This window comes from Microtus pennsylvanicus, chromosome 11 (assembly GCF_037038515.1).
Source record: "Microtus pennsylvanicus isolate mMicPen1 chromosome 11, mMicPen1.hap1, whole genome shotgun sequence".
Classification (NCBI taxonomy): Eukaryota; Metazoa; Chordata; class Mammalia; order Rodentia; family Cricetidae; genus Microtus; species Microtus pennsylvanicus.
The window spans coordinates 3,730,772-3,834,338 of NC_134589.1; the positions used below are offsets into that span (position 1 = coordinate 3,730,772).

At 50.7% G+C, this 103,567-nt stretch overlaps 3 protein-coding genes across 5 annotated transcripts; all 3 read left to right on the plus strand.

Annotated features, from left to right (window-relative positions):
• Positions 1–3,743: 3,743 nt before the first annotated feature.
• Timp2 (TIMP metallopeptidase inhibitor 2) lies at positions 3,744–53,341 on the plus strand. The gene is made up of 5 exons (XM_075989958.1): positions 3,744–4,012; positions 38,502–38,602; positions 42,026–42,134; positions 48,428–48,552; positions 50,432–53,341. The coding sequence occupies exons 1-5, from the start codon at positions 3,883–3,885 to the stop codon at positions 50,627–50,629; spliced, it is 663 nt and encodes a 220-aa protein (XP_075846073.1). The 5' UTR covers positions 3,744–3,882; the 3' UTR covers positions 50,630–53,341.
• On the plus strand, positions 23,818–25,434 carry Cep295nl (CEP295 N-terminal like). Its single transcript, XM_075989957.1, has one exon. The coding sequence runs from the start codon at positions 23,818–23,820 to the stop codon at positions 25,432–25,434; it is 1,617 nt and encodes a 538-aa protein (XP_075846072.1).
• A 6,899-nt stretch (positions 53,342–60,240) lies between the features above and the next one.
• Positions 60,241–90,962, plus strand: Usp36 (ubiquitin specific peptidase 36). Of its 3 annotated transcripts, none has more exons than XM_075989959.1 (21): positions 60,241–60,368; positions 62,271–62,423; positions 64,281–64,542; positions 65,214–65,435; positions 69,144–69,254; positions 69,675–69,777; positions 73,008–73,075; positions 73,516–73,586; positions 74,281–74,363; positions 75,484–75,595; positions 76,324–76,464; positions 77,004–77,104; positions 77,750–77,888; positions 80,884–81,552; positions 82,220–82,350; positions 84,761–85,303; positions 86,350–86,546; positions 87,161–87,262; positions 87,785–87,900; positions 88,266–88,417; positions 88,944–90,962. In XM_075989959.1, the coding sequence occupies exons 3-20, from the start codon at positions 64,290–64,292 to the stop codon at positions 88,395–88,397; spliced, it is 3,294 nt and encodes a 1,097-aa protein (XP_075846074.1). In that variant the 5' UTR covers positions 60,241–60,368; positions 62,271–62,423; positions 64,281–64,289; the 3' UTR covers positions 88,398–88,417; positions 88,944–90,962. The 3 variants fall into 3 exon arrangements, with proteins under 3 accessions (XP_075846074.1, XP_075846076.1, XP_075846077.1); XM_075989961.1 differs by having other exon boundaries at positions 60,290–60,453; XM_075989962.1 differs by lacking the exon at positions 60,241–60,368 and adding an exon at positions 60,516–60,713.
• Positions 90,963–103,567: the final 12,605 nt, after the last annotated feature.

A 103,567-nucleotide genomic window follows, 5' to 3' on the forward strand; every position in this document is an offset into this window, starting at 1 on the left:
CAGAAGAGGCTGATGGGAGGCTCTGGGACTAAAGGCTCGGAGAGTTGTAAGCCTCACCATCTGGGTGCTGGGAACCAAACCCAAGTCCTTTGCAAGAGCAACAAAAAGCTCTTAACCACTAAGCTGTCTCTCCAGCCCCTGGTTTTCAGGTTGTTGTTGCCTTTCCAGAGATGGGGGCCTCGCTGTAACTGAGACTGGCCTCAATTCATGGCACTCCTCCTGACCTCCTGAATTCTGGGGTTACATGTGTGTGCCGCCACGTCCATCTAGGAGGGTGGAGGGTTTTACTTGTTTGTTTGGTGGGGATCGGTATCCTTAAACTCACTGAGTAATGAAGATGACTTGATATTCCGTTCCCCTGTCCCAGCCTATCCTGTTGACATCACAGTTGTGTACCCACACACCATGATGTTAGGGAGGTTTTCTATTATCATCAGTTTGCAGATAAGCCTAGGAAATCGGCAGAGAAGGCACATAATGTAGTTACCATTATCAGCTCGCAGGCTCCTGCCCTGCCTGCCTGTCCTTCCAGAAGAAGCGTGCTGTCTTGTCCTTTTTCTCTCTGTCCCTCTCGGAACCCTCTCACGTCACCCAGAACATGCTCATCCTCTTGCTCCCACCCTCCCTGCACACATCCTCTCTCATCCCTCTGACCGGGCTCCAGACACCACTCTTCTTCCTTAGTCTCTTCGGGTACTTCACTGGCTCCGGTGAGGCCAGCACAGTCCAGCCTCATGGCCTGAGGAACTATCTAGCAGGCCAAAGTAGGACTGGGGAATCTGTTAGCCCACCTCCCCACATCAAGAGGAGAGGTGAAGAATTAGGGGTGTACTCATTTGATAAGTTTGCCTGGCATTCACCAAGCCCCAGTACTGCACTAATGAGGTGTTGTGGGACTTCCATCACCTGTAGGAACAGTGCTCAGATAAACGGAAGAAGGAAGGGGGCCAAGAAGAAAGCTAGACCTGGAGATAGGGAAAGGTTTGCCTTATGGGATCCTGTTTGGAGAAGACAGCTATGGAGGGGAGGATGGACATGGGGTGTTTACTTGCACCAGAAATGAATATATATACTCATACTGTACCCATAGGTTGACTTGTGGCTGAGAAAGCCAGCATCTGGCTGGGGGTGGGGCTCAAGTGGTAGAGCACTTGCCTAGCATGCATGAGGCCCTGGTTCTATGCCTAGCACAGCCAAAAATTTAAAAATACAGATCTGGATATGGTGGTACATTCCTTTAGTTCCAGCATTTGAGGCAGAGACAGGTAGATCTCTGTGGGTTCGAGACCAGCCTGGTCTACATAGTGAATTCTAGGACACCTAGGTCTATAGAGAGAGATCCTGTCTCAAAAAATTAAAACTAAGAATATTTTCAAATATTTATTTATTTATTTTGTGCGTATAGGTGGTTTTATCTGCATGTATATCTGAGCACATGTGCATGTCTGACACCACCAGAGGCTAGAAGAGGACACCAGATTTACAGATTGGGAGCCACCATGTGGGTGCTGAGTCTTGAACCCAGGTCCTCTGCAGGAACAGCGAGCGAGTGGTCTTAACCACTGAGCCATTTCTTTGGCCCCATAAATAGAAGTTAAGAGAAAGTCATCACCTTGCACATGGATGGAGATGACTCACGGGGTGCAGGGAGGGGGAGATGGTGGTGCAGGAGAGTGGGGAGACATCACTGGATAGCCCCCAGTTGTAGCCTAGGTCCTTGTATCCTCCCCTGCCCACCAAGCAATGGCCCTGGTCCTTTCTCATGACACCTTCAATCTGTACATCTGAGGTGTTTCCAGACTTGATCACTGCTTATGCTGTGCCCGAAACTCTAAGAGACGGTGCCTAAGTTACCCAGCCCCTAAATTCTCTTAGAAACTATTTCAGATTTACAAAATCCACAGCGGTTTTTCCTCATTTGCTATAACAACAGAAGATGGAAAGAAAGAGGCTACAGGCAGTACATCAAGTACCCTTCAGTGCTGGTCATCCCTATTGGCCGTGGTTTTTTTTGAGATAGGGTCTCTCATGGAGACCTCAGATTGAAAGGTTAGGCTGGCTGCCAAGAGTCGCAAGAACTCTCCTGCTTCTACCTCCCCGGTGCTGGGCTTGCAATCACATGCCACAAAGACGGGCTTTTACGTGGGCTCTGGGAGTTGAACTCAGGTCCTCACTCTTATACAGCAAGCATTTCACTTGACTGATCCATCTCCCTGGTCCCTCAATCCTACTTTGAAAAAGTCAGCCCCAGGCATCTCTTGATGGATGACACCACTCTATTTTAGGTTAGCAACAGTCAAAAAATGGCTTTGGATTTGTCAAGGTGCTAAAAATAGCCACCCTGTCTGACATCTGTCTGAATTGTCTGTCTCTGAAGCAAAAAACGACTTTTCCATTCTTTTCATGTTTCCCAGCATTCCCTGGCTCAGATCCACACCACATATTATAGCGGGAAATTGTACTTTTTCTTTTTAACTATGTGTGCGGGAGTTCAGGTGCCCTTGGCAGCCGGGGACACAGGATACTGGTGGAAGCTGGAGTTACAGGCAGTTGTGGATCACCCAGGCTGGGTGTAGGGAATTGAACTCCAATCCTTAGCGAATACAGCAAGCACCTCAAGTGCCGAGCCACCTTTCCAGCCTCCTTTATTTCTAGGCCCCGCCCACCCCAGGTTTGAGACGGGGGGGGGGGGGGGGGGAGGGGGGGGGTTCTCCTTATGTAGTCCAGGCCGGCTTGAAATTCAGTACCGACCACGCTGACCTCAGACTCAGGTCAAATCTCCTTTTTCAGCCTCTCAAGCGTTGGCATGAGAGGTGTGTGCCGCTGTGCTTGGCTGCCATTGCTCTTTAATTGTGCCATTTTCCTCCAGTTTTGTCTACCTTGATGATGAACATCTGAAGGCAAAGGTCCCCGTGTTCTCTTTCAGCCTTTAGCTCCTCGGTCTCTCCTAGAACACAGACATGCTTCGGCATAACTCCTTACACGCCGCATCTCCGGGGAAAGGTAACTCCACAACGCTTGCTGGCCCCTAGGCCCACTTCAAGCGTCCATTGCTGTTCTACAGTCTGGCCAGTTATATCCTCTTTTGTCCATCATAACCACACCCCAGACTCCCTTTAACAACTAGCCAAGGACCCTTGAAATCCTAAGGCCTCCAAGTGCTCCACTTTTCTCCATGGAAGGGGGCGAACGGGAGTGACACTGGCCCCAGAGACACTTTACCCTTGTAGAAAGAAAAGTCAAGAACTTGGAGCCAGGCTGGAGGAAAAGGTTGGGTCGGAGGTCATGAGGAGTGGGGGGCCACCTGGTGGTCTTGAGGGACAAGGCCTGAATTCTACCCAGAGTCAGGGCCCATCAGGCGAAACACACGGCACAGCCGTCCTTTTGGGTAACCGGGGCTACGTGGGTGCGGCCTCAGCGGGCAGTCAGGTACGCAGCGCGCGTGGCCTTGTGGTGCAGCGTGCCAGGTGGTGCGGGAAGCCCACAGCCGTGCCAGGCTGGGCACAACAAAAGCCGGGGTTCTGGGGAGGGCTGGGCGGCGCGGGAGGAGGGCTGTTGGGAGCGCCCGGCCTGCACTGGCCGCCAGCCACCGAGAGGAGGAGCAGAGGATCCTCGGAGCGCAATAAAACGGCGGCTCGGCCGGAGCCCGCAGCAAACACAGCCATAGAAGGCAGCGGAGGAGCCGAGCCGGGCTGCGCTCGCTCGCCGCCACCCAGCCTCTTTCTTCTCCGCCGGGTGCATTGCCCCGCGCCCTCCCCTCGCCGCTTCCCCCCTACACAAAGAGGACAGAAAGTTTGCGCGGGGGAGCGGGCCAGGTGAGGAGGGGCGTGCCCGGCCCCCCAGCCCGCGCCACAGCAGCCGGACACAGGCCCCCAGCGCGCCATGGGCGCCGCGGCCCGCAGCCTTCGGCTGGCGCTCGGCCTCCTGCTGCTGGCCACGCTGCTGCGCCGGGCCGACGCCTGCAGCTGCTCCCCGGTGCACCCGCAACAGGCGTTTTGCAATGCAGACGTAGGTAAGCGACTGTACCCGGTTCGCGCGGCCCACCTCCCTGCCGGTGCAGCTGGCTGGGGCTCCCTCTGCCATCCTGCAACTGAACGCCCCAAGCGCACTTTATCCCTCCCCCGTTCCCCCGTTTCTCTTTCTTTCTCTCTCTATGAGCTCGGAGATGCACGGCGACCTCAAAATTCCACCGAAATTCCGCAGCAGCTCCGGCCCCAGGAAAGGGAGCCAGGGAACGCTTGGGTGTTGGCAGGCGGCCTCCCTGGGATGCCAATGCTAGGGCGGGGAGTAGGGGACACGCGGGGGTGCCGTGGCTAAAGGACTAGAAACCCCGGGAAGAAACTTCCACAGGTGAGGGGGTGGCTGTGTGAGGAGGGCTTCTCTGCAGCCACTGGGGAGTTTTTGCGTTTAGCAGGGCAGAATGGAAGCCCCCTGCGCTGATCCTGTGAGCTCAGAGGGACTGAGGAAAGCTGCTGGAGTCCACTTCCCTGCTGCGTGTCCCCTGGAAGGCCCCACCAACAGGGCCAAGCAGGGTCCAGAGCCTGAGTATTTGCTGCTGTTTACTTCCCCCCTCCCTCCGAGAATGTACACACACACACACACACACACACACACACACACACACACACACGGCCTGGGAGGTGACATTATTATGATTATGAGAGTCATGGGATTATATGGCTGCTTAGATTGCCCAGCATATATGTTACCCTCAGGACTCCTTGACCCAAAGAGTGGGTGCTAGCTGGCCAGGTAGGAGGTACATAGATAGTTATGTGGTCCTGGAAAAACTGGTAACAGTGGGAGGCTCCACTTGGAGTTGACCCCCTCCCCCCCCCTCTAAGGCCTCTCCAGCGCTGGGCAAACTCTCGTATCCAGCAGGTGAGGTTCTGGTGCCTATTTCACCTTCCCTGTGGGCTTGGCTTTTATGTTCCAGCTGTCTGAGTGTCCTGTACCCCTCTCCCACACAGACTGAAGCCACTGCCTGTTTCTCCAGGTGTCAGAAACACCCTCTTGATGCCCTTTTCTGTGGCTCCTTGCCCCACCCTAGTTAGCTCTTTGGAGGGTGTTGAGCTGATCCTATCTATGGGGCTCCTTAACTCAGCCTACCTGGGCGCAGGGCGTGAGGTGTGTTTGTGGAGTGGTTTGCAAATGCAGTCTGGTTTGAGGGAAATGGGATCTTTTGTCCAGTTGAGCTTTGATGAACAGCAACGTTTTGGGTTGAGGGAGTCTTTTCCAAAAAGGGAATCATTAGTGTGTTTCCTCAGGGCCATCCTTTGGGGATACGGTTGTGTAAGGCCCCTTTGTAGAGACCTCACTTCCGATCAGCAAGTTGTAGGGAACTCAGAGAAAAGCAGCAGGCAGGACTCGTAGGCCTGGTTCACAGGGGCCTGGTAGGAAAGAGCTGACCCGGGACGCCCATACTGCTAGCTGCAAGTCGGGGGACGCTTAGACTCTTCTATCTTAGACCAGACAAAATAGCAACAGGCTGGGAGCCACGCTAGTCCGTCTGGATCAGAGGTCTGATGCATCTGTGCCTAGAGGCCCCTTCCTGCCTGCACATTTCTCTCCTCTGCCTAGATTTCCCAGCATTGCTATTCAAAGCGTTGCATCTAAGTCACCATGAAGCCAAGACTTTGAACTCATCCCAGCACAGTGGCCCAATCCCATAGCAGAGCTATGTCTCCTGCGGCTGTTGGGACAGATGTCCACAAATGGGTGCCCCAAAGCAAAGGAACTGACTGTCTTGTGATCCAGGAGTTCCAAAGCCTAAAATCCAGGTGCTAGCAGAGCTGGTGGCCCATGCCTTCCTCCCGGTTTGGAGGGTGGCACTCCGATATTCCTTAGTGGGTTTGTTTTTGCGGGGGGCGGGGATAATGGATGAGTCCCTTCCTCTTCTTGTCTACATACGGCTATGTCCCCTCTTACAAGGACACGAGCCAGGACACAAACCACTGGATTCAATGTTTGTTTGAACCCATCTTGACTTGATTACATCAGCAGAGACATCCCAAGAGGGTTATATTCATGGGTCTGGTGGTTGTGGACTTGTAGGAGGGACACTGTCAACTCAGCACAACCAGGGTGTCCTGTGTTAGCCCTACCCACCCCTCTCAGGATTGACCAGCGTGGACTGAAAAGTGGCTGACACCCTAGGGTAGGGAACTGCAGTGAACCCACCCTGCCAGTATTGGCCTGCTGCAGGGTTCTGTCCTCCTGGAACTGATACAGATTTGTGACTTGCTCAGAGGGGCATCCGGGTCTGGCTGACGTCAGAACTGCCCATCGCTCTCTCTTGAGTTCCCAAGCTGATACGGAAGATCTGGCTCAGACCTGGGCTGCTGTTGTTTTGAAAGCATCTCAGATTTTGGACACCCAGAACCATGACCCAGGAGCCTGAAAAGGGTGCACATAGGGGGTTAATAAAAACTAGCTTTTCCGGTGGCTGCTGCGTGCACACAGCCGAGCTGCCTGGCTCAGTGTCTGACCGGGAACGGATTCCTGGGAGGGATCTCTCTGCCAATAGCAGGTCTGGAGCTATGGTGGGCAGAGAGAGTTGTAACACTTCTTATGGAAGGGATAAGAGAAGGCTGGCCCACTCTCGGAAGGCCCCTGTCTCTGCGCTTTTGGGTCAGGACACATAGGACCCGTGTCTGCATCCTGGTGCTGCTCAGGAACACTACTGGTCTGATTCTCTCACCTCCTACCGCAAGCCTCGGAACCTGGAGTGGCCGAATCCGCTGAGCTACTTGGCAGACTCTGGCTGCTTTGACTGCTTTCTGGAATCAAGGGCATTCAGGAATGGGGGCGGGGAATCCACCCCCTCTGCTCAGATAGTGAGGCCTGAGGCCATAGTCAAGACCTAAAGGGCCACCAGGTATGGTGGGTGATCAAGGTGAGGACATAGTGGCTTTCTGTGGAGCCTGTGTGTGTTTGTGTACATGGTGATGGAGACCAGAAAGGTAGGAGTGGCCACCCCAGAAGGCATGTAACACGCACTCAGCAATGACTCTGTCTTTGTTGACTCGTGGAAAAGCAAAGCAAGGCACCGCCAGGCGCTGTGAGCTTTGCAGACTTTGGCGGATGGTGGCTCTCCGCAGAAACTGCTAGCAGCAGGCTCTGTGGGCCCCCAGGCATAGTTTTCGTACAGGACGTGTCTGTCTCAACCAACAAGTCCAGAGTGGCTGGCTCTGCGCTACAGGGATGTAAGGGAGAAATGAGCCACTAGGAAGAGGAAGCTCTAACACCAGGGCAGGGGACAGCAGAGGTGGGTTTAAAGGTTAGCAGGCACACGCAGACCCTTGCCAACTGCCAGCAGGTGGCCAGTGGAAGGTGTAAAGAAAGTCAGACTTCGTGCGGTTCATGAAAATGATTAACTTAAGTGATGAACTTGCCAAATTCAAGGGTAAGCACATAGCAACTTGAAATGGATTTGCAAGTTACAAAGGGGAAGGATGCTGATGGCTGCTGAGGAGGGGCTGTAGGGACACTTTGACTGGTATCCTGGATGGACATCTTCTGCTGGGGAGGGTCTGGGATCTGAGTCGTTGGTAACTCCCAGGCTTGGAGCTATAAAGGAATGATGTGTCAATCAAGGAGGGAGGTGTGGACCCTCCCACACCACATAGCTGAGCTCAGTGAAAGCATGGGACCTGCTCAGGCCTCTGAAATTCCAATCTCCTGGTGTGATGGTCAAGTGCTCCTGCACTGGCCTGCAGATGGACTGGGTCTCAGCCTTCCTCCTCCTCACCTTCGTTTGGGCCTCCAGGTGGCTTTTAGCATGAACTCTAGATGGCTCTTTAGGTAGGAGGAGCAGCTGCCTGGATCTGGTGGGGGACTTAAGCCTAATACCTAAGGCTGTGGACCGCTTGCATTGGAACACATTTGAGAGATGTGTTTCACAACTTCAGGAATCTCAAGGAGAGAGAGAGAGAGGGAGAGAGAGAGAGAAAACAGCAAGGGGAGAAAGAAACAAAACAAAAGGAAGGAGAAAGGTATGGGCAATCTGGCAGATGGAGGAGGGATCATGCAGGAGGCAGGAGTCCTTCCCCAACCCTGGAGCTAGGCTCAAATGCTTGCAATGCATGCTCCCCTGCCCCTGGTGCATGCTAACATGCTACTAGCATGCACACACACCCCCGGGACCAGGCAGCTCATGGCTAGGATGGTATTTCTCCAGAGGGAGGAAATGAGACATGGAGCATAGGCAGTGTAGACACAGACTGAGAAAGGATGCTGCAGGCACAGCTAAGTGCACCTTGATGGTGTCAATTGGAGCATCCTTGGTGGATGGGCTAAATTGAGATGAGAGAATGATACGTTCACAGTGGCCGAGGAAGTGGCAGGAAGTGGCTGGTGCAGATTGGGGTCATGTGTTGTCACTCTGACTGGTCATATGGTACCTTCTGTCCAACAGCGGACCCACAGCAAGTCCCCGAGGACACACAGGCTGTAGATTGGTGGCCAGAATCATCAACACCTGGAACAGTGAGGCTTGGGTGTGGTTATTGGGATTTTTAAGACTGTCCAGGCAATTCTGCTGGTGTTCTGCCCATGCTGGTGCCAAGCAGTGGAGTCCCCAAGGCAATATGACAGCAGCAGAGGTTAGAATTGAGTGGTGAGAGTCGTGTTAATTTCGATACAATGTCTAGTGGTGACCTAGCTGATACAATGTCTAATGGCAACCTATCCAATGAGAGCGCTTGGCCAGGGTCTTGGTTTAGTTGCCAGGTCTGGATAAGAACAGTGAAGTCTATGAGTGTCCCCGGATGTGGTGGAGGGGAATTCAGCAGATGAGATGCTTAAAATGCCAGGAGGAGAGCTGGTCAAAGAATAGGGAAGATTTCTGGACCAAGCGTGACCAATAGGCTCAGTGTGTCAGGAGAGGCTGTGATGTAGAGCCAGCAACTGCAGTCCTCAGCTGCTTGGAACACATTCAGCTGAACACCCCCACCCCTCAGCCTGAGCTGGCTGGGATCCATACAACCTGCTGTCCCAGCCTGCCTGGTCTCTATCATTGCTCCACTGTGCAGGAGTGGAAGGAATGGGACTCCCACACAGTGAGCTGCTCCCCGATGGGCTGTGTCACATGGGCATGTCAAAGCTTTGGGGTCCCTCAAAAGGCAGATTGGGAGCATATTCTATCATGTAAATTGAGGGGTTGCTTTTTTTGAGACAGGGTTTCTATGTGCAGCCCTGGCTGTCCTTGGAACTCACTCTGCAGACCAGGTTGGCCTCCAACTCAGAGATCCTCCTGCCTCTGCCTCCCGAGTGCTGGGACCAAAGGCGTGCACCACCACCGCCCTGTGAGGGGTAGCTTTATGAAGAGGGGTCTGTATATGTGGACGTCTTGGAGAAGGAGCCCTTCTTTGGTAACTGCAACTGCTTTTCTGCTTAGATCTTGATCAGTGCTGGCCAATCCTAGGTTCCAAGGATGATCTCAATCCAGTGTATGGAGGGCGTGGTGTGGCTGTGTGACTTAGACACCAGTGGGCCCATGTGGCTGTGTGGATGTGTAGCTTAGACACCCATGGGCTCAGCGTGATTGTGTGGCTTAGACACTTGAGCCTCTGCACCCATGTGGCTATGTGACTTAGAAACCCATGCCCCTCCACCGTGTAGCTATGTGGCTTTGCTGCCTGTGGGCCCAGCCTGGCTATGACTTAGACACCTGCTTCTCTCGTAGTTTATTCCTCTAAGCATGTACAATTGAGTAGTCACATTTGGGTTGCTGACCACACACAAAGCTCCGCGGCAGGTGCTCCAGGGAATTTTCAAAGGGTTAGTCAGCCACACAACCGTCTTGAGGGAAGTGAAGACTGGAATATAGCACCTCCGTGATCTTGCTCATTGCCTCGTGGCTGACAGGAATCTGTTGGATGGGGGGGGGGGGGATTAGAATGAAGCTCTGGGCAATCCTGAGGTGTGGATCTTATCAGCCAGATAACCCTCTAGGTCAAGGGGGCTGGGAGTGGCCTGGGGCAGTTGGGGGAGCAAAAGAGCTAGCTTGTTTAGCTGGTTGAGAAAGTGGATGACTGGGGAAAGGTTACTGAGCCTGTGGGAAGCAGCAGGGCCTGGGGTCCAGTCAGTGGAACCCAGGGAGGCTTGGTTAGACACTGTGTGGAGGCAGGAGCCTGTGGGAACAATCTAGTGAGCCAGGGGGCAGTGCCAGCACCTGAGCTTAGGGTAACTCTATGGATGAAAGGAGCTTTGCCACTGACACCCACCCCCTAGAGTGGGCAGGCAGGTGTTTCCTAGCCTGGTCAGATGGTCAGGCGGACAGGGCTTTGGGAGTTCTGTTGGGCTGTGGGCCTGGATGAGGAAGTGCCCAGTCAGCTCTTTAGCAGACTGTGGAAAATGTAGGGGGAAGGGGGCTGTGGAGAGAACAGGAAATGGGGGAGGAGCCAGTAAGGGCGGGGCGCCTGCGTTTACAGCAAAATGTGGCCAGAGGCTGGTTCTGCCCAGAGTGAAGGCCAGAGACCAGCTCCATGACCTTGGACTTGAGTCCCCCAACTCTAGTCCTAACTCACTCTCGCCTCTCTTAGGTTGTGGGTGATGAAAGGGAAGACAGAGGCTAACCAGGTCCAGAGCAGAGCCTGCTGGTGGTGGCAGCCAGGCCATTAACACTGAGCTGGATCTGCCTCTCAGTCCTCATTAGCTCTCAGGCAAAACTCAGGGCTGAGATGCAGGTATCACACAGTAGAGAAAACAAAGAAGAAACCTGATGTCCAGGGGGAACAGGTGGCAGCCAGGGTCCTGGGAGGGAAGACAGGTGACAGCGACAGCAAGGATGGTAACAAGTGCTGGAAGAACCATACCTGCCCCCCCTTCCTGATATTCGTCCTCTTCGTTCACTTTGTCACCCCCCCCCCATTTTGCATAGGCTAAAATTCAAGGCCCAGGGCTGACAAAATGGCTCAGCGATCAAGGACCTGCAGTGCAAACCTGGCAACCTGAGTTCAAGCCCTGGGATCCATGTAAAGGTAGAAGGAGTGAACTAACTCCATGAAGTTGTCCTCTGACCTCTACGGGTGTACCACATGCAGTCACACACACACACACACACGCACACACGCACGCACACACGCAACAAAATCCCCAAGATCCAGGCTGATAAAGGAGGGGGTTCATGGCCCTGTGGGTAGGAGACGGCTGGATAGGAAGCAGTTCAAGAGGAGTGTTTCTAGGTTGACTTGGGAGTGGTCTCTGGGAGTAGGCCAGGTGACACATGTACCGTGAAGGAGGGAGGGAGTGCGTGTGGCAGATGATTTTATGAGGTTTGCCTGTCTGTTTGTTGGCAGAGACGGAATATGAGCTTGGTTGTTTGTGGTGGCACAGATTCATATCTCTGATCCAGAAACAGGTCCGGAGTGGGTCAGTTCTACAAGCCCAGGAGCAGCCTTTGTATGGAACGTGGTCACTCAGTTCTTGCCCAGTGTGGTACCTAGTTTTAACATAAACATGCTTGGGATCCATTTTAGCAATAGTATGGAGTGGACACCCAGGTCAAAAGGTCAAAGAGTTCTGCCACCTGACCTGGACCAGCAGATCATTCTTCAGCGATGGGGTCCTAAGGAGGGAAAGGAGATGAGAAGATAAGGAACTCAGAAAGCTGGGCTTGGGAGGTCTCATGCCAAGCAAGTTTCTTATGAAGTACAGCATCTTAGATACTGTTTGTGGGTGTGTGGGGGAACGGGACAGAGTCAGCAGAAAGCTCTTATACTATGAGACGCAACAAGAAGCTAATCAAGCAATGTTGCACAGTGGAACACATGACTTTATAGATGGAGTACACAGCGGCCTTGGGACTGATAACGCCAGTCTCGGGATGGTTGGGTTCTCAGGATCCGAGATGGAGTTCCCCAGGGCCCTGGCCCCAGGCTCTCACTAGCTCAGCCAAGTGTATTCCTGGTTTTAGACAGGGGACCTTCTCCATGCAGCAGGACCTCGGGGAAAGTCTTGGATCGGACCAGGCCTCCACAGCCGCCACCCAGCCTGAGGGTAGGACCCCACCATCAGACAAGTGGGCATCTGGCGTCCATCCTTGTTTTCAGAGGCAGCTACTGAATTGATGAATTTGCTGACAGTCCCCTGGCTTTCTTAAATGTGTGTGCGTGCGCGCGTGCATGCATACACATATGTACTCTGTAGTCAGAGGACAATTCTCAAGAGGCTGAGCATTCCTTCCCCACGGGTTGGGTTCTAGGCATTGCCTTGAGACCCTGCATTTCTCTGTCTCTGACAAGGGCTGTTTGTCAGCCTCCTTCATTAGTAAGGTATGATTCTTTTTTTTGGTTTTTCGAGACAGGGTTTCTCTGTGGTTTTGGAGCCTGTCCTGGAACTAGCTCTTGTAGATCAGGCTGGTCTTGAACTCACAGAGATCCGCCTGCCTCTGCCTTCCGAGAGCTGGGATTAAAGGCGTGCGCCACCACTGCCCGGCTAGTAAGGTATGATTCAAACAGCGTACAGATCATCCCATTAAAGTGCGCAGTTCACGGGAGCTGGAAAGATGGCTCAGGGGTTAAGAGTGCATACTGCTCTTCCAGAGACCTGAGTTTGGTTTCCAGCATCCATGACGAGAGACTGGAAACTGCCTGTAGCTCTAACTTGGGGGATCCTACACCCTCTTCTGGCTGCTGTGTGTCCTGCACTCACATGCACATACGCACGTACATACACATCATGAGTGTTTAAAGCATGTGGTTTAGTGGATCCTAAGGCCCTTCCAAGATGACTTCTGTCTACGTCACAGCACCCAGAGCAAAGGTTACCTCATCTGAGCCTTCCAGGCTAGCCTCAGTCTGTGCCTTTTCCCAGAGGAACTGGTCCTTCCGTGTGTGTGACAGTCACATTGCACCAGGAGGACATCTGGTGCAGACTCATTGGTGACACAGCCCCACAGAAGACAGCTGATATTCTGACACTTTCCGGGCCTCTTTCTATGGTTGGCAAATTTACTCCCATGCTGGACAGACTACCCATTTTAAATAAAGCTTTATAGAGATCGGGCATTGTCTGTGTTGTATTATGCAGCCACAGCGGGGGTTGGATGTGTATGGCGTAGATTATTTAGACCCTCAAAGCCTGAGTCCTCAACAGTCTGTCCTTTCTAGAAAATTCTTTTTTTTCCCTTGGCCTCAGTGATAAAGGTGCAGGTATCTGGTTTGTGTGATATGGTATTCATCAGGTTACCTGCTCTGTAATTTCCAGAACAACAGGGTGGCTTGAGAAAGGATGCCTGTGGGGCCATTCTCCAAGCTGACCCCGAAGCTGCAGTTAAGTTCCCCCAGCCTGCTCTGGGTTCCTAGGAGAGAGGAGAGGTGGGAGGGAGGCTTCATAACAAAGCCTGATTCTCTGTGCAGATTTTCCTGTGGATATAGAGTCCCAGGGGTCTCGTCAGTGTCTTGAGGATCCGCATGTGATTGAGACAGCTTTTGCCCCCTTTTCGACCTGTGCTGCAGCTGGTTCTGACTTTCCTGACACCCTGTTGGAGTCTAACCACCTTCTGCAGAGATAGCAGAGCTTGTTGTGACAGAAGCAACCTTCGCCAGGCACCTCTCCTCATAACAGGGACCTGGCTGGGACCCTGACCTGCTGGTTCTTAACCAAGGAAGTGGGAGGTATCTGGAGAGGCCCTGACTTTAGAGCCGCTCGGCTGATCAAGTCCCTACTCTATGCCTCTCAGGCTGTCTAACAAACCCTGAGGGTGTAGTAAAGAAGGTGTTGACGCGTCAAGCTCCAAAATGTGTCCCAATGGGCTCCACAGATGTCAGCCCTGCTGTCTCCTTCCTGGACTCTCATCTCCTGGGAAACCTGTGGCCTCTGCCCAGAGGCTATGGGGACAAAAGTGCCAGAAGAGGCAGTCTCCCCTTCAAGCTGTGGACTGGAGCACACAGTGACTCCTTTTCCTTGGGGACATGTGAATCCAGCTTGGCTTCTCTCCACTCTACTCTCAGAAGATGGAGCAGGAAGGTCTGTGACTTGTCCACGGTCACCAGGATAGTGGCGGGGCCAGGAGTCCCTAGAGACTCAAGCAGGAGCAGGCTCCCGGCTTTGGATGCAAGGGTGCTGTTCCTTGGGGGAGGGGAGCAGAAGGTTGGGTGTCTTTGTGGAGGCTTGGTGACAAAGATGTTGTGTCTCAACGTACGCCTTCTGGAGTCTCCCATGGGCGTGCTGGCAGAGCAATCCGGATTATAAAAATAAGCTTGTATCCAGGAATTTTTTTTTTTGAGAGAATTGGTAACAGACACCAGTAAGCATTTGGTCACAAGTTTATTCAGTCTTGCTTGTCTGGTGAAAAGGTCAGAATCACCTGGATATATAGGACCTGGGGCCACTAGTAAGTGTGGTGTCAGGTGTCCTGCGGTAACAGATGAGGCTAGTCCTTCACATGCTGTGTGGTGCGAGGTGAACTCGGGACCTCCTCCGTGAGCCACTCTAACACTGAGCATGCCTCCCCCAGCCTGGCATGGATAGATATTTTAAATTAAAATGTAAAAGTGAGGACATGTGAGGGAATCAGATTCCTGTTTGCAAGCACATTTTTTCAATTTCCTAAAATGGACTTGATTATACATGGATTTTTTTTTTAAGTTAGTACTTGCTATGATTGCCTAATAACAGGCAGACATCAGCCAGGCACTCTCTAGACCTGCCCTGGCCTGGCCAGTGTGACCTGTGTTGTTCAGCAGAGTGGATATTTGGGGGTTTCTGATGGTGATGTTTTTGTTGGTGCTGGCCAGTGACCCTCATGGGGTCCATCTATTGTCTGGACCTTCTCAGCACAGGGATTGCCAGCATGTGTCTCTACCCCCATCTCACCCCCTCCCCACCCTAAGCCTTTTCCATTCCTCTGGAGCTCAAACATAGGTTCTCTTGCTGACCCAGCTAGCACTCGCTCTCTTTCCAACTCCCAACCTGCCTACTGGGTTCATTCAGAGTCTGGGGCTCGTGTCAGGAGACCACAGGTGTGGCAGGGTTGGGTGTGGCAGCATCACCATCTTTCTGAACAGACCTAGAAAGGGTAGCAATGGGAACCGGAAGTTGTGAGCAGTTTGGGGCAGGCCAAAAGAGCCACCTATCAGAAACCACCAGCACATTCTATGTCCAGGCCCTTTTCTCTGGCTGAAGATGTGAGGTGACGGGCAAGGAGAAAGGGACACAAAAGCCAATCCCAGGGCTGTATCCATGAGTTCCCCAGAGAACAGATCCAACCAGGAGAGAAGTTCCAGGGTTTGATATGGGAATGGGCTCCCACCATGATAGACTGCAAGCCACCATTGCAGACCAGAAAGCAGGGATGTGGCTTTGTCTGTGTTCAAAGACTGAAGAATGGAGGTGGATGGAGTGAGCCTAGAGCGCAAAGGATGGGGAGCCAGGATGGAGTGAGCCTAGAGCGCAAAGGATGGAGAACCAGGATGGAGTGAGCCTAGAGCGCAAAGGATGGGGAACAAGGAGCCCTAGTGCTGTAGGCAACAGATGAAGGTCCACGCCCAAGCAGAGAAAGAATGCTCCCTTCTGAATCTGGGCCCTCAAGCTTGCTCCGGGTAGCCCAGGAAGCCTGGTTCAAAGCTAATCGTGTCCAGAAATGGCTCTAGATTAACCAGCTTGCTCGGTGTCCCTTAGTTCATTGTCTAGCTGGGTATCCCTTAGCTCGGTCAAGTTGTCATAGAAAATAAACCATCACCAGGGTGTGAGAAAAGGGACCAGAAAAACAGGCGGCTTTGGTGGAGAAAGTCCCTCTGTGGTCAGTGGCCCCTCCCAGAGCTCGTCCAACCCAGTCAAAGCCCTGGGTTCCAGGATCAGCTGTCCCGATCTTATGCTCCCCGAGAGCCCCACACCTCAGCTCACTTTTCCTCGATAGAGGAAATGCTTGACTCCTTATCAAAGCCACATTCCGCAAACTTAACCTCAGTCCAGTGATCCCATTTTTAGAGGATGTTCCAGCCCTAGAAACATAGTCAAGCATGTCAGACTTTGAGTTCTGTAGGGTTATGAGTGACAAAGGGGGTGGAGCTAAGATTCTTCCTTCACCTGCCTCAGTCAGAGTCCCCAGAGCTGTTAGGAAGTAACCCATATGCCCTCTGACCAAGTCCAGCTAGCTGCTGTCTCTGTGGAAGAAGGTGTGGGAAGAATTTGTCCTTGAGACCTTGAAGTCTGTCATCTTAGTGTTCTGACAGCTAGGGTGAAGGGAGAGGTTGTGATGTTGTCAGCTGGGGGAGGGAGGGTGCCCTCCATGCCGCTGTGGCTGTGATCTGAGAGTTTCTGTATGGCATGGCCTCTATTTGTCAAAACCTCTTCAAACAGGCACCTCCAGAAAGCTCACGACCCCTGCCGCTTTAGACAAATCTGTGATTGCTTTTCTCCCCTGAACCTTTGTCCTCTCACTGGTCTGTCTCTATCCCTGACCTCACCCCTGCGGATGATGTCACAGCACAACAGCTCTGCTGTCCCCATGGCAACAGCCTCCCATAGTTAACCAGCCAGGGCAGATACTGGGCTGCTGAAAGAGCTGGGGAGTGGTGATTCCAGCTAACCTGGGTCAGGGACCCCTGAGACCCCACGTGGACCACCTTAAGACAAGATTGTAAGAGTGTGATATCTTCCCCTTCTCCTCTGGGAGGGGGGTTCTTGGTCCCATGCCCAGGCCAAGTTCTGTAAGGATGACTAGGTGCTGAGAGTAGGGGCTGCAGCTTGGGGAGACTCTATAGCTGCCTTGAGGAGTGGGAGGGACATCATGACGGAGCAAGAGTGGCAGCTGGTGTGGGCACCCCTGACCTGGCTAGGGACTTGGGAAGCAGGTGGTGAGCACCACCCCTATATTTAGTAAGGCACCAGCTGGATCAGCTGTAAGTGCCCCTCTTGGTTGGTGGATGCCCAAACTCTGAGGTCAGAGGTCAGCTTTGCGACAAGGTATATCTTTGGAAATATGAGCTTGTCCTTCACCCCCTTAGCTGGCTGCCCAAACTTCTTAGCCTGGTAGAGCCCACCTGGTCCCGGTGGGGCTTGAGGAGATGGTAAAATGTCGATATGTAGCCACGCCCCTAGGATTTGGAGAAAAACCTGCTATGATCTTAGGCGGGGCTTATGTTTCACCAGGCCCTCGCCTAGCGGAGTTGCTGGCTCTGCTACTCCACCAGCCCAGCAACTTTAGAAACTACCCCTCTAGACCTTAGCTAGGTGAGGAAGTGCCAGAAACGGGGTACGGGACAACACACTCTGAGGCATAAAAGCTAGAACTCAGAGAAATGGGGTTAAAAACACTTCTGATGTTTATTTCACCTGGGCTTGGCTTGGATGCCTCCAGTGATGGGTGTCTCACTGCTTACCCAATGATTTCAAGACAGCCTTTTGGAAAGTGTTTCCTTTTGCCCGACCAACCCTTGCCTCCCTGTAATGTGTCCTCCTCGGTGGTCTGGCTTGGTCATCTGGAGACACACACGGTAAGTACCTCCCTATCCCTACATGACTGGCAGTGCATCTGGGTGGTCCTCACAGTGATGGGAGAGGCTGCCATCACACACTTCACAGATGAGGGACTGAGGCAACAGCATTCAGATCCTTTCCTGGGCACATAGCGTGCTACCCAGACTCCTCCATGCTCCTCAGGCCTGTGGAGGCCTCTGGCTTTCGTCATCGAGTTCCTTGTTGGTGTCCCCTTCTTCCATCCTGCTTTCCTCCTAATCCAGAACCTTCTGGGAGAAAGTTATCCATGTCTGGTTCTTCCTTGCTCTTCCAAAACTTTGTCCAGCTGTTCTTTCTCAGCTCTTGTTTTTCTGTGTAGCCCTGGCTGTCCTGGAGCTCACTCTGTAGACCAGGCTGGCCATCCTCCTGTGTCTGCCTCCCGAGTGCTGGGATTAAAGGCGTGTGCCACCAGACCTGGCTCACACTGTGCTTTTGATTTGTTTGTTGGGTTTTGTACATGCCAGAGGCTCATATCAGGTGTCTTCCCTGCTTTCTCTCTACCATATACTCTGAGACAGGGTCTCTCACTGAACCTGGAGCTCACCAGTTTGGATACACTGACTGGCCTGTGAGCTCCAGAGGATCTACCTACCGGTCTCTGCCTCCCCTACACTGGTTGCAGGCATGAGTTGCCGTGCCCAGCTACTTCACATGGGTGCCAGAGACCCACACTCAGGTCTTCATGTTGAGACAGCAAGAGCTTTACTGACTGAGTCATCTCTTCAGTCCCTCTTGTGCCTTTAACTAATTATCTTGTGACCTTGTCACTTGTCCGTTCATTGATACTCCTCATTCCTTAAAGTCATAGACCCACGTCTGTCCATTAGTTTCCTGTACCTTGACCGTTGTCTTCATCTTAGATGTTGGCTAAGCTCCCTTAGGTCCAGGTACCATTCTCAATGGCACAGACCATCTCTTCTGCTGCTGAGGCATCCTGGCTGTGTATATGACCACAATGTCCCTCTGTCCCTCTGTGTCCAAGGCTGTCCAGGGCTGTGTAGGCTGTCCAGAACAGGTTAGATTCTTCTATGGCTGCAGGTAGAAACCATACTGGTGCTTTGGGTATCTATGTGGCCCCCAGCCACAGGCAGTTCTTTGGTCTCCGAAGCCTCCACACTGATCGCTGAATTTGGTGTGATTTGGATGTATTCCTCTTCCATTTTGTCAGGTCAGATTTGGCTAGGAATACACTCTGTTGAAAAATACTGTGATCTGGGCCTGGTGGCACAAGGCCTATAATCTTAGCCCTGGAAAGGCTGAGGTAGGAGGGTCTCAAGTTATAGACTAGCCTAGAGTGAGACCCAGTCTCAACAGAGCCACGCAAGAACCGTCTGAGATGGAGCCTGGCAGCTGATTTTCTTACTTGTGGGTCATCACCACCCCATGAGTGTTGTGTTTTAGGATGTGTGAGCTTGGAGTCAAAAGCTTGGGTCCCTGACACCAGCTAGGGCCACGGGTCCCTGTACTCCTCTTTGCTTTTATGTCAGATTCAATTGCTAGATATTTATTCTTGTGGTGCCAGGCTTCTGTAAAAGGGGTGGGGTGGGGGGCACCTGGAGAGATGACTCTGTTGTCCCAAAGAGCCGAAGAAAACACAGAGCGTTGCTTTGTTGTGCTGTGTGTGCTGTGAGCCAGTCGTTCTCATGCGATATGGCAGGGTCAGACTGCATGCATGAGATTGCGAAGCTGAGCTGTGTAGAGATGTTCCCGCTAGCGCATGTCACTAATCTATAATGGTCTCTATGTTCCAAAAACGCTGATGCCTGAGTCCTGAGTGTGCAGATTGTTGAGAGCTACTGTTGTGGGGTGTCCCAGGCAGGGGAGTTGCAGGAGTCTGGAGATACAGGTGGAGAATGTGGGGGTGGGCATGTCTATCTCATGAAGAACCCCCATGGGCACAGTTAAGGTCCTGGGCAGCAGTGGGCACTGGGGTTGGAGCTGCCAGGATGGCAAGAAGGGATCCTGTTGCTGTCCTACAGGCTGGGGTAGCATCTCCCTAGGGTAGTGCCTGTTGGCCATGGACGGTATTTGGAGACTTTCTGGTCAGGGGCCAGTGTAGGCTGCAGCAGGGTGCAGGCAGAGAGGTGGATGGGAGATAGGAAGGCTTGCAAGAAGTCCTAGGGGCTCACCTGCTGTTGGGCAAGGGAGAGAGCCAGCTGTTGAAAGGCAACAGGTGGAATATCTGGCGAACTCAGAGGCACCACTGTGTCCCACGGAAACACCCCAAAACACACAAGCTCCTCTCAGGCCTCAGCAGAAGCCAAGAAACAAAACTCAGACCAGAGCTGAAACTCCCAGCTCTGATTCCTGCTGTTGCAGGTTAGGAGTCTGGATCAGGGTCTGTCTGCTGAGATCTGAGACCTTGGTGCCTGCTGGGTAGGGGCTGACTGGCCTGAGTCTCAGCTACCCCATGCCCATAATGCATCTCCAGACAGACGAGGGGATATGTATGAGGCCTGGGAGTGACGAAACGTCATCCTGCTCTACAACCAGCTGGCTTTGTGGTTACTGATGCAATGACCCAGTTACTCCACTCACCTGGCCTGGCTAAGCGTCTCTGAAAGGGCATGCGCTTCCAGGGTCACCTTGGCATCCCTAGAAGGCGGTAGCTCTTGGCTGTTGTTGACCTGTGTCAGCTACAATGGATGGGTTTATCCTTGTGGCCACTGTGTACCCAGCAGTAGGAAGGTGCTGCAGCTTTGTCAGGAAAAAACCCAGAACGTAGAAGGCCTGGTGGCCACTATTTAGCTGTATTACTCATCTCATGGATGTGGAGGCAGCAGACCTGGGCATCCACATGCTGTGGGCACTATGATAATTCTCCTGCATAGTGAGACAGAACCTACACAGGTCAGCTGCCGGACCCCATATCCTGCTGCTGGGACCCTGCCTGGCTGCTGTGAGCCCATCTTATGGTTCCTTGTGTGGCTTCTGATTATGTTACTTTGGTTCCTGGTTTCACTGTGGCAGGCATGGGGCATTCCTCTACCCAACTGCTCAAAGGCATTGGGTTCTCTTCCAAGCAGCCTGGTGCTGACCCCACTTGGCTCAGGTGTGTGCTGGTGGTGGCTGTGAATGACACTGAGGACTTGATGATGAGAACAACAGGTAACCAGGTGCTTCCCCATGGCCCTCTCAGGCTCAGCAAGGACCCTCCAGGAATCCAAGGGGAGCCCTGTCCTCTGGTAACATTATAGGATGGGAAAGGGGCCCAGGAAAGATCATAGAAAGGCACTGGGGATGTGGTTGGCAGTTGTCATGGGGACATAGATTCCTGAACTGTAGAGCTAGCTATAATTTTTCAAAGCTTATCCCAAAGATTTCTTCATGAGGATGAGAGTCACTGACTGGGCTGGGGACACCTCTGGTTGGCAGAGACATGGCAGGTCTTGGTGGTTGTTGCCTGTTAAAAAGGACTAAGTGACTCCAGGCTCAGAAACAGGCTTCATGCCTTATGTGGGCTTGGTGTCATCAGAAAAATAGTTCCAGGGACACAGACCCTCCCCACCCCTCTCAACACCGCTGTGGCTGTGCCCTGTGGGTAAAGCTTGGGTTTGGGTATGAGACGCCCATCTACACCCAGCTGCTCTGGGATCTGAGTCATTCCGCCTCTCTGAGCTTCCGTTTCTCCTAGCTGAAGACTTAGCTGTGGTAATTCCAGGTTACCCAACAGACCTAGAGAAACAGAGAAACTGCCAGACTGTTGACAACGTGCCTTGCCCCATTTTACACACCCACCACCAGGGTGCAGGGTTCCAGTTTCCCTGGCTCCTGATCGTAGCCATCCTTGAGGGCAGCACGCAGTAACAGCCTGCTTTTCTCTGGTGCCTGTGGCTCTTGGCCATCTTTTGATGCGCTGTCTTAGTGGTGCATCTGTCTTCTTGGGGGAAGTGCCTTTCTGTATCTCTCTCTTTCAGAAACATTGTTTTTAATTACATTGTGGCCGGTGGGGGGGAGTGGGGGAATGGGAGAGTGGGGGAACCGGGAGGAGGGGTAAGGTGGTGAGATGTACATGTGATCCATGGAGGCCAAAGGCGTTAGATCCTTGGAGCTAGAGTTCCTGACTCTTGTGAGCCACCCCAGCATGAGCACGGGGAGATAAACCCAAACCATCTCTGCAGCTCTACTTGTATCTTTTTAAGACGTCATTTTTGTGTGTTTATGATGGGCACATGTGCATGCCTCCGTGCATATGCACTTCCGGCGGTCGGTTCTCTCCCTCACGGGACCCTGGGGATTGAATACAAGTTGTTGGACTTACACAGCAAGCTCTTTTTCCTGCCGAGCCATGTTTCTGCAGCCACTTTTACAGTTAAGCTGTCTGCTTAGGGACTGGCCAAGTGTTGTGGAGCGGAGTCTCTTAGTGGGTCTGTGTGTCTGGAAAACCTTGGCATCTGCAGAAGGTGTTTCGATCCTGGCATCTCAAAGCATGCCGCTTTCCTTCTCATGACCTTCATCTCTCAAGTTCTTCTTTCACTACTTTGTTTTTCCTGTTTGATCTAAGAAATCTTTGCCTAAGCCAGGGCCACGAATACTTATACTTGTGTTCTTCTAAACATTTATAATCTTAGACCTGGCATTACATCTGTGCAGGATCGACTGGGAGTTAATTTTTGTATGTGATGTGAGGAAAGGGTCCCTGTCCTTGGAGTGTGGGCCCCCAGCTGCCAGAGAACCATTTCCACTTTGGCTCCTGAGCTGAGGGTCACGGCTTCTTCTCATTCTCTCCTTTTGGCCACCATGGTGGTCAGCAGACTGGTGGGTGTGGTGTCAGCTGCTGGTTTAAGAAAGTGCTTCTCATTGCCTGGTCTGGAGCAAGGAGTTCTCACAAGGACATATATGTCCGTGTCCGTGATCATGTGACTGGCCATGACTGGCCAAAGGCCCTGTGGTCTACCCAGTCAGAGAGAGAAGCTAGCCTCTTTCCAGCTAGATATTCTGGTTTCAGTGTTCCCCTTGCTCCCTGCCTCAGCTTCCCCATCTGTGAACAATGGATGATAATAGCTCTTTGCCTCCCAGGGCTACTAGACAAAAAAAAAAGTGATCTATGTTATGTGTGGTGGTATATGCCTGTAAGCTCAGCATGTGGGGAGTGGAGGAAGACCGGAAGATTACAAGTTCTAGGCCAGCCTGGACTATATAGGGAGATCCCTACCTGCATCATAGGAGCTAGTTGCTGGTTGCTGTGACTGACATCAGCTTGAGCTGGTCAGCCTGCTTCTATGGGGATGAAAAGAAAGGGCAGTCAGGGGCTCTTCTCCATGCAGACCATAGTGTCCAAGTGGCCACAGGACTCTGTCCCCTTGGGAAGCACAACTTCTCTAGAAAGGTCTGGCAAAGCATGGGCCTTTCCCATGCCACAGGTACACACAATGGTCCTCAGATAACCTCACAGTGGCAAGCCAGGTATCAGGATACAATGTAACATACATTTCTCCTCTCTGTCTGGTTTGTATTAGATCCATGTAGCAAGCTAGCATTCACCCACACACATGCCTGCATAATGTACCCCTCTTCTCAATGACATGCACATAGATAAATGTGCCTGCATCTCTGGTTTGTACTGGATCCAAGTAACAAGCATACATGTACATGCACGCCCCTTCTTGCACACCCCTGCTCTTGGGCATAGAGGTGTGTAACACAGATGTATGAGCACACATCCTTAGACACAGGCCCCTGCACACACCCTGCCTGCAGCTCCTCCCTCTCCTGTCCCTTCATCTTCACCTACAGGCAGCTCTCTCACGACAGGCTAGGCTCGATGGCCATAGTGCCCACCCATCCTTCCTAGGTCTGTCCTCACCTGCCCCATTTTTGCAACCCTCCCCCAAAACCTGAGTCCTAACTTTGCCTCCTGGGGTGGAGGGTTCTCAGGCTAGGTGCTGCTGTCACTTTTTTTGTCAGGAGGCCACCCTGTGCCTTTTAGGATGTTTAGTGACGTCCCTGGCTTGTCCCCAGCCAGATTGGTAGCGCTTCCTGCCTCCAGTTGTGATGACCAAAACTCATGTCCGAACACCGCAGATGGCATCTGCAGTCACACTATTAGGAAACAGATGCCCCCACAGGCTCTTATCCAGAGTGTTCAGGTTAGAACGGGTGCTAGTGGGCAGGGGCAGAGGAGAGATCTGCTGGGCGTGTTTTCGAGTGTATCCTGCATTGAGAATTCCTTGCACACTTGTCTCCAGGGTCTTGCACACTTTTCTCCAGCTGTCCAGAGCGGCCTGTGCCCTCCTGGCCTTGTAGATTTGCTGTGACTCTCTCGTCGTCTCTGCGGGTGCCCCGGACCCCGCAGCCTCTCCTCCTTGGCTACGGCCACCTTTGCCTGCAAGTGTGTCTGCAAAACTCACAGAAATGGAGAGAGACGTGGAGCGAGCTGCCAAGCTGAGCCCCTCTTGTGATGAGGAAGCCTTAGTTTGGACACAAGGCCGAGACAAGGGTGACGTCACTCTGCAGCAGTGGAAATCGCGGCAGCTGCAGCGCCTGGCCGAGGAGCTGAAGGTAGAGTGGCAGGAGGCCCGGCTGCAGCAGGTTAGAGACATGGAACGCCTCTATTTAGCCCGTCTGTTGGATGAAGCAACAGGGCGGGCCACGGGAAACAACTTCAACTTGGACGAACACAGCCATAGAGGAACAGCAAAACACATGAGGGCTAAGGGGAGAAACAGAGCAGCAGCATTTAGAGAGGAGAAGGGCCGCCGGGAAGAGCACCCCAGGCAACACCCTAAGTCCCGGAAAAAAGTAACATGCTCAGAGAGACGGGGTTCTACCAAAGTCCGGGTCCCAAACCCCTGTGAGAAGGGTAAAGGGAAGCGGGTGCCTTCGAGTAAGAGCAATGGCGGCTACCAGCCTTTGGGCCCTCGGGTGAGCAGAGGGTCATACCTGGTGAAGTTCAACCCACTCTTGACTCAGGCTGAGGAAACTGAGTGCATGGAGGAAGTACCCCGGGAGGGGAGGCGGCCGATGAGAAGGGGGTCTTCACGCTTTGCTCAGAACGTGAATCACAATTCTACAGATGAGAGTCTGCAGGGCAAAACAGCTGACTTAGAAAAACCCTTGCTCCTCAGCTCCACCTTCAGACAGGAGACCACAACCCAGGGGTCGCCGTGCAGGTACACCGATAAGAATCAGTGGCACAAAGAGCTTGAGTCTGCCTTCGAAGAATTGTTTAACACCAATCAGAAGCTGAAGAAACATCTGAATTTGCACCTGGAACAGAAGTTCAAGATAGACCAGAATCCAGATGAGCAACAGAGCTGCTCACAGTTTCAGGGCGAGAGCAGTGACATCCAGAGAGGGGAGAGTATAGAGGAGGCAGAAACGACTGCTGAGGACTATGGGAGTCCATCAGACATGGAGGCCCCTGAAATGTGGTCCAAGACCAATTTGAAACAGTTGCTAAATGAGGCCGAGTACCCCAGGTACCAAACCACGGCAAAGCACCTATTAAGACCTGAAAGCCTGACACCTGTTCCCGAGGCAGGAACATCTAGCGAACAAGATGACTCATTCTTAGAGAGCCCAGAGTCAGGACGGGAACCACCCAAATTGGCCACAGCAGAGGAAGAAAGCCTTAAGCCTTACCTGCAGAAACAGGATGGCTCTATATCAAGCTTAATGGCTTTGAGGCAAAAGCAGAAGGCAGAGTTGGAGCAGAAAAGGCAAAAGACATTGTTGGAGCTGACAGAGCACCCCAACATGAGCTTGGAAATCCATTACAAGGCTGAGCTAGAGGAAGAACGCAGGGAACGCAGAAGGATGCGTTTGGCTCTCCTCAAGTCTTATTCCACTGGGGTCCCGGCCCCAGCCTTTGACAAAACCACTTCCCTGGACAATGGCCTTCTTGACGAGGACAAACAGAGCCAGATGATCCGTGACCTCCAGGAGCAGATTTTAGAGCAAAACAAGTTACACAAGCAGTTTTTGGATAAAGCCAGGAAACGCTTGCAAGAGTTTCAAAAATCATTTTAAAGGCAGACCCACCCGAGATAAATACATCCCTGATGGCCGCTTTGCCTGCACCATGCCTGTATCTCCTAAGTCTGTTTATTCACCGTCTTGGCAAACTCCTTCCCGCAGAAGCAGAATCCCTGTGGGGTCCAGAGAGCGAGTCTATCCCACGTTCTGCAGATGGAGTCTGTTTTTATGGGCTGTGTGTACTTAATGGAAACCCCAGGTAGAATCAGCTTTTGAGATATTTTAGCCAAACCCTGGGCTTTCAGGGGCATTCAGGGTCAGTCGGGCGCAGTTTCAAAAGATACATCATTGCTTGCTTGGCCTCTGGCTGAGACAGTGTCAGAGCCATTAGCTAAACCTCTCTCCTTTAGAAGGCAGCTGAACACCAAAAGACAAAGCCAACATTGTTTCACAATGTATGCATTCTTAGAACCTTTATGGGTGGGGGGAGCAGGCAAATCCCCGCCCAGCTGGGTGACAGTCACCCAGTGATGATGGGGCCAGTGCTGATGGGTGGGGTTGGGAGGGAAGACCTGGGTGTTAAGTTTACTGCTCTTAGCTTTTCAAAATGAACCAGCAGCCACCTGGCTGTGGGGAGCTCATACAAGGTAGGCGGTAACCAACATACTTTTCTCTGCAGAGCCAAGAGGGTGAAAGCGCTTGCTCTGCCAATCAGCCTCTGGCCACTGCTGGGCTCTATTTCTGCAGCTCCAAAGCTGCTGTGGAAGGGCTAGGCTTAGAGCAGCGTAAAGTAGGGTGCATGAGACCCTAGGTTCAATCCCCAACACTGCAGTTGAGGCATTGGTGGGAGTGGGGTCTGCCTTAGAGCACGTAGTCATGAGTGGGCGTGGCCAAGTACAGTGAGATTTGATTGGCTAAGACAGTGGCTGTTGACTGTGGCTCTTTGTTAGTTTCTGGAGCTTTTCTCATTTCTTCCCTTCCTCCTCCCATCTTTCTTTCACGGCCTTTTTCCAGATACCTTGATTGATCATATTTGATCATGACTCATTAGAAATATTGGTCCATAAAGAGCTATATTTATCTCCTAAATGTTTGGTAGATAATATAATGAACAACGTTAAGTATGTCAGCCAAACCCACAACCTGGGTGGGAGGAGGAGCCAAAAGCAGGCCCTCTGCCATGTATTGATTATCTTTCCTAATCTCTCATGTCTTAGACATGCACCTGCTGAGCCCTTCAACATACACATGTGTGTTGAACACAGTCGGTCACGGGTGCTTTTCCTTGGGGTTGAGGTTCCTCTTCCCTGCTGTGGTCTAGCTCTTGATATCCAGCCACAAGACCAGAACCTCCATTTGCTCACCCTCCCCGTGGCAGGATCATCTCGTGGGCTGTCCGAGCCTGTCTTCCAGGATCCCAGCTGAGTCTGTGCCCCTTTCTGGAAAGAGAGGCTGTGCCGCCAGCGCCTTTGGATCAGGTCTGGTGCTGAGACGCGCTTTCAGAATCTAACCCCAGCCTTGGCACCAGCTCTTGTTTAAAACGCTTTTGGAAGCTGCAAATGAAAACGTGCAGCTGGGGCGTAGGTGGGAGGGCTCCGCTCACCACCCCTCTGCTTCCCGTTGGCGCCATCTCTCCTGAAAGAGGTTCATCTGCTCTCCTGACACTTTTTCACTTATACTGAGTACCAAACTCTGTCCCTGACCCTGTCCACAGCTCTGTCCCAGGAGGTAAGCCATGGATGGCACATGAGGGCCATGTAACTTGTGGCTACCAGAAAACATAAGCAACGAATAGCCTTGTGTGGCGAGCGTTGACCAGGGGCTAGGCCTATAGCAAGGTGTGAAACACTGGCCCTATGTGCGGTGCTGAGCATCCTGAACCTGAGGCTTCCTCTGCCATGCTGCTCATTTGGCTGGACTCTCTCTCCCAGGGTTTGAGATTTGCCTTTTGTTTCTCTGTCATTGTACTTTGTTCCCACACAGTGCCTGACTGTCAGTTGTTGCTCAGGGCTGTCTGGACACCCTGCAGCATCACCTCTATCCCGAAGAGTAGTGTGTGTGTTTGTGGCACCCCTTAGCTTAAAGCTGTGGTCACAACTGAACCTTACATTGCGTAACTGAGCCTCCCGACTTAGTTGGAAGCCACAGCCCAGTGAGCAGACGCATCTTCCCGGAGCCCACTGTTTTTGTTTCCATGTGCAAAGATGGTATTTGTGGCCCATGTTCTGAGTAAGGTATCGCTCCTTCTTGGCTACACTGAGCTAAAAGTAGGTGTAGGGATGGGCGTTGAGACACGGTGGACGGTGACTCATCTCTGCCCGGACAGTAACACCTACACTGTCCCTTGGTAGCAAGGATGAGAAGATACCCTGCCCTCTCCCCATGTCTTATAGAAGGCTAAAGAGGGTGGGAAAGCCTTGGCCCGGGTCAGTGGTGTGGGTAGTGAGTCCAATCCCGAGGATCTCCTCACCCGAAGAATATAACTTCCCAATGACTCCCTAAAGAGCTGTCATGGCTGCTTCCCACCTCACCCTCGGAGGCTCGGGAGTCTGCGTAGACCCCGTTTTCACTCTTTCACTCACATCAGGACGTCTGAGTGGCAACGCAAAGGAAGTCCTCAGGTGCAACCTGGAGTCTCCCCGCCCCCTCCACTCTCCTCACCCGTGAGCTTCCGCAGGGAACTTGTGTCCTATAGACAGTGTCAGGAATGAAGAGTCTGGTACCCAAGGGGCCAATGCTCTGACCTTCCCCAACCTTGACACTCTATCTCCTCCCCTCGTGCCCAACTTGCAGCCATCTCTGTCACCAACTCCCTTGTTCTTGACACAAGTATTCAAAGGGGGGACAATTTTGGCTCCTGCTGGCACCGCTCAAATCCTTCCTGGAACATTAGTTCACCTATGGCAGTTCTGACCGGGGGCAGGGAGAGCAGTATTCATACTCCAGGTCTACAAGCTGCCTGGTCCAGTCTCCAGCTGACTGAAATGCAGAGGAGGGGGAAGTACCACTGGAAGGTGTGTGTAGCTTCTGCCCAGAAGCAGGAGAACCCAGGTTCTCTCCCACATACCTCTGCAGAGCACTGTGCACCCCTGAGCTGCTCCCTGACTTTGTGTGTCTGTACTCACACGGGAAGGTGGGTGCAGGATCTTTATTCCTGCTAGGGACCGCTTTTATCAGGATCCTGGCCATCAAGCTACTTTCGTGTGTCTCTGCCCCATGCTTCTTCTCCAGTCTACATGGGCTCAAGACACATCTGGGGCTGACCAAGTGGTGGACAGGCACCGTGTTTGCCCAGGAGGTTTGAAGGACAGCATCAACATCACTGTCCACAGGGTGGGTCATGCCCAGATTGTCCAACAGGTGAGAGATGCAGACACAGCCAATCAGCTTCCCTGCCCTGCTCGCTACCACACTGGCTGAACCGTTCAGTCATGACCATGATGATGCTGTGGACGCACGATTGGTTCAGTCACCTGTACCCACTGAACCCCATGCACAGGCAGCATCCAGGACTCCATACCTCTGAGAGGATGGGTTTCGGATAGGGGTGTGAAATTGGGAGTGGGGCAGGGACCTTCTCTAACCTGCAGTGTCCCTCCAACAAGTAGGAAATGACAAGAGGTCAGTGCGGACCTCTGAGACCAGACAGGGTCTGGCTTTTAGCCAGTCACGAGAGGAGCCAGGCTGGGGAAGCGGCAGGTTCCTGACCATATGCTTGGAGACTTGAAAGCTGTCCTGAATGTCCTCCCATACACCATGGCGTGGTGGTGGTGGGGCTGTACCAATGAGGGGATGGGGAGTAGGAACCCACGTCCTGCTGTCCTCCCTTCAGACATGGTTTATTGACTCTACTCAGAGCCCTAAGCGCTAGTGTCCCACTTGTGGGCAGGGCTTGTCAGTGCTAAGCGCTGAAGCAGAGGTCACAGGTCGCCTTAGATTTGCTCCTGGAAACGAGTGGATGAAGAAAGATGACCACTGGCCCTCCGCTGCAGCAGCAGCAGCAGCCGCTGAATGGAAAAAAAGATCCTGATCCTCCCCTACTGTCATGTCCCCCCAGCCCCTTCCTCAGGGCTGTGTGGAGATGGCTTACAGGGGTGGGCAGAATACCCCAGGGACCTCTCTAGGCTCTCTCTGCCTCCAGCCCTGCCAGGCTACTGCCCAGCTTACCCGGGTTTGGGATTTGCAGAGCTGAGCTTGGCTTCCTCGAGGCCCTTGGCTCCTTGGCGGAGAAACTGCCGAGCAGCAGCCTCCTCCACAAAGCCACACTGTTCTCAGCAAACCCTCCCAGGAGCGGGACGCATTTTTTTCAAATGATTCAGCAGCACGTGAATGGGAAGGGCCGCACTTAAGGCCCTGGCATGAGATCTCGCTGGCCCGCAGCTGGAAAGGACGGGTGGTAGGGCGTGGCTTGGTCCCACCAGGCCTAGAGCGGAGGAGCCAGGGTCCTAGGGGGCACGGGGCAGCTGGAGGGCTGGGCCAAGAATGCTGCAGCCTCCTTCTGCGCATTCATATAGATGCGCCATCGCCCTCCCTGAGAAGAGCCAAAGCAATGGGCAGGAAATGGAGATGGGAAAGCTGGTCTCCATGGAGACGGGCATCTAGCGGACAGCCGCCCTCCTGTGTGTGCTAGCATGCTAGAATCTGAGCGGTGGGCAGGGAGCCTGCTGCTAGGCAGGCCTGGCATATTCCCAGGCACCAGTCCATCGGTGGTGTGGCCCAGAGCTGAATGCCCCACAGTCCCCTTGCCATTCCCCTCTCTACCTCACCCTCCGCCACACCCATCTGCTCGCCTTGGCCTGAGTTATTAGAGATGAGTGGGTCTTGACCTCATCCTGAGTAGGCTCAGCCCTACCCGAAGGCTGGGGCCCTGCTTGGTTTCACACTCCACCCTCCCCCGCCCCCCCCAAAGCCCAGTTGCTGCCTGTGAGGGGATCGATCACTGGATTTGGGAGTGCATGTGGGAGGGGCTGGCCTCAGCTGCTGATGCAGGGAAGCTGTGCCCAATCCTGGTCACCAGCACAGAACTGTTTTTAATTACTGAATGACAGCCCCTTTTTCCCTTTTAGGGAAATGAGAGAGAGAGGGTTTGGAGGTCTTTTTCACTAATGCCGAGTGGCTGGACATGGAGGGGACAAGGCAGGGCAGAGCTCGGTGGATGACCTCAACCATCTACAGAAGGCACCTGGAGGTGGCAGCCATGGGAAGGGTGTCACCACGAAGCCAGAGACACAAGGCAGAGCTGGAGTCCTTGTTACCTGAGGACTTGTGGACACAAAACCTGTCTTTGATTCCTTGGGACACCTGGATGTTCACCCATGCCTGTACCCCCACATGCTGAGGTTTGGCCTCAAGCCTGGGAGGCAGAGGTTTTAATGCCCCAGGGCTAAGCCTCCATGTTGCTCACCATCCACCGTCCACAGCAGTTCCTCCAGCCAGTTCTAAGGAACAAGGGTCCCTCAAGTCTTTCCCGTGCCCTCCACAGCCCCATTCAGATTCCACTGCTCTTCAAGGACAGCATCCTGGACAGAGAAACCATCCAATGGCAGCTGTCCGAGGACAAGGCCAGGGACCATGTGGCTAGTCTTCTGTCCCCATCTGAGGGTGTCTAATTGGGGCAGTGGGGGCACGCCTCATTCTCTGGACTGACTTTCCGGGTTAAAGATAAATCAATCCAGGTACAAAAGGCAAGCAGCCTTTGCTGGCCAGGCTGACCAGCTGTGGGTGCCGTGTTGTCCACTGTAAAGGGACAAAAAGACTGATCCCAAGCAGCAGCCACAGGGTCTAGTTATGGATGGAATGGGAACTCTGCTAGCTGAATTGGTGTAAATGACAAGGTGGTGGTACACTGTTTTCTGGGGAGCTTAATAAAGAGACCTTGCAGCGCCCCCACCTCCTGACAGACTGGAAAAAGACACCAGAGCCTCACAGGTTGGGTTTATTCTGGGAGAGAATGATGTATCTTTTATAATCCTCGAACTGACTGGTGTGTAACTCTGCCGTGACAAAATGAAGCGGGGCAGATGACCTCGGGATGACATTTACAGCTAGACCTGAAGTTACTGCATGCACATCTAGGAAGTGAGGAAGGTCTTTCTGTGGGGGCTCCCTCCACCTTGATGCTAGTAGCCTTAAAGCGTGTATCTCTGTCTTTGGTTGATCCCAATCTAGTTACAGTATCAGCGTGTTCCCAACCCTTGATTTGTGCTGACAGAATCTTGGCAAAGGCTCCTGTTCCATCTCCTAGCTCCAGGAGGGAGGAACCACCCCCAAATTAAACTTTCATGTTTTCTGTAGGACCTTGCTGGCCCCAGGTCACTGCAGAACCCTGAAGGACAGGGTGGCCTGATTGTAACCCTCTGGTGATCCCGAGTCAATTTTTCCAGCCTCAAAAGATAGGTGTTGATGGCTGTGGGTTCATTTCTGCTCACTGTGGCGAACTCACAGATCAGAGAGGGCTCTAAGTGAATCCATTCATAATATGTAAATATTCGCATGGCATAAGGGATTGTCCCGAGGCAGCTGGGACTGCAACATGTTAACAGAACCCAACAAGGAGGAATCTTGCAGGTGCTGGCAGCTCTCCTTCAGGTTAGGACCCTTCTATGGACAATGGGCATGGTGTGGTTTTAGATTCTCAATGAACGTCCATGTGTTATCATAGACACCATAGAATTAAAAACTTGTTGACAAGCTGGATGTGGTGGCACACATCTTTAATCCCATCACTTGGGAGGCAGAAGCAGGTAGATCTCGGAATTCAAGTTTACATAGTGAGTTCCAGGTCAGCCAAAGCTACATAGTGAGAGCCCCCCCTTCCCCCCCCTCTCTCCTTTCTCTCTCCCTCACCTCTTTCTCCTCCCTCTCCTCTCCTTTCCTTTTCTCTCTTTGCCCTCTTTCTCCCCCTTTCTCTTTTCTCTCCCTCCTTCCTTCCCTCCCTCCTCTCTCTTTTCTCCTCTCTCTCCTCTCTCCCTCTCCACCCCTCCCTCCCTCCTCTCTCTCCCTCCCTCTGTCGTCCCTCTCCCTCTCCTTTCCTTTCCCCTTTTCTCTCCTCTCTCTCCTTCCTCCCTCCCTCCTCTCTCTCTCTCTCCCTCTCTCCACATGCATACACACTTGTTATATTTATGAACATGTCTTTAGGTCTCAGTAGACCATGTGCTGGTGGCTAGGGGACAGACAGGAGCGCCTGGGAAGGAAAAGCATGGCTCTGCTTGCCATGGTTGGGATCCGTGGAGTGTATTGAACCCTCCAGCTTCCCTTAGCCATGGCCATAGCATCCAGGGTTTCTAGAAAGTTCCCACATAGGATACTAGCAGGAGGGCCCAATTTCTGTTGGCGTCCCTGGGCAGTAGTGATTCTCAAGGTCCAAACACAGTCCGTCGTCATCTTTGGCTCCTCATCAGTGCCCTTGACTTTCCACCCACCGAGCTTTTCCATCCCTTTCTGGCTGGGCAAGCTGGGATTGTTTTTGCAGGCTCCTCTAGGGGGAAGTGACGTCATGTGGTGTCCTCAGCCAGAGGGATGGGGGTAGGGGCTCTGTGGTTGTGTGTGCTTTGAATTAAGTCAGCGCTTGTGCATTCCAGTAGCCAGCATCTGGCGGTGAATTCATCAGCCAGTGTCGCGCTCTTGATGGCAAACCCAGATGTGGGGTTAGCAAAAGGAAAAGAGGAAAAAGCAAATTTTGAGCTGTGGGGGGTGGGGTGGGGACAGTGGTTGGGGCACAAAGCAGTTGAACAGGAGTCTCCTACTGCCTTGCCCAGATCCTTAGTTAGGTAGCGGGGCAGGGCTGGATGTGTCTGGCCCTGCCCTGGTATGGCCCCCCAGCCTAGTATGGAAGTGTCCAGTCAACAGACACTCATGCCTTGCTTCTAGTTCATCCCAAATTCTTTGAGTCTGAATTTCCCTGTCCTTCAGCTGGTCTGGGACTCAGGGAGGCTATCCATTATGTGAGGTGGCCTCCTTTCCTCTCCAGCCCTCATGGTCACCCTGGAGGTCACAGTGATGACTACTGCCATGTGTGGGTGTTATACTTGTAGAGAATTTTTTATTTCCTCTCCTTTCCCGTCTTCCACCCAGGATTTCCTGTCCATCTGTCTGCCCGTTGCCTAGATCAGACTTCCCTCTAAGGCTGGGACTATGAAAGCTTTTACTGGCAAGACCTCCCCCCCATTCCCCTTCTCCACCCAGTGATCTCACCAGGGGACAGCTACAGCTAAGACAGGTGTCTGCTGCAGCCAGCGGTGATAGCTAGTGGGGATAGCCTCTTGCTGCTGCAGGAATGCTTAACGGGAGAGGAAACCATCCAGGCTTCCGCCCTAAAGGCTCTGTAGTCTGGGTCCCTGTGGCTAGCCAGAAGCAGCCTGGTTGTCGATGGCAATTCTACCACCTCTGCCCCTCTCCCACTGCCTACAAACATCCCTGACCTCCCCTCCACCCCCACCCGTTAAGGAAAACCAGCATTTCATTTCTCTTCTGAAAAGTTCAAAGGAGGAATAGTATGGCCCACAGCCCCAGGCGACGTGAGCTCACAACCAGATTCTCCTGAGCCAGGGCACCAAGGCCAGCTTTCCAGATCCTCGTCTTGTAGGAGCAGAGAAACCTGCCCTGTTCACTCCTCCACGATGTGTCCCTTACACTCCATGGCCTCGCTCACTCTCCCCATCACCTTTAGACATCAGATGGTGACATCTGTGTTACATGTACGACCCAGCAATCTCCAATGAGCATCGTGGTCAGCGCTCGCTCATCTTGGCAGCACCTTTCACACACATTCCCACACCTGGTGGCTTCTTGGCCTTTTGGCTTAGATCGTGTCAGGGACTCGGGGGTGTGTGGGAACTTGGGAGCTCCCCTAAGGCAGCAGTTCTTGGGTCCTCAGTGCCGTGGGACAGAATGAGAAGTCACTGGGCTTATTTTCTGATTGGCAGGTGGGCGGTGCATTCTCGTAGCCCAGGGTAGCCTCAAACTCTATAACAGTTCAAGGGAATGCTGAGATTCCAAATACATGCCATGTCCAGCTGTGTGTGTTGAGACTTGAACTGAGGGCTTTGTGGTTGCTATATAAGCCCTCCATCAACTGAGCTACAGTCCCAGCCCTTAATATTCCAGCGAGCGTTAAGCATTGTGCAGTGTAGTGGGCCGCTACTGAGAAGCAAGGCTAGCAAGTGCTCTAGGCCAGTAGAGCGAGGTATACCAACCTCCTTTGGGACCCCTACCTGCTTTTGTTTCTGAGCTGATGACTGTGCTCAGACAAAGAACAAACACATGGCAGTGTTTACCTGGCATGCTTACACATTTGCATTAGCATTACAGTGACGATTTTATAGGTTACACAGAGGGGACTGAGGACCAGCTCATCTATGCTGTCTTCCCAACGCTGTCATTGTCAGCCCACTTCCATCTGGTAGTTGCTTTCTGAGCCCCCAGCCATTCCGTAGCACGGCCTCTACTCGTCAGGACCTCTCACCGGACAGGTGCACAGACGTGCACAGCAGAGTGTGCAGGAGATGAGCGAAATGCCCATCACTGCAGGAAGAAGACAGGAAGGACAGGGGACTGTCTCTCAAGGCCGAATACAAGTTCTCCAGGCAGGGACCTGGAGGTGACATTTTGGGTAGAAGAGCTTCCCTGGTCCAAGGTGGGACATGTCTGGTTATCCTGGCATGTGAGGGACAGGGGAGCAGGATGGATTCAGAAAGAGCAAGGGATGAGTGGGATTGCAGAAGGTGCAGCCCTGGCTGTCCTGGAACTTGCTCAGACTGGCCTCAAACTCAGAGCTCCTCCTGCCTCTGCTGCCTCCCTGTGCTTGGGTTAAAGGTGTGTACCATTACTCCTGGCTCAAATTTTCAGTGAAGGCATTTTGTAAGAAATGTTTATGAGAAAGGCACAGACCAAGAGAACCCTCTGCTCTGGAGTGGCCTGCCAGGTAGTTTTTTTTTTTTTTTTTAAACCCAGGTTGTAACTGTTTGAAGTGAGGCCTACTTTGGGCTGGGAAACAGGAACCTGTGGCCAGGCCAGTGGTGACTCAGAGGTACAGAAGGACCAATGTAAATGGGCCTTGGAGCTGGGTGGGGCCTGAGCTGTGGTGTGAGATTTGGTGAGGAAGGATCCAGAGTGCATTGCTGGGGTCTGAAGAGCAGATGGCACTCCCACGTGCCCGGACCTCCCTGCCTCTGTGGGAAACAGTCCTGGCCAGAAGTTTCCAAGACTCAAGCTGACCGCTGGAGACTCTGAGCTGGCACTGTCTGCCCCCTTGTCTCCGTTGAACTCATGTGCACAGTGACAGAATGCTTGCCCAAAGTGACCCCATACCGCTGCCTTTAAAGGGCAACGCTTTTAAAGCCATTAAAACAGACCCTGACCCAGCTAATAACCTCCAAGTAAAGACAAGGAGGGCTCTGCCTGTGGCAGGATCTGCTGAGCTTCAGTCGTAGGGTGTCCAGGGAGGGACCAGGGGCTTAATTCCTAATAGAAAACCCATGTTAGGCGCAACCAGACTCCAGAACATTCTGGAACTTTCCTTCTTTTGATCGTTGTCCTGGAGGTACTTCCCATGGGACCGTCTGTGTCTAACATTTGAGAGCCACACTAACGTTACTGGCCAGATCCATAGCCTGCATAACAGGCTTTCCAACTCCATGTCTGTCAACCTTCCCATAGAATGTGGGTTACTCTAAAGAATGTCCCACAAAGCCATGTTTGCTGTGGCATGTGCTCGTAATCCCAGCACTGGGAAGGAAGACACAGGAAGAACATAGAGGCTTGCCGGCGAGCCAGCTGGTGAGCTCCAGGCCAGTGAGAGACCCTCAGGCTGGTGGGAGATTCTCAGACTAATGAGAGACCCTCAGGCCAGTGAGAGACCCTCAGGCCAATGAGAGACCCTCAGGCCAATGAGAGACTTTCAGGCCAGGGAGAGAGCCCAGTGAGAGACTCTGTCTCCAAGAGCAAGGTGGAGAGTCAGCGACATGACCCAATGTGTAAAGGTTCTTGGCATTACACCTGCTGACCTGAATTTGATCCCTGGAGCCCACATGGTGGAGAGCTGTTGGCCCCATAAGTTGTCCTCTGGCTTTGACATGTTGGTTGCATCATGCAGTGTGCAAACCCCACCCACCCCCATGCCCTCTTGCATGCTAGGCTGGTGCTCTGTTCTGAGTTGTACCCTAGTACCCCAGTGGTGTGGTGATATTTTGTGTGTTTTCACAAATAAAGCTTGCCTGAAGATCAGAGTACAGAGCTAAGCACTAGTTAGCCATAGAGTCTGGGCAGCGGTGGCACACACCTTTAATCCCAGCATTTGGGAGACAGAGGCAGATGGATCTCTGTGAGTTCAGGGTCACCCTGGGCTTCACAAGATTGAATCTGTCTAAAAGAGAAACAGAGCTCACACAAAGGTGATCCCAGGACTTGGGATCACAGGCCTCTAATCCATATGGCTGGGTGGAGAGAGGAATATAAGACAGAACACTGTACCGTATACATAACAAATAAATAGATCTAAAAAAAAAAAAGAAAGAAAGAACTCTAGCGACTGGCCGAGTTTTTATTATTAAGACCAATTAGAATTTGTGCTACACAGTGGAGACCTCAAATCTGAATAAACCAGTCTCCTTTGGGGTGGATGACTACCTTTCTGCTCCAGTCCCCAAAGCCTGTTTGACGGTGGGGTGCTGGAACGTCAGAGCCATCACCCTGGCTCTCCACCAGTCCTGCTTGCAGGATCAGGACTGCACGCTAGACCACTGCATGCTAGGCCACTGCACGCTAGGCCACTGCACGCTAGACCACTGCATGCTAGACCACTGCACGTTAGACCACTGCACGCTAGACCACTGCACGCTAGACCACTGCACGCTAGACCACTGCACGCTAGGTCACTGCACACTAGACCACTGCACGTTAGACCACTGCACGTTAGACCACTGCACGCTAGGTCACTGCACGCTAGACCACTGCACGCTAGGCCACTGCACTCTAGGCCACTGCACGTTAGGCCACTGCACTCTAGGCCACTGCACGCTAGGCCACTGCACGCTAGGCCACTGCACGCTAGGCCACTGCACGCTAGGCCACTGGCACGCTAGGCCACTGCACGTTAGGCCACTGCACGCTAGGCCACTGCACGCTAGGCCACTGCACGCTAGGCCACTGCACGTTAGACCACTGGCACGTTAGGCCACTGCATGCTAGGCCACTGGCTAGCTAGGCCACCGGTATGCTAAGCCACTGCACGCTAGACCACTGGCAAGCTAGGCCACTGGCACGCTAGGCCACTGCATGCTAGGCCACTTGCCTTCTGTTTCTACAGTCTAGACTCATGGCCACAGCCTATTCAACAGAGCCATTTGGCGTCCTATTCAACAAAGGGCTCATCTGGGGATCTGTTCCTTTGGGTTTTGGTTTGGGTTGTTTTCTTGAGACAGGGTCTCACTTTGTAGCCCTGGCTGTCCTGAAATTCACTAGGTTGACCAGGCTGGCCTTGAACTCACAGAGATCCGCCTGCCTCTGCCCCAAGTGCTAGAGTTAAAAGTGTGTGCCATCACACCCAGCTTTTTGGCTTTTGATTTTGTCTTTTGAGTCAGGTTTGTGGTTGTCGTTTTGTTTTTTGTATTTTTTGAGATAGGGTTTCTCTGTGTAGCCTTGGCTGTCCTGGAACTTGCTCTGTAGACCAGGCTATACTCAAACTCAGAAATCTACCTGCCTCTGCTGGGATTAAAGGCATGTATCACCACACACACACACATGCACACCACCTGGTGAGATGGTTTTAGCAGCCCAGGCTGGCCCTGAAGTTCTGCCCTTCCTGACTCTACCTCCTAAGGGCTGGGGCTAAAGGTGTGTATCACTGTGCCCACGTTCATGTAGTGCTAGGTGCTAGAGACTGAACACAGGCTTTTGTACACGCTAGCCAAGCTCTCTATCAACTGAGCCACATCCCACAGCAAAGGACTCTTGCTGACCCTCCTCCCTTTACCTGTGCCAGGTCAGACTCCTGTGACCCCTCAGGTGGACAATAGGCCCACTGCCCTTAGTACCTCCCGTCGGGAGGCACACTTTCCTCCCCTGAGCAGAGCCTGGATCCTGATCCTCAGCTACCCCCTCATCTGTGTCTCTGTGTTTTGCAGTGATCAGGGCCAAAGCCGTGAGCGAGAAGGAGGTGGATTCCGGGAACGACATCTACGGCAACCCCATCAAGAGGATTCAGTATGAGATCAAGCAGATAAAGGTAGCCCCTGACTTTGTGGGGGAAGCAGAGGTGGGGCCCTGGAACGTCTCCAAGCCAGCGTAAGCCAGAAAGCTGAGTCGTCAAAGCCACAGAGAAGCTCAGTTCTCCTTAAGCCACAGGAACATGAAAAGCTGGCAGAGATTTTAGGTTTTCAAAGGTCTCAATCACTGTCCTATGTTGGGAAGAGACGCCAGGACCAAGGCAGTCTTGAAAAAGAAAGCATATTAAATGGGGGCTTGCTTACAGTTTCAGAGGCTGAGTCTGTGTCATCATGGTGGGGAGCAGACAGGCATGGTGCTGGGGCAGTAGTTGAGAGCTTTCCATCCTGACCCGAAGGCAGCAGGTGGACTTCCGAAACCTCCAAGCCCACACCCCCAGTGACAGATGTCTTTCAACAAGGCCATACCTCCTAATCTTTCCCAGACAGTTCGGCCAGCTGGGGATCAAGCATTTACATATTTGAACCAATGGGACCATTCTCATTCAAACCACCACATCACCCTAATCCCCGAAACAGGCTAGCTTGATTTTACCGGGTGATAACCCAGTGAGTATCATGTCATAACGGATGAGTCTGGCAGCTTCCCGACTGTGATGGATCACTTACTGAGAACTAGCTTATGGTGTCCCATTGGGAGGACAGGACTGACTGTGGTAGGGTGGAGGGGACCACAGATGGCAGCAGTGGTGGCTGTGGTGGTGTCTGCTGATGTTTTCAGAGTACTGTCCATGTCAGGGACAACAATGTTTGAGAGAGAGCGAGAGGTTAAGGGAGAGGCTGGGGATGTGGCTCAATTGGTAGCATGCTTGCCTAGCATGCAGGAAGTCCCAGGTTTGATCCCCGGCACTGCAGAACTAAGTAGGGTGGTGCCTGCCTGCTCTGAGAGTTTTCATTTACTAACTCTGGGTTCAAAGAAAGACAGCTGGCTGGCTCCTCCAGTGTTAGGGACAGCTTGTCACGCAGTAGTGACCGTAGCCATTCTTATTTACCAAAACTGAAAATAAATATTATCAATGGACCAGAGGAGCGAGCACGTCCTCATCACAGATGCCACCTCAAGGGGACGACTGACCTCTCAATACCAAAGTCCTTCTGTGAGGCAGACAGCAGGTGGATTTCCATAAGCTCCTCGTGGCTTAATGCCAAGGAAGCAACACTGACCCCTTGGCGTCATCTGAGATGCAGAAGGAGACTGTTGCCCTGGCAACCCTCCTTTCTACAGGGTTAGAGTGAAGCTCCCTAAGCTGGTTTGTCCTTGAGAGGGACTGGAGCCCCAGGGCTCAGTGGGTAAGAGCACGCGCCAATGCCCATGTCAGGCAGCTCGAGGGGATCTGGAGATGGGATTCTGAGGGCACCTGCACACACATGGCAGCAGACACACAGGCACAAACACACCGCAGGAATAGAAATAAAAATACATCTTTAAAACTTGAAGAAATGAGAGGAAGAAGGAAGGGAGGAAAAGACAAATGAAAAATGTCTTCTGGAGTGTTAGGGAGGGTATGAGCCAAAGGGAGAGCGGGCGAGCCTCTCCCCTCACCCCACACACCCTCACCCTCACACACCCTCACCTAGGTACTGGGCAATGTCTTCCTCATGGGGCAGCAGGTGCACTCCTGAAGAGCCCAAGCAAGTCAGACCCGAGAAATCCAGCCCTCCCCTGACTCAGAGGTTATGGTCTCCTCCTAGAGGGCACCTTTCGCCCCTTGGTTGTTATTAGGTAGCCAGTGCTTCACCAAGGTCCCTGGAAATAAACAATGTGTTGTAGTGCAAGTCTGTAAACCCAGCATCCTGGCTGCGGCAAGAGAATGGAGAGTTCGAGTCCAGGCTTGGCTACAAAGTGAGACTTTTGTCTCAGGAAAAAAAAATCTGGAAATAGGGCTGGGGTGTAATTATTGGGCTCAAGGCCACAGGTTTAATCCAGAACAGAGGGACAGGGGTTGGGAAAAAGTGAAAGTCAAAAGAAAAAGGAAAAATAAAAATTTCTTTTGTTTTTTGGTTTTTTGTGTGGGGGAGGATTTTTTGTTTTTTATTCGTTTGCTTGTTTGTTTTTGACTTTTGGTTTTTCGAGACAAGGTTCTCTGTGTAGCCTTAGTTGTCCTGAAACTTATAGAGTTCTGACTGCCTCTGCTTCCTGAGTGCTGGGATTAAAGACCCCCCCCCTCACCACCACACACACACACACAACACACACTTTGGTTTGTTTTTGTTTTTGTTTTTTGTTTGTTTTGTTTTGTTTGTTTTTCAGGACAGGGTTTCTCTGTGTAGCCCTGGTTTGTTTTGTTTTTAGTTAAGCAAGCAAATTAACCCAGTCCCTGGGAACAGACAGATGTGACCCTCTGTGGCAAGTGAGACTCTCTAGATTTCTACGGGGGTTCGGAAATGATGACTTCGTGCTCAGAAATGTCCTGCCCATGACAGGCTGTGCTGGCCAGCTGGGGTCTACCTACAGCCCCAAGGGGATATGTGACTCTGAGCACCTTTGCAAAAGCAGTAAAGATTGTGAAGCTCAGTGGCAAGCCTGTTTACCTTCTGGCGTCTTGTGGGGAAGGGGCACATCTGGGCACAGCCCTGGACTCTTGTTCCTATCATTTTCTGACTGGGAACCTATCTGGTCTCACCCCTGCCCTACTGTGCTTACCCCTGCCCTACTGTGCTCACCCCTGCCCTACTGTGCTCACCCCTGCCCTACTGTGCTCACCCCTGCCCTACTGTGCTCACCCCTGCCCTACTGTGCTCACTCCTGCCCTACTGTGCTTACCCCTGCCCTACTGTGCTCACTCCTGCCCTACTGTGCTCACTCCTGCCCTACTGTGCTCACTCCTGCCCTACTGTGCTTACCCCTGCCCTACTGTGCTCACTCCTGCCCTACTGTGCTCACTCCTGCCCTACTGCTTACCCCTGCCCTACTGTGCTCACTCCTGCCCTACTGTGCTCACCCCTGCCCTACTGTGCTCACCCCTGCCCTACTGTGCTTACCCCTGCCCTACTGTGCTTACCCCTGCCCTACTGTGCTTACTCCTGCTTTATTGTGCTTACTCCTGCCCTACTGTGCTCACTCCTGCCCTAATGTGCTCACTCCTGCTCTACTGTGCTTACTCCTGCCCTAATGTGCTCACTCCTGCCCTACTGTGCTCACTCCTGCCCTACTGTGCTCACCCCTGCCCTACTGTGCTCACTCCTGCCCTACTGTGCTCACCCCTGCCCTACTGTGCTCACCCCTGCCCTACTGTGCTCACCCCTGCCCTGCTGTGCTTACCCCTGCCCTGCTGTGCTTACTCCTGCCTTATTGTGCTTACTCCTGCCTTATTGTGCTCACTCCTGCCCTACTGTGCTCACTCCTGCCCTACTGTGCTCACTCCTGCCCTACTGTGCTTACCCCTGCCTTACTGTGCTTACTCCTGTCCTACTGTGTTTTTCAGATGTTCAAAGGACCTGACAAAGACATTGAGTTTATCTACACGGCCCCCTCCTCAGCAGTATGCGGGGTCACGCTGGACGTTGGAGGGAAGAAGGAATATCTAATTGCAGGTGTGTAGAAGCTCAGCCTTGAGTACTAGGTCGTGGTACCCTGACAGAATTAATTCTGCATTCCTATGTCCTGGTCCCTAAGGAACAAGCTTCCCACACTGCCCTCTAGGGGCGAACCAGCCAATCTGCATTGGCACAGGTACTGCTTATAGCCCACGTCTAGGAGACTCTGGTGAAGCTGCCTTTGTCTTGCTAGCACTTACTCCCAGAGGCACCCCCAGGTCCTTGCCTATACAGAAGCTGTCTGTACTAGTGGCCTCTCTAGTGGGCCGCAGTCCTGGGAAGCCCAGCAGCAGCTCCTCCTCTGGGCACTGGCTGGGAGGTAGGGGATTTCCCATTTCTTTCTATGGAGATTGCATAAATCCTTTGCCTTCCTGTTATAAGGTGTACCCGTGATCCCCCAGTGCAGATGAAGGTTTGCCTCAGGCACAGGGATTAACATGGGGTCCACTTGCAACACTTGGCAAGAGCCGGTGGTTCTGTTTCCTCTGAGCCGATTGGTGTCACATTGGCAGCCAGCGTGGGGTCATTTCTGGCACAGAAAGCTTCTGCTAATGCAGAGAGAGGCTTCTCCTCCTAGGAGAGCCAGTAGATAGAGGTTCCTCAGCATAGTCCTGCAGCACCCCTGCTGGCTCTATGCGGTCTTTCTTTTTTTTTTTTTAAGTGGATTTATTTTTATGTGTATGAGTGTTTTGCTTGCTTCATGGCCCACTGGGATTCCCCATAGCCTGTGACACGCCAGATGCCCAGGCTGTATCTAGTGCAAGTCAAGGAGAATGTAGGGCTGAAGTTGGTCCTTTGGTGAGCCCGTGTGTGATCAGGGCTAACATCCAGTTTCTAACCAGAACCTTCCCTGACAAAGGCCAGAAGTTGCCAACAGCTGGTGAGTGCCCACTGGAAGGGATGTACCTCAGTAGTCAAGCACGGCCATCTCCCGTGCACGAACTCCATTTTTGACCTCCTGGGGCCAGACCTGTCAGTCAGACCTGCTTCCTGTTTGGATACCCCAAGCATGGGCACTGCTTTCTGTTTCGTGGGATGGAAACCAGCCCACCAGACCAGTAATGGGCTTCTGGGTAGGCAACTTACAAATCGGTGAGCCATGCCTTGCTATCAGGAGCCCTTACACACCATGGCTGCTACAACAGGCTCAAACTCCTGCTCCATGCCCTGCTTAGTTCCTGGAGAGCATGAGGAGGCTGCAGACGCCTGAGCAAAGGGGGAGGGCGGAGTCCTACAGGGAAGCAGAGTGATGAGCATTGCTGGGAGCTGCTCTGTTTTGTGGACTTGGGGCATTTTGGGGCATCCTCGCTGGCTCTGCCCCTCTTCTGTGCGGACAAAGTCTGGGGAGTCAGTCCACACAGGAGGCCAGATTATTTCAAAGACTGTGCATATGGACCTCAGTGTCTGTTGTGCTGAACCCCAGTCTTCCACACAGACCATCAGAGGTTTCCCACCTGCCCCTTCTGTTCTGTGCTGCCCTACTATGCCCATGTATGTCCACTCCTCCTCTCTCTTTTCCTAGGCCTCATTTCCTAGGTCTGTAAGACCCTAACCCGCTGTAGCTCCAGGTGCCATGCCGACTGGAAATCCCCAAAGCCACGTAGTGACTGTGCGCCTGTCATCTTAGACTACGTCACACTTACTGCCCCAAACACACGGGCACAGTTCATAACATTAATAAAGGACAGCTTTAAGTATGCTTGCAGCATGCTCTTTTAAAAACTGCACTAGTGTAGCTGGGCATGGTGGCACTTGGGAGACAGAGGTGGCCTACACCTCTTGTCTTAAAAAACAAAGCCCCACAAAACTCCTGCAGTATCTAGACCAGCTAGATAGCTTGGTAGGTAAAGTCACGGGCCACGAAGCCTGAGTTTGATCCCCAGGACCGACATGGTAGAAGAAGAAAAACGACACTATATTGTCACCTGACCTCCATACACACGCACACACACAAAATGAATGAATGGAAGAAAACCTGCAGAAAGTACATATGGTAGAATTGCCTTCGTGTCTATGCCTGGACACAGGATTCAGTGGCTCTGTATATAGTCACAGTAGCAGATAATATTGCTCTCTGTGCCAAGACTGTGCCATCTTCCCAAACTGCATCTCTGGCCACTGCCACCGCATCTCACACCTTGTCTTAGGCCCTGGGTCCCAGCCCCCACATTCTACTTTAGTTTCTGTGAACTTGCCTATTCTAGGGAGCTCACGGTTCTGGCAAGATAGATATCCTTTTCTTTTCTTTTCCTTTCTTTCTTTCTTTCTTTCTTTCTTTCTTTCTTTCTTTCTTTTTGATCTCCTTTTCTTTGTTTTCTTTTCTTTCTTTCTTTTTTTTTTTTGAGACAGGGTTTCTCTGTGTAGCTTTGGAGCCTGTTCTGGAACTCACTCTGTAGACCAGGCTGGCCTCAGACTCACAGAGATTCAGCCTGCCTCTGCCATCTGAGTGCTGAGATTAAAGGCGTGCGCCACCACCGCCCAGAAAGATAGATATCTTTTTGTGGCAGCTTATTTTACTGAGTATGATGTCAGGTTCTGTCCATGTGATAGCAGGTGTGAGACTTGCCTCCCTTTTTATGTGTATGTATACACATACATACCTACCTACATACATACACACATACATATAAATACATATGCACACACATATATACATATGTACATACATATGCACATACATATGTACATATACATGCTCATATACATATGCACATACATGCACAACATACGTGCATACACATACATACATCACACACAGACACACATGCACATGTATTTGGTGGTGCTGGGGATGGAACCCAAGGCCTTAGACATGCTATATAAGGGCTCTAGGACTATGTGTAAATTTTTTAATGTGATATTCTTTTCCATTGAATTTGACAAGTGATTCCTATTTTCATACACACACAAATGCAGCTGTATACATGCGCGCATATGATGACACATGAGTGGAGGTCAGAGGACAATTTGAGGGAGCCAGCACTCTCCTACAGTGCAGGTCCCAGGGACTGAACTCGGGTCGACAGGTTTGGCACCAAGTGCCATCACATTGGCCCAATGGAGGGGAATTAAAGATGCCGAGAAGTCACTGTGTTTTGTCTAAAGAGAACAAGCTGGAAGAAAAGGTGACAAGTGGCCCACGTGTGCCTAGGCGCTGCCTCTGCAAACACACCTGCTTGGGTTTGAGCTGATGGCCGACCCCTGAAAAGCCAGTGCGGGGCAGTTGCCACGTGGAAGTGAGAGATGGCAGCGAGACTCCAGGCACCTTGACCTGGGCCTGTACCACGTTCACAAATAACTGTGTTTCAAAAGTGCAAGGTGGCAGGCACCTGTGTGTCACACCGAATGAGGGCCAATGAGTGACGTGCACTCTGGGCTATGAGCAGGTTACCTGCAGGGCAGGACACGTGAGAAGGGTCTGCAGAGGACCTCAGTAGGAAGCCACCCTCAGGGGACTGGGCACTGGGCAGGTGGGTCCATCAGTGAAGTGCTTAAGTCTAATCTCCAGACCCCCATGAAAGCTGGGCATGGTAGCATGTGCCCTAGAGGTGGGACTCCCTAGAGCTCCCTGAATTGGTAAAATCAGTTCAGTGAGAGACTTTGCCTCAAAAATAAGATGTGAGCAATTGGGAAACACACCCAACATGACCTCCAACCCCCAGATACCCCACATACACAAACACGTATGAACATGTACACATACTTATACCATATACACACATATACCACATATACAAGCACATCTGAATATGTCCACATGATTATACCACACACCCACACACACATGCATATACCACATACACAAACACGTATGAACATGTACACATGGTTATGCCACCCACACACATGCATATACCACATACACAAACACGTATGAACATGTACACATGGTTATGCCACCCCCACACATGCATATACCACATATATGAGAACATCTGAACATGTCCACACGGTTATGCCACACAGCACACACATACACCCTTAGAATACCGACGATGACCAGTGTGCTGCTTAGGACAGCCAGAGATGTCTTTCTCTGTGCCTCTCTGGCCTCCCCAGGAGAACTATTCTTTGGCACAACTCAGTGATAAATAATTGTGCCTGCCCATAAGTCAGCTGCTCTGCCAATCAGGATACACACCCCACTCACTCTTGGGAGAGGAACCAGGCCTGAGGCACACTGTCCGAAAAGCCTCTCTAATCTTCCTCTCTTTGGGCTTGGTCAGGTGGCTTCAGATTGGACAAGTTCTTACTGCCCAAGGCACAACAGAACCTGTTTCCCGTTCTTTTTTTTTTGTTGTTGTTGTTTGTTTGTTTTTCGAGACAGGGTTTCTCTATGGTTTTGGAGCCTGTCCTGGAACTAGCTTTTGTAGACCAGGCTGGCCTCGAACTCACAAAGATCCGCCTGCCTCTGCCTCTCAAGTGCTGGGATTAAAGGTGTGCGCCACCACCGCTCGGCTGTTTCCCGTTCTTTAGAGTCAGGACAGGCCCCTTAACCAGGGACTACCCAGAAATCACATGGCCCAGCACACTGCCCAGCCAGCTGGCTATGGAGACCGATGATTCAGCTTCACATGTGGACTTGGGTAGATTTCTCCCTGTAATTTTCTTTCAAGTTTCTCTCTCCTGAAAGGAAAAGTAAACACAAAACCCTCAGCTGCTCGTTTTACTCAATCCCTGTTCTTTGCCCAAGCCTCATGCTTTGCAGTTTCCCAAGTTAAAATGTTGCAATGCTTGACTGTCCCACAGGAGCCCAGTGTGATGGTGCTAAACGGGACTTCTTGTTTTATATTCGTGTTCGCTAACTATACAAATAATAGCAGGCCTTCCAATGGCTCAGCCAGTAAGGGTGCTGGCCAAAGAAGCTTGACCACATTTGTTCAACCCCCGAACCCATGTAAAAGTGGAAGGAAAGGAAAGACAATATAAAGTTTCCCCTGACTCCCACACGCATGCTATGATGTGTAGGAGTGCTCTCACACACATAAACATCATACATGCAATCGGTATTTAGATAAGAATCATTATGACGTTGTCATACGTCTGTATGCTGTACTTTGATCTGGGGCCGGAGAGATGGCTCAGTGGTTAAGGGCTTGCTGTGCAACCACGAGGATCTGAGTTCAGATCCCAGCGCTCATAGTGGTCTCATACGTGGAGGGGTGTGGCAGCTGCAGATGAGGGACTGGGGATCCCCCTTCTCCTTCATTGTTACTCCTAAATTCTCTGCACTGAGCATTATTTTCGCTTCATTTCTGTGATTAAAAAATACCCAGACAAGAAGCAAGTTTGAGGAGAAAGGGTTTCCTGGAACGTAGTGTTCGAGGTTATAGTCTCTCCGTGTGGGAAATCCAAGGCAGAAACACAAAGCAATTAGTCAGGAGCAGAGAGGGAATATGTGCCTACATGCTCACCTGCTTGGTTGCTAGCGTTCAGCTCAACTTCTCCATTCATACATAGTTCAGGACCCCTGCCTAGAGAATGGTGCCACTGCAGTGGGCTTTCCACACGGATTAAATAAGACAGTTCCCCATAGACCTATCCACCTGCCAATCCAAGGCAGATAATCCTTCATTGAGACTGCCTTCCCAAGTGATTCTAGGTTATGTCAAGTTGCAATTAAAGCTAGCCATCATAAACATGCATTTCCCCCCCCCCTTTTTTTTTCAGACAGGGATTTATATAGCCCAGGCTGGCCTCAAACTCACTATGTAGCCAACGTCCTTCAATTCCTGATTCTCCTGCCTTTACCTCTTTGTACCCAACCATACCAGGCTCAAACATGCATTTGTTTAAATTGATGCACACGTTTAATCCTAGTACTCAGGAGGCAGAGGCAGGTGTATCTCGGTGAGTTTGAAGCCACATGGTCTGCAAAGTGAGTTCCAGGACAGTTGGGGCTATTACACAGAGAAACCCTGTCTCAAATAACCAAAAAATTGGGGGTGTATTTTCGTTTTATTTTACATGATGGGGGATATATGTCAGGGGGTACAGTGTCCACAGAGGCTTGAAGAGGGTGTCATCTCCCCAGAAGCTGGAGTTACAGGCTGTTGTAATCTGCCTGACATAGATGCTGGGAACTGAACTCTGGTCACCTGGAAGATCAGCAAACACTCTTAACCACTGGCCATCTCTCTAGCTCCAACATGAGTTATTTTAAAACTCAGTAGTCCAACCACGGTATTGTTAGAACTGGCCCTCAACACCCAGAGCTGTACCCGGATGCAGGAGGAAGTCTGAAGGGGGAGACTTGACCCTCACCCTGAGCCTGGCGACTCTCCCCGCAGGAAAGGCAGAAGGAGATGGCAAGATGCACATTACCCTCTGTGACTTCATTGTGCCCTGGGATACCCTGAGCACCACCCAGAAGAAGAGCCTGAACCACAGGTACCAGATGGGCTGTGAGTGCAAGGTAAGCCAGATCTGTGTCCTGACCCCTTCCCCGCTTTGCCATCACAGGGTCTCCAGGTGGACAGCGGGGGACAGGTTCCTTGGCTTCCCAGACCCTCAGGACGGGGAGTCCTGATTTTGGAACAAACTCTGGGAAGATAAGAAAGCAAGACTGTCTAGCTAGAGACAAAGCCTTTGGTCCCAGGCCTCAGAGAACCTTGAGCTGTGTCCTTGGCGAGGAATATTCGGAAGATAAGGGGATCTGGGGGTGGGACAAAGCACATAAATCGGTCCACATGACTGGCAACTTCTAAGAAGAAAAGCTTCAAGGGAAGGAGATTTTGTAGGGAGAACACGGTCCTGGAAATATTTTTCTACTTGGGTATATGTGCAAACATTGTGTGTCCAAGAGCCTAGGTATTGCTCCTAACATTCTAGACTTCTGTGCATGGGTCTCTGTGACTCTGCCCAGAGATGGCACTAAACAGATGCACACATGCTTAGACGTGATGGAAAAGGGTGAGATCTAGCCAGGCGTTGGTGGCGCACGCCTTTAATCCCAGCACTTGAGAGGCAGAGGCAGGCAGATCTTTGTGAGTTCCAAGCCAGCCTGGTCTACAGAGCTAGTTCCAGGACAGGCTCCAAAGCTACAGAGAAACCCTGTCTCGAAAAACCAAAAAAATAAAAATAAAAAAAGGGTGAGATCCATTCCCAGATTTGGGGATTATGTCAGCTCCAAGGAACAACAATGTTCATGGCCCCTATGCCTTTCCCCTCACCAGTACCGGGTAGCCAGCATTCCTTTATGTTACCAGGAGTAAGTCTGGGACTGAGAGGTGCCAGCAGAATCCTGACCTATGCCCCTGTATGGGCCTATGCCAATTGGCACTTTTTCATGGTGCTTCCCATCACTTGGTTATCAAGATGTCATTCTATGCCCAGCTGTCCAACCAAATCCGGGCCAAGCATGGCTCCTCTGTGCCTAGCACATCAAAGCAAATTCTAGTTGGGCATGCTTATTCACCACACTTGGGAGGGGGAGACAGGAGGATTGCTGGGTTTGAAATCAACCTGTGCTGTAGGGTGAGTTTCATGCCAGCCCAGGCTTGCAGGGTGAGATTCTGTCTCAGAAAAAAAAAAAGCCCTGGGTTTAATCTCCAGCACCATGTTAACCAGGTGTGGAGGTCCATTTCTGTAATCTCAGAGTTCAGGAGGTGAGAGCAGGTGATCCGGAGTTCAAGGTTATCCTTTGCTACAGAGAAATTTCTAGGCCAGGCTAGGACACATGAGACTCTGTTTCAAGAACAAACAAATGAAACTCAAACTCTCTTTCTTCATCTCTGTGTGGCCAGAGTTGGATACTCTCATAGTTCCGTAATCTTTTGTCAAAAAGCTAGTGACCCATTGCCCCAAGCAGGTGCTTTAAAACAAGCATAGGAAATCTTATTTGGCTCTAACCTGTCTCCATTCTAAGCCCTTTGTCATAGCTGTAGCTGCAAATGGACCTAAGCAGAAATCATCAAAAGGTAGACCAGATGGCTAAAAGCAGCCGCACACCTGCACACCTGCACACCAGGGTTATATAAGTAGGTGGGTGTAGAAGCCAGTGCACGCACAGGTTTTCTCCAGGCCTATCCTCAGCTACAGGCCTGCCAAAATACCCTGATGGAAAGCAGCTGAGAGGAGAAAGGGTTTAGTGGAACTCAGTATGCAAGGTCGTAGTCTCTCCACGTGGGAAAGCCAAAGCAGGAACCCGAGAGCAGAGACCAGGAGACCCAGGAATAGGCAGGACTACTGTCCTTAAACACCTTCAACAGGTTGTGTTCTGGAGGTGCATCGAGTGCCCTTGACCCCAACTGTTCTTTGGTCCTAACTAAATCTGCCTGCCTGTGGTCCCCCAGATCACACGCTGCCCCATGATCCCATGCTACATCTCCTCGCCGGATGAGTGCCTCTGGATGGACTGGGTCACGGAGAAGAGCATCAACGGGCACCAGGCCAAGTTCTTTGCCTGCATCAAGAGAAGCGATGGCTCTTGCGCGTGGTACCGCGGGGCGGCACCCCCCAAGCAGGAGTTCCTTGACATCGAGGACCCGTAAACAGGCTGACAAGAGCCCCTGCGGCCATCTGAAAAGCCTCTGAGGGTTTAGACTGGTCCAGCTCTGACATCCCTTCCTGGAAACAGCATGAATAAAACATCAATCATCCAAGTGGGTTCACGCTAGTGTGATTCTGCACCCCCCCCAATTTTCCCTAAATGTGGTTGTGGGTCTGGAGGGGCAGGAGGGCCAGAGTCCCTGCCATACCCCCTCCATCTGCCAGGCTGAGCACTGTGTGTCTCAGTCTTTGATCCTTGGGTACAGGCAGAAGTGGAAAACAGACATTTTGCCAGGTCTCCTTGGCACTGTCACATACAGCTGACAGGCGACATTTAAGGTCCCCCTGGCCAGGTTGGGGCGGAGCCTGGGAATGTGTATTTTGCAGAAACTCTTGAAGGTTGTTGTAAGACTGTGTAGCCGGCCTACCAGGTCCTTTTCATCCTGAGAGGGACATGTCCCTCGTTTTCTGCAGCGGCCACTCCTCTGGCCCAAGGTGGTAGTCTCTCGCCCTTGCAAGTGCCCCCTCTCCCCTGTCCTTCTCTGCACCTGGTGTAGACTCCGAGCACCAGGATCCCGCTCAAGTCCAAGAGTAGCCCTCCAACCAGTGGTTCATTTGTCTAGGAGTCCCAGTCAGCCCCATGAATCCACAGACTTCAGTGGCATGCCCTCGGGCTCGTGGGAATGGGAGCCCTCCCTGAGCCGTGTTTCTGGCTTCAGCCAAGTTATTTCTGTCCTCCCCTTCCCCCATCTCCACCCATCTCCCAGTGGGGATCTGTGAGGTCTCCCGCTGGGGGCAATCATCTGTGGTGAGGGATGCTTGGCTGTCCTCTAGTCACTGCAGAACCTCCTGAGCTGTTCTTAACCCCTTCCCAAGTGGCTTCAGGTGTCTGGGTTGAGCAGCACGGCTCTGCTTTCTGCAGCATCACGCCCTGTCGCTGTTGGGATGGTGATAGCATTCCCTTTTTTGCACAAACCGAAGATGTAAGAGGCCAGTCCTGTAAGGCCCCAAGAGAAAAATTCGAGTGAAATCTCCCTGCCAGACTGGCTGCTGTTACTTGCGTGTAAATTTCTGTAAGTGTTACTAAGCAAGCACACGAATCCATGCAGCGGCAGCGAGGGAGCCTGAGAGGCGGGTAGCTGTCTTACCAAGCTCCCAGGATGCTGCGACTTGTTCTTAAAGCCATCTCGTTCTCCTAAAGGTGATTTCTCAGATACCATATAAGGCCGAGAGGCAAGTGTACTCAGTTCTGCTTCTGTCTCTTAATGTCGCAGAGGCTGCCCACTTCAGGCCCTTATAGGGAACTGGGGCACCTACTTGCTCCCTAAGGAAAATTTGATTTTTCTGATGCCAATAGGATAGGGGTTAAGAGAGGCACAATTTTGTCACTGACAATACAGATAGTCGCTCTTCCTCCTACCTAAGTCTTAAAAATAAGCTGTCCCAAGGACACACATGTATATTATCCAAACATGCACAATGTGCTCATGCAGAAACAGACTCTGAAGTCTGGCAGCCTGTGAGCGGTCCTTTGGTAAAATGCTTCCAAGGCCCTCTATTCCCCAGCCCTTTCCTAACCATCAGAAACCCCAAAGCAACTGTTACAATCCACCCCCAGGACACTCCCTAGTCATGCCCCCACACCAGGACCTGGCCAGCTCAGAACTCCCTTTTAAGACAGACTGGGAGAATGCCCGGGAATCAGCCTGCCCTGCCCGAGGGCGTTTTCATGTTGTGCAGTGATGTTCTTCTTAGGATGCTGTCATGGACCAGCCCACGAGACCCTGCAGTCTATCCCGCCCTGCCTGTTTGCTTCCTGTGCAGTGGTATCATATGTAACAATGCCATTTCTGCTGACTTCTTGACATGTTCTGGTTTGTTTCTGATGTTCGCTGTGAGCATTCTTGTGCTGTGTTTATGCCCTTGGTAGCATTAGACTTTGCACTTTTTAAAAACAAGAAAACAAAAATGTTTCGGCATCGAGGAAGCATTTGACCCAGAGTGGAAAGCATGGCATGGTAGCCGGCCTGGGACCGGGGAACCCTTCCCATCTTTGAGTTCTCTGAATATCTGTTTTTCCGGTCTCCCTATCTTTTGTGCTTGGTTCAAATAATCACGAAGGAAGGACTCTCTGAGTAGATTGATTCTATAAGACGGCCTTTATGTTTCCTACTCACGTTGGCTTTTCTAGCCACACCAGGCAGGTGAGAGACAAGGAACAAGCGAACTATTGGGACAGCATGTCAGACGGCCGCTGAGTAACAGCCACTCAGCTGCGGCCATTTAGAGTTTAAGGAGAATCTCCACTTGGCGTTAACTTCTGCTGTGTTCGAAGCACTGGCTTTCCTCCCTCTGTCTCCGTCATGCCAGCAACTCGAAGTATTTCAGATGACGTTTACATGGCAGTTATTTCCAGATCTCTGCTTGATACATATTAAAACATATCTGTGAGCTCGCTGCATAATTTAAAGCTTTGTTGATTTTGTTTCCGTTTGAACTCTTGGTTGTTGTGTGAGGGGGGAGAAGCACCGTGTTCATGCTGGAGTATGAAGTCTGAGAGGAGCCCCCCCATGCCTCATGCTGGCAGCACCTGAGAGTTGTTGAAAGTCAGCAAGCCGACCGCGCGTGTCTCTGATGCTTTGTATCAGTTTTTATTTTTATTTTTTTGAATGATTGCTCTGTCAATGGACAATAAACCATATTATCAAAGAGAAGGTTGAGTCCCTGTGTGGCTGTTCCTGCTGTCTTCCAGCTGAGGGATGGGAGCCAAGCCTCTGCCAGCTAGAGGAGTGGGGGTCCCTGAGGGAACTGGACGAAAGAAGCAGGCATCCGATGCCTTGGGACTAGGGTTAGAGACAGCTGTGAGCCTCATGAGTTCTGGGAACCAAACCTGGGTCCTCTGAAGAGCAGTCAGTGCTCTTAACTGCTGAGCTGTCTCTTCAGCCCCTACATGTCCGTTAATAAACAAGAGGAACATGTCTGCCCGCTAAAAATGGCCACAAAAGAAATGTTCTGCAGGGCATAAGAAATGACTCCACAGGTAAAGACGTTTGCTGCCACGCCTGGTTACCCAAGTCAGTGTCCCTGAAACCCGCATGGTGAAGGCAAAAACCTACCCCTACAAGTTGCCCTCTGACCCCCACATACACACGTGTGAGTGTGCAAACACACAAATAAATAAACGTGACTTTAATCTTTAAGATGTGAAACTGGCATGGTGGCAAGCATAGAATCCTGCTCTTGAGAGGCTGAAGCAGGAGGACCGTGAATTCGGGGGTATGTTGGACTGCACAGCCAAATCTAAGCCTGCAGAAAAGATGGAGTGCGGGCTATGGGTACAGGAGCACTTCTACAGGTATTGCCTAGAAACAAAACTGACTGCTAAGTTCTGTGTGTAGGTCAACCTGATGTAGGAAGGTCATATGTCTATCTGTTGCTTTCATTGGTTAATTAATAAAGAAACTGCTTGGCCTAATAGGTCAGAACATAGGTGGGTGGAGTAGACAGAATAGAATGCTGGGAAGAAGGGAAGTGAGGTCAGATGCAAAGGAGCCAGCCGCCAGGTCAGACATGCTGAATCTTTCCCCGTAAGCTACCACCTCGTGGTGCTACACAGGTTATTGAGATGGGTTAATCAAGATGTGAGAATTAGCCATTAAGAGGCTGGAACTAATGGGCCAAGCAGTGTTTAAATGAATACAATTTGTGTGGTGTTATTTCCGGGGCTAAGCTAGCCATGTGAGAGCCGGGCAGGACGAAAAGCAAGCCTGCCTGCTGCTCCATCTACATTGACCACTGTGTCTCATTTTGCCCCGTTTAAGGGAAGTCACAGGGAAGCCAGGCTCGATGTTCCAAAAGTCCTGTCCAAGGGGAGTGTGCTGTAGGACTTCCTGGGTCGACGTGAATAGATGTGTATTTGCTCTGGACAGAATACAGTGACAAGCCAGAGAAACAGCCTACCCAAATCCACCACGATAGACGCTGGGGGCTGGCTTGCCTGCCCGACATGCATGAAGCCCTGGATTGGACATCCAGCATGGAATGCATTACCTGTGGGTATACATGACTGTGGTCCTGGGATTCAGGAGGTAAAGACATGAAGACCAGGAACTCAAAGCCAGCCTCAGCTACATAGCGTTCCAGGCTCAACAACAAACGCCCATCAATCTCCCTTGATGACCCAATGGGCTTTTGGGGTTATTTACAGAGGCACGGGTGACCAAAGGCATCTGCATCGCCAGAAAGGGCGCCCCAGCATAGCTGATGCCATACCCCTAGGAACCCCTGCTCAGCTTGAAGGCAGCACCACCCCAATTCTCCTCTCCCAGCTATCACTTCTTACATAACCCAGGGAGGGAGGGGTCTTGTGAATTTTGTGACTGAGGCTTCTGAGCCATCTTCTAGCTCCAGGACGAACATGTCAGCTCAGAAGAAATAGCTGTACAGAGTGAGTGGGATAGTCCTAACGTCCCAGCAATGAGCTCTTAAATACAGCCTCGCCCCCACCCCTGCAAAACTATGATAGGCAATCACTCTTCCAGGTAATACGGTGTCCAGTCTTTACAGTCTCCCTCTGCCCAGCAAGTATTTCCAACTTTCTAAATTCAGTTATAAGGTCATCTTGAAGTTATATCAAGAAAGTAGACCCACTTGTAGGGTTAAGCCAGCCCTTTAGGGGGGCAGGCTTGCCTCGGGCGAATGTTTACTTATAAATCGGGCACGCGGGATCCCCCGCGCCCCTTTTCCTGCTTCCTGTACTCCGCGGGAACCTCGGTTCTGTAAGTTTATTTCTTCATTAAAGCTGTATATATTTCTTTACAATCTGCCTGCATTTAATTACGCCGCTACACCCACTGCTCGGTGGTGGCCATGTTTTCATCCCCGTGCTCAGGAGGCAGAAGCCGGGAAAGTTTTGAGGTTGAGGCTAGCCTCATCTGAGTAGTGAGTGCCAGGTGAGTCAAGACTACAGTGAAATCTTGTCTCAAAAACAGAAAACAAGCCCAGAACCAGGGAGTGGCCCCGTGGTTGGAAGTGCTTACTGTGTGACCGGAAGGACATGAGTTCAAATCCCAGCCTCTGATGGGGTCTTGTGTGTGTGTGACCCCAGTGCTGTGCAGGGAAAGGACAGTATGCTCTCTGTGGCTTACCAGCTGCCAGGCTAGCCAAAGCACTCTAGCTCCAGGTACAGGGGAGGCCCTGCCTCAAAGACATATGATGTGTGCTGTGACTGGAGAGATGGTTCAGTGGTTCAGCACATTGGCTGCTCTTCCAGAGGACCTGGGTTCAATTCCCAGCACCTACATGGTGGCTCATGACTATCTGTAACTCCAGTTCTAGGGGGTTGGCCATCTCTGGTCCCCATGGATACCTCCATGCACAAGGCATACACGTAGACAGACACACACACACATAAATAAATAATAAAAAATACTTTTTAAAGAAAGAAGGTGGAGAGCCAAAGAGGAGACCTGACTCTCCTCTGGCCTTGGCATGTGTACAGGTATGAGTACCCCCCACACATGTGCGCATACTCAATATATATATATACCATCCCAATCAGATTAAAAATCATGAATCATAAGCCATCTTGCATACACATTTATTTTTGTTTTGGGGGAGAGGGGGAGTTCAAGACAGGGTTTCTGTACGTAACGGCCCTGACTGACCCGGAACTTTTTGGTAAACCAGGCTGACCTTGAACTCACAGAGATACAACTGCCTCAGCCTCCCTAATACTGGGATTAAAAGTGTGCGCCACCACTGCATGGCATACACATTTGTGAAGGTCTCAGGAGAACCTCAGACAAGCTGTGGGGACACACACCTGCTCCACCTGCTTGGTGTCCTTACGGCCTTCTCTCGGAGTTCAGGAAGAGCTCACCCGTCCTGTCCTGGACCTGGGCCTCTGTTGGACCCTCCCTCTGGAACATTCTTCCTGTGCTCACCTCCTGGCCCTTGCCCTTCTCATTCCTGGCTCAAATGCTCATGGTAAGTGTCACACTTGAAGAAGGTCAGGCTGAGGTGTGGATGCCACCTGTCAGACTTACTATGAACGATGAATCATTCCGTGTTACTGGAATGCAGTTCAGTCCCATGGGGAGGATGTAGGAGTGACCAGTCGTGGAATGTGGAAAACAAGAAATGAGCTTAGTGCCTGGGGTGAGGTCATTGGGAGGGGGTGTGGCTTAGTCCTGTGGATGGGGTCATTTTGGGAAGGGGTGTGGCTTAGTGCTATGGGTGGGGTCATTTTGGGAAGGGGTGTGGCTTAGTGCCATGGTTGGGACTACTGGGAAGGGGTGTAACCTCAGGACAGTGGGAAGGCTGTGTGTCAAACGTCTGGGACCTTCTGAGGAAGGGAATAGGCTCCTAAGCTCAGGATCGGGGTCCTCTCGGGAAACTTCCCAAAGCACCTTCATCCTACTGAGGATAAATTTTGGGGTGCAGAGAAGAGGTATATAAGGGAAAAAGAGCACAGGACTTGGCCAGGACTGTAATCTTAGCTACTTGAGAGGCTGAGACAGGAGGATAGAAAATTCAAAACTGGCCCTTGTAACTTAGAAGACTCTGTCTCAAGGAGAAAACAAAAAGACCAGGAACAAGGTCACGGCCACGTGGGAGGTGGACATCAGGGATGGGAAGGGTTGTTGTGAAGGCATGAGTGGGCATGAGCGTGGTATAGGAACCACATGACTGTGTGTGTGCTCAGAGTGGAAAGAAATGAATGCATGCAACATGAGCATGTGGCTGTGGATACTGAGTGGATGTGTGACGTATGTATTCCAGAAATATGGCAGGAAGTGAGCATGTGGAAGTCTGGGCAGCGGCAATCCCTGAGACCAACATGCATATGAAGAGTGGATCCTGCCCAGCTTCCTTCAGGGGAAGGACCCTCCAGCCTAGGCACAAGCTGGCCAGGGCCCCAGGGCAGTCCCAAGGGACAGATGTAAGGACCTAGGAGCCCAGGGTTTTCCTGTTTAAAAAACTGGCAACTTGGAGTCTCGTTGAGCCCTGGGGTGGACAGATGTACCCCAGAGAGAAAGGTTGCTCCAAAGGACTGGTTCTAGGATTCCTAACCATGCTGGGGGAAGCACATTACACAAACACACACTGTTGGCTCCAAACAACATAAAACTGTGAATAACCGTGTCCTGTCCCACAGCGGTCCCTAAGCTTGCTGAGGCCCTCAGAGACCCTGTCCTGGCCTCTGCCTGCCTTGCTGAGAAATACTGTCATTTAGGAAAGTCAGTTTCCTGCGTTGTGTTGTTGTTGTTACAAGATTGCTAAATGCCTGAGTGAGGCATTCACTGCAGCGACCAATAAGTGGCAATGGCATAAGAAACGGTTTCCCCAAATGGCTAGGCCCAGCCGTGCTTTCATCTGCATTAGTCAGGTTTCCGGAACAACACTGATAGCAACAACCACCTTGATCCCTGATCCTGCTTGCATGGGTCGGGAGGACGGCGTGTACCAGCCTAACATGGATGTAAGGTAGTAAAACCTTCTATCAGAGGCTGGCTTCCCCCTTGGGCAGCACCGTATCTGGTTGCAGGTAAAGAACTTTTCCTTTACGGATCTCTAACTGTTCAGTGTGACTTCTCATGTCATGTATGTAACTCTACTGTGTCAGGCTTTTTGTTTGTTTTGTGTGTGTGTGTGTGGGGGGGTTCTGGGGATTGAATTCACTACCTGTCAACTGAGCTGTTGACTCTGCCTCTAGGTCAGTGGTCCTCAACCTGTGGGTCATGTTGGGGGGTCGAACGACCCTTTCACAGGGGTTGCATATTAGGTATCCCACATATCAGATATTTATAACAGTAGCAAAATTACTGTTATGAAGTAGCAATAAAAATAATTTACAATCGACGGTCACCACCAAGAGGAACTGGGTTGCAGCACTAGGAAGGTTGAGAACCACTGTTCTAGGTATTGTTCCCCGCACCCCCCCCCAACACAGATGGGAAATCAAGCCTCGAGTAAGAGAAATATCTGAAGTAACAGGGTAATTAGGGCAAAGAAAGGATAAAAACCTAGATCTCATGCCAGGTGCCAGCTCCCACACAGGAAGAACAGGGAAGCAGTGATGGTACACCCAGGGCTTGGGACATCAAAAGTAGCAATTTATTGTATCCAGCTTAGAACAGTGGGTTTAGAGTAACTTCCAGCCAGGGGACAAAGAGTGGTTAGAGGACAAAAGAAATCAGTCTAAAGAAAGGGAGGATTCTGGGGCTGGAGCGAATGCTCAACAGTTAACAGCCCATACTTTTCTTAGAGTCCCAGAGTGTGGTCCCCAGGCCTCACAATAGGCAGCTCACAACCTAAGAGCTGCCTGTAATTCCAGTGCTAAGAGGGGATGGGACCTCCGACCTCCACGGGCAACTACACTCACATAGAAATAGACATAATTTAAAATAATAAAAATAAAGCTTTAAAAATTTAAGAAACCAGTGGTGACAAACACCTTTAATCCCAGCACTTGGGAGGCAGAGGCAGACGGATATCACCCTGGGATACAATGTTTCAGGACAGTCAGGGTGGTTACACAGAGAAACATTGTCTCGGAAAAAAATTGAGAGAACTTTTTTCCTTTAGTTTAGAGGTCAAAAGATCCTGCGGAGGTTGTGAACCTCTGTGTGGGCGCTGGGAAGTCCTGGGCAAGAACAAGCCCTCTTAACCTCTGATCCATCTCTCTAGCTCTTAAGGGGGCATTTTTTTTGCTAGGCATAGGCTAATAGGACTTTTTTGCTTGTTTTTCGAGACAGGGTTTCTCTGTATTTTTGGAGCCTGTCCTGGAACTCGCTCTATAGACCAGGCTGGCCTCGAGAACTCACAGAGATTTCCCCTGCCTCTGCTGGGATTAAAGGCGTGCGCCACCACCGCCTGGCAGGATTTTTTTTTCTTAGTGACAAGGTTCTCCTATGTGGTCCAGGATAACACATTCTCCATGATCCTCCAAATCGGCCACTTAAAAAATGATGGACTAATTCTGGTTTATTTATTTATCTATAGGGAGATATTCATCCTGTATCCCCGGGCGACGTGTAAGTCCTCATCACCCCAGCCTCCACGCCTCGGAACTGCAGTTAAACTGCATTTTCGTGCCACCACGCCTGGTTCTTGTAGTGACGAGTGAAACCTTGCGGCCTCATCCCAAGCCCTTGCTAGCTTTTTCACAAGGACACCAAGCAATGGTGAAATCGTCAAAGACTCGGTCGCCAACGCCACTCCGCAGAGCCCTCAGCACTCAGCGGAGCCGGCATCCAGCTTCCGCCCTTTCCCCGGTCCAGCTCACTGGGCCTGCGCACTCGCGGTGTCGGGCACGCAGCCGGAAGTGACGCCACCGCACCTACTCCGCCGGAACCATGCCAGGCCGCGGCAGAGCCTTTAGGCTGCCGGGCGCTTCCGGAACTTTGAGCTGTACGCGCTTGCGTCATCACGTAGACTGGCTGGGCTGCGGGACGGAGGGGTGACGTATGAGTCGTGACGAGAGAGGTGGGCGGGTCGAAGAGAGAAGAGTGTTCGGCGTTAGCCCCACCTCTTAAAGCTAGCTGGACCTCTCCACGCGGCCTCAGAGCGCGCCCGCTGTGCGGCTCCTTTAAAGGCCGTGGTGACACGTGTGTGAGGCTCCGGAGGCCCGGATGGTGTGCGTGTGGGCCCGGCCCGGAGCGGACGCTCTCGCTGCGCCGGCCTTCCGCGGGCCCCTGAGAGGCCTGTGAGGTGGAGGTTGAGCCCGGCGGAGCGCAGGTGCGTCCGCGCGGCTAGGGACGAGGGCGGGCGGGAGGTGCGTGCCGTACCCGCGGGTCTTGGGGACTCCGGCGAAGGCTGACAGGTGCGTGGCCGGCGACGATGTCCGGGGCTGCGGGGAGGAGGACGGGGGATGCGAGCGGCTTAGGGAACACTGAGGAGGGATGGCGCGTGAGGAGCGTGGAGGAAGGAGGGATGCCGGAGACCGAGGACGGGACCGGTGATGGCGAGGGGCGCCTGCGAACCCCGGCGTGGCCAGAGAATTGCATCAGTCGCTCTGCATCCCGGGGTTCTTCCGGAACTTGGGGTCGCATGGTTCTGGGTGACCCTGAGGTTGCGCTCTCGGTGCGGGTGGTTCCTCAGAAGCTTCCCGGGGCTGCAGACCTCAGGGTAGTCAGGCAGAGCCAAAGCCGAGCTTGTAGCCTAGGGCGGTGACAGATCTGTAGCGCGGATCCGTACCGAATTGTTGTAATAGCAGGACCGCGTTCGAACCCAAATGCTCCTTGCTGCTTGTGAGTGTGTGTGCGCGCGCGTGCCTGCCTGCGTCTGGCGCATCCCTCAGGGATGGAGATGATGGAACAGAATCTTAAAACAGACATACCCCGGCATCTGCATAGTCTGGCTTAGCGGTGGATGTCCAAGAGATGTGTAGTTCACCTGTGCCTGGTTCGACATGCTCTGCGGTGGGGAACCGGGGCGGCCCCAGCCCTGTCTCCCTTCTCCCCCAGCATGTAATTGACCCCATAAGTCTTAAGGGAGGTTTTCTTGGAAAACGTTTTAAAGAGAGAAAGGCTCTGTTTAAATGCTGCCTGTCTGAATGGAGGGGCCAGGCTTGAGCTCAGAACTGGGTATGCATATTGAGGGCACAGCGTAGCCTAGCCCTTAAGAGATCTGGGTAGGTGAGCGCATCCCTCAGCCTCAGCCACACTTGCTGTGCGGGCACGGCAGAGGGCTTGCAGGGAATCACAAGAGCATTTTTCTTAGTTCCTATATCACGCAGCTTTCTGCCATTATTTCACATTATCCTGACCAAGTGAACCAGAAGGTGCTTCTGGCAAATGACTTTTTTAACGTTCCCATTTGGTCATCCTTGGACCACAGTAGGCCAGGACAAAGGTCTCACCTCCCCGTGGGAAGGTCGGATTTTGGAAGTGATGTCAACGGAACCTTCAGAAGTCAGGCTGTCCTCCTTCTGCAGCTTGAGGACGTTCTATCGGGGGTATTGGCTAGATGGAAGGGACATTCTGAGGCATGCTGCATGAGAACCTGGGCATGGGGAGGGGAACCAAGACTGAGCAGTCATTAAGCCCATCGGTGGTGCATTGTGCTGACTGTGCTGTCCTTTGGATTTGCGTGTGTTTGAACAGATGGAAAATGCCTTTATATGATCAAGTTGACTGTGTGGAAATGGAAGAAAAGGTTTATAGTTAAAGTAAAATTTCATGACTGTTTTCTTAAAAAGAAAATAACTGGCTAATGAAATCAAAAAAGTTTGAGGTTTTCATCCATCATTCCTATTGTCTCGTCATCCTTGGACATGATCTTCGGACTGGAGTTGCCCTGTGGGTTTGAGAAGCGTGACGATGGTGATGTAGAGTGGAGGACGGGGCCGTCGGGTTGTGGATTTAGTGGTGTGTTAGTACAGTTGTCCTTGGACTCTGAATTCAGAGCTTCTTAATAAGTCTTGCTCCTTAGCCCAGGCTAGCCTTAAATGTTTGATCCTCTTGCGTCTGTGTCTTCAATGTTGGGGTTATGGGCATGCATCTCTGTGCCTGGCTTCCTTTCACCTTAGTGATGCCGCTTTCCTGGTAGAAGGTCATACATAGTTCACACAAGAAAGCGGTTTACGGGGCCCGCGGGAGAAGCCAGTCGTGGGTGACAGTCTCGCTGCTCATCCTCCAGGTGCTGGCACCCATTCTGGACTCTACACTTGGCAGTGTTGGTGACTGAGCAGGCTGAAGTCCAGGAAAGCACCTGCTGGGTCAGCTCCGTCCCTCCCTTGAGAGCCTGATTCCCTGCTGCAGAGAAAAGCAGCAGCCGGCACAGACACCCCAGGTAAGCCCTGGATGCTGCCTCTTCTTTATTTCTTCCAGTGACCCGAACCTGGCAGTGGCTGGCCTGTGGGTGAAGGTCTTTGTGAGTCCCCACCACCGAAGGCCTTAGGACTGGTGCTTGCTTTGTTTTGTTATTTGTTTTGGGGTCTACCCGTGTAGCTGACTCCTGGATAGTCAGGGTAGTGAGTCTCATTTGTCTGATGTGAATGAGCAGTTCCAGGTCTGTATGTTTGTAAGTGTGGCTCTAGCAGCTAATGGCGGGCAGGATGGGGTATGGGTGACAGTCTGATGATGGCGGGGCTCATCTTTGTTGCGGTGTCTCTGCTGTTGTCCTGACTGACTGTGCCTGTTAGGAGCTGCTGTGCAGCAGGCTTCCTGACTAATCCTTGTGGCCACCTCCCAGTTAACCATCTGAGCCTGGGCCTGTGTGGATATAGAACACACAGGTCTGCCCTTGTGGAGCCTGGGTCCCTGTTGCTCACTTAGCTTTACTTCTCAAGCTCTTCAATCGGCAACAGATAGAGTGTGTGTGTGTGTGTGTGTCTGTCTGTCTGTCTCATCTGGTTGAGACATGGTCATAGTCTGTAGCCCATGCCGGGCTAGAAGTCACAGTAGTCCTTCTGCTTCAACCCCCCAAGTGCTGGGAGCAAGCAGCATGCCCAGCTGAGAGAGCGAATCTGTATGTACGCTGCACCATGGAAATAGAATGGCTAAATGCAAGGTCAAAGTTCACAGCAGCTACATGAGAAAAATAAGAAAGGTAAAATTGATTTTTGTAATATATTTTATTTGAATCAGGCTATGTAAGATATTGATATTTCAGCATGTACCAGGTGATCTCTGGAGATGGAGATGCCATGTGTCGTTTTCTTAAAGTAAACCATGGAGACCTGATGGTGACACCCATAGCGCTCAGCCTGGACCAGGCTGTCCACATGCTTGGTATCGAATGTGGCCCCTGGCCTCTGTAGAAGAGCACAGAGAGGCCTGTGCAGACAAGCCTGGCCATCTGTCTTATGTTGATTCTCGTGTGAGTGTGCACATATGCTTGGTTTTTGTTTTGAGAGGGTCTCTCTGGGGCTGGAGATGTCTCTGGTTAGGAGCTTTGGCTGTTCTTCTAGAGAGAACTGGGTTCAATTCCCAGCACCAGCATGGCAGTTCATAACTGTAACTCCAGTTCCAGGGGATCTGTTGTACCAGGCATGCATGTGTTGCACATATCTGTGTAGGTAGGCAAGATACCCATATATGTAAAATAAAATAAATCTTGAGAGAGACAGACAGACACACTCTCACTGTGTAACCCTGGCTGGCCTGGAACTCTGTGTAAAGCAGGCTGATCTCCAATTCACTGAGATCCACAAGGATTTGCCTTCCAAGTTCTGGGATTAAAGGTTTGTGGACTATTCCCAGCCAACATTTCTTTTTTTAATATTTATTCTTAATTATACATAGTTGTTGGTGTACATGTGAATGCAAGCGCTTGTGAATTCTAGAAGAGGGTATTGGACGCCCTGGATCTGGCTATACGTGGTTGTGAGCTGCTTGGCCTGAGTGCTAGGAACTGCACTTGGTCCTCTTCCAGAGCAGTGCATGCACTAAGTCGTCTCTACAACCCCCCTCCAATTCGTTTTTCACATTTGCTGCCTGAAAACAGAGCGTGTGAGAATATGCCGTCCACTGGTTTTTAAATAGTTTCGGGAAATAATGCCAGTGGTCACATGCAGCTCTGTTTGCTCTGCCTTTAGCTGTGCCTGTAGCTGTCCTGATGGCTGCTGAGTAGAAAGAGCAGGCAGAAGTCGTGTACTTGCTCTGGGATGTAGCTGTTTATGGGTCTGGGGTTCTTCCCACCCCACAGGAATGCACCATGCCAATAGTCGATAAGCTGAAGGAGGCTCTTAAGCCTGGCCGCAAGGACTCAGCAGAGGATGGGGACCTGGGCAAGCTGCTGGCCGCCTCTGCCAAGAAGGTCCTTTTGCAGAGGATTGAGTTTGAACCTGCCAGCAAGAGCTTCTCCTACCAGCTAGAGTCCTTGAAGAGCAAGTATGTGCTGCTGAACTCCAGGGCCGATGGAGCGAGTCGCCACAAGAGTGGAGATGATCTACAGCCCAGGAAACCAGGTACTGGGGGCTGTGTTTTGGCCCAAGTGAGTAGCCCTGAGTTGGCAGCTGGAGTAGTTTTGGGCTTCCAGGAGTCAGTGGTCTGTCATAATAGCTGTCATGATACAGGGTGATCGGGAAGGATATCTGTGTACTTGCCCATTCCTTGAATGTGACCTCCTTCTTTAGTGAGGTCAGAAAGCAGGTCCAAGGGGCTAAGGAATGGCTCAGCCAATGAAAGCGTTAGCTGTGTGAGTCTGCAGCTCAAGCCCACAGAAATGGCTGGATTGGGTGCTCTGGTATGCCTGTCACCCCAGCACCCCTGCAGAGAGAGGGGAGGAGGAGACCTGAGGATCAGCAGGAAGCTCATGGACGGCTCGCTTGGAGTGTGCGTGTGCGGGAGAAACAACTGGAGACACTCTGCCTCAGTGTGGGGGGAGGTGGAGAGTCGAATCCTAAAAGTTGTCCTCTGACCCCGACACACACGCCATCTTACTCTCATGTATACCTACACACAGTTTCAGTGGGGAGAGAATGTGGGGGATGAAAATACAGATGTCGGGTGGGCTCCTTGGCGCACAGTATGGCGCAGAGCTGGGACCCACTGCATCTTCCCATCACAGGGGCCTTGAGCTCTGAACTGAGCTTGGAAGGTCCCTGGGATGACCTGGTCTCATCTTTTTCTCTTCTAGGCACCGAGCGTGTGTCTGGAAGTGGAGGCGACGGAGTCCCTGCCCCACAGAAAGTGCTCTTCCCTATGGAGAGACTGTCGCTGAGGTGGGAGCGCGTTTTCCGTGTTGGGGCAGGGCTGCACAACCTGGGTAACACCTGCTTCCTGAACTCCACCATTCAGTGCTTGACCTACACACCGCCTCTGGCCAACTACCTGCTCTCCAAAGAGCACGCACGGAGCTGTGAGTGGGGCTTACAGTGGGCTTCGGTGTGAGTCACCTGAACCAGGCAGTCCCTCACTTTAACACCAGCTAGATAGACCCCTGTGTGTGAGGGGCTGTCGTTCTGTCTGTCTGACAGTTAGAGTGAAGCTAATGGGACATGGTGGTTGACACAGTAAGGGGAATTTCATCTGCTATTGTATAGGCCATGTGTGGGTCTCACTCAGGGAGGGTCATGCTTTTTAGAGAGAAGGGTTTTTGAAAGATGCCTCCTCACAGCATCTGTTCAACTATCTTGTGTGTGTGCTGAACCAATTTTGGGAACCAAACATGCCCCAAAGTAGAAATTAAAAGCGGGTGAAGAAGCTGGAGTGGTGAGATTTACCAGAGCTAGCTCATGTTATTCCTTTAGTAGCTCTTCTAGTGAACACTAGCTTATGCTGAGGGGTTCTTAAACCTGGAGAAGCAAAACCCATCCTGCCTTACTGATGAGCTGCTCTAAACGTGTTAGCTAATACAAAAGCATCTTGGGCAGCTTGAAATCATCTGGAGAACTGGGGTTCCTCCTGAGAGTACAGGCATTCTGTAGGAAAGCCTCCCACAGATGCTCAGCATGCTGTGAGAGCCTCTGCCTTTCTGTGCCCCAGTTCTGCCGCTAAACTTAGTTGGATCTTTAGAAGGTTCTTTGGCTTTCTTCTGCCCCCTGTCCCTGCTTTACAGAAGAATACTGGCTTTTATACAGAATTGTAAGGATGAAATGAATTCTATCAAAGGCTTGGTCTTATATCACTTGGCACAGAGGGTGTGCTGTGGGTGTCTAGGTGGTCAGGTAGTCACTATATTAGTGGAGTGAGAGGATGCTTGCCTGGAAAACTTGACAGTGATAACAAACCCTCTTAGAATAGTAGAAGGGCCTTTCCCTTCTGATAGTTCACAGAAGGCGGTGGAGCATTATCCTAGGTAGTGACCTTGTAAGTATGTACTGTAAGGTACAGTCAAGCGTGGGTGGCCGCATTGCCACTCTGTAAGACTGCTAGAAAAGGAAAGTGCTCTAAAAACAGTATTCTAGTCAGACACAGCGGCTCACGCCTTTAATCTCAGCTCTTGGTAGGCAGAGGCAAGGGCAACCTGGTCTACACAGAGTTCCAGGCCAGCCCGGGCTATATAGTGAAGTTCTGTCTCAGAAAAGAAAAGAAAGAAAGGGGGCTGGAGAGATACAGCTTAGCGGTTAAGAGCACAGGGGACCTGGGTTCAAGTCTCAGCACCCACATGGCAGCTCACAACTATCAGTAACTCCCAGGATCTGACACCCTCACACAGACATACATACAGGCAAAACACCAATACACATAAAATAAAATTAAAAAAATGAAAAAAAAAGTGTTTCTGCATAAGTCACTAAACCCACATTTGTGTATGTATTTTTTTGGAAAGAAAAACTTTTGTATCCAAAACCAACTCCAAGAACCCAACCTTAGCTGGAGCTGAATTATTCTCATATAAAGTGACTCAGTGGCTCTTGCAGAGGACCTGGGTTCAATCCCCTGCACCTACATGGTGGCTCACAACCATTTGTAACTCTAATTACCTGACACCCTCTTCTGTCATCCAAAGGTAGCAGGCATACAGACAATATACAGACATACACACGGGCCAAATACTCATTAAACATAAAATAAAAATCAAATAAATCTTTTTAAAAAACAGTGTACATAAGTATATTTTATCTTCTGAACAAGTCTTAGTAACATAATGTCCAGTGGGCAGGAAAGTCACAGAAAACACACAAGGGGTGTGTGTGTTTGTCAGTTCACATGCGCAAGCAGATGCAGAGGAACAGAAGTACATTGAATGTTCATCACTTTCTACCTTTTTTTTTTTTTTTTGAGGAGGATTGCTCACTAAACCAGGATCTCACTGGGCTAGGATGGGTTAGCAAACTCCCAGGATCAGTCTGCCTGTCTCAGTGCCCTTCTGCAAGGCTGGGATTTCAGGCCTAGGTGGCCATGCCCAGCATGAGTGTTGGACCTTTGAAATCATGTCCTCTTGCTTTCAAAGGAAGCACTCTCCCTACTAAGCCTGTCCCCAGCTCATAGGTAATGAGATTTTAAAGAAAACAATGGCCAGGCAGTGGTGGCGCATGTCTTTAATCCCAGCACTTGGGAGGCAGAGACAGGCAGATCTCTATGTTCAACACTAGCCTGGTCTACAGAGCAAGTTTCAGAATAGCCAGGGCTACACAGAGAATCCCTGTTTCACTCAGGAAGAGAGAGAGAAAATAAAAAGTCACAGGTGGGAGGGTGGTGGCTAAAGTTAGGAGTCAGATCAGGCTGGATCCAGAGGCAGATGCATGGGATAGGAGGAGTGGCATTAACATGACGTTGAGCTGCGCGATGAGCTCAAGAGTGTTCTGTTACTTAAAGGAGTGAGTGTGCCTGGGGTAGCACCCTTGTTCACGCTGTACAGGGTCAGGGTTTAATCTCCACTGCTGCCAGAAATACTTACAGCTCGGAGAGGAAGGGCTGGGACTGCTGTCAGAGTGTTCAGACTGTCGTCTTGACCTCATGGCCTTGGCAGTCAGATCCTCCTACTGAGCCTTACATAAGTGCTTTCTTCTGTTCTTTTCTTGTCCGCTCTTTCCCTGTAGAGTCCTCCATTTTTTGCTCGCTCCACAGGGGTCTTTTGAACCATTTTTCAGCTTTGTGGGTTGATTCAGTTAAGCCGTGGTATAACCAAATCCTGGTTACCTAGTTAGCTGCAGTGTGGTTCGGCAGGCATGGAGTACCACAGCTGTGGTCTGTAGCCTCTGTGTGGGTCACCTGACTGTGAGCAGCACCTACTCACCCAGGAGCAGCCAGTGCTGCTGGTGAGGGGTCAATACACTGGTCTCAGCTACTGAGAGTAGCACTAATTGGTTTGGGTTGGATTTCGTGTGACAAGATTGGCCTAAAGCATCATGTTCAGGGTTTGTCTCATAGAATTGAAGGTGTACCTGCCAGCACAGCAGGCAGCTAGCCTGTGGCAGGCAGCCAAGGTTCAGAGGTGTAAGTGACCTCAGTCTTCACAAAGCTGACAGCTTCTTTTGTTACAGAAATTTCTCTTCTAGGTGTATTCCTTAGTGCATAAGGAGAAAAATGGCAGGTCCATTCATTGCAGTGGTGGTAGATGTGAAAAAGTGGAGTTTGTTGGGGTGGATACCATAAGTAGACCTGTCTGTCCATTTGTGGAATGTTCCAGCTGTAGAACCAGGGGAAAGAGCTGGGTGGCAGCATGGATGTCAAAAAAGCAAATTGCAGGTGTATGGCATAGCCGGCACACCGCCGTGAGCCTGTTAACTTGTGGCCATGATGATACCGTTCGTATGTTACAGTGAGCAGGCACTGTATTGGGTCAAGGTACCTGTGGGGAAGGATTGTGGGGAGTTGGACTATGACAATCAGCGTTTCACTTACAGCCCCCCAAGACCGTTGAAGCAGGGTGGGGTCATGTTCTTTCTACATCTATTTTAAAAGTCAGTTTTAAGGCAGGAGTGTATCCTGTTCTAGTGCAGTGTTTAATGAGAAACTAGTCCGTTTATATAAGCATCAGGCTTGCTGGTCAGTAGCTTCTGTTGAACTTCTAGGCTGTCATACGTCGCCTGTGTTGCGTTCACCCTGCACGTGAAGTGAGGATGTCATTATGGGTTGTCTGGAAATTACTCACCCTAAAGTTGCTTCTTGCCCACTGTAGGTCACCAAGGAAGCTTCTGCATGCTGTGTGTCATGCAGAACCACATGGTCCAGGCCTTTGCCAACAGCGGCAATGCCATCAAGCCCGTTTCCTTCATCAGAGACCTGAAAAGTAAGAAAGGGTTTTGGTTGAGTATCTGTCTGCCAAGTACTGGCTCTATGGTTGGAGGAAGTAGGAGAAAAACCATGGATGAAGTCTCAGGAATCCTTATGTGTGGAAGGTCCCACATAATGGTGCAGACCCCAGCATGGTAGTTAGTATGCATACGTGTGCTCAGTGCTTCACTGAAGGAAGGCTTTCTCTGGGCACTGCTTGGAAGAATAGTTAGGCTTTTAGCCAGGTGGGAGGGCTGTGTCTGAAATTAAGACACAGGTGAGCATGAAAGCTGGGAGAGGGGTGAGGGAGATGTGCACTGGTGTGCGCTGTAGAGACCCTGTCTTCTAGTCAATGGCACTCTGACATGATGCTGGCTTCTGTGGAAGTGGCCTCCAACAGTCAAGATCCTTTTGCATCTTTCTCTTCTTCCTCCAGAGATCGCCCGGCACTTCCGCTTCGGGAACCAAGAGGACGCACACGAATTCCTGCGATACACCATCGATGCCATGCAGAAGGCCTGCTTGAACGGCTATGCTAAGTATGTGTCTCACTTCCCTACACGTGCTACTTGGCTGAGGACACCTTCTTTATGTAGGGGGCAGCGCAGCATCCTTGTGAACACAGCCAGTCTCCCTCTAGCCATCCTCTGAGGTGTTTGTGTTGTTGCCCAGGTCTGACTACCTGGTGCTCTGCAGCCAGGGCCATTAAGCTCTGTTGGAGGGAGCTGCTCTAGAAAATTTCTTGAAGCTGGGCGGTGGTGGCGCACGCCTTTAATCTCAGCACTTGGGAGGCAGAGGCAGGCAGATCTCAATGAGTTCAAATCCAGCCTGGTCTACAAAGTGGGCTCCAGGATAGCCAGGACTGTTTCACAGAGAAACCCTGTCTCAAAAAAAAAAAAGCTTCAAAAGTTGACCTGTAGCCATGAACTTGTTCAGCTTCTCTAAAACCACGTCTTTACTTTGAAATAGAGAAGGCTATCATTGGAAGTGGGGGCTCACACTTAGAGAAAGAAGGTAGGGAGATCACACTTAGAAATGAGGGAACTCACACTTAGAGGAGGAAGCAGGGGCTTCACACTTGGGGAAGGAATGGGGGACTCACTTCCATGAAAATGCAAAAGCATGGAGGAAAACAGCATGTGGAAAGCTATAATTATTTTTGGGGGGGCGGGAAGGGGGTTGAGACAAATTTTCTCTCTGTAGCTTTGGAGCCTGTCCTGGAACTCACTCTGTAGACCAGGCTGGCCTTGAACTCACAGAGATCAATCTACCTCTGCCTCCTGAGTGCTAGGTTTAAAGCTGTGCACCACCACCACCCAGCTGAAAAGTTATAATTCTTAAAGATCTTATTCTGTTTGATGCTAGATTGTTTTCTCTTGTTTTTTTGTTTTTTTTTTTTTAGTGTTTTAGTCAGGGTCTAACTCTGTCACCTAAACTGGCCTCACGCTCTTGATCCTGCTGCCTCATTTCCCAGAGCAGGAGTCCAGAAGTGTAGCGCCTCACTTCACTGTTTTCCACGTTTGAGAGTGTGGAACACGGCTGGTTACTCTGTGCAGCAGGTACTCCATGGCTGTCCAGTTTCTCATTCATAGAAGGTGGCATTAGCCTAAGACCTGGCTTTGTAACTGCATCCTTCTAGAATATCTGTGGAAGGTGATCTGTGCTACAGAAGTGGCTCTCACCTGTGACGTTGTTTGCTGTGGTCTCCTGTGCTGCAGTTCTGTGTTGCTGACTTAGCTTTGGAGGGTCTCTAGTTAGTTCTGTGACATTTACCACACAGTCTGGTGTTTTTCTGGTGTTTTTCTGTCTTTAGGCCCAGGTCCACTTTCACTTGGACAGGTTCTCTCTGCAGTCTCCACTCAGAAAGGCTGTTCCTTTATTGTTTGTTTTCTTTATTTCTTTTTTTTTTTTAAATTTGATTTGGATTTTGGTTTTCATTTTTGTAGACTAGGTTGGCCTTGAACTCAGAAATCTGCCTGCCTCTGCCTCCCAAGTGATAGGATTAAAGGTGTGTACCACCACCGCCCAGTTCTTTTTTTTTCCTTTGAGACAGGGTGGTAAGTAACCCTTGAACTCTTGATCCTTTTGCCTCTGCCCCCAAGTGCTTGAATTATGGTGTGCACCACCATGCCTTGGCACCTTTTATTTTTAATTTATTTTTATAATTTTATGAGTGTGTCTGTGGACGTATATCTCTGTGAGTGAGTATCATGTGTTGGTTCCCATGGAGGCCAGAGGAGTATGTCAGATCCTCTGGAGCTGGAGTTACAGGCAGTCGTGAGCCACATGGCATGGGTGCTGGGAACTGAGCCTTTTCTCCAACCCCAAATGAGATCTATGTTCTATCTTATTTTGTTTTTAGCGTGTGTTTGTTTATTTAAAGTCTTCTCTTTAGGATGTTTCTTCTGACTCTTGAGTGTCTCAGGCTGTGTGGGTCCCTTTAGACCCTGTTGTCACTCTTCTCCTTTGGCCTGGGGATGGTTTTTATTGACAGACAAGAGTTGCCTGCAGAACGCCTATGTATAGATTGAAACTGCCTATGATTCTTTACTCCAGAGCCCATCTGTCTTTTGCCTGCACTGGGCAGTGTGCAGTGCACCTTCTTGCATTGATGATTTTTTTTTGGCGTGGCGTATTTGTCTCTGCCCTCCAGTGTCAAGATGCTAGTCTGTCGCTTGGCCTTCTTCAAGTGGTTTTGGAGCCTGCTGCCTCCATGTCCTTCAGTTCTCACAGCCCTTGCCCTGGGCCAGGGTGGAGCTGCATTTGACTCTCTTCTCCAGCCCCTGAGCCGTAGCTGCTTCCGACTGAAGAGCTGAGGACCTACTAATATGGGCAGTTGATTATCCCTTTTTTTGATTAATAGTTGTAGTTCATATTTTTTTCATTGCCTATCATTGCACAAAAAAAAATTGGTTTCCAAAAGTTTTGGTGATAAGTGTTTAAAAGTTTACAGGAAAGCCTTGTACATCATCCGTTCAGAGGGCAGTGAACTGTGCAGCATGGGCTCTGGCCAGGTGCTATCGGCCACAGGAGATGGCCTTGGGAGATCTCCACACTTCGTGCCACTCAGTGGTAGTGGCTGAGGATGTAACCTCTTGCCGAGAATAGAACCTGGGGGAGTCAGCGAGCAGCTGAGAGCTGGCCACACTCTCCTATTGCTGTCGTCTTCTGGAGAATACTCCAGGCCTATCCCTAGTGTGGGAGGGTGGCTGTGGCAGGTCAACCAAGTAGAGTACTGAGGTAGAGGAACTGTGCCCGGCCAGGCAAAGAAGGTGCCAGTCAGTGTGGTTTAGTGCTGCCCAGGTATCAGGAAAAAGGAAGGGTATGGTGGCCCTCCTCTGTTCAAGGCTCCTGCTGTCATGTCCCTTCATGTGACAGCCAGTCAAGAAATATTACTGAACCTGCAGCTTTAGCCTCCACAGCCCAGTGGAAGACATGGCAAGGGCCAATGCCATGGGTCCTAGGACTGGACCTGCCTCCCAGTCAAGGCTAGGGTCCTTCTACAGAGAGTGGAAAGCAGGGATACTATTGGATGAAGATGCTGGGTGTTCTGTGGGGTGGTCAAGTGGTTGTGAAAGTTGAAGGTGCTGTTGTGGGGTGGGGGCCCAAGGAGACAGAGGTCTGATGAAGAGTTTAGGAATGCTGCTGGGGGCTGGAGTGGAGTAGGGCATCATCTGTCAGCTGGTGCTGACGAGGGTGGGATGCTGGCTGTGAGTAGCATACTTTGCTGTGCTGTGCTGTGCTCGTCATGGTTGTGGCTTCCTTTTAGGTTGGATCGGCAGACGCAGGCTACTACCCTGGTGCATCAGATCTTTGGAGGGTATCTCAGGTCCCGAGGTAAGCAGATGATCTGTACTTTGAGCCAGGAAGTCCTCAGCATTCCCAGGCAGGTGGGGTGTGCCCCTAGCTGAAAGAGTGTGAGCTGGAGGTCCCAGGCCTTGTCTTTCTGACTGGCCACCCTTGCCCACCGTGGGACTATCCCCTGAGGGAGTTGGAGAAGCAGTGTGTAACGTAATGAGTTCTTTCATTGCTCTCAGTCCTTGGAGTGAGGCCTGTGTTCTGCTGCAGAGGGCTTGTCCACTGGCCTGTGGGAGTAGCCAGGCAGGCAAGGCCTGATAAAAGAACTTGGCATGACCTGTATCTGTGTCTCCAGTTAAGGGACAGTCTCCTTTCGTGAGAGCTGAGTTTAATGTTGTAGACCTGTGGTTCTGGGTGTCTGGACCTGGGTGGTGCTCTGGTGGGTCCCAGCTTCCCACTGCCTCTGTGTTCTGTTGCAGTGAAGTGCTCTGTGTGCAAGAGCGTCTCAGACACATACGATCCCTACTTGGACATAGCGCTGGAGATTCGGGTATGCTTGGCAGTGATCTGTGTTCCTGGGGGTGACGAGGGTGAGAGGGAGGCCAGAGGGATCAACAGCAAGAAAGGTGTGGGTCAGAATAGATGGGAATAAGGGCACTCGGCTCCCCTGTGTCCTCTGTTTGCAGCAGGGTGGTTGCCTCTGCTGCACATAGCACGGATAAGCCAACATTTGTGGCCCAAAGTTCCTTCACTCCATTTTTCAGCTTTCTCTGGTCACAGTACTGTTTTGTTTGCGGGGGGGGGGGGGGGGGGGGAGGTGTAGGTCTTGCCTTTGCCTATGTAAATTCCTTCCTTTTAAAGAATAAAAAGTAAAACTTAGTTTTTTGTTCTGAGGCATCAATAGTGGCAGTGCCTCACACTGGGGCTTGAGGAGAGAACGCCTCTTTGCTGTCAGCCTATCCTTGCCTTTGCAGGGACCTTGAGTTTCTGAGCCACCCCAGCTGCAGTCACAGTGAAAGTGCCTGACTCATGATCTCACATGGCTGTCACCTGTCACCTCTAGAGAAGGGCACTGTCCGCTCCTTGCTTATCTGCTGGGGGTGGGGATGAGTTAGCAAGGCCAATATTTATGCAAGTCAGGTTTTATCACTTGCTGCCTCGGCCTGAAAAGACCTTAAATCTGGGACTTGCGAGTCAGGTTTTTTCTCTTGATGCTCATTCTGTTCTGTTTTCGTCCTCCTCAGCAAGCTGCAAATATTGTGCGTGCTCTGGAACTTTTCGTGAAACCAGATGTGCTGAGTGGAGAGAACGCCTATATGTGTGCTAAGTAAGTGTCATCTGCTTATAAGAAAGTGACCGTCCAGAACACTATAAATAGTTGCCTGACCCTCCTCAGGGATGACCGCTGCTCACATTTCCTGAGTGGCCTTCATCTGGCTTATGGATGCGGCCTACCAGCAGCCTGAGGCCCATAACCGCTGCTCACCCAGCGCCTGTCCTTGTGACATGTATTAGCGTGTTGAAGAATAGTACGCTCTTTTCCCTGTGTTTACCATGGAAACCGCGTCAAAGAGAGGCAAAAGGTCTGATCCGTAGTCCCCCTCAGTGGACGCAATGGAGAACCCTCCACCCTGCTGTTTTGATCTTAAATGAGACCTGTGTGCAGCTCCTGTTTTTAGGGGTCGGGTCATCCTTCTGTCTCAGCACGAACAGTTGTCCTCATGAGGCACACCCTGGGGGAGCTGGCACGGGGGTCATTTTAAAGCTGCAACCACCCAAAGTCCCTTCACTCCAGTTTTTAGTAGGTCACAGCACTGGTTTGTTTGGGGGGTAGTTTGTAATTTTGTTTTGTTTTTTGACTTGGGCAGGATCTCCCTCTGTAGCCCTGACTGACTTCACACTCACAGATCCACCTGCCCCACCCCCTGAGTACTGGGATTGAAGGCCAGCAACATTGCATTGGGCTTTCATTTTTGTTTTGAGACCAGGTCTCACCGTGTAGCCCTGGCTGTCCTGGAACTTTCTGTAGACCAGTCTAGCCTCATTCACCAGAGATCCACTTCTCTGCTTCCTGAGTGCTGGGGATTAAAGTCCTGAGCCACCATGTCTGGCCACATTGGGATTTTTAGGGTTTTTTTGCTTTTATCCCTCTTTAAATTTGCTTCCCCTGGCTTGGGATGAAATTGTCTTTCATCTCAGTTTCCTGTCCGTTTCTCATCTGGCTGTGTTGTGCCTCCACACTGGCCCTGTGTGCTTCCCACGTTTCACAAAGTCTCACCTCTCACTTAGGTTCCTGGTTGAGGGGTCTTCTTGCTTTGGGACTTGTGATTGTCTATCTTAGAGTGTGTGGGTTTGGCTTCAGATGCCTGTTGGCACAGGCCTTCCTGTTACTAAGGCAGCAGGACACCTGCCGAGCACACCAATAGCTTTTCCATTTGCTCTTGTAGGTGTAAGAAGAAGGTTCCAGCCAGCAAGCGCTTCACCATCCATAGAACATCCAATGTCCTAACTCTGTCCCTCAAGCGCTTTGCCAATTTCAGTGGGGGGAAGATCACCAAGGTGAGATACCCCGTTGATGTCCAGGTTGCTCTTGAGAAGAACAGGTCTAGGGATCTGCCCGTCTGTCTTTTAAATTTTTTAAAATTATTTATTTATTTTGGTTTCTCGAGACAGGGTTTCTCTGTAGCTTTGGAACCTGTCCTGGCACTTGCTCTTTTAGACCGCTCTGTTCTCAAACTCACAGAGATCTGCCTGTCCTGCCTCCTGAGTGCAGGGTTTAAAGGCCTTCACCACCACCGCCCGGCTTAAATTTTATTTTAGTTTATTCTATGTGTATGAGTGTTTTTGCCTCATTTATCTGTATATCACTTGTAAGCTTGGTGCCCTCAGAGGCCAGAAGGAGGTGTTAGATTCCCTTGGAAATGTAGTTACAGACGTTTGTGAGCCACCTGTGATGCAGGGAATTAAACCTGGGTCCTCTAAGAACAGCCAGTGCTCTTAACTGCGAGTCATCTCTCCAGTCCCTTAGACCCTTTTTTTTCTTTTTTTAATACAAGGTTTCTCTGTAGCTGTGGCTGTCCTCAGACTCAGAGATCCACCTACCTCTGGTATTTAAAGTGCTAGTATTAAAGGCATGTGACATTACCTAGCTATAGAAGTGACATAGGGAGTTGGAGTCTCTCCTCGGACACATAGTGAAGACTGGTCAAGCAAACATTTCTGAGGCTATGGATATAAATAACCCGTATTCTGCTGTGTGTTACTTAGCTTTTCTTTTTTTAAACCAGGATGTTGGCTATCCCGAGTTCCTGAACATCCGCCCATACATGTCGCAGAGCAGTGGTGACCCTGTCATGTATGGGCTCTATGCTGTCCTGGTTCACTCAGGCTACAGCTGCCACGCTGGGCACTACTACTGCTATGTGAAGGTGAGTGTTGACGCCTGAGCTCAGCTGTGGGCAAGTGACCAGTGCCCATAAAATCTAAACAAGGCCATTGTACTTTTTGTTTTGTTTTTTTCTGGGAAACAGCAGTCCTTTGCATCTGTGTTTTGTTCCTCCATTTTGTGAATGTATAGAAAAAATGAGTTTTACACCGTGGTCCTGGGGCCAGGAAAATGGCTCACCGCCAAGCCTCACCACCTGAGTTCCATCCCAGGAACCCCCAGAGTGGGAGAACAGATTGACCTCCTTCAAGTTGTCCTCTGACTTCCATACTTGCTTGGCATGTGCACATGCCCCCCCCCCAATAAATAAATAAATAAAAATGTGAATTTTAGGAGGTCTTTTAAGGTTCATTAGTGGGTATGGTAAACCATGCCTTTGTAATTCCAGTATTCTGGAAGGTTGAGAGTTTGAGCTCAACTGAAAGCACTGTGAGGCTCTGCCTTACACTTGAAGAGAAGTGTGCTTGTGGCCCATCTGTTGACTGCTGTTTTCTATAACCACCCCCTCCCACTGCTGCTCAGGCTAGCAATGGACAGTGGTACCAGATGAACGACTCCTTGGTCCATTCCAGCAATGTCAAGGTGGTTCTGAACCAGCAGGCTTACGTGCTCTTCTACCTGCGGTGAGTAGCCTCCACCCTCCCTGGATTGTCCTGCTCTAGAGCGTGTTCTGCTTGAGCCAGGGTTCTCGGCAGCGCCTTCCTGTCTGTAAGCTCCTGGGGATTGGCTGGAGGGGGAATGCTTGAACAGACCATCTCTAGACACATGTAGGGAGCTTGTGTCCTGGGAAGGACCTTTCATCCAAGCCCTGCTAGTGGGTGGGTGAAAACTGGATGACAGTGCGGGGAGGGTTCTGACTGCCTACAGCAGTGGGTAGGTAATTGTCACTTATGCTGTTTCCTTAATGAGGCCTTTGCCTTGGTGTGACAGTAGCCTGGGCAACTTCCTCCAGTGAAGTGACCCACTTCACACTGGGGCTAGGCATGCCGCAGATCTTAGGAAGGCACCGGCAGAGACTGGCTATCCCTGAGGTGTTCTTGTCACTTGGTGCCACCCTGCCACGTCTGGCAGATTTGGGGCTCTTTGGTTTTCTGGCTCCTGAGAATCTGCTCTAGAAGGGCTCTGTCCAAGGCTTCTGTCAAGCCTTAGAATGCAGAGGGCGCGGCGGGGGTTCTAGAAAACTGCTGGGACACTGGGGCCTCTGCTGCTCCTTGCATTGCTTTCTTGGCACAAGTAAGGAAATCCCAATCCCTTTCTTCCCCCTGCAGAATTCCAGGCTCTAAGAAAAGTCCTGAGGGCCCTGTCTCCAGGGTGGGTTCCACTCTTCCCAGTCGTCCCAGTGTCATTCCAGATCACCCCAAGAAGAGCCCTGGCAATGGGGTCGTTTCTTCCCCACTGATGGCAAAGGTACTGTGTAAGTGGAAGAACTTGCCTGGCTGCTCTTCTGGTTCCTGCTTTGAACATTGCAGAAATCTAGGGGTCTTCTCTCAGGGACCTTGCCATGGTGAGAGGAAGCTGTAGGCTGTGGCACTGTACCAACAATTTTATTTCTTCAGGTGGTTAGCAGCTGCCCTGGGAAGGGAAAGATAGGACTGTAGGCTCTGCTGCTGCCCAGGAGCGCTAGACAGACTCCCAGGGAAACACCCGCTGTTCTCTGTTAATGCTGGTATCCTGGTTGTAGTCATGGCCTTGTTTCTTTATAATTCTTTGATGCTAGATACAGGCATACCTGTGGGCAAAAGGATGCAATGTCTGCATTTATTCAAATGGTTCAGAGTATGTCTATATACACACAAACATATACCCACATATACACAGTAATAAAACTTAGTCAGCTGTGGACTTCTGAATTTTAATCTACATGATTTAACTGCAGAGTTGGAAGTCATTGCAGCCATTTGGGAAGCTGGCAGCCTCACTTGCAGAGGTGTCCCTGATTGAAGGAGGCAAACCTGGGCATGCAGAAGCAGTGGCAGGTACAGCCACGAGGACAAGGCTGCTTTACTTGCATGATCCAGTTCAGCACACACGCTCCTATACTGCACATTTGTAAAGCCGCCTTTGGAGGAGGAGGCCAGGTCTTCCTCTGTGTCCCAGGCTGGCCTTGAATTTGGAGTGCTCCTTCCACCTGTGCCTGCTGGGTGCTGGGATGTAACGATTACAGATGCGAGTTCTCACACCTGGTATCATTTCACTTGAAGTCCCAGGCAGATGTAATATACAATAAATGACTTGATTTTGCAGAGAGAGATGTCAGGAAATAGTCTTTGTATGAGTAAGTTATCATAACATGTAGGCCAAAAACTCAGAAGACAGAAGTAATTAAACCTGAAAGGCGGCTTTGTAACTTTTTAATTGATAAGAAACATAGCTATTGGCTAAAGTAAAATGTAAAGTTTTGTATGCAAAATAAAATAAATATAAAAATTGCCAGGTGATGTTGGCTCACATCTTTAATCCCAGCACTCAGGAGGCAGAGACAGGTGGATCTGAATTTGAGGCCAGCCTCTAGATAGTGAGTTCCAGGACAGCCAGGTCAGTTACACAGAGAAACCCTGCCTTGAAAAACTGAGGGGCGGGGGCTGGAGAGATGGCTCAGAGGTTAAGAGCACTGGCTGCTCTTCCAGAGGTCCTGAGTTCAATTCCCAGCAACCACATGGTGGCTCACAACTATCTGTAATGAGATCTGGCACCCTCCTCTGGCGTGCAGGCATACATCGAGGCAGAATGTTGTATACATAATAAATAAATAAATCTTTAAAAAAAAAAAAAAGAAGAAAAAAAAAAGAAAAACTGAGGGGCTGGAGAGATGGTTCAGTGGTTAAGAGCACTGGATGCTCTTCTGGAGGCCCTGAGTTCAATTTCCAGCACCCACATGATGGCTCACAACCATCTGCAGTGAAATCTAGTGCCCCCTTCTGTCCTGCAGGCATACATGCAGACAGAACATTGTATACATAATAAACAGACAAACAATAAATCTTTAAAACACAGTCAAGTTTTTAAAATGTTTTCAGTAGGGGGCTGGGAGAGGTATCTCTCAGTGGTCAGTGTGTACTTAGCTGAGTTCCAGCACCAGCATTTGCTCTCCCCCACCCCACTCCCCACATATACACAAAAGGAACTGTAGCAGATGCAAGGAAGCGCACGTTTGCTGTGATTGCTGTGAAGGGCAGGGATGGTAGCGTAACGAGATCCCAGATGCCATGGCAGTGTGTGGAAATATGCATATGTTGCCAGACAAGAGGAAATTCAGTCTGACCACCTGTGTCGAAGTTCATGAGGTAATCCACAGCCCAGGAACCCCATTTCTGGTAAATTATTACATGACTACTAAGTACAGAAAAGGCTGGTAAGTATGTGAGGCCATGCCTGGGCCACAAGGACTGTGGTGACCGAGGAGAGGGATGCAGATAGGAGTATGCTCAAGCAGGAGGTGGCCATTATGAAAGGTTTGTGAATAGTGGATTGCTTTCATATGGCCTTGGTTTTAGGACGTCAGAGCATCTGGGATTTTTTTTTTTCCATTGAGTAAATGTATCAAAAAGTACATTTTGACTTGGAGACTGCTGCATAGGGCAGGACTGCATCCAGTATTGTGCTTGACTGTAGTGAGGTGGGGCCATGGGCGGTGAAGGAAAGCTTCACTGGAGGGCTGCCGTGGTGCAATGGGGGCCTCAGTTCTTTAAGAGGTAGCAGAAGAAAATGACTCCCTTTTTTAAAGATGTATTTTTATTTTCTGTGTATGGGTGCTTACTCTGCTTGCAAGTATATCTGTGCACCATGTACATGCAGTGCTCACAGAATCCAGAAGCCACCTGTATCTGCTGGGAATTGAACCCGGGTCTTCTAGAAGTACAGCCAGTGTGCTCTTAACCACTGAGCGATCTCACCAGTCCCCAAAACTAGTTCCCATTGACCTCCAGGAATTTTAGATTGATCTCTTGGACTTCTAAAATGACTTCTAAACTATCAAATGTTTTGTTTGCTTGTTTGTTTTAGTCACGGTATAGGGAATAGTATAAGCCATGAAGAGATACATGGCTGCTAGTGAGACACTGAAGACTGAGGGCCTACCCTGTGAGGAGGCTTTAGCTTGTGGCACTATGATGAAATGGATACAGAGGACACTCAGTGGAGGACAATGTTTATATGATGGGGCCTTGCTACATTCTTTCCTTGTGTATTCTCTCAGATCTTGGTGAAACCTTGTTGCTTTTATAGGAAGGCAGTCCTAAAGTGCAGCCTGTTTTGTATACATGTCCTGAAGTATTTACCATTAGCCAGAACCCAGTTGGCTCCCAGAAGCTACCCTTGATTGGGATGCCTGCTTTGGTTTGGCTGTATTCCCTGGGCAGTGCTCTCTTGGATTCTGAAGGCTTCCTTTCTTGCTCTTCTTTAGCGACAAGACTCTGTGATGATGAAAAAGCCACAGGCCCCTGAGGAGGTTGGTGTGCCTGTATCCAGGAATGGCTCCCTCCCAGCCCTGAAGTTACAGAATGGATGTGTTCCTGCAAAGACATCTGCCGGGTCTCCTTCCCCAAGACTCACCCCCACACCCACACACATGCCTACAATTCTGGATGAGCCTGGAAAGAAGGTGAAGAAGTCAGCTCCCCCACAGTCTCTCACCACATCCCCCACTACTTCTCAGGGCTCTCCTGGGACCAGCGAATCCAGGAGTCAGCGACCTGGGTCCTGGGCAAACAGGGACACCATCTTCTCTACCTCCCCAAAGTTCCTGGTCAAAGCCTTTGCTAACGGGCATAGGCTGAAGGGGGAAGGCAGTGGTGTGGACCTGGAGAAGGGGGCTTCGAGCGGCTCAAGCCCTGAACACTCTGCCAGCAGTGACCCTGCCAGGGCCCCGCAGACCACAGAGGGCAGAGCTACGCATTTCTGTGATTCTCAGGGAACAGACTGTCCCACCACTGGCCATTCCAAAGCACTGCTGAATGGAGCAGATCCCAAGATAGTGAAGCTGAAGTCCCCTGCCCTGAGCAGCACCGCCTCTGAGCCCAGAAGCCTCATGTCTCCTCCACCAGCCAAAAAACTGGCCCTGTCGGCCAAGAAGGTGGGTCTGTGGGGGTCTCCTCTCTGGAAGTAACTTGTAAAATGTCACTTGGGACTCGATGTGGGCATAGGAAGATAGAACATCACAAAGGACTGTGGCCTCCTCTCCTTTAATCCAGAGGAAGAGTGTCTGTTGGCGTTCCCAGCCATTTGCCAATTGAGAGGTTGTCTAGGGTGGAGGTGGTGGTTTGAGGGGACACCAGTTACTTAGCACCGCAGGTGTCTGTGGAGTCTATGCTAAGAGTACTAACCAGTTCTCTGTAAACGGAGTCTGCTAGTTGAGCCACAGAGGAAGGACTGTGGGCTCTTGGGCTGCTCAGGGTGAGAAGGACAGCTGAGCCATGGCGGCGGGAGGGACGTAGGGGACTGGGAAGGAGTTTCACGTTCAGAGCTTGCGTGGGCAGTGAGTGATAGGTGGGAACTGTGCTGGGTGCTTGTTTAAATTCCTCCCTTTTTCCTTTTTATTTCTAACCAACAACACTCTCTGGTTCTTCTTCTGCCATCCCCTTTCTCCACCTACCCCCTCCTTTTTTTTTTCTTCTATCCCTTTATTCATCTTTCTGGGCTCTTTTATTTTATTTTTATTTATTTTTCAATTTTGTTTTCCCTCTTCACTCACGGAAACCTTTTTTAGACCACCAAGTTTTTATTTATGTCAATAACTGCAGGCCAGCACCCTGCGGAGGGCGACCGGCAATGACATCTGTTCACCTCCCCCCTCAGCATTCTCCGACCTCACCTACCCCATGAAAGCCACCCACCCCGTCGTTGCCTCCTCTGGGCCTGTCAGTAAAACCAGGTGAGCTTGGGCACAGGCCCCGGGGTGCCGACTCCTTCCTTCCTGTGGGTACGTGTACTTGGCTAGTGAAGAACCATGGGTCATCGAGGACAGAGGCCCTCTTACTGTCCCTGTCTGGTAAAAGAACCTCAGTTGATCAGAGTTGATCGTCTTCATAGTTCCAAGTCTTAAGTTTTCACCTGCCTGCTACAGCACGTTGTAACCTGGAGTGCTGGGCTCTATGTTGACCTGTACCTCCTCAAGAAGTTAGACCCCGTGAGTCCAGAGGCTTGTGAAGCCTGTAGGGACATCTTTCCTGCCAGGGTCATGACTTGGTCTCCGACAGTGCTTCCATTCTTTAGCTCTGTAAAGCATCCAGGCTGCCAGCTACATGCCAGGCTGGACAGGGAGACCTTAAGTGCTTTAGGATTCTTCAGAGCCCTTTAATCTCATCTGTAGACGATCTTTGTGATCCAGTGCAGTGCAGGAACACATGGTACTGGTGTCCCTTAGGAGTACTGAGTGGCATGATATGAAGATATATGGTTATCTGGGTTCACAGGGACCCAAATGCCTGGGCAGCTGGGAGATAGGAACAAAGAGAGGGCAAGAGTGAGGTCCTGGGTCACTGCTGGGCTCCTCCAATCCTAGGAGGCCGTTAGGGTGACATCTGTTGCTGCCTCCACCCCCACCCTGAGTGTGCATATGTCCTGTCTCTAGCATGACATTGTTGGTGTGTTCTTAAATATTAAGGTTCCCAAATGTTGAGGCGCTGGGGGAAGTTGTTCCTTCCTTGTCAGGATTTTGTGTGAGATGGGGTCTTCCTGTATAGTCCAGGCTGGCCTCAGACTCAGATCCTCCTGCCTCTGCCTCCTCCATGCTGGGATTAAAGCTGCGTCACCACACTTGGCACAAGCTAACAAGCTATTTTGTTTTAATTGTTTTTTAGACTTCAGTGTATGAATGTTTTGCTTGCATGTATATCCGTACCATGCATGTGTGCCTGGTGCCCACAGATTGGAAGAGAGGAGCTGGAGTTACAGTGAATGTGAGCTACCATTTGGGTGCTGGAAACTGAGCCTACAAGAGCAACGAGTGCTCCTAAGTGCGGAGCCGTCTCTCCAGCCCCAGTGTAAATGTTTTCTTAAAGCTTCAGCAGACACTGAGAGACACAAATTTGGGTGGCACGGCTAGTCTCTTCCGTTTGGGTGATGACAAGTACAGCCTCCATGAACCCACTAAGCCTTTGAAGTGCCCACACAGGCATGCCTGACATACTCAGTCCCTACTTTATTCCTGGTCCCCAGTCCCCAGCCCAGATCCAAAGGAACATAACTGTGGATGGCGCATAGCTTGTTTTGCTGCTCTTGGAATGCTCAGTCCCTAAGGGAACCATTGTGGCCTCTGGAGATTGGAAAATCAACCTGGACAGGATGTTTTGTTTATTTTAGCTCTTAACACATTTGAGTTGAAAACTTGAAACATAAGGATTTGGTTCCTTTGTTTTGCTTTTAGTTTTTGTTGTTTGAAGGGAGGGTTTGGGGGTTTGGTTTTGAGACAGAGTTTCACTTACATAGCCCTGGCTGACCAGGAGCTCACCTATCTCTGCCTCCCACGAGCTGTGACTGAGGCTTATGTTGGGCTGCCCAGCTGATCTTGCTTGCTGTATGTAGCCTTTGCCTAACTCAGATTTGAAGAGTGTTGGAAGATGACCTTGAACTTTCGACCCTCCAGCCTCTATTCCCTAAGTTCTGGGTCACAGCAAGTGTCGACACGCTCACTTGTATCATTTATCAGTCTGTTTGAAGACAGGCTGTCAAATGGCACAGGCTGCTCTTCAACTCACTAAGTGGTAAAGGCTGCCCTTGACTGTCTGGTCTTCTTGCCTCAACCTCCTAAGTGCTATGATTGCAGGTATGTGCCACCATGCCTGGATTTAAAAAGAATAGAATGTATAATGCTCAGATCTGTGCTCTGCTTATAGCCCAGGGGTACGATGCTTGCTTGGCATGCCCAAGGTTCCTGTTCAGTTTTCAACCTACCAAAAAATAACCCAAAAAACTTTGTAACAAGAAACTGCGACATGGACTAACTTTGATTTTACTTAGATTGAATTTTGTTAGCCTGCCTTTAAAAGCTATGGAATTTGCACGTGTATCTAAGAATCAGAGACAGAATAACCTTTTAAAATTCCAGGGTGAGCTGGATAGGGTGGCGCTCACCTTTAACCCAGGCACTCAGGAGGCAGAGGCGAGCAGATCTCTGTGAGTTCGAGAACAGCCCGGTCTGCTTAGCCAGTTCTGGACCAGCCCGAACTACATAGAGAGATCTCGTCTCAAACCGTAACATGTGAAGGGAGCTGGGGTGAGGGTTGGCAGAGGAATGACTTGTGCAGGTCTTCTACAGTGACTTTCCCTTACACTGTCTACAGGGCTGTTGCACCTGCTCCCCGACCATCTACCCTCCCGAAGCATTCCATCCACCCCCACTCTGCATCACTGTCCAGTAGTAGCGCCAAGCCCTTAGGGACATCAGAGCCACAGAGCTGCCGCTCCTCTGCCTGGATGCCCCTGCCTCAGGTCAACGGGCACTTCATGTCCCACTTACACCAGCTGCCAGAGGCCAGCGAGGCCCCGCACAGCCCCTCCAGAAAGAGGAAAAAGACCCCTAATGGAGATCCCCAGAGACTGGGTATAGATACACATCTCCCACAGTGCCTCGGGGGAGCACCTGCAGCAGTACGCAAGAAGAGGAAGAAGAAGAAGTATGTGGAGGATATGGCTACCACGGCTCCCCAGCAGAAAGGCCAGTCTCAGGACCAGAAGGAAGAGGGTACACAGCCCCAGGTAAATGGCCATCAAATGAGTCACATCCTGGACAGTCACCATGTAAGCAGCAGGAAAAGGAGGAAGAGGAAGAGATCAGAGAGACTTAGCCAGGAAGCCATCCTCTCCCAGAGTCTTCTACAGCATGGGTAAGAGCATGGCTGGGATGTATCCATAGCCTTCCCGGGTGGTGTGGGCTAACAATACAGTGCTGGCCTTGACGTAGGGTGGAAAGTGTCCTGTGTGAGTTTATGCCAAAGGCTGAAAGAAGATAGCCACATCCAGGCCGTGGATATCACTGTGCATAAGAAGGGCCAAGAATTACAGGGTCATGTGGCCCCAGGCCAGGCTGTGTGTTTAGATGAGGTTGCAACAACATCCTGTGGATGCAGTGTACGTGCCCCAGATAAAGCAAGTATTGGGTGTTATCTTCAGCATCATGCTGACTGTCATTGTGGACAGCGAGCCTCACACAGGGTGGAGTGAGCTCGGTGTGGAGTAAACTCCCATCTGCACGGCACTGCCAGCGGTCTCAGGAGTGTTGGGGTGGAGCTTTCGGGGTTTTTATTATTTATTTGTTTGTTTTATGTGCATTGATAGAGGGGTTTCAGAGCCCCTAGAACTAGAGGTACAGGTGGTTATGATGTGCCATGTGGGTGCTGGGAGTTGAGCCTTGGTCCTGTGGAAGAACAGCCAGTGCTCTTAAATTCTAAGCCATCTCTCCAGCCTGCTTTGGTTTCTTTCTAAGTCCCCCTTCCCCTTGTAATTAAATGAATTTAATTTAATTTTAATTTGTGTATGTGTGTGTGCTGTGTGTGCATGCACATGCATGTACATGGAGGTCAGAGGACAGCTTGCAGGTGTTAATTCTCACCTTCTACCATGTAGGTTCTGGGGATCAAACTCAAGTTCTCAGTCTTGGTGGCAAGCACATTTACCCACTGAGCCATATCAACAACTTTTTTTAAGCATTATATTTACTTGTTTACACGTGTGTGTGTGCATGTGAGCATGATTGCACACACCATGGCACATGTATAGTGGACAACTTGAGGGAATAGGAATCAAACTCGGGTCAGCAGGCTGAGTTGTCTCCCAGGCCCATGGGGTGGAGCTGTGGTGCCATCAAGGGGCTTCACTCTTGCCTGTGGTGTGCCTGCAGGGCTGACTGTCCCCCTCCTCTGGCTCCCCACAGCTGCTGCCCTGCAGACCACTGTGAGCCTGAGGCCAGGGCAGAGTTGCAGAGGAAGAAGAAGAGGAGAAAAAGGACACATGCCTCACAGCAGGAAGAGGAAGAAAGCCAGCACCCAGAAGGCCAGAGGAGCCCAAGGCCCAGTGTCACCCCAGTCCCTGAGTTGAGCGTGAATGGCCATCTTTGTAGTGACCGCCTGGGTGAGGACTGCTGCTGATAGCCACAAAGGTGGCCTCTCACTATTCCTCATTGCAGGCAACTGGGAGCTCTCACCACATGCCATCTTTCTGTCGGCAGCTAATCCCTCAGTCATTTCAGAGGAAAGGCATGGCTAGCATAGCCATGAGCATATAATCCAAGAGCTCGGGAGGGAGGCAGGAGCAGAGCTCTAGTCTAGGTTCCATGCATCTTGTAGTTCTGGGCCTGTGGTGCAGCTCATCGCTGTGGCGCATGCAGAGCAGAGCTGCTCGCTGACGGTCAGGAAGCCAGAGAGCAAAAGGGTGACTGTGAACCTACTCCTCCTGGGGAGGGCAAGCGCCCAGTGCCCTGAAACACTTCCCGCAACAGGGCATGGTCTTGTGGGACACTTGAAGGTCCTGCCTGCAGCAGGCCCTTTGTGGCTGGGTAGTTAGATTGCACTTGGAGGTGGTTCTGTCAGCTGAGGACAGAGATCTCAGTGCTGGCTTTTTGTTTTCTCACGAATGGACTTGGACAGTGAGGTAGGATTATCACTAGGAAGTTATCTGTTGGTGCCGTTACAAGGATGTATGATTGTTTCTTCAGTGATTTGTTTTAGTATGTCCTCTGATTACAGGACTGGGACAAGCGCCTCTTGTTGGCTGGAACAGAGATCAAGAGCCCGATGTGGTCCAGGCGTTGCTCCAGGACTCATCTGATAAGGCTTATGGGAAAAAAGGTACGGGTCTGGAGCAGGGCTTCCTAGGGACTGACTGATTTGGGTTGTGGGAGGGGGTAAGGTGGGTCTTGGTGTGCTATGAGATGTGGAAACCACACTGCTCAGGTTTATAAAACTTCAACAGTTGTTGAATATGCTTTAACACGACCTCTGCTGTGGCAGAAAGGCAGATTCTCTCCCTGGATCCGAAAGATCTGAGACCCAAGAGCAGGGCAAAGTGAGGAGCATAAACCCTGGGCCACCTGAGCAGAATATCCCGGTCCCCAGTTCAGAAGAGCAAAGGGATGAAGCCTTCCGGCCCTCGTGTTGGCAGTACTGACTTTGGCCCTGTTTTACAAAGCAGACTTGGTGCATGAACCCTTTTTCTGAAGTGGGAGCCCAGGTTAGAGAGAAGTTTGCAGTTGGAATTGGAGCTCACTTCGATCACACCCACCTCCCCTTCCATGTTTCCTGTGTTGAGAGGCAGTCAGAACCCTACAGTGGGTAGAACAGATGGATGCTGACAGGATGTGTCTTGTACAGTTCTGACCTGGGATGGTGAGCCTTCAGCAGTCAGTCAGGATGCCATCAAAGACAGCAGGTTGGCCCGGACCCAGACCGTGCTGGATGACTGGGATGAGGAGTTTGATCGAGGAAAGGTATGGTGTGCGGCTGTGACCATAGGCTTGGGGCGCAGGTGGGCACGGTTCAGCGTGAGCACTGAGAGCAGTTTCTGGTGCAGTTGTGTGTGCACAGAGCAGCTGGGCAAGGCTAGAGTCGGCCTCCTGGGTTCCCTCCCACTGAACTGTTTCTCCGTGCATCCAGTACTCTGGGCAGGTGTGGGTCTCTTCCTTCTGTCTCATCCTCAGGAAGACGAGGGTGGCAGGAGCCTCCCTCAGAGGCCATCCATGTGCGGTAACTGCATGTGTGTCTAGGAAGCATATGCCATGTATGCAGCAAGAAGTCTCTGAGGCTTGGAGGAGCCCTCTCTGGGAACTGTGTGACACTGTGGTTCTTAATGTAGGAAAAGAAAATTAAAAAGTTCAAGAGAGAAAAGAAGAGAAACTTCAATGCCTTCCAGAAGCTCCAGAGCAGACGGAACTTTTGGTCTGTGACTCACCCGGCTAAGGTCGCCAGTCTCAGCTATCGCCGCTGAGCTTGCTGTGCTTGTTAGAGGTCAGCTTGGGTGTGTGCCTGTCCGCTGTGCGTGGTGCTCTGTATGTCTAGTCATATGGTGTGCGTGTCAGTGTGTACTTCTATCTTGTACATCTGTCTTTTGTAGCTGATTGTATGTCTGGTATGTGTGTGGCGTGTGTAGTCTCTGGTGTATGGTCTGTTGTGTATGTGTTTATCTGTGGGGGGAGTGTACTATGTGTCTGCGGCGTGTGTATGGTATGTATGTCTGGTATGTACGTGGCGTGTGTAGTCTCTGGTGTATGGTCTGTTGTGTATGTGTTTATCTGTGGGGGAGTGTACTATGTGTCTGCGGCGTGTGTATGGTATGTATGTGACCTGTGGTGTGTATGGTGTCTGACCATTTGGTGTATGTGTGCAGTGTGTGTAGTGTGTTTGGTAAACGTCTTGCATGTCTGGTGCATGAGTTTGTGGTGTGTGTGTCTTGTGTCTGTTTGTAGATGTGGCCGACTGTCTTTTGAAGGACCCAGGGATGTCATAAGATTGTCATGGTCTCTCTTCTCACCAGGAAGACCAGTGCACCTGTGCCACTTCATCCCAAAGCTGTCACATCACATCCTGGGAACTGTCCACTTGATTCGGAGGAGGGACCTTGTGCAGACTCCACTGCACTGTGAGCCTGCCATGGTGGAGGCTCCTGGTGCCACTGTTCACAGATGATCTAACGTAGAAGCCCTGGGGCTTCAGCTCAGGGCCTCTGGTGGCATTCATAACGAACCTCGCAAGAGAAAGACTTGCCTGTGGTGTCATGCTGACAGTAACGCAGGAGACATCTGCAAAGGCTGAGCATCCTTATAGACCCTGGGGTCTAGGTAGGAAACCCCTCTGTTCCTGGTCTGGGGTTGTCAGAGACAAGACTGGGGCCAGCATCTCCCAGCATGTCCTTCACTCAGGATGGCGGCATGTTAGTGCCTCTTCTGGTGAGCCCTCCTTTACTCTCCTGCTGGAGCTGTATTGTGGCCCTATCCTCAAAAGGGCCTCTGTATGACTGACTGTCAGCTGCAGAACCCCTGGTGACTGCACTGCCCCCCACCCCCAAGTGCATCTCCTCGAAAGGCCTCCGTACCTTCTAGAAATCAGCAGCTTCTAGGCATAGGAGAGCCTTGAACTACGTGCCAGCGCCTCTGCTTCTAAGGCTGCTATCCCTGCCGAGGTAACTTTGACGAGCTTCTCCTGCATCTGCACTAACCTACGGGTCTCTGTCAAAATGGTGGTCTTTAGAGATGAATTCTTCGTTATTTTACTACTTATGATAAAGCATTTATTTTTGACCAGGCCTGTGGCTTCCTGTAGCAATATGTTCCCTGATATGCAAATACTGGCTTCATTTGCTCAATTTTGTGAGTGCTTTGAAATTGAGAAGATTGTATGACTCAAAAAGAGTCCTTTTCTGTCTTGCTCAAGCTGTTCCTGCAGACTTTGATTTAACAAGACTCCCTAGTGAGGGCCATATTTCCAAGGGAAGACAGCACCCAGGAGATGGGAGTTTCCAGAAGGTTCTTGCTCATGGGGCATGTCTCTTTCCCGAAGTCCTAGGCTGCTCTGGACTGGCCTCCTCAGTCTGGGCCTCTTGGGAGGGGTGGGGGCTGCCTTGTCAATTCCACGTGTAGCGTTTTATCCAGCTGCCCAATCAGGGCCTAGGTGCTGCGTTGTGGAAAAAGCTGTGTTCTCTGTGTGAGGAGGTAAGGTCTTGTTTCCATGTGGGTGTGTCCCTCCCTTTATTTCCAAAGGGAGGGAGCAGCAGTTCCATGATGGGTCTGCTGGCTGAGTCTTCCAGCCGAATGTAATCAGTCTTGTGTGGGCCAGGGTCTGGACACCATGTCCATGAAGGGTGAGGACTCCATGCCTTGTCTTGGAGGGAGGCAGATGCCTTCATGGGCAGGGATTGTCACTTGTTCCTGTATCAGTTGCTTCTAGGCCACATTTGTTTTTTCCTATGACATTCTCTAGTTGAGTGTCGTAGAAGCTGCCAGCACAGAATTGATCTGTCTCCTGTGTTTTCCTCTACATTGGTTCCTTCCTTTGTCTGCTAGATTATCCGTTGTAAAATATCTTCCAGGGGGTGTAACCCACCACTGCCTCTTGGATAGTCATGATCCCCCAACTGACATCCTAACCTCTGGCAGCATATGTTACCGTCAGTGAAGGCAAGTCCTTTCCTTCCTTAGAAGCCATTAGAAACAGGCTAGGGACACAGTGGTCTTGGAAAAATTATCAAGAGTTCTAGGCGACATATCCTGACATAAGTAACTGAGGCTTTTCTAAAAGTAGCCTTTTTGTTGGATCAAATCATATCAGTTTGAACCTTGTGTTTGGCAGTTGATGTGGTTTGGGCCCATGTGCAGAGGGCTGTCTCCCTGGTGTTTCTGTTCTCGCTCACCCGCCTGTTTGGGGGCTGTTCTTACCCTACATCCTTGTGTGACTGCGTCTGTATGTGTACAGGTATCCCCACACTCTCCACTCTCTCTCTCAAGAGCTCCCAGATATTGCCAAGATCTTGGTGCAATAAAGTAATGCATTTTTGTGAGTTCTCTCTGTGTCTGTCTTTTCCTTTCATTTTTTAAAAAAGCTCACCCAGCAATGGCCAGGCTGTGTTTCCATGCGCTCTCAGGCGGCCATCCACAGCTGGGATCAGAGCGGATCGTCGTTTGAACCTAGGAGTTATGGGCCATCTTGGACAATGTACTGGGATCCCCTTCTCAGGGAAAAAAGAATGGTTTTAAATAAAAGATTTAAAGAAATGTATCTAAGTTTATCCCATAATTTTTTTTTTAAGATTTATTTATTATGTATACAACATTCTGCCTCGATGTATGCCCGCACGCCAGAGGAGGGCGCCACATCTCAGTACAGATGGTTGTGAGCCACCATGTGGTTGCTGGGAATTGAACTCAGGACCTCTGGAAGAGCAGTCAGTGCTCTCAACCTCTGAGCCATCTCTCCAGTCCCAGTTTATCCCATAATTGTATTTGTTTAAATTTAAGAATGAAGGTGGCTGGACACTCCTTTAATCCCAGAACTTGGGAACAGAGGCAGGTGGATCTCTGAGTTCGAGGCCAGCCTGGTCTACTGAATGAGTTCCAGAACAGCCGGAGGTGTTATACAGAACAACCCTGTCTCAAAAATCCATAAAAGAAAATAAAAAAGACAAATGTTGGAGGTGGTTTTTAAAGAACACTGTAGAAAGGAAACTCAGGGAAGTGTTGTTTCCCCTAGGTGTATTGTCAGGTATAGAATGTTGTCACCATCAGTTGTGTGGGACATTTTCTGGGGAGACAAACAAATGTCCACCACCTCATAGGGTACCAGAGACAAACTGTAGACTTCACTGGAGCCCAGCTCTGGGGACCAGAAAGGTTATTGGGTTTGCCTACAGAATCTGACTGACTAGAAGGGAACCACACCCAGGCATGGATGGTGACTTCCCACCCTTCTGCCAACCCTGGACAGGGCATATACTCTAACAAGTCCTGAGACTACAGGTTCATGCACAATCGATGTGGGAAGTCCTTCTGCAGATGTGTTGCTCTTATTGGTTAATGAATAAAGCTGCTTTGGCCTATAGCAGACAGAATATAGCCAGGCTGGAAGAGAGAGAGAGTACGTGGGGGTCAGAGAGATGCCATGTAGCTGCTGAAGGAAATAGACGTCTGAGCCTTACCAGTAGGCCACAACCTCATGGCGATATATAGATTAATAATATGGGTTAGCTTAAAATGTAAAAGTCAATTAATAAGAAGCCTGAGCTAATAGGCCAAACAGTGTTGTAATTAATATGGTTTTTGTGAGACTATTCGGGCCTGGACGGCTAGGAAATGGACATGCAGTCTCCATTTACATACAGTTTTGGCAAAATTACCTACAGGTGTCTGGGAGGAGCTGAAAGGATGACTTGAAACACTATTAATAAAAACAAACTGGGGCTCAGCCTGAAGATCTGAAAAGCAAAACAGCCAGTCACTGGCTCTTAATCTTGACCTGAGGCCAAAATGGCGATCCTGCCTCCAGGAATCTCAGAGTGAGACTGAGAGCTGTCTCCCATTTTACAATCCTCTCTAGTTCTGGGATTAAAGGCATGCACTGCCCAGTTTCAATGGCAACTAGTGTGTCTACCGGGATTAAAGGTGTGTGTTACTGCGGCCTGGTCTGTAAGGCTGGTCAGTGTGGCTGTTTTACTTTCTGCACTTCAGGCTAGCTTTATTAAAAATACAAATGAATTGCCTCTTCCATGGCTGAGATAGATGAGAGTCCGGTGATGCTCCTCGGCCCATCTAGCAGGAATATCAGCTGTCAACTGCCCAATTCTGAGGGTCTTTTAAAAGTTGCCCCAGAGCTGGGCGGTGGTGGCGCACGCCTTTAATCCCAGCACTCGGGAGGCAGAGGCAGGCTGATCTCTGTGAGTTCGAGACCAGCCTGGTCTACAAGAGCTAGTTCCAGGACAGGCTCCAAAACCACAGAGAAACCCTGTCTCGAAAAAAAAAAAAAGTTGCCCTAGCTCTGACAGTGGCTGTTACATTCCAAGGATAGTGTTGTACAATACCATAATGCTCATATCAGCATAGTCCCTTCTGATCTAGTGGCACGATGTCCCAGCAGCTTCCCCAGCCACAGGTTGGAGGCGTGATGAGAAGACACTTGTGTTTTGTGTGGACTGGGTTTCTTCCATTGACACAGGACTTTGTTAGGTGTCTATGGAAATGGCCATCCCAACCCCACTGGTTTTGCTCAGCAGAGCATTTGTCCTGAAAGTTGGGATCAGGCAGTTCCTTCCAAAGTTGCCTGTGAGCAGGAGGGTTCCAATTAGGAAAACCAACCTTCTGAACCCGTGGCTCAGACCCGGAAGTTTCTGGTCTAATAGACGCAAGGATTTGGTCTTTGGCATAGTGTTCTCAGCTGTTTATCCAGACAATATTAGGACAGAAAAGCAAGCATGGGTAAAATGAGTGAGGTCACTGCTGGCCACAAACCAGAGAAGCGTGCAGTGACTTCTCAGTAGCCAGGCTGACACTTCTGGGGCACAGTGCTGACAAGGGTACTAAGATCACCCTCTTATTGCCACTTTGCCAAAGCCTGGCTGGCTCTGGCATGAATGTGAAGCCAAGCCGATGACTTGTGGAACTGGTGGTTCCAATGTAGGATGAGTGCTTTTGGAAAAAGACCACAAGGATGGAGGAAGGTGTGGCCGGGTCTCCCGGAAGTGCCTGAAGGAGGCAGTGTGAGAGTGTTGACATGGGGTCAGCTGGGTTCCTGGGATAACTTCAGGCCGTGATAAAGGTGATCTAGGCAGGCGATACTGGCTAACCTGGTCTGACTGGCCTCTTAGACACCTGAGCTGACAACTTCTACACCTGGAGAGGGGTGGAGTACAGAGGACACAGTAAGGATGACCAGGCCTGTGGGAGGCCAAGAAGGCTGGGAGCCCAGAGCTAAATGCTTACTGTTCTTGTGGCAAAGTACCAACAGAAGTTGATGTGGGATTCCCCTCCGTGTGCTGTGAATACCATTGGTGAATAAAGAAACTGCCTTGGCCTGTTGGTAAGGCAGAACTTAGATAAGCCAGGGAAACTAAACTGAATGCTCGGAGAAAGGAGACAGTAGACAGCCACCGGACAGAACTTTACCCAGTAAGCCACAGCCACGTGGTGATACACAGATTAATAGAGATGGGTTAGTTTAGAATATAAGTTAACCAGAAATATGCTTAAGCTATTGGCAATAACAGTATTGCAAATAATATGGTTTGTGTGTGTGATTATTTCGGGGCTGAGCAGCCGGGAACCAACAGGTGAGCTCCTCCAACGAGAAGTAACTTGCAAAAGGATGGTTTATTCTGGACCACCAAGCTACAGCCCTTCCTGATGGGGTGGTCATGGTGTCAGGAGCATGAGGCAGCTGTCACACTGTGTCTGGTGCTCAACTTGTCTTCAGCCTACAGAATGGTGCCACCACCCCCAGTTAGGGTGAATCTTCTCATCTCGGTAAACCCAGGCTAGAAACTTCATCACTGGCCTGCCCAGAGATGTGTCTCCTAGGTGACTTTTAGACCCTGTCAAGCTGGCAATATCAACCATTGTGTGCATGAAACGAAGCTATGGACACTGCTGCCCTCCATCCTCTGTGGCCTGCAGCCTCAGGAAGAGGTACCTTTGGCTGAGCTGGGCCCTCCGCTTTTTTACATCCAGGGGTGGACCTTAGTGCCTTCATACCCTGTCTGCCTCCTGGGCCTCCTGCTCTCCACCATGCCCACAAGTCCTGTCTTGAGCGCTGTCATTCTTTGCCTTCACCCAGCTCCCTCAACCTCCCAGTATGCGTCAGCTTCTTGTTCTCTGCTCTCCCTTTCCACTGCCCTCATCCCTCCCTTCGTGCCCCACTTCGGTTCCCATAGGTGATGTGTGTTTGCCCCAGGCCTCTCAGGATCCTCCCCAGTTGCTCTCATCCCCATTCAGGGTGAGCCAGCGGGCACTCAAGTGTGCATTTCTCGCAGCTCAGTGGCTCTTTGGGATCACCCTGCTGGCAGGTTGTGGTCTGCCTCTTTGATCTGTGCTTACTCCTGTAGTTAGTTGGTTAGTCTCTGACTTCAGCCTGGAGCTCCTCCCCTTGATGCACCTGTATACATGCACACATCTGTCTTAAACACCTGATCTAACTGCCCGCTGTCTTGAAATGCCTGATGAAGCCTGGGACACTGTCCCTTCTCCAGGACTCGGTCTCCCCTCTGGTTCTCCAGTCTCACTGTCTCCTAAAGCAGGAACCCCTGCCTGAATGGTGGGATGGCCAAGCTGCCTGTGAGAGGATACGGTCAGATGATGTCCCCCTGCTCTCAGCCAGGGCATCTGTGAGGTCCCAGTGACCTTGGAGCTCTTGTCTGGAAGGTCCGCCTCTACCAGGTGCCTTGGGTCAGACACTGGCTCCTCCCCACTGACCAGCTGGAGGCAGTTGCCTAGGCCCAACACTTCCTCAAGGATATCTCCTTTCGCCTGTTCCAGCTCTGCCGAGGTCAGGTTGGACTGAGGTTTTGTTTCTTTCTTTTCCTTTTAGTTTTTCAAGACAGAGTTTGTCTATATAGCTCTGTAACTCACTCTTTGATCACTCAGAGATCCTCTGTCTGCCTCTGCCTCCTACGAGCTGGGATTAAAGGTGTGTGCCACCATTACCCGGCTGGATTGAGGTTGCCAATCAGAAGGACAGGAATCTAGATCAGGGTGTGATGGGGTCTTACACAGGTCAGCATTGCCAATGATGTCACCTGTGTTCTACTCTAAAGTGCAGGGGTGTAGCCACACCATTATGACTGGGGTATCTTTGTCATCTGGTCTACTTGTTTTCAGTGCTTTTCTTCTTCGTTTAGGACGGTCCCTGCTGCCAATAGAAAGATCGGAATTAGAGTAGCTTCTTGCTATGGTTGGGTATCCTCTAACAGCATCTAATGTACATAGCAAATACCTGCGAAATGTGTGGGATTTTACTTTCAGCAAGATTTTCTTAACTATTGTTTTGTTTATTTATTTGAGACAGGGTCTTACTGTGTACCCTCAGAGGTACAGAAGAGGGTTATCAGATCTGAAGATTACAGATTATCAGAATTGAAGTTACAGGCAGTTTTATTTTTTTTTAAGATTTATTATTTATTTATTATGTATACAACATTCTGCCTCCATGTATGCCTGCTTGCCAGAAGAGGGCGCCAGATCTTACTACAGATGGCTGTGAGCCACCATGTGGTTGCTGGGAATTGAACTCAGGACCTCTGGAAGAGCAGGCAATGCTCTTAACCACTGAGCCATCTCTCCAGCCCCCTACAGGCAGTTTTGAGCTTCGGTATGGGTGCTGGGGATTAAACCCAGGTCCTCTGCAAGCGTAGCCAAGGTTCTTAGCTGCTGAACCATCTTTCCAGCCTCTAATGGCTGTATTGTCAAATGAATCTAAATCGTCATCACCTCATACTAAGAGTGGATATTCTTTTTTTTGTTGTTGTTTTTGTTTTTGTTTTGGATTTTTCGAGACAGGGTTTCTCCGTAGCTTTTGGTTCCTGTTCTGGAACTAGCTCTTGTAGACCAGGCTGGCCTCGAACTCACAGAGATCCGCCTGCCTCTGCCTCCCGAGTGCTGGGATTAAAGGCGTGCGCCACCACCGCCCGGCTAAGAGTGGACATTCTTAAGATATATCTTAGATGATTTGGTTTTTATTTTTGGATTATATTTATTTTGTGGGGTGTGGGCACATACTACGCTTAGAAGACCGAGTGTGGGAGTCCGTTCTCTTCTACCGTATGGGTTCCAGGAATGGAGCTCAGAGCCAGCTCACCCCACATATGATCCTTCTGTTCTTGTGATGTTAAAAGTGACCCCGTTAAGTGTATTTCCCCCACACTTTGCTGTACTCTTCTGACATTTCTGTCCTACGCTGTTACAGTTAAATCGTTCCCATTGTCTTCAGCCAGGGCCTAGCTACCTGGTAGGATTTGTCGAATGCACGAACTGGAAAAGCTTGTGGAAGAAGCATGACTGTGACCATGATTTAGACGGCTCAGGAAACAGGCAGCCCCTCCCCCCAGCGCCAACACACACAAAGCTAGGCCTCCAAAGCCTCCTTACCCACTTGGCTTTCCTGTGCCTTCTGAGGACCCCACCCCACCCCCTTTGCCTTTTTCATGCTTGGAAACATTTTGGTGAAGTCGAGCTGGAACCAGAGCAGTAATTCCTCTATTGGAAGTGAACGCCCCAATGTGGCCCGTGGCCAGCTGCCTTCTGGGTGGCACAGGAACAGTTGGTGACAGCTGGATACAATCAAGTTCCATTACAAACACGTTTTAAGTGCCATTCACACACGGAAGAAACTGCGCGCTTTAGCAAAACAAAATCTGGGGCTTTACAGAGCAAGACAGTGCCCCATCTGAGCCTGTGCAGCCTTTTCCTGCGTAAGCACCCTCTTCTCCCACGGCCTCCAGGCTCTCCAAAGCCCAGAGCTGGCAAGTGCAGGCCACGATGGCTCCTGCCTGAGCGCGAAGGCCTCCAGGTCGGAATCAAAGGCATGCCCACACATTCCACCTAGGTGGGAGAGACCCAAGGCTGGCCCCTGGGAGAGCTTGCTCTGCCTCGGTTCGTTTGCTTCCTTCCTTGGGGAGCATAGAGGACTCCGGACAGGGTCAGGTATGGCATTTGCTCACTGGATCATGAAGCAGGTGTCTTGATGATTTCTCAGGCTTTGTCATCCTTTTCCCAAAACTGCGTCAGTCCTCCTTGGGCCCCTGCCCAGTAGCCCGTGTTGGTCACACTTGTGTGAACATAACCATCTGGCTTCCTTGTGTGGCCTCCACTGGCTCCTGCGTTTATGTGCACCTACCTCTGCATACAGAATGAAAATAAACATTTAAAATATTTGTTTATTCACATACGTGTATACCTGCATGAGTTTATGTGTGCGACGAGTGTGCATTCCCTGGATTTAAAGTTACAGGCAGTTCTGAGCAGCCCGATGTGAGTCCTGGGAACTGAACTTGGTTCTTCTGGATGGAAGAGCAGCAAATGCTTTTAACCACTGATCCATCCTTCCAGTCTTCAAATAAGTCATAAAACCACAGAAACATATGGGGAGCGTGTCCAAAACTGGTTGGTTTAAAACAATAGGAATGTGTTTCAGGTTCTGGAGGGCAGGTGTGGGCCTGTGGGGCTGTGTTCCCTCCAGAGGTTCTGAGCGAGGATCCTTCCCGCCTTTCGATTATTGTTCCAGGTGATCTTGGGCTGGCGAGACACCAGCCCATGCCTCTTCACATGGCTTCTCTTGGCTGCTTCTGCGTCCAGCCCACTATCTTAGACGTCCCACCGTCTACTCTAACATCCTCTTGATCACACGGCAAGGATGTAGTCCCCAGATATAGTTGTGTTCGCAGGCAGCGGGGGTTGGAGCATCAACACATCTTTTATGGGACACAGCTCAAGGCTCTGTTAGGAAACTCAGAGCGCAGGGCTTCCCAGAAACTCTGCATGTGGACTGACTGGATGTACGAGGGCAAATGTATATGCGCATATGTGGTTTTATTTTAACTTTTATTTATTTTTGAATGTGTATTGTAATGATAAATGTTTTTATTTTTCCCCACTTCCTACAGCATAGAAATCATCTTGTATCCATAAACACAGAAATCTGTCTCAATCTTTTTTTTTCAAAAAATATCAGCACAGTAAAACCATTTAATGCTCTTACTCTTCAAAAATATGTATTTATTTAATATGCATGTGTGTGTCTCTGAGTGTATGTCTGTGCACCATGTGCATAGAGGAGGTGTCAGAAGAGGCCAAAGGGTTAGACTCTAGAGTGTGGTCTGTCTGATGTAGGTGCTGGGAACTAAACCAGGTCCTCTGTAAGAGCAGCAAATGCTCTTGGCAGCTAAGCCATGTCCCCAACTCTCTTCTCTGCCAAACAAAAATAACAAAAAGCAAACACTAAAACTTTGATTTATTTCAGGGTGGTTGCTACAGTGTTCCTGTGGAGGTCAGAGAACAGCATGTGGGAGCTGATTCTTTCCTTCCATCCTCTAGGGCCCCTGGGACAGAAATCAGGCCGGCAGAATGGCAGCAGGCACCTTGACCCACTGAGCCATCTCCCTGACTCTGCCTCAGTGTTTTCGAAGGCTCCCAGCACTCTGTATACAAAGCAATCCAAACATATTCAGCTTGTCCCTGTTGATTGCCTCTGAGGATGCTTTCCCACAAGAATATTTGGGGTTATTGTTGCTAAACAAATTTATTTCTCAACTCTAAATTTTGAAATTATAATGGAAGGCTGGGGTAGGTGGTAGGAGGTCAGGTGTGAGTGTATAACCTGGAGTAACTGAGGGAACCAGTACAGTAAAGGGCGATTGTGGGGTGGGCGGGAAAGGAACAATAGAGGGGGATAGCAGGGTGCATGTGGGGTGGGCGGGAAAGGAGCAATAGAGGGGGATAGCAGGGTTCATGTGGGGTGGGCGGGAAAGGAGCAATAGAGGGGGATAGCAGGGTGCATGTGGGGTGGGCGGGAAAGGAGCAATAGAGGGGGGATTGCAGGGTGCATGTGACATGAAGGGGGAATAGGGAAAATGGGCTCTAATTGGGGATGGGGAGGGAAATAATTATGGGAGAAAGAGGGAGGAGGGTAAAATAGCAGTGAGGATGTCTGGAAAAGTCCTAAGGTCTATTCCTCCTCCTATCTACCTAAGGTACCTATAAAGCTAGAAGTCGGTGTATAAACAATCAGTTTCAGTGAAACTTTCCCATTTGGGCTGACAGTCTCCACCCCCAAGAGCCGTAGACTAACAAAAACCCAATACCAGGCATGAGAAGCTGTCTTTTGAGTTGTTTTGAAGGCTGTCCAAGAGACTCCCAAAACATTATGGGTTATTGCCCTCAGTTACACCCCCTCCCCTCAAAGATTGCAAATCCCTATTGCTGAAGAAACCATGTACTTCAGACACGGCCCAGAGGCCCAAGAGCTGGAACTGACCTGGAAGCCTCCTTGACGACTATCTTCATACTACCAACAGGTACCCTGCAAGCTTCCGAAGGAGGGGAACAACCAACCTACGTACCTAGGACAACTTTGAGCCGTCACGATGCCAGCACCGCAGCAGTGGCACATGGACGGTGGTGGTGACCACCAGCTCTCTAATTAGACTTAAAATTCACTCAGCACAAGGAGAATCGCCTAGTACTAGAAGCCAAGTCCGTTACCCAGTGCTTGTGAAGTCAGTCATCTTAGAGAAGAGCCTACAACCACCACTTTACGGAACCAGCATAATCCCTCACTATATTCTAGGTATTTGTCCTGCTACCCACAGATAAGAGTAATTCTCTGTTCTAACCAAGGAAAGTTGTGTTTTGCAACAGACAGAGACCATTATAGAAAACCACAACTAATCAAAATGCAGAGCTGTGGAGCCCGGCCCCAGCTGATGCATCGAAGGCACGCGTCCTACACCCAGCGAAGAGCAGGGGGAAAGACTCTAAGCACCAGGGGATTGGGAGGTCTGCTGCAAGATTGTGTCTCCTAGAAATCCATGAAGTCTCAGCAACATGAGTGTCTAAGCGTGACCCAGCGAGGCTGACACCAATAGTCACATTAACGTGGGAGGGGAAAGCTCAGCCATACTAAGAGAATTGCGGAAAGCTAAGGAATGCCGAGAGTGGGGGAAATAGCGTTCCCAGGAAGAGCACACCGAATAACTGGTCACCCACAACCAAATGGTCAGCCCTGAAAACATACATATGAGGAAGAGTGTCCTGCCTGAGCAGGCTGTGCATGTACATTTAGGGACAGGAACACACCTACACATGGGTACCAACTAAAGAGGTCATGAAATTGAGAGACAATAATGAGGAAATACATGGGTGGGTTTGGAGGGAGGAAAGGAAGTAGGAAATGATGTAATAATATTATAATCTCAAAAAAATGTGTTTAAAGGAGCGGCATTTCGCTGGGCGATGGTGGCGCATGCCTTTAATCCCAGCACTCGGGAGGCAGAGGCAGGCGGATCTCTGTGAGTTTGAGGCCAGCCTGGTCTACAGAGCTAGTTCCAGGACAGGCTCCAAAGCCACAGAGAAACCCTGTCTCGAAAAAACAAAAAAAAAAAAAAAAAAGGAACGGCATTTCTAAGAAGCAGCTCTTGTGGCTGAGGATGTGTAGGGGGACGATTAGGTGAGACAGGCAATCTTTTTTATTTTTACTTTTTTGAGATAGGGTCTCTCTTCATAGTCCTAGCTGTTCTGGAACTCACTCTGTAGACCAGGCTAACCTCAAACTCACAGAGATCCGCCTGCTTCTGCCTTGTGACTTCTGAGTGCTGGGATTAAAGGCATGCACCACCACATGCTGGTAAATTTCTCAAGAAAATGTTTTTGGCGTTTTTTTTTTCTTTTGTTCTTCCTAATGTACCTAGCATAAGCAAATAACCAAGTCCCTGGAGGCAACACCACGGGGATCCTTGTTGGGAGAATGAGGTAACAGGAGCCAAACTGTGATTCACAGGCCACTGGGGGAGTGAACAACAGATGTGAAGGCCCCAGAGGATTTGGAAAAAGGGGACCAGGGACCAAGGACCAGGACTTGAGCTGGGGAAAGAGTGAGGCAGCATGGGCTGGAGTTAGAATGGAACTGGCAGGGTGAGCCAGACTTCCAGCAAACTACAGCATGATGTATGATCACAAGGTAAAGAGTGATTTCACAGACAGACAGACACATAGACAGACAGACACATTATAGAAAAGTTGTCAGTGGGATCAACTAGAAAAGGGAACATCATAGTGAGAGGCCCGAGGAGGCTAATTCTATTTTATTTTTTAAATTTAATTTAATTTTATTAGTATATGGGCATTTGCATGCACGTAAGTGTAGTCTCCACACGTATGCAGTGCCCTGGAGTCCAGAAGATCTGGAACTGCAGCCATAGATTGTTATGAATCACCTCATGAGCGCTGGGGATCAAACCTGGGTCTTCTACAAGAACAGGTGCTTTTAACAGCTCTGCCATCTCTCCTGCCTCACCAAACCTATTTTAATGGTTTCAAAAGAGGAAGATGGAGAAGGAGGAGGAAGAGGAGGAAAAGATTTGTTTATTTTAATTTTACATGTGAGTGTATGTATGTATGTGCACCACATGCATGCCTGGTGGATGCTGGGCACTGGACCTGGGTCTGCTGCAAGAACAGCATGTGCTCTTAACTTCTGAGCCATCTCTCCACCTCCGGCCTTTTCTTCTTGTTGATATTAGTGTATGCAAGTGCACCCTTTTCTAGTGGTTCACAACCATCCGTATCTCCAGCTCCCAGGGATCTGATGCCCTCTTTGGGCCTGCATGGATACCTTCACACACATGTTCACGCACACAGAGGTATTCTCACTAACACAGACACAGACATTTCTAAAAAAGTCTTCAAAGAAAAAAATCAAGTCCCAGTTTCTCCGCCTTCCATTTCATTTCTGATATTTTTCTCATAGATCCTTCCAGGAAAATGTGCATATACTTACTGCAGCGTATCCACCACAGGGGCACATATAAGGTGGTGCATTGGGGAATCTAAATGCATTGAAGCTGCACAGCGATTCTGAGCAGTTACAGACTTGGCTGTCACCCCTCGGAGAGGAGGAATTGCTGCAGGCCACCCACCAGTCCCATGCTCTGCAGCCAAGGGCACGTACTGGGGAGAGGGGACCCACAAGGAAAGGCTTGACTTTTCTTCCACCTTCATCTAACCCCTTCGTGCCCCAGAGAGCCCCACCAAGCTGTTCAGGTAGTGATGTCACAGAAGGGGGAGCTGTGGAGAGAGAAGGCTGGTTCTGGGGCTGCCCTTGGGCAGCTCTGGGATTTCAGTTCTGTTTCAGTGACGAAGGAGCTCCTGCCCGGTGTCCCCTTTGGTCCCTTTGTACATTCTTTTGCTGTATTTTGAGTTGTTTTTGTTTTTGAGATGGAGTTTCATTATGTTGTCTTTCTACTTCAGCTTCCAGGGATGCTGGGCTAACAGGCGTGCAACAGGCAGGCACCACTACCCTAGGCCTTTCGGGAGTTATTTTAAAGGGCCCTGTAGGACCTCAGTGGGGTTGGAAGTGCTTGCCTGGTGTAGCGGTGGGGACATCCGGGACAGGGACCTATCACCTGGTGATGATGTCCCAGCCTACGTGTGACTCTCTGACTCTTTAGGGATCAGTTTTCTTTTTCTCTGGTCTCTGGGATGCAGCCTACGGCCTCTTTACCTGCTAGGGAAGTGCTTTGTCACTGAGCTGCAGTCCCTGCCCTAAGTGTCACTTGTCTGGGGTTCACACACAGGACAGGGTATTCCCTAAGGTCCTTTCCACATCATTAGTTGGTGCTTCCACGGATGGATTCCGCAGAGACCTCCTGGGGAACAAACGTTTGAACCTCCCCAGGAACAGCCCCTGCCAGCACTGCTAAGGAGGATCAACTGGTCCTTCCCCAACGAGCCCAAGAAAGCAGCACAGTTGACGCTACTAAGGTCGTGAAGCCTGCAGTTGGAACGGGACCCAGCTAGCAAGTATAAGAACTCAGATGAACTTAGGTAACTTCCTCTTGGCCAAGCTGGAATCCAAGGTGGATTCAGCTAGGGCCACCTACTCTTCGGTGGCGCCCGTGACCTTGGGTCCGGT

Excerpts from the sequence above, each read along its gene's own strand:
- Timp2 (XM_075989958.1), top strand. The coding sequence starts at position 3,883 with ATGGGCGCCGCGGCCCGCAGCCTTCGGCTGGCGCTCGGCCTCCTGCTG. Across the intron at positions 38,603-42,025 it reads ATGAGATCAAGCAGATAAAG|ATGTTCAAAGGACCTGACAA; the intron begins GTAGCCCCTGAC and ends TGTGTTTTTCAG. Across the intron at positions 48,553-50,431 it reads AGATGGGCTGTGAGTGCAAG|ATCACACGCTGCCCCATGAT; the intron begins GTAAGCCAGATC and ends GTGGTCCCCCAG.
- Cep295nl (XM_075989957.1), top strand. The coding sequence starts at position 23,818 with ATGGAGAGAGACGTGGAGCGAGCTGCCAAGCTGAGCCCCTCTTGTGAT.
- Usp36 (XM_075989959.1), top strand. The coding sequence starts at position 64,290 with ATGCCAATAGTCGATAAGCTGAAGGAGGCTCTTAAGCCTGGCCGCAAG. Across the intron at positions 75,596-76,323 it reads GTGGGGGGAAGATCACCAAG|GATGTTGGCTATCCCGAGTT; the intron begins GTGAGATACCCC and ends TTTTTAAACCAG. Across the intron at positions 77,889-80,883 it reads CTTCCCCACTGATGGCAAAG|CGACAAGACTCTGTGATGAT; the intron begins GTACTGTGTAAG and ends GCTCTTCTTTAG.